Genomic DNA, 144,179 nt, shown 5'->3' with positions numbered 1-144,179 from the left:
AAATGAGGTGGTTCTTTTTAGCACAGCTTTTGTTTTAGCTTTCTTTGGGGCTTTTCGTGTGGGGGAGTTGGTGAGCAGGTCAAAATCTACAGTGGGAGGCATCCTCGCCGGAGACGTGATGGTACAAGATGGAGTAGTGGCTATTACTCTACGTAGATCTAAGACGGACCGGGTGGGAAAAGGAAGGATCATCACCCTTTTCCCGATAGGGGGTTTGTTGTGCCCCAGGGAAAATGTTTTGCGTCTTCTGCAGACTAGGCCGCAGTCGGCTCAGGTCTTTTTGGCTCATGGGGACGGGTCGCCATTGACACGTTTTCAGTTTTCAGCTATATTTCGCAAGTGCCTGGCGAAATTGGGCTACCTTCCCGGCGAATTTGCCTCCCACTCGTTCAGAATAGGGGCGGCGACTGAGGCATCGCGTTGGGGCCTCGGTGAGGAAGTAGTGAAGAGGATAGGCAGATGGGATTCAGTTAGATACAGGTCTTATGTTAGGTTGCATTTGATTTAAGACGGTAGTAGTTTTAGGAGATGAGCGTTAGTGGTTCTTTGTTTATTATTTGTTTTTCAGGTGAACCAGCCCTGGTATGGATCTTCGGGCACTCCTACGTCGCTAGGGGTGCGAGAAGAGCTGCGGTTCGCCCTGAGGGGCGACAACTTGGATTCCCGAGGCAGGAGGTCCTCATTCGTTGGCTGGGTTTCCCGGGCATGGTGTGGGCACGAGTATGGCCAGAAATTAGTAGACACGTTGGGTGGGACAGGGCCCCGGATGTGCTGGTGCTGCACGTCGGGGGCAACGACTTGGCTTCCAAATCTACAAGGGCCATCATTAGGGAGATTAAGTTTGATGTGCTTAGGTTAAAACGGGAGTTTCCGGCCACAGTATTAGTCTGGTCAGATGTTGTGGCCAGGTCAGCATGGAGGTTTGCGAGGTCAGTTGATAAAATTAACAAGGCCAGGGTAAAATTAAATAAAGAAGTATCAAAATTTGTTACTCTTAATGGGGGCATAGCAGTTAGGCATGTGGAGCTAGAGAGTGACCTTCATTTGCTCCTCAGCAGGGATGGGGTTCATTTAAACGATATAGGGACGGATTTATGGGCGTTGGCAATAGAGGAAGGGATCCAGAAAGCGTTGAGGGTGTGGGCCTCTCTGCCGTGAGGGGTCACGTCGGTTCGTTGTGGAGGGGTAAGGGCTCCGAAGGTTGGTTTGTTTCTGGGGGGATTCGCCTTAGGTGCGAATCAACCGTTTAGGATCTCTACAAGTGAGAGTAAGTCGGTGGTGCAAGCAGCTGTCCCTGAGCCGGTGACCGCGGCGGGGGCCGGTTCCAGGCTGCTCGCCATTTTTAACGTTACATGCTAAATGCTTGGTAACCTCGGACCCCCTTACCTCAGCTCTCTGGAAGTTATATGTTAATTTTTGTATTTGGTAAATAAACGGGCTGCTTTGGCCTATTAAATCCATACTGGTGGTCGTTTGCCTTATTTGGGAGGGGTATTGGGGTAGTGTTGCCGGAATGGCTAGGCTATACTACTATCAAGATATGTACCAAAGAAGGATTACATATACAGCTTTCTGACGCACAGGCTGGCTTTGGGTTGATGTAAAGGTTCAGGATACACAGATACAGGTTAGAAGGGATTATGGAGGAATTAACACTTCTCCTGCAGACATGATGAGACAGGCCCTCTTCATAACACCGAGATATCCGAGCCGGTCTCCACAGCCTGTCTCTCTAATGAAAGAAGCAGAGGGTGATCCCTGTACAGACAGACCCTCTTCACAGCTCAGAGATATATGGGGCCGGTCTCTACAGCCTATCTCTCTAATGAAGGAATCCGAGGGTGATCCCTGTACAGAAAGACCCTCTTCACAGCTCAGAGATATCCGGGGCCGGACTCCACAGCCTGTCTCTCTAATGAAGGAATCAGAGGGTGATCCCTGTACAGAAAGACCCTCTTCACAGCTCAGAGATATCGGGGCCGGCCTCCACAGCCTGTCTCTCTAATGAAGGAATCAGAGAGTGATCCCTGTACAGACAGACCTTCTCCACAGCTCAGAGATATCGGGGCCGGTCTCCACAGCCTGTCTCTCTAATGAAGGAATCAGAGGGTGATCCCTGTACAGACAGACCCTCTCCACAGCTCAGAGATATCCGGGGCCGGTCTCTACAGCCTGTCTCTCTAATGAAAGAATCAGAGGGTGATCCCTGTACAGACAGACCCTCTTCACAGCTCAGAGATATATGGGGCCGGTCTCTACAGCCTATCTCTCTAATGAAGGAATCCGAGGGTGATCCCTGTACAGAAAGACCCTCTTCACAGCTCAGAGATATCGGGGCCGGCCTCCACAGCCTGTCTCTCTAATGAAGGAATCAGAGGGTGATCCCTGTACAGACAGACCCTCTTCACAGCTCAGAGATATCGGGGCCGGTCTCCACAGCCTGTCTCTCTAATGAAGGAATCAGAGGGTGATCCCTGTACAGAAAGACCCTCTTCACAGCTCAGAGATATCGGGGCCGGCCTCCACAGCCTGTCTCTCTAATGAAGGAATCAGAGGGTGATCCCTGTACAGACAGACCCTCTTCACAGCTCAGAGATATCGGGGCCGGTCTCCACAGCCTGTCTATCTAATGAAGGAATCAGAGGGTGATCCCTGTACAGACAGACCCTCTCCACAGCTCAGAGATTTCGGGGCTGGTCTCTACAGCCTGTCTCTCTAATGAAGGAATCAGAGGGTGATCCCTGTACAGACAGACCCTCTCCACAGCTCAGAGATATCGGGGCCGGTCTCTACAGCCTGTCTCTAGTGAAGGAATCAGAGAGTGATCCCTGTACAGACAGACCTTCTCCACAGCTCAGAGATATCGGGGCCGGTCTCCACAGCCTGTCTCTCTAATGAAGGAATCAGAGGGTGATCCCTGTACAGACAGACCCTCTCCACAGCTCAGAGATATCCGGGGCCGGTCTCTACAGCCTGTCTCTCTAATGAAGGAATCAGAGGGTGATCCCTGTACAGACAGACCCTCTCCACAGCTCAGAGATATCGGGGCTGGTCTCCACAGCCTGTCTCACTAATGAAGGAATCAGAGGGTGATCCCTGTACAGACAGACCCTCTCCACAGCTCAGAGATATCGGGGCTGGTCTCCACAGCCTGTCTCTCTAATGAAGGAATCAGAGGGTGATCCCTGTACAGACAGACCCTCTCCACAGCTCAGAGATTTCGGGGCTGGTCTCTACAGCCTGTCTCTCTAATGAAGGAATCAGAGGGTGATCCCTGTACAGACAGACCCTCTCCACAGCTCAGAGATATCGGGGCCGGTCTCTACAGCCTGTCTCTCTAGTGAAGGAATCAGAGAGTGATCCCTGTACAGACAGACCTTCTCCACAGCTCAGAGATATCGGAGCCGGTCTCCACAGCCTGTCTCTCTAATGAAAGAATCAGAGGGTGATCCCTGTACAGACAGACCCTCTCCACAGCTCAGAGATATCGGGGCTGGTCTCCACAGCCTGTCTCACTAATGAAGGAATCAGAGGGTGATCCCTGTACAGACAGGCCCTCTTCACAGCTCAGAGATATCGGGGCCGGTCTCCACAGCCCCGATATCTGGCGCTATCTGTGCAATCACATGAAAATGTGCACGAAAATGGAACTCACAAAGCATAATTTGGAATGCCCCTTTAAGTCTTTGCCTGTTTTAAGAAAACAGTGTTTCTCTTTCAGCCCAAAGCCTCTGCTCTGAGGGAGTTGGTTGTTTATTGTACCCCAGAGTGTGGCCAATAAAACCTAAACCAGAGCCAACTTACATCCTTCAACAGCCATTTCAAGGGATTGATCAGGAAAATGCACAAGCTAGAAATCCAGATCCTTGTCATAAATCTCTGGCTGTTCAAAAAGCTACATTCCGTTTCCCATATCCTTTCAGGCAGAGAGGATCCAATGCCCTTTAAAGAGAACCTGAACTGAAAAGAAAAAGTAAAAATAACCATACACAGGTCCTACTTACCTCCTGGGTAGTCTACTCCTCAATCTCTTTCTCCTCTCCCATTTGTCCACTGTGATCAATGGAATTCTCTATCCTCCTTTTTAAAAATGGCCATTACACCATAACTGCTTCCTGGTCAGCACACTGTTACACTGTAATATCTCCCACTTGTGCCATAGGGAAACATGAACATTACCTTGCACATTCTGTTGTAACTGGCAGCGGCTGATATATAACTGACAGCAAGTGGTATATTTCAGTTCTGACAAAATATTGTCAGAACTGGAAGAGATCACTGTAAGAAGAAAATGGGGAGCTTCTGAGAGGAACTGACGGTGAGGTTAGTATGTAATATTCATCTGCAGCTACATCATGTGTTTATTTTAAATCATTTTCCTCAGTTCAGGTTCCCTTTAAATCACCTTGAATAAAAGAATAGCCATTTTACTCAAATAATCAGTTTTCCCTAGATGCCAGGCATGTCAGAATGATCAGAGATGCCTTAGATCTGATTTGAGTGTGGCTGAACCACAAAGCGTCTGTCTACCACATTCTGTGACAGAAAGATGGTTATATCTGAAATGAAAAATCCTAATATGTCAGTGTTTAGACTGAATAAAGAAGATATGCCAGTAATATGCCTGCATCATACTCTGTGGGATCTGGTCAACTGACACTTAAGCTACGTACACACATACGACAACGATCGTTCGTTGTGAACAACGAACGATCTTTTAATTGACAAAAGAACGACCTAGCTTTTAAAGGGGTGTAACGATCTGATCGTTTGTTAACGAACGATCTGGAACAACATCACATACTGTTCCAGGAAGTGACATCATAGGAAGTTCCGCCCGCACATAACGAACGGTTCAAAGCGTACGTTACACTGTAAAACTGACGTTATGCATATGACATAACTAAATTTCTATGTCTTACTGTCAAAGTGTAGTAGAGCATCTAGATAATATAGTGTTGACAAAACATACAAAAATACACGTTGTCCTCTTAAAATAAAAATGATGCTATAATCATGTAGTATACAACGCGTCACTGGGCACAATCATAGAACGAACGTTACATCGCAAGGGGAAAATTGAATGTGATGTGACTATAAAACGTAGTGCGCATGTCTTGCCTACTACGAACGACCGTTTCTTAACGATGCACTACTTTTGCTAACGATCGTTTAAAAAAATCCGCCAGGACAGATCTTTCGTTTTTAACGATCTAGCTCGTCCATTGTTTGACTTAACCTCCTTGCCGGTTATCCCGAGCTCAGCTCGGGGTAACCTGCGCAGGAGGATATCTCAGGCCCCGCTGGGCCGATTTGCATAATTTTTTTTTTGTTACAAGCAGCTAGCACTTTGCTAGCTGCTTGTAACTTCCGATCGCCGCCGCTCACCGCCGATCTGCCGCAATCCGCCGCGCCGAGTCGCTCCCCCCCGCCCCAGAGCCCTGCGCTGCCTGGCCAATCAGTGCCAGGCAGCGTTGAGGGGCGGATCGGGATTCCCTATGACGTCCCGACGTCCATGACGTCGGTGACATCATCCCGCCCCGTCGCCATGACGACCGGGGAAGCCCTGCAGGAAATCCCGTTCTCAACGGGATTCCCTGCATACTCTGATCGCCGAAGGCGATCGGAGTGGGTGGGGGGATGCTGCCGCTTAGCGGCTATCATGTAGCGAGCCCTTGGCTCGCTACATGATTTAAAAAAAAAAAAAAATGTGCGGCGCTGCCTCCTTGCCGGATTTTTTAGACCGGCAAGGAGGTTAATGATCGTTGGCTGTTTTTTTTTAAACGATCGTCGTTTGAAATGATCGGGGTACGTGCATGTGTGTACGCACCTTTAGATATGACTGTTTCAGGTATATATTTCTTCATATTTCTTTCTGCCTGTCATGACAAAGGGGCGGAGCTGGATCATGGGTTAGACACTGCCCATCTCCCATTACCATCTCATATTACCATCTCCACCCTCCAGCGGAGAAAGGATTACATGTCTGGACACACAGGCTGTCAGGGAGAGAGTCCACATCCAGCCTATATACCATCAAGGACTTGGCTGTTTATTCATCTTGGACTAATTACACCCAGAACTTCATATCTTCTGCTTGGACTTACAATTCCAAAGGACATACGGTAACCCGACAGACTGCTCAAGACATTATACCCAGTTATTTCACTGCTATTCCCTTTATTTATTTACTGTATCGATTTCTTTCAATTGTATTTCAACTGTATTTTAGTTTATGTATTATTTTATTATAAAATAAACAATTAAAAATAGTTTGTCTAAGTGCTTGTTCTGAAATCTCTGCAAAGAATTCACATCTTCTAAGGGAAACGTTAACATAACCGCTTTGTTATGAATATTGCTATGCTTTGCTATCTCTAGATACAGGATTTATCAAGAGTTAAGTTTGTGTATTTGCACACGTATTGCGGATTGATGGCAGAGAACTGGTCTCTATATGAAATCACTGATTGTATCGATTGTACATACAATCAAAATTGGACTGTGTGCAGACTCACCATCCAATCCAAAAGGTTACATTGCCTCCAATGCTGAATGCCTTCAGGATTCCCTCAGAGTTTGAGGCTGACTGGTAAACTGCAGCAAAGGGAACAGGAATTGGAGGATGACTTTGTATTCCATTACATAGGTGCCCCCAGTATAGGTAGCTTGGTATAGGTAGCCCGGGATAGGTGCCACCAGTATAGGTAGCTTGGTAAAGGTTTCCCCAGTACAGGTTACAAGTATAGATGCCCCTAGAATAGCTAGCTAGGTATAGGTGCCCCCAATATAAGTAGCCAGGTATAGCTGCCCCTAGAATAGGTAGCCAGGTATAGGTGCCCCCCAATATAAGTAGCCAGGTATAGGTGCCCCCAGTTAAAGTAGCAGGTATAGGTGCCCTCAGCATAGGTAGCCAGGTATAGTTGCCCCCAGCCAGGTATAGGTGCCCTCAATATAGGTAGCCTGGAGGGGGGGGGGGAGCAGCGAGTACACAAAGCCATGGGGAGGAGGACCCGACTTCCCCCTCCCTCACTTTGTGCGGGGAGCACAGACACAAATTTCAAGGTGCTCTGGAGGAGAACATGAGAAGCTCCTCCCTCTTCCTAGGTCTTTTAGGTCCCAATCCACCTCCGGGTTTTCTTTAAAAATGAGAAGATGCAGTAAAAGCAATAAACAACATTTGTGTTTACAGAATTCAATAACTTCAGCTTTGGCTTCGTTGAGTTTGAGTCACGATTTGAAAAATATGCATTGAAATGTTCTACTTTTTTTTAAAGTGTACATGCGATGAAAGCATTCTCAGGTTCTATACTTACCTGGGACTTCCTTAAGCCTCCTTGAGGCCTCTCAGTCCCTCGCCGTCTCCCTGGGGAGCTCCTGTCCCCTGCAATGCGTCTCCCCGAGTAGCGTTTTGTCACGCATGTGTGGCCTGACCAGACTCCCTCCCCCATCACACTCCCACAGCTGGGAGTGTTCTGCGCTTGCACAGTACTACTGCAGAGGTGCAGAACGCTCTCAGGGGCAGGAGCTTAAGGAAGCCCCGGGTAAGTATAGAACCTGAGCGATGGCTTTCATCTCAGGTACACTTTAAGTAAAAATGAAAGTTCAGATGAAATATTCAGTTAGATGCCTATAGAATTGTTTTTTTGTAAGAAAGTGAAGCTTCTCCTTCTCATCCAGGTGAAATGCAGTCTGAAGTCATTTGCTGGCCCTTCATTGTCGAACGTGTGTTTTGATGAGATGATAGATATCGGGGCCTGACGGTACACGTTCCTGAGCTGAGTGCTCCGCCTGTCATCATTGGTCAGTGTGTGGTGATGAGATGATAGATATCGGGGGCCTGACGATACACATTCCTGAGCTGAGTGCTATCATCCCGGCCTCTCATTGGTCGGAGCTCGGAGGAAGATCTCAGCCTTATTGCCACTTCTCAGAGGAAACGCTTCTCCGTGGACACAATTATCAGCGGGATCAGCATAAAATGAGACCTTTCACACATTGCTGGACTCAATAACAGAGAATCCATCTATGCAGGAGATAAGTCTGCCCAGCTATCATCTCAGGCATATGCTGTGTTTATGAGATGACCGCTCTCATCACATCGGGGGCTGCCCTGTATTTGTGTCTGATCTGTGAGGCCAGCCAGCATATGTCCTCCAACACAACCAGGCTGCTTAAAGGGAACGCATAGTGTTTTTAAAGCAAACTTGCAATTTAAAACCAATATATATTTCACTTAGGGGTCATAAGTAGGGATAAAGTTATTGCTGATTAAATAGGGTGAAGCGCCCACTCATTTAGGTCAGCTGCCCACTCTGGGCGGGGGGGGGGGGGGGGGGAAGGAGGAGTTGCAATGCTTGCCATCATTTGCCATGGCCCTTGGAGCAGGTCAGGCCCAGGGCCACTACAGCAGCTTCTGCACTTTTTTTTTGATTGCCAAAAAAATCACAGAGAATTGTACCAAAATCTACCTATTAGATTATATTACACACCCAAAAAATTTACATCACTGTCAGATTCCTGATGTTGGAGAAACTGTTCAGACACTGACTCAATCCTACATATTTGGTGGTCATGTCCCTATTATATGAAAATATGGCAAAGATGCTTTCATTTTATCTAGAGTGACCAGAGGGGTGGGGGATTGAGGGGGGATGTTCTCGAAAAATGGGAATGGGGGGGCGTATGCGGCGTGGCCATGACATTGTATGGGCAGAGTGTAACCGTAACCCGAAAGCAGAAATGACCATTAAATAATAAATGCAGCAACAGTTACCCCAGACACCAGAAAATAAACGTAATGTGGACAACATTTCACCGAAAAAAAACCGCAATGTGGGCAACATTTCAGCAGAAAACAAACGCAATGTGGGCAACATTTCAGCAGAAAACAAACGCAATTTGGGCAACATTTCAGCAGAAAACAAACGCAATGTGGGCAACATTTCAGCAGAAAACAAACGCAATGTGGGCAACATTTCAGCAGAAAATAAATGCAATTTGGGCAACATTTCAGCAGAAAATAAACGCAATTTGGGCAACATTTCAGCAGAAGATAATCACAATTTGGGCAACATTTTAGCAGAAAATAACGCAATGTGGGCAGCTTTTTAGAAAATAACAGTACAGTAGTGGGCACTGGCCTGGGCAGCATTTCACCTGCAAAAAAAAAGAATTTACTCACCTGACAGAAGTCTCCTCTCCCGGCCTCTAGTGTGCAGCTCCCCGGACAATCTTCCTCCTGCATATCTCCCGCGCTGAATTGAATAGCAGGGCTACGGGAAGATGGCGCCCGAAGCCCTGTACTGGAGACACAAATAGTCTCCAGCACAGGGCATCAGACGCAATCTTCCCATAACCCTGCTCTGCCTGCTGATACCCGGAAGACTATGGAGGCTGGAGCGGGGCTGCGTGCTGCCTATGAACTAGCGCGGCGTCTATTAGACGCCGCAGCCAGTTCATGCAGTAGTACGGTGGCCAGAGTCCCGAGGCCTGGACATCCCACGGCTAAAAGCGGGACGTTTCCAGGGACCTCATGCAGCCTGGGACAGCGGACCCCGAAGGCGGGACGCCTCCCGGGTAAAGCGTGACGTATGGTCACCGTATTTTATCTTGCACTTGGTTGGTTACAGAATTCAGCCTTCAGTCAGTTCAGCTTTGTGTAATCTTGACATGACCTCTATTAACCCTTTTCACAGACACATGATAGCCAATATGTTGTTGGCAACTAAAATAGCAACAGCAATAGGCATTGGAGAGATTTCAACTGTCCTCCACTCACTGAGATCACTCAGATAGAAAATACTAACTTTCTATATGAATGTATGTATGCTTCACTAATGGGTTCAATATCTGAATTTAAGTTAAAATGGGAATTATGGGATAAAACACTCTCTATTTAGAACAAAACAGGGATTCTTTAAGAATAGAAGTCACACACTAACTATAAGATGACTGCAGTATAAAGAGGTATCTACAGTTTAAAGAAGAACTGTAGTGAGAGGTATATGGAGGCTGCATATTGATTTCCTTTTAAGCTATACCAGTTGCCTGGCAGCCCTGCTGATCTATTTGGCTGCAGTAGTGTGAATCACACCAGAAACAAGCATGCAGCTAATCTTGTCAGATCTTACAAAAATGTCAAACACCAGATCTGCTGCATGCTTGTTCAGGGTCTAGGGCTAAAAGTATTGGAGGCAGAGGATCTGCAGGATAGCCAGGTAACTGGTATTGCTTAAAAGGAAATCAATATGGTAGCCTCCATATACCTTTCACTACAGTTCTCCTTTAAAATTTGAGGTTTGTAAAATAAAATACTTCTGGTAGATTTAGAAATCACATCCATGGCATTTGCTCTATAGTCTTACGTTTTACATTGATATTCTTGTTAAATGCTGTGGCACTTTTGTAATTGAATATATTGGTTACAGCCAACCCTCTATTCAGGGAACACAAAATAGAAAAACAGAAAACAGGGTTTTACAGCTCAATAATATCAATTCAAGCATAAAAAATAACTTTTTATTACTTTTAATAACAATATTAATTAATGGTCACACATGACATAACGTAGCATAAAAAGTCCTTGTTGTACGTTTGTTAAATATAGATCACCTAACATGCGTTGTACCGGATCAGTGAATAATGGCGCACAGCGCCTATGCATAAAAATGGCGCCGCATTAAAAAGATACGCTTATCGCTATTTATCGTTAGTACTGCATAATAATGGCGCACAGGGAAAAAAAGAAGAAAAACGGCACACACTAACGTTATTTATCAATAGTGGCACACACTAACGTTATTTATCAATAGTGGCACACACTAACGTTATTTATCAATAGTGGCACACACTAACGTTATTTATCAATAGTGGCACACACTAACGTTATTTATCAATAGCGCCCTACATAAGCCAAACTGCAGACAGTATTTAACTGCAAAACAGTGAATGGATTTAATGTAACACTGTCAAGGTTAGGGTTAGGCACCACTGGGGGGGTCTTAGGGTTAGGCACCATCAGGGGGGTCTTAGGGTTAGGCACCACCAGGGGTTGGTTAGGATTAGGCACCCCCAGGGGGTTCTTAGGGTTAGGCACCACCAGGGGGGTGGTTAGGGTTAGGCACCACCAGGGGGGTCTTAGGGTTAGGCACCAACCGGGGGGGTCTTAGGGTTAGGCACCACCAGGGGGGTCTTAGGATTAGGCACCACCAGGGGGGTCTTAGGGTTAGGCACCACCAGGGGGGTCTTAGGGTTAGGCACCACCAGGGGGGTCTTAGGGTTAGGCACCAACCGGGGGGGCTTAGGGTTAGGCACCACCAGGGGGGTCTTAGGGTTAGGCACCACCAGGGGGTGGTTAGGGTTAGGCACCACCAGGGGGGTTTAGGGGTTAGGGATAGGTACAGAGAGGGTTCTGTGTGTTAACGCTAAATAACGATAAGGCTTTAACGCTAAATGACAATAAGGCTTTAACGTTAAATAACAATAAGGCTTTAACGTTAAATAGCGATAAGCGGCAAACGGATTAGCGGCAACACCATGCGCCATTATTCTCAGGCGCCATTTTCAGATGGATCCGCGTTTCGCAGCCCGTAACCTGGCCGCTTCCTCAGAGGCATAACTTTGTAGGTTCACAGTTCGTTAAAAAAAAGATGGTTAAAAACATCTGCTGCATCGAAAATAGAGACATATGATCAGTCTAGTGAATGCTCTTTAGCAATGATATCATCTTTTTTATGCTATGCCACGTGCTTTTTATGTTTTTTTTTGTTTTGTTTTTGATTTTGAGAAAATATTTGCAAAAATACATTTGGCTTGATTTACAAAAGCGTGATAACTTAGTTATCACGCCTAAAAGCTTTGCACGTGCAAACTAGGGTGCTAAGTAGTGCTAAGTAGTTTGCACGTGCTAAGTACTTAGCATCCTAGTTAGCACTTGAAAAGCATGTTAGCACATGCAAAGTGGCTTTTCACTGTGGTGCTAACACTTTGCACGCTTTAGTAAATCAAGCCCATTGTATTTTTGCAATATGGTCAAAGAAAACAAATTGTTCTTCCCCAGGGAAAAATTCAAAAAAACGCTGTTTATTTTAGTACGAGAATTCACCAAAACACCCAAAAAATCGCAACCTTATTACAAAATGATTTAAAATCAAATTTTACATTATTTTTTTGAAAATTAATGCAAAAAGAATACCGACATATTTGCTCATCACTATTGAGTACTGCATAAAAGAGTTGTATCATTGTACTTGACTAAAAAAACACAATAAAAATGTTTTGAAAAGAAAAAATGATTGTGGAGAGTGGATTCCAGGTAAGTAAAAAAAATATTTGTCTTTAATTAACACCACTTAAGGACCAGGGGATTTGGCGCAGATCTGTGCTGCGTGGGCTCTCCAGCCCACAGCACAGATCAGGAATCAGCCAGGGCGATCAGATTTCCCCCCTTTTTCCTAGGGGGCTGTCCTGCAGGGGGGGGGGTGATCACCGCCGGCTATTTGTGCCTTGCGGAGGGGCTCTTCAAAGCCCTCCTCCGTAGCGATTCCCAGCCTCCCCGTCCTTCCCTCCCTCTCCCGCAGGCTATGGGCGGCACAGGACGGAGACCCGCCCTGCGCCGCCTCTGCCAGGCTTCAGCCTATCAGACTGTGGCAATCCCCGGCCAATCAGAGGCCGGGGATCGCCGATCTCCTTTACGGCGCTGCTGCGCAGCAGCACCGTATGATGTAAACAGCGGGGATTTCTTCCCCGCGTGTTTACGTTTAGCCTGCGAGCCGCGATTGGAGGCTCGCAGGCGGTTCACGGAGACACCCTCCGTGAACTGACATGTAAAGGCCACTCGTACGAGTGACCGTTTCCATGTAATTCCACTTACGACCAGCCGGCGCCTATCGGCGTTAGGCGGTCGTTAAGTGGTTAATTCTGTTGGCTGCTCCTGATGAGGGGACTAATCACCAATAAGGAGAGTGCGTGGAGGACATTAATCAGCAGCCTCCATGTTTTTCTTCTTGCCCCGGGCTCTGTGTAAATATTTCCCGCCATAAGCATAGACTCACCTGGTGACTACATCTCCTCCATCCTTCCAGGAAATTACTATATTTATGTGAAATGAGGTTCCCTGTGGAATTGCAGCCAACCTGTTCCGTTATTTCCATAGCAGAGCAATTTTTATGAGAGTCTTTTCTCCACCTACACGCCATTATTTTCTATAATGTGCGGTCAGAAACGCCGCACTGCTTTCCTAAGTGTGGTTTCTGGAGGAAAGTGGGTCATGCTAAGAGAGTTTTTATATTTCACTGTTCAGGTTTGGAAAATATCGTTGAAAAGTATCTATTTAGAGTTACAGGAGAGTTTACCATCTTTCCCATCATCTCCCAGGACTCTTCTCTTGGGAATATGCAGGCCACAGACTCCTCCCACAGGGATCTGTCTAGGGGAGGGGCAGTGGCAGTCATAGGTGCCACGCCCCATCCATTCGTTTCAAAGTGGTGTTGGGTCATCCTCCCTAGTTTCTGCACACTTCACAATGAGTAATTGTTTTCATATGCTGTGTTTTCTGATGTGAACCATGTTTGTTCGATACAACTGTAATTTTTGTTTGGCCCTTCTTGTAAATACTGTTCAGAAGTTCACACAGCTTTCAGCAGATCTATATAGACCATAGGGTGCTCGAAGCAGTTAAGGAATTCTCTTCATATCCTAACTGCTGTTCCTGGGGCAGAGGGACAACGACCATAGCATGTCGCTCTTGGATGATTGGCTGCTGCTTAATACTCTTCTGTTAAGGAATTTATTGGCATCAATCAGCAATACAAGGTGTTCATTCAGCAGTCATCTTGGTTACAGAAAAATAGGATTATGCTCGAATATCTTGAAGAAGCGGCAAAGTAATGAAACCTAACATTGCAATCATACTTAAAGAGAACCGAGATGAAGCACCCTCTTGTATTTTACCTTATAAATCAGTGGGAACATGACAGTAAACACCTAATCTGCTCTTTGTTTCATTGTTCTCTGTTTAATCTGACTGTTATCACCTCTGATAAGAATCCCTGACTGAGCACTCAGTCTAGCTTTGCTATGGAAAGATTATAGCTGAGTCTGTCTTCTCTGGTGTCTTTCCAAGCCCAAGCCTGCCCCCTTGTGGCTCTGCTATAATGACTCAGCTATAATTATTCCCTGCAAAGCCAGACTGAATGCTCAGTCCAGGATTCTTATCACAGCTGATAACAGACACTTTTAGCAGTGAGGATGAAACAGAGAGCAGGGTAGGTGTTTTCTCTAATGTTCTTACTGATATATATGGTAAAATACACAAGGGTGCTTCGTCTCTGGTTCCCTTTAAGCACAAATAAGCTAAGCTAAACTGCACAAGCATCAATAAACATAAGCAAGTTAAACTAGGCATCAGGAAGCTACCAACAGAAGTGAGCCCTCAACAGAAGGAAGGTACCTTATAAAACAATAGATACATCTTATCTACACAATTAACAAGTGTTAATTAGTCACATCCCACAGTAGGTGGGCTGTGGGTGGATGATTGGTGTCAATCAAATTATGAGCTTCCTGTTGGCTTCTATGATTGAAATACCATCCACTGCGCATGTCCGGAACTCAAGACTATACTTGGACTTCTGGCGATCCGTTAATGGTCAGTTATAGCCACATGCGGCCAGTAAATATAAAAAGCCAAGTCTGTAACAAAAGCTTGTACATATTTGGTATCCAACACACAAATGGTATAAATTGCATGGAATAGAACAATCAAAAAGAAGTCCACAATCCTATTTGGTCTGTACATACACTAACCTGCATTAAACCAAAAATTTTCAGTCTATACTCCAGACTCCAGTGGCGTACTAACGGGGGTGCAGCCGGTATATGGAGAACCAGTCCAACAGACATCATGTGATTACCAGGTCAGGGCAGCTATTTATTTATTTATACATATTTTTGTAAAGTATATCATACATAATGTTGTGGGACTAATGAACTTTTTAGAATCCCAGAGATGCATGTTGATGGCTTACACCTGTCAAACTTGAAATCTGAACTGGCTTCAGGGATGCAGCTAAACAAAAACATCAGGATTGGTTTACAACCGTATTTCAAAAACAAAAATGGTATTCTGTGTAAAATGTGTGCCTATACCCTATGAGTTTACCTAAGTAAAAAAAAAAACAGTTTAACTGGGTACAAGAGGATTCACCTCTGGGAGACTTGGGTACAGGATATAGCCGGTATATGGCTGATCCTGCTTCTGCACAAGTCCCGGCGGCGGTAATTACTATTCCCCCTCCAGGCCGCCATGGATGGTGGGGAATTATATAATTCAGCTTCCAGCTATTGTTGGAGGCCAAATTATTGTGTTTTATAAGTAACTTCAGCTCCATCTTCTGACTGCACAGAAGTTACTCACTGAGCACTGCTATAGCCCTAATCTTTATTACGGTCTATGGTGGCGCCAGCTGCGCCCAAGTCTCCTGCGCTGGATTGCGAGTGTTCTGTTTAACATACCTGGGGCTTCTTACAGCCCCCTGCAGTCATCCTGTGCCCGCGCTGTACTTCCACCAATCTCCAGCCAGCAGCAGCCACCCCCTCAAAGTTGGTGGGTCTTGGCCAATCGGAAGCTACTTCACATGCGTGGCCCCAAGTCGTGCACACCCAGCATGCACAGTTGTGATTTTCCCGTACTGTGCATGTGCAGAATGCTGCCGTGCATGGGGACGCGATTAGGAGGTACGGGGCCGGCCAGCTCTGAGTGGTCACTGCTGTTGGCTGGAGGATTGTGGAAGGACGGCGTGGGCACAGGATGACTGCAGGGGGCTGCAAGAAGCCCCCTGTAAGTTAAAGAGTAACTGTTAGGCATTATATGTGAAATACATTTTCTATATTAGTCTATTACATAGACAAAAAGGATGCTAAAAAGGCAATGCAACTAGTTCAAATCATTCTTACTTTTTTTCCTAGGAGGTTTTTCTCTCCCCATGCCTGCAGGACGCAAGGCCGCAGAACAGAAATGACAGGCAGGCTGATTGGCTAAAGCCTCTGTCATTCACCTCTCTGCTGTGCGATTGGCCGCCTGCTCTCCCCTTGTCTGCAGTGGTTGTAGCCGCTGTAAGAGCGCACGGAGGGGGGCCAGAGGCTATCTCCTGTCACTGTCCTCTGCCCCCCTCCTCCAGTGTGATGTCCGCGCCCCCCTCCTGCCCTTCTGCCGCCCCCTGCCGCATTCTCCTTCTTCCCTGCACAGATATTTGGGGAAGGATAAAGGCAGCGCACAGACTCCAGGAATAATGTTCCCAGGCGCTGCAGTTCCCCCCCATACTCTCTGCACTGCCGCCGGTGGTAGTGCAGAGAGTATGGGGGGAACTGCAGCGCTTGGATCTATTATTAGGTGAGTCTTTGCCAGCTGCATTTTTCCTCCCCGCTGTGCTGAGAATAAGTGCGGGGAGGAGGGGAGTGCGGGGGGGGGGGGGGGGGGGGGGGGAAGAATATACCCAGAGGAAGCAAGATGGCCCCTGCCATGAAGAGAATGACCCCATATTTCTAATATAAAATGATATGGAAGGAAACCGAGGAGAGTGCAATACATCTGTTATGTAAGTAGAGGAAGTATTTATCTACTTACATATGTGTTTTCTTTGGGGGGCATGTTATTGCTAATAGTTCCTCTTTAACCACTTTACCCCCGCGCGTACGTATTTCTCCGCCCCTTTTTCCATCCTTTAAAAACCAGGGACGGAGAAACACGTACTTTCCGCGTTCCCGACGCTGTCCGCGCTCCCGCTCGTAAACACGCCGCCCGCCGCTAGTAAAACCGCCGCCGCCCGCTCGCCCGGAGATCAATGAACGGGAAAATCCATTCCCGTTCATTGATCTAAGCCCCACAATGACCCGCTGCTCTCCTATGGGCAGCGCGATCATTGTGAGAAGAAACTCACGTGTCCAGCCTCCTTATTCTTCCTCCAAGCTTCCGGAAGGAGGCTTGGAGGTCGCAATAAAGCAAAAAGTTACTGTGGCCATCTTGTGGCCAAATAGTAAACTACACCCTACACATTTTTCACATACAAATAAATGACTTTTACACACAAAATTAACTCATTACCTCCCACACTCCCCATTTTTTTTTTTTTTGTAATTAAAAAAAAATTCAAAAATTTACAATTAAAAAAAATACATAATTAGTTACCTTAGGGACTGAACTTTTTAAATATTTAAGTCAAGAGGGTATAACACTGTTACTTTATAAACTATGGGCTTGTAATTAGGGATGGACGCAAAACTGAAAAAAATGCACCTTTATTTCCAAATGAAATATTGGCGCCAAACATTGTGATAGGGACATAATTTAAACGGTTTTATAACCGGGACAAAAGGGCACATAAATTTCATGGGTTTTAATTACAGTAGCATGCATTATTTAAAAACTATAATGGCCGAAAACTGAAAAATAATTTTTTTTTCCCCACATTTTTCCTATTTTCCCATTAAAACACATTTAGAAAAAAATAATTCTTGGCATAATGTCCCACCTAAAGAAAGCCTAATTGGTGGCGGAAAAAACAAGATATAGTTCATTTCATTGCGATAAGTAATGATAAAGTTATAGACGAATGAATGGAAGGAGCGCTGAAAGGTGAAAATTGCTCTGGTGGTCAGGGGGTAAAACCCCTCAGTGGTGAAGTGGTTAAAGTGCTTTTTTAACTTAAGACTTCCTTGAATGCTGGCAATTTCTATTATCACATGGGGCTCCTTATCAATAACATACCCCAGCAAGCAAGGAATTTATCTGAATTCATTTAGCTTTGCCTTTTCATGTACATTTTTTTATTTTTTTTTTATTTCTGAGAAGGGATGGATAATGGGCTGGCGCTCTGGCACGCTGCTTCCTGTGGCTGATCTATTGTGAGCATTTTGCCCTAATCCATCTCTGCCGCCAACATTACTAAGGGTGACACTCCGGAGCATTCAAATTTGATCAGAACCTACCCATGTGGACCGTGACGGGTGGGGTTACCTCACTCTTGTTTATGCTTCCAGTGACTGCTCTCCACGTCACGTTCCATCCCTCCGATACTTCCTCCATCACAGCTGTTTCAAATTTAACCACCTTGCCGGTTATCCCGAGCTGAGCTCGGGGTAACCTGCGCAGGAGGATTGCTCAGGCCCCGCTGGGCCGATTTTCACAATTTTTTTTATTGCATGCAGCTAGCACTTTGCTAGCTGCGTGCATAACTTGATCGTTGCCGCTGATTCGCCGCTACCCGTCGCGCCGCACTGACCCCCCACCAGCCCCTTGCGCAGCCTGGCCAATCAGTGCCAGGCAGCGCTGAGGGGTGGATCAGGACTCCCTCTGTCGTTCCGACTTCCATGACGTCGGTGACGTCATCGCGATCGTCGCCATGGCGATGGGGGAAGCCATGCAGGAAATCCCGTTATGACCAGGATTGCCTGCTTGCGTTTGCGCGCGAAACCGTTATCGTTTCGCGTGAAAATTCGTGATCGCGCGCAATGCGAAAATTCGCGCGAAAACGGCCGTGCTAACAGTTAGCACTCTTTTGTGAATCAAGCCCTAGATCTTCTTGCCTGACTATTGGCCCATGAAAATCCAGCCTATCTACTTAGCTTAACTCATTTTGAGTGCAGTTGTTTTTCTTCCTGGGGGCCAAAAATGTGTTTTATTTACTGGGAGAGAAAACATCTCCTGTCAGTTAAATACGCCCAACTCGCTAACAGTGGTGCTCAAATACCCCTTTTTAAAATTCGAGTTTGGTCGAATTCGAATAGTAAATTATTCGAGGTCAGTCGAATATTCGAGTCGAATAATTTTTACTATTCGATTCGACCTCGGACTTCGAGCTCACTATTCGAGTCGGTATTCGAGCTCATTATTCGAGCTGACTATTCGAATTGGCCTTAAATAGCTTCCAACACTTGTTTTGAGGGTGAATGATGCAAGAAACATCTTTTTTTCCAAGTAACAACAGCAAGTGATTATGTGGGGATGTTCCTTTAAAAAAAAAAGGTGAAAAGAGAAGTTGTGTCCAGAATTTTGTTCAGTACTGTATATACTTCTTCTTCTTCTTCTTTATCTTCTATCTTCTTCTTCTTCTATATCTTCTTCTTCTATATCTTCTTCTATATCTTCTTCTTCTTCTATATTGTCTTCTTCTTCTTCTTCTTCATCTTCTTCTTCATCTTCTTCTTCTTCATCTTCTTCATCTTCTTCATCATCATCTTCTTCTTCTTCTTCTTCTTCTTCTTCTTCTTCATCTTCTTCATCTTCTTCTTCTTCATCTTCTTCTGCATCTTCTTCATCTTCTTCTTCTTCTTCTTCTTCTTCTTCTTCTTCTTCATCTTCTTCTCCTTCTTCATCTTCTTCTCCTTCTTCTTCTTCTCCTTCTTCTTCTTCATCTTCTTCTTCATCTTCTTCTTCTTCATCTTCTTCATCTTCTTCTTCATTTTCTTCTTCTTCATCTTCTTCTTCTTCTCCTTCTTCTTCTTCTTCTTCATCTTCTTCTTCTTCATCTTCTTCTATATCGTCACCGTGTCATCATCATCCTCCCCCTCCTGAAACATGTCCTGCTGGGATGATGACCCCCCAAACTCCTCTCCTGATGCATGGATGGGCTGCTTGACTGTCGCCACAGTCTTGCTGTCCAATCCCTCATCCCCCAAAGTGCCCATCAGCATCTCCTCCTCAAGATCGCCAACAACAGCAGACAATTTACTCATGATGCCTGGGGTCAAAAGACTGCTGAATGACAGGTCGGCGAACTGGCCTCCTCCCCAGGCCCTGCTGGGCGGCTGCTGCGAACAGGGGTGGTGGTGGTGGTGAGGGTGGAGGCCTCGGATGCAGAGCTGATGGCGGGCTGCTCATCCTCCGTCATCAGTTGCACCACAGTGTCTGCATCCTTTTCCTCAATGGGATGTTTCCGACCTGGCTGGAGGAAAATCGGAGCAGGTGCTACACGCTGCTGCTGCTGCTGTGTCTCTGCAGCGTGAGTTGCAGATGCTCCTGCTGGGCGGCGCCCAAGGCGTCCACGGCCAGTGGCTATGGGAGGAATGTTAGCCACTGACGCTGCTGCTGCTGCTGCGGAACTGTGCATGGTGGCGCGGCCGCGGCTTGCCACAATGCTGCTCCCTCTCCTCCTGATTCCCTTGCTGCCCTTCCCCTTGCCCAAACCGCGCTGGCTGCCACTTCCAGACATCTTAGATGTTTTGGGCGTAAACACAAAAGTTTTTGAAAAGGGCGGGTGAAAAGTGGGGTACTTTAATGGAGTGGGTTGGTGGGTGAGGTGACTGAGTGAGTGTCCCGACTCCCTAGTACAGTAAGTAAGTAGTAACAGTCAGGAAGTACAACTAGCAGTTACAATAATCAGTAGTAATCACAAGGAAATAGAGTGTGTGTACACTACAGACAGTGAGTGCACGCACGCGCAAACACGCGCAGGAGCTGGCCTATGAACAGAGAGTGAGTGAGTGTCCCTAGTACAGTAAGTAAGTAGTAACAGTCAGGAAGTACAACTAGAAGTTACAATAATCAGTAGTAATCACAAGGAAATAGAGTGTGTGTACACTACAGACAGTGAGTGCACGCACGCGCACACACGTGCAGGAGCTAGCCTATGAACAGTGACTGAGTGAGTGTCCCTACTACAGTAAGTAAGTAGTAACGGTCAGGAAGTAGAATTTACAATAATCAATCAGTAATCAGAAGGAAATAGAGTGTGTGTACAGTACACAGACAGTGAGTGCACACACACACACACGCAGGAGCTAGTAGCCTATGAACAGTGACAGTGAGTGTCCTAGTACAGTTACAGTATATAACTATTCAGAAGGAAATAGAGTGTGTGCACACAGACAGTGAGTGCAAGCACACGCAGGAGCTAGCCTATGAACAGTGACAGTCAGTGAGTGTCCTAGTACAGTTACAGTATATAACTATTCAGAAGGAAATAGAGTGTGTGTACAGTACACAGACAGTGAGTGCACGCACACGCAGGAGCTAGTAGCCTATGAACAGTGACAGTGAGTGTCCTAGTACAGTTACAGTATATAACTATTCAGAAGGAAATAGAGTGTGTGTACACAGACAGTGAGTGCAAGCACACGCAGGAGCTAGCCTATGAACAGTGACAGTCAGTGAGTGTCCTAGTACAGTTACAGTATATAACTACAATACAAAATACAATCACTAAGTAGTAGAGGACAGCAGAAATACTGTCTAATACTATCTAATACTGTCTAAATACTAATGAGAAATAAACTAACAGAGGACAGGAGGACAGCTGCCCACACAGGCAGGCCCTGAGGCCTAAAGCTGTAAGCCTGCAGCAGCTGTCTGAGTCTCTATGTAACACAAAAGCTACTAACTAAAATACAATGTCTATCTAACTAACAACAATATAGGTGTATATAGAGGTGTATGTGAGCAAAAACGCTAGGTAAATGACCACAATAGAGCTCTTGCTAAGCCAAAGCACAAAGGAGCAACTCTCTCTCTATGCAAGTCTCAGGCAAGGACGGAGAAACGGAACATGGCGGCCGCTATTTATAGGGTAGGGGCTGGCCAGGGTCCCCCTCTGTGATTGGCTGCCGTCAGAGGGCCTGGGAGCCCTCTGATTGGCTCTAAAGACATCAATCTGGGCTATGACGCTATTCGAGCTCGGTATTCGAGCTCGAATAGCGCCGTTTGCTCGAATAGCTCGAATAGTGAATGGGCTATTCGCGTTTACTCGAATAGCCCATTCGAATAGCTGCAGCTATTCGGAGCTCGAATACCGAGCTCGAAAAGCTGGAAAAGAGCTCGAATATTCTAGCTCTGCTGAGCACCACTGCTCGCTAATCTGTCCCTCACCTTATTTACCAGCAGAAATAGCCCACGAGAAGTAAAAACAGGACAATAGATTGCAACAGAAAATAATGCTGCTATTTTTCCTACAGAATAATGTAAAAGTACAAAAGCTCAGCAGAGCAGTGACCTGTTATGGGGGGAGGGGGGGGAGGGAGCACACTGGCAGGGAAGACTAGACTGCGCTCACCAGCCAGCATACACAGGTTATCTCTGAATGTAATGCACTGACAGTCACCCAGCACCATCCGTAAAAAAGCCATTATTATAGCCCTTTGTTACAATTGCTCCGCTGTTAATCAGCTATGTAAGAGCTGATTCTGACAATGGAGCATGTTTAACAAAGAGCTATAATAAAGAATCTCTAATGGATGGTACAGGCTTTATTTCACTACAGAAAGATCACTTTAAAAAAACCAACGTTGTATAAAAATGGTGAAGAATTGGATTTCCCGATAGCATCCTTAACACAGCCTGCCCTCTGCTTGCCATCTGCTCCTCCCCCAGACTCACCACTCCCCATTCCTGTACACAGCCTGCACTGTGCTCACCATCTGCTCCTCTCCCATACACACCTCTCCCCATTCCTGCACACAGCCTGCACTCTGCTCACCATCTGCTCCTCCCCCAGACTCACCACTCCCCATTCCTGAACACAGCCTGCACTCTGCTCACCATCTGCTCCTCCCCCATACTCACCTCTACCCATTCCTGCACACAGCCTGTACTCTGCTCATTATCTGCTCCTCCCCCAGACTCACCTCTACCCATTCCTGCACACAGCCTGCACTCTGCTCACCATCTGCTCCCCCCCCCCCCATACTCACCTCTCCCCATTCCTGCACACAGCCTGCACTGTGCTCACCATCTGCTCCTCTCCCATACACACCTCTCCCCATTCCTGCACACAGCCTGCACTCTGCTCACCATCTGCTTCTCCCCCATACTCACCTCTCCCCATTCCTGCACACAGCCTGTACTCTGCTCATCATCTGCTCCCCATACTCACCTCTCCCCATTCCTGCACACAGCCTGCACTCTGCTCACCATCTGCTTCCCCCCATACTCACCTCTCCCCATTCCTGCACACTGCCTGCACTCTGCTCATCATCTGCTCCCCCCCCCCATACTCACCTCTCCCCATTCCTGCTGTGTGTGCTGTGAGGCTGTGTGCCTGCACTCTGCTCACCATCTGCTCCTCCCCCATACTCACCTCTCCCCATTCCTGCACACAGCCTGCACTCTGCTCATCATCTGCTCCTCCCCCATACACACCTCTCCCCATTCCTGCACACAGCCTGCACTCTGCTCATCATCTCCTCCCCCATACTCACCTCTCCCCTTTCCTGCACGCAGCCTGCACTCTGCTCATCATCTCCTCCCCCATATTCACCTCTCCCCATTCCTGCACACAGCCTGCACTCTGCTCACCATCTGCTTCTCCCCCATACTCACCTCTCCCCATTCCTGCACACAGCCTGTACTCTGCTCATCATCTGCTCCCCATACTCACCTCTCCCCATTCCTGCACACAGCCTGCACTCTGCTCACCATCTGCTTCCCCCCATACTCACCTCTCCCCATTCCTGCACACTGCCTGCACTCTGCTCATCATCTGCTCCCCCCCCCCATACTCACCCCTCCCCATTCCTGCTGTGTGTGCTGTGAGGCTGTGTGCCTGCACTCTGCTCACCATCTGCTCCTCCCCCATACTCACCTCTCCCCATTCCTGCACACAGCCTGCACTCTGCTCATCATCTGCTCCTCCCCCATACACACCTCTCCCCATTCCTGCACACAGCCTGCACTCTGCTCATCATCTGCTCCTCCCCCAGACTCACCTCTACCCATTCCTGCACACAGCCTGCACTCTGCTCATCATCTCCTCCCCCATACACACCTCTCCCCATTCCTGCACACAGCCTGCACTCTGCTCACCATCTGCTCCCCCCCCCCATACTCACCTCTCCCCATTCCTGCACACAGCCTGCACTCTGCTCATCATCTCCTCCCCTATACTCACCTCTCCCCATTCCTGCACACAGCCTGCACTCTTCTCATCATCTCCTCCCCCATATTCACCTCTCCCCATTCCTGCACACAGCCTGCACTCTGCTCATCACCTCCTATACTGGGGGAAATGCTACTCCTGATTACCTGTACTGGTGGGGGAGCCTTTGACTACCTATACTGGGGACTAGCTAGGGCAATCTAATAGTGGAGCTACCTATGGCTACTATTACTGGAGGGATAATACTAGGGGACGGTTCTGGCTATTTAAAATTGGTATGTGTATGGAGGTGCCTTGTAATTTGTGGGTGACCCAATGATTTCTTACTATGCCTTTTCATTCAGGCATTTTCTTTGTACTGCTATTTGTAGACGACAGGTCCACTTTAACTGTTGACAATGATGGCCTCTGGCATAGTCAGTGGTTTGGGAAAGAGAACAGTCATTATAAAGTCTATCAGAAGCTTAGCAGGCTTCATTGAGCAGTGATTGGAACAAGCGTCTGAGACGGACCTTCCACCCCAGCGATTTCACTATCTGAGATTCTGCCTGAGGAACATGAAGTTACCATAATGTTTACTGCATGGAGACGTGAGATCTCCGGTGCCTCCAGGTGTCATAGCTGTCACCCTGCATCACCGCCATGACGGTATCATTCATAGACTCCGGCTGCTAAGCTGTCAGATCTTCAAGGCACTAATATGTCTGGCCTGCGATCTTCTGTATTAGATAATAACGTAGGTTGGATATGATATTCTCAGCTGTATTTCATCCTCTTCCCATTGTGATCGGCACTGCAGAACTGCACTATGGGAAAATGCTTTTTTGAAGGATGAGGCAGGGAACACACTTGACTGTTTTCGTGCGTGTTTTATGCACTGAAAAACTGAAAACTCCTGTCAAGCAATGGGCTTGTTCACACTTAATGCGTTCTTCGTGCGCAGAAAAAAAACTAACATTCTGCATCATGATTCTGCACATTTTGTCAGTTTTCTGTATCAATCACATCAGCTGCTGTGAACAAAACATGCGCGTTTTCCTGCATAGAAACACACTTGGTGTGCGGAAAACGTACGCAGAAAAATGCGCGCAGGAAACTGAAAGAAAAGTGTGATCCCTGCCTTAATGTTTTTCTTGCTGAAGTATGTGGCGCTGGCATTTGTAGCAAAGTACGTCTTGTTATTGTGCAACCCAATTTACAAACAAAACTTGAGGCACTGAGTGACATAAACCTAAAAAGCAGACTGGGCATTGAATACAGAGATCCTGATGCCTTCTAAATATTGTTATAGAGGGAATATGCTAATAGTATAGCTGGATGCATGGACCCCCCACTCAAAAACCTTGTGGAGCCTGATGCTAAAAATAAATAAATAAATAAATAAATAAATAACCTGTCCGAACAATCACCACACAAAGTCAATATAAAACTCTACCATAAAAAACTTCTGCTGTTTTAAGAAGGCAAAACAACCTACCATTAAAAAAAAGTAACATAAACTCAATCCAAGTATAGACAGCCATACTCCGAAGGGCTTTCCAGGGAGTGCGTACGGACTGCGTATGGACCCCCTGGATACCCCATCAGGAAGTTAATTGTTCTTGATATATGTAAATTTACACTACTGTTAGGTTTGCTACATTATCTGTCATTTACCGAATTTAAACGTATACTTTTTTTCCTCGGAAACTTTAAAATCGATTTTCTCAAAAACTATAAGGGTTTTTTTAAATGTCCTTTTTCCTTTTCCTCTTGTACCCGCTGTCCCTATTCACATACCCTGCAAATTTGGTGTTTCCAGCATATAAGGGGGCTTTGCTATTAACCGTTGAAGTCGGCGGCCGTTCGCCTTCCATTAAAGTCTATGGAGCCCGCTGTGAAGTTGGTTTGCGAAGTTTTAAGGAAATTCGTGTTTGCGAATGGAAAATTCAATGTTCGCTACATCTCTATTGGCAAGGTGTGAATAAATAACCTAGGAGAAAACTTTGGAGAAAAAAATTAATTGATTATGGGCCAAATGCCTTTTAAACCACCAGAAAGCAAGAAAATAATTAGAATAATTTTGATGGTACTTTTTTCACCAATTTTTTGAACTTCCCCCCGAGGCAGTATATCTACATCTTGCAGGACTTCATCTATAGTCCTAGGGGCGTAGATATACGTACCTCGCTGTGATCTCCGCCACGCACGCTGGTGCGCGCTCCCGCATGCTCTCTTATCGCCGCCTGTTAGTACATTGATCAAAGTGCCTGTGATCCATAATCACCGGCATCAGTGAGATCCCGGTGGTCATTGAGAAAATTAAAGAGAAAACACACACGCTACACTTTCTGTGTACATATACAAAATTAAATACAGATATTAAATAAAAAAAAAAAAACATAAAATCCCCATTGATCAACCTCTTACCTCCTCTTCCATACTTACCAAAATAAAATATTTGTATTAAAAAAATGACATTAAAAAAAAATAGTTACCTTAGGGACTCAACTTTTTTTAAATATGTATGTTATGAGGGTATATTACTGTTATTTTTGTAAATAAGGGCTTGTAATTAGTGACGCATGTAAATACACCTTTATTTCCAAATAAAATATTGTCGCCATACATTGTACTACTAGAGACATATTTTAAACTGGATCAATAACCGAGACAAATGGGCAAATCAAATGTGTGGGTTTTATTCCCCGTAGCATGTTTTATTTTAAAACTATAATGGATTTCAACTGAGAAATAATAATTGTGCTCAATTTTTTCTTATTATACTCCTTTAAATGCTTTTAAAATAAAATCACTCTTAGCAAAATGTTCCACCTAAAGAAAGCCTAATTGGTGTAGAAAAAAACAAGATATAGGTCATTTTGTTGTTATAAGTAGTGATAAAGTTATTGGCAAATGAATTTGAGGAGTGCTGAAAGGTTAAAATTGCTCTGGTCCATAAGGGGGGAAACCCCTCAGTGGTGAACAGGTTAAAGAGGAAAAGATCTCCAAGGAGGAAGAAGTGAATAGAATGAGGGCCACTTCACACAATTAAAAAATTCACAAAAAAGTTTATTAAATGAGGTCATGAGGTGGTGTCTGATGAAAATTGCAGGGTTCCATACAAGTATATGTCACTTGTTCAGCTTCGTCAAATTAGGAAGCTTGATTCTGAACTCTTGTGATCAGTACCTGCATGCGGTGGACAACGGCAGGAGGTGGAAACTCACCCTTGTTGCCGTCTCTGCCTGCTGCGCTCCACATCCTGTTCCAGCTCTCTGATACTTTCCCCCTCAAAGGCAGTAGGAGGAAGTATCGGCAATGCGGAGTGCAGTAGCCAGAGAGGCGGTGACAAGGGTGAGTTCCCACCTCCTGCCGCTGTCCACATGCATGTTCCGATTGGAAGAGTTCAGAACGAGGGTCCGAATTCGAAGCCAAACACGGCAACTCTACATACCGGGAAGTCATATTTTGGATATATGTTTTATTTACTGCGAAGCATGCCTGTGCTTTATGCGCTATTGTTCTCTATTTATGGATAATCAGTTTTATGCGGGAAAAATAGTAACTGACAATCTGTGAATGTGAAGGAAGAGGAACGCTCGCTATTTCCTAGAAAACAATGGGACACTATCACATCTGTGATTTTAATCTAAATGCTTGTTGTGTTTCGGTGGCAGCCACGCTGCACGCAGCCATATACGGCGTGCACTGATTTTATTCTGTTCTCGCTCAATTTCTCGCCATCGTAATTGCACAACATTCTAGCTATACTTTTCTTTAATTGCAGTCTTGGGTTTTTCTGTCCTTACCATTGCTCAGATTTCTGAATCTGAACAATGAACATCAAAATGAGCCTGTAGCATAAAACTAATGCCACAGATGGGAGACGGGTAGTAGGTAGAGGGAAGCTTCACCCTCCTTCTCACCGTTCCAGCACTGGGACTCCCCTAAGCTGGTTGACAAGGGCTTGTCAGCAGAGCTTCGCTGCACTGCACAAGATCGCTCCGCAGTGTGCCACAGGCTGGGAAAGCACCTGCGGTGATGGCCGTTGAGTTGCCATCGGTTTTGTTGTTGTCTTTGGTTAACGATTCGCTGGTTGGTATTAGGGACGTGTTGCAAAGGGCTGGCACTCAGGTGCCAAGCCCTTCTCCAGTCTCGGTATGGTCAGATAAATCAAGGACTACTGCTGTTTCCCCTGTGGGATCATCTAAGGCAGAAGCTGCAGTAGTACTCTTTCATAGCCATTGGCGGAACAGGCTAGCTTTTCAAACAAATGGAGGACATCCGGTTGGCAGATGTCGCTTGTGGTGAAGTGTATGTTTGTTAATAGGGCCCATTGGTTGCCCATCTCAAGAGAGAGTTCAAGGAAAAAACCTGCAACAATGACATTTTCTCGCTATTACTGCTGGAGAAGTTTAACTTCGATAGGGTGAGATCGGACGAAGGTAAGAAGGACGAGGATCAGAGACACTACTGACTTAATTCACAGAGTTTTCAGAATTGGCTTCAGATGTTTGCCATCTTGGTGAGTGTTGTAGGTGAGAAGCATCCGGAGTGCTGCTCTGTGTTATTCTGTTACTTGGACTGTATTGGCGAAGCTTACTGGGTTAATGGCGGAGCGTCTTGGTTGAGATACAATAGCAGTTCTGGCAGAGTAAGGCCATCCTTCCAGAAGTAAGATGGGACTATTCGTGTAGATTCAAGCATGAATGCTTTTCCAGTGGAAGTACCCATCCAGCATGTAGGTGCTTTAGGCAACGAAAAGCCTGTCCCACTTAGTCCTTAAAGAGAATCTGTATTGTTAAAATCGCACAAAAGTAAACATACCAGTGCATTAGGGGACATCTCCTATTACCCTCTGACACAATTTCGCCGCTCCTCGCATCATTAAAAGTGGTTAAAAACAGTTTTAAAAAGTTTGTTTATAAACAAACAAAATGGCCACCAAAACAGGAAGTAGGTTGATGTACAGTATGTCCACACATAGAAAATACATCCATACACAAGCAGGCTGTACACACCCTTCCTTTTGAATCTCAAGAGATCATGTGTGTGTTTCTTTCCCCCTGCATCTCTCATGCACTGAAGTTTCAGGCTGCTTGTTTCTTCCTGCAAACAGCTTTGCCTTTGTCTGTAATTCTTCAGTATGTGAAAGCCCAGCAAGCTCAGAGGACGATTTATCCAGCTTGTAAAAGATAAGAGAGAAGAGAGAAGCTGCTCTAATCCTAAATAACACACAGGCAGTGTGCCTAGAGGGGGCTGGAAGGTAGTGTTGTCCGGATCATGAACGATTCGGATCTTTGATCCGAATCTATTTAATGAGTCGATCATCCGAATCATCAAAATGAACGATTCGGATCGCAAAAGGGGCGGGGCCAGGAGCGACACGCCCCCTCTCAGCGGGCAGCGGGGTCCTGGAAGCAGAGCTAAGATGGATCGCTCTGTTGGATGGGAGGCAGCCTTGCAGGGACAGCAGGTAGATAAGAGAGAGGGGACATGGGTGCCACTGCCAGATATGTGTAGAGCACACATACTGGCTGAAACGTGCTTCTCATTATAGGCTGGCTGTTCCGTAGTTGTGCACAGTGAACACATTTGAAGCTTTTGGCTCAGCACAGCTCAGTAACTTTGCAGGCACTGTGATTGCAGGGCAAAATGATCCTCCTCCACTCGGCACTAAACAGCTGCACTTATCTTCTGGGAATGCTTTCCTTCACTGTGTGACGTTTGCATGAAAGTACACAGATGGGCATATAGGTGAAATAAATACATGTAAAGCATATGATTGCAGCATGTGGGTATTGTGTGCACAAACATTTCTGCTCTCTGCTCGTCCCTCCTCCCTTCTCTGTCCACTCCCTGCCCTCTGTCCATCTTCTCCCCTTCTCTCTGTGTGTCCACCCCCCTCCCCTTCTCCTGTCCACAGCAGGGAAAGACCTGTCCTGCTAGTCATCTCACCCCGAATGCTTCGGTAGTAAAATGATCCGAGATTCGGATCAAAGATCCGGATCTTTTCAATGATCCGATTCGAATCATCCGGATCATTGAAAAGATCCGAACTTCCCATCTCTACTGGAAGGGGGAGTTCATAGCAGAACCACAACACTGAAGAACTTGGCAGCCTTCCAGACACAGGCCGACAAGTCTGACAGGGGAAAGATACATTGATTTATTACAGAGACAGTGATAGTATAAAGTGCTGCAGTAAGCCAAAACACATTAGAATAGCTTTTTGAACTTGTAGGATGATAAAAAACAGGATGCAATTTTTGTTACAGAGTCTCTTTAAGAAAGATAGAGGACTCCAGTCCAAAAAGATTGTACCATTTCTTAAAAAAAGCACCCTGATTTTGCGGCAGTGAATCTTTTGCAGGATTTACATAGTTGTTTCCTAATTCCAAGTCTGTGTGCTGTGCTTTTGTCTGTTCCGCAGAAGAACTTGCTATCAGTTTTAGAGAATCTAGAATTTCTTACGCAGAAGTTACAAAGGCGTTGGCATTGGGGCTTATGGCAGGTCGGTTTTCTAGTTGTCTGTTGTTTGACTTGGTGGTTTCACCTTTGGGGTCTGTTCCTGAAGCAGGAACCCAATTCCTTTCACATGATTCACCATCTGTCTTATCCTAAAGGTTCATCAGTGAACGATGGTATTGACAGTGCTGACGCATCGGCTATGTATATGTCATTTAATGTGGCTAAGATGGATCAAGTGTTTGGGAAAAAGCGCGTTGTTTGCCAAGATGGACGTTGAGTCTGCAGTCCAGTTGTTGCCCGCTCATCTACAAAGTTTTAGTTAATTTAGTTAATTGGGATGTTTTTGGGAGGGAGCTTATTATATGGACTTATGCCTGCCAATGGGTTGCTCAAATTCATGTTCCTACTTCAAGAAATTCAGTTGCTTCATCAAGTGGGTGGTTAAGGAGGTTTCAGGTTTGCAATCAGCCATCCATTAATTGGATGATTTTTGTTTATGGGTCCTCCGGGCCCGGGTCGCCGGCATGCACTTATTTGCTCTTAACCATGTGTTCGATATGCTGTTTTTAGAGATTTTGTTGGCAGAGGAGAAGATAGAAGGGCCGACTTCGTAACTGAAGATCTTGGGTACTGTCATTGATTCGGAAGCAACAGAGTAATGGTTGCTGGAGGATAAGGTTGTTAATTTGATGGAGGCCATCTCTTTAACACTCAGAGAGAAGAAGATTGCATTGCGATCTCTTCAATCGCTACTGGGAAAACTCAGCCTCGTGTGTCGGATTATGCCGATGGGCCACATATTCTGCAGGCATTTGGCAAGTGCCACGGTGGGAGTAAACTCGCCTCATCATCGGATTATGTTATGGTTGGACCAGAAGATTTGGTTGTTTTTTTCTTCAAGAGTTCATTGGTAAGTCTTTGGATGGAGGAGAGCATTGATATAACTTTGACCTGGATCTGTTCACTGATGCGTGTGGCTATCATGGTTTTAGGGCCTATTTCGCAGGTAGGTGGTGTACTAGGCAAGGACTGGACTCGTGGATTCAGGTGGGGTTTTGCAAGAAATTGATGTTGCTTGAATTACTGCCAATTGTTGTGCTTGAGTTTTGGGGCCCCCTTTTGCGCAACAAGAGCATCAGGTTCAGTTGTGATAATTTGGGATTGGTGACTGCCATTGGTTTCAGCATCGTAGCCCCCAATGATTCGGGATCAGTGAATAATGGCGCACAGTGCCTATGCATAAAAATGGCGCCGCATTAAAAAGATACGCTTATCGCTATTTATCGTTAGTACTGCATAATAATGGCGCACAGGGAAAAAAGAAGAAAAACGGCACACACTAACGTTATTTATCAATAGTGGCACACACTAACGTTATTTATCAATAGCGCCCTACATAAGCCAAACTGCAGACGTTATTTAACTGCAAAACGGTGAATGGATTTAATGTAACACTGTCAAGGTTAGGGTTAGGCACTGGGGGGGGGGGGGGGGGGTGTCTTAGGGTTAGGCACCACCAGGGGGGTGGTTAGGGTTAGGCACCACCAGGGGGGTGGTTAGGGTTAGGCACCACCAGGGGGGGGGGTTATGGGTTAGGGATAGGTACAGAGAGGGTTCTGTGTGTTAACGCTAAATAACGATAAGGCTTTAACGCTAAATAACAATAAGGCTTTAACGTTAAATAGCGGCAAACGGATTAGCGGCAACACTGTGCGCCATTATTCACAGGTGCCATTTTCAGATGTAAGCCAATGATTCGGCTGCTCCGTCATTTAGTTTTCTCCTGTCTTCATTTTAAAATGTTTGTGTTTGTAGTGCATTTACCTGGTTCCGTTAATGAGATTGCTGACGCTCTCTCCTGATTCAAGTGAGAAGATTCTGGAGTTTGGCCCCAGGGGTGGATCAACATTGGGCTTCTTGTCCACAAGACATGTGTAAACTTCCTTTGTATGTGTAGCTGAATTGATTGGGAAATCGTTCGCAAAATCGACATGGTCAGCGTAACCAGCTGTATGGACTCAGTGGGATGACTGCTCATGTAAGAGTTTGCCATTCCGTGGCCACAATGGCTAGAAAGCTCACAGGCATGGCCTTCCTGTTCAGGTTGCTAGGCTTTGTGGATGTGACAAAAACATTTCAGTGTGCTTCAGGCAATGAAAGGTTTTCGGGTACAGAAAAGTGTTGCAGATGCTCGCCGTCAAGTCACGTCCCCATTTTAATGCCACGGATTAATTTTTGGCTGATGATTTGCTCATCTTGGCATGAGGTTCAGTTACTTGGAGCTGCATTTGCACTAGCGTTACTAGCGGTAACAGGGGGATTATTAGCTCCGGATGTTCAGACACTGGAGGGATCAGTCTTCATTTCTCTGCATAGATCAAAGACGGTTCAGACAGGAAAGGGGAGGGTCATCACTTTAACAATTGCCGGGTAGCCTGTGTGTCCAGTCTGATTGGTTGGTCATTTTGTTGGGGTCAGGTGGGCGAGCAGTGTGTCATTCCTCTGTCATGCAAATGGTTCCCCACTTTCAAAGTACCAATTTGTGGCTGTTTTGCATAAGGCTCTGTCACGGTTGGGTTTCCCCCCAGCCAAGTATGCCTCACATTCGTTATGAATCGGGGCTGCTACGGACGGGGTGAGGTGGGGCCTTAAAACAATTCCGTCCAGATGATTCTCCAAATTTCTATTGTATGTTAAGCCTTGTTTAATTTAGTTTATCATCTATTCTAATTGATGTCATATTGGGGCTGTTAGTTGATTGGCAGTTGTGTACCCCTCCCTTCCCTCCTTCCTTCCCTCCCCCATCTCCACTTCTGCTTTGGTGGGGACTGTGTGGTTGGGTCTGTCTGGTGCTGTGGCTATGTGTGTTTCATCTGATTGTGTTGCAGACAACCCTTCACACCTGACCTGGATTACGGGTGACTCCTATGTTGTATGGGGGGGCCAGATGAGTGGATGTCCGGCCTGAGGGTTGTCAGCTGGGCTTTCCAAGAAGCGAGGTGTGTGTCTATTGGTTGGATATACCTGATATGCTATGTGCAAGAGTATTGCCCGTACTTCATAATTTTTCCTGCTTGGACAGGTCACTGGGCGTGTTACTGCTTCATCTGGGTGGCAATGATGTGGCCTTTAGGTCCACCAGGCAGATTATCTGTAGCTTTAAGATTGATTTTCTATGCAGAAGATCTGACTTTCCTCGGTGGTGGTATCATGGTCGGATATAGTAGCAAGAAAGTATTGGAGGTTGGCAGGATAGGTTGACAAGATTAACAAAGTCAGGGTAATCTCAGCAAGGCAGTCTCTTGCTTTGTAGTAAGGAATGGGGACGTTGCTATTCGCCATGTTGAATTACAGGAAGATATAGCCCTATTTTTGAGGGTGGGAGGAGGTCCACCTCAACATGGTAGGCATTGACCTATTGGCCCTGGGTTTGGAAGAGGGTATCAGTAGAGCCTTGCATCTGTGGGATGTCTCCACATAGAAGGTGTCATGTGCAGTCACATGGAGGGGTAAAGTCTCCAGAGGCGGATGTTATTATTGTCATCTCCTGAGAACTAGTTCAGCTACACTGTGGTATGGTTTATATGGTGGAGTAAGCAGCTGTCCCCAAGACAGTGCTGGCATCTTGGGGCTGGTTTTAGGTTGCTAGCCCAAAAATAGATAATTCAATGTTATACAGTGGTTTGGAAGAGTATTCGGCCCCCTTGAAGTTTTCCACATTTTGTCATATTATTGCCACAAATATGAATCAATTGTATCGGAATTCCATGTGAAAAATGAATATAAAGTGGTGTACACGTGAGAAGTGGAACGAAAATCATACATGATTCCAAGAGGTTTTCTTCCAAGATTGCCCTGTATTTGGCTCCACCCATCTTCCCATCAACCCTGACCAGCTTCCCTGTCCCTGCTGAAGAGAAGCACCCCCAGAGCATGATGCTGCCACCACCATATTTGACAGTGGGGATGGTGTGTTCAGAGTGATGTGCAGTGTTAGTTTTCCGCCACACATAGCGTTTTGCATTTTGGCCAAAAAGTTCCATTTTGGTCTCATCTGACAAATATGACAAAATGTGGAAAACTTCAAGGGGGCCGAATTGTTTTGCAAACCACTGTAGGCCTCGGGATCTCTTTCCTCTGTGTGTTTTTTTGGTTAAGTTATTAATAAGTTATTATTTATGAAATTTAATGTTGATAATTGTAAAGTCATGCACCTTGGATGTACCAATCACCATATAAAATAAATGGAATAGAGCTGGGAGTATCAGACTTGGAGAAGAACTTAGGAATACAGTGGTTGTTAACAAATAAGGTAAGTGTACACAATGCCAGGCAGCAGTAGCTAAAGCAAAAAAAATTCTGGGATGCATACAATGTGAAAAGATATCTCAAGATGCTAGTATACAACTTCCTCTGTATAAAGCACTGGTGAAGCCACATCTGGAGTATGGAATACAGTTTTGGGCACCACACCATAGAAAGAACATTGACCAACTGGAACGGGTACAAAGATGGGCAACTAAATTAATCAGAGGGATGGAAGATCTCACTTACCAAGAAAGGTTAGGTAAGCTGAGCTTATTTAGCTGAAAAAAAAAAAAAAAAAGGCGACTGAGAGGTGATCTGATTAAAGGTGGCAACACACCATACAATTTTTTAAATATCTGTTCAATTTACGAATTGCAATACATTTTTCTGACTGATTGTAATATTTCAAAAATATGACCAATATACCACACAACTATGTTACATTTTTCCCCAATTATGATAAAATTGATTGGAAACTCTGAGAAAATTGCTTGGGTGTGTATATTAATAAATTGACAATCTAACACACACCACGCAATCTTTAGAGAAATTGAAGAAAGATATCTGGCATTAGATAGATAAAAATAGAAAAAAAGGGAAATCCGATCTGATTTTTCAGTCAAATGAAAAAAAAGCTTTCGATTTTTTTCGGGACATCCGATCGTTTTTATCGAATTGCCGTAAAATCTGATCATTTTATTGTATCGTGTGTGGCCACCTTAACATGTAAAAATACATCAGTGGGCAATAAAAAAGATTGGCAGATGAGCTTTTTGTCCCTAGGGTTGTACTACGAACAAGGGGACACGATCTGCGTATGGAGGGAAAAAGTTTTTGTCATCTATTTAGAAAGGGGTCCTTCACATTGAGAGTGGTTAAAATCTGGACTATCTTTCCTCAGGAAGTAGTTATGGCAAACTCTATATCTGCATTTAAAGAGGTCTTGGAGGCTTTCCTTACATTGAAGGACATCCATGACTATAATTAATAGGTAATTCCTGAGAGAGTTGATCCAGGGATTTTGAGTTGGGAAGACATTTTTCAGGCCTTGTAAGATTTTATTCACCTTCCCCTGGATCAACTGGGATTTGTGCAGGTTCAGGATGGTGTTTTTTTTCCTAGTTGAACTTGACGTCTTTTTTCAACCAAACTAACTGTAAGTACGAAAGTGCGTAACTGTAACATTGTAAATGATGTAAATGAAAGGGATTGCTTTGGTCTACATTTTCCGATGAAGAAGCAGTATTATTTGGTAATGTTCTGTGTTGGGTCAGTTGCGATGGACCTTGTTCAGCTCAGGCAATGCACTAGTCACGATCGGGCTAGATTTTTGATAAATGAATGTAAGAAGAAACCTGCTGAGAGCTGTCTGAAGTCATTGGAACGTAGGTGAGAAAGATTAATTCATTTAGGATAAGAGCACAGCTGTACCTGCCACGGCCAGTGAACAAACAATTGAAACATTGAGCGTTTAATTATTTTATTAGAAAACTAACAATTGCTCGTCAGTGATTTGGACTTACGGAACAGCGGAGAGTAATTACCGCCTTTGAAATATGTATATAATTTCTCTTTATCGTGAACGTTCGTCAGTAATTCACAGTGGCGGCGAGATAAAGCTGGTCTTCCAGGGTATTAGAGCGCTGAGCCAATCCTCCGGTCTCGTTCCCCAGCATGCAGCAGCTCTGCGGATAATTAAGCTCAGCGCGTCCAGGAAAGGTGCTGACTGCAGATAGCGCAGTTCCGCCTCTTATCTGTCCGGGGCGTAGCCGTAGTGCAGCTCGCCATGTGGGATTCGGTCCTTTCACGGCGTATAAACTCGTGTATAGACGAGCCAAGGCTTACTGTGCCACACAAAGCTATTCAAGAGGACCTGTCAGGGGGAAAAGAACACAACACTGACATGAATGCCAACATCAGATTCAGGTCTAAAGCTGCGTACACACGTTAAAAAAATCTTCAAAAACAAAACCAAAGACCGATCTGCCGATAATTGCTGGTACACACATTCAATTTTGATTGGTAAATGAATGGCCAGTTTTACCATCTCCATGTAGCATGAACGCTTTCCTGAACCATCTGTTTACAGTATTCAAAATCTGTTGACCCTCACAATACATGGAAGGGGGAAAATTTGCCAGGCAATGGTCAATAAAAATTGGATGTGTGACCAGGCTTAATAACATAGTTTGCAAAAGATAGCGACCAAAGATATTTGTGTCTCAATTTTTCAATTCCATAACAGGAGATCTGGTCTGCCGACAATCGTTTGTTAAACAAGCCGTGTATGAGATTGTCTTACAGGGAATCTGAAGTGAAAATAAACGTATGAGATAATCATTTGTATGCGTAGTACAGGTAAGAAATAAAACATTAGTAGTACAGAGAGGAGTCTCCTATTGTTTCCAGTACAGGAAGAGTTAAGAAACTTCACTTGTTATCTATGCAAAAGAGCTACTCTGAGCAATGTTATTTTCTGATGCACTTGTACATCATAGAAACAGTGAAAGATGACTTCAGATAAGGTTTTACTGCAGGAAAGTTCAAAGGGTCATTCGCTCTGCTCTGTTTTATAGTTTAAAATGCAGAGTGTAGTTTGCAAACTGAAAATATGACAGAATGATGCAATGTTATTAAAAAAAAGCTATATAGTAAAAAATTTAAATATGAGACTCTTCTTCGCTACTAATGTTCTATATTCCATACTGAACAAACAATTAATTATATCATAACTTTTTTAACCCCCTTGCCGTTATGATTCTTTCCAGATTTTAGGGTTAAAAAGAGGTGCAATTTTTTCCCACTCTTTCAGACCCTAAAACCTGAAAAAAATCATTCTGAGATGTGCAACAGAATAAAAAATGTACCTTCCTGGGCTCCAGCGCTGCAGTTATCATTTTGACCACAAGATGGCGCTAATATACATATAAACGAACTTCTCTATATTTCTCTAATATAGAGAAGTTCGTTTTAAATATTTGCCCCGCCCCCGATGACGTCACGCTGCCACCGCCGTTCCGATTGGCCGCCGGGTCCCCGGAAGAATAGCGGGGACATGGGGATCCCGGCGGCCAGGAAAAGACCCCACACTGCCGGGGAGAGAGGCTGGAGTCCCGCTGCACAGCGCGATTGCGCGCGGGACTCCAAAACTAAAGGTAAAGCGCTGCACTGCCTACCCCGACCTGAGCTCGGGATTACCGCTAGCAGCTTATTTTTCTACCCCGAGTTCAGGTTGGGAAAACCGGCAGGGAGGTTAAAGTGACAGTGTCACTTTAATTTTTGTATGCACAGTGAGAATACACTACAAAAGCTACATTATTACACACTACTTCTACTACTATACACTACTCTTCTTTTTTTTATTTCACTTGGGGGAACGAGGACACTTTTTTCTTTTACACTTCACTTCAGAGTGATTTGAAGTAGACTGTGTGAATACTGATGACATTTTACTGCTGTTTAGTGAATCTCCCCCTAATTGCTCCCGGCTGCAATCTGTTATCACATTCTAGTAGCCATTGTTTAATCTCTCCAGTCTACAGTATATTCCCTGGATGGCTTGCGGGACTCTTAAGGTAGCCATACACTGGTCGATTTGCCATCAGATTCGATCAACAGATAGATCCCTTTCTGATCGAAACTGACCAGAGAGGGATCGTATGGCTGCCTTTACTGCAAACAGATTGTGAACCGATTTCAGCCTGAAACCGTTCACAATCTGTGGTGGTGGTAGTGGTGCCGCTGCTCCCCCCCTGCATACATTACCTGCTCCGGTCGGCGCGTATCCCCCCGGTCTCTGCTGTCTTCTTCTCCGCGCTGGTCTCCGGGTCCGGCAGGCTTCACTTCTTTCAGTCTGGGGGAAGTTTAAACAGTAGAGCGCCCTTCGTGCCGGGACAGGAAGAAGTGAAGCCTGCTGGATCCGGAGCCCAGCGCGGAGAAGAAGACAGCAGAGACCGGGGGGATACGCGCCGGTCGGATCAGGTAATGTATTGCAGCTGTATTGCGTCAGTCGTCGGGCACTCGAACGCCGCTAGCGACATGCTCCCAACCCGCGGGCGATCGACGGTAATTTCCTGTACGGAGCGATCGACGGGATGGATCTATTTTGGGATGAAATAGATCGAAATTTAGCGTTAACGTTAACGATTTGACAGCAGATTCGATCCCAGTGATCGAATCTGCTGTCGATCAGCGGGGAATCGGCCTAGTGTATGGCCAGCTTTATGCTGGGAATACACGGCTCAATTTTGAGCCATTAAGATGGTTAGATAGATGATTTCCAACATGTCCGATCACCGTTCAATCGTTTTACCAATCGATTCACCATTGAAGTGATTTTAAAAAAGATAAGAAAAACTAGCGGTAGATAAGAGGATCGAGCGGAGAAAACGATCGGACGCAGAATCGAGCGCCAGAATCGACCCGTGATACGTTTTTCCTGTTTGATTCTCCGTTGGATTCTCTTCTCTTCCGCTCGTTTTTCTTATCTTTTTCCATTCACTTCTATGAGGAATGGAGCGGTAAAACGAACGACATGATGGAATTTATCAATCGAACGCATCTATCTAATGAAAAAACGTAACTGTTAGAATTTAAGTATTATATGAGTGAATGCGTAGGCCTCAGTGACTTTAACTGAGGTTAGTTAAAAGACTTGATTTGCAGAGTATGCCTTTAAATATGATTTCTAGAAGCACTGACGAACAGTGTGGCTCGGAATGTACAAGGCTACGCAGTGTACGTTCAGAGAGGCGGTTTTGTTCTGTACATATGAGCCATTGTTATCAAAACATTCTCACTAGAATATTAAACAAAATGGCCTCTTACAATTCTTAGAACTTTAGATAACTAGGTGATAGGTCGGGCATGCGCAGTAAAGACTGTGCCTGTCAGTAGATCATAAGGTTTTATCAGCCAGTAGCAGGCGATGTGTGACGTCACATTTAACTCTTTAGTGATCGGTACTAAAGCAGGTGACGGGCTCCGGAGAGGGACTTCTCCTTCTTCTTCTGATTACTGCTTCTGATGGCTGGCTGAGGACTTCACACCCTTTAATCTTTTTGTAATGTATTGCCATCTTATCTAACTGTATGCTGTATATAGGCCTATGGGCCACGTAGATGTAACGTAGGATAGATGGAACATGAGATAAACCCTGGTTGCCATTCGCCAGAAATGGAACCAAGAGCTGTACGCAAAGGACTTACTACAGAACAAACTGTTTCGCTAAGATGTAACCACATGTACTGTATATCTGTTTACTGAATAAACTCCTAACCTTTCAGAACGCCTAAGAAGTTCTATCTCCTATGCTGTTGCTGTGATGAGGGTCGAGTGAGTTGCAGTTGTAAGGAGTTGCTGGTGCCGGAGCAAAAGGTGTAGTGTTGTTGCCAAAAGCAACCAATGTATTGTTTCTTACAGTAACGTGTGTTCCCAGCATTACTGAGGGTTCCCTGGGGGTCACTGGAGATGTTTGGCAAACAGACCCAAAGATGGCGTTCCTGAGCTACGAATCCTCGAAGAAAGAATTCACAATCTCCCACATTTTGTCACTTGTGCGTCACAAGCCTTGCAGGGTCCTATTAGTATAAACGCTGGAAATATCGGACAGAGGTGGCGAATTTCTCTGCTCATGTTCCCCTTTTACCACCGCAGCAGAATCAGCCACAATCAGAAGAGCTTAAATAGAATATTTATGATTCTGTTTATTTGCTTGATTTATTGTATATTGCACAAAAATATTAAACTTTGTCATTAGAAATGTATGAAATATTACACATACATGTTGCATTTCTTTATTTTCCACTTTCATCTCTGCCTGGGAATGTTTGGTAAACTGCTTTGCAGTTTGTACACAATTTAGGTTTTGTCATTTGTGACAATGTTTGGCAGTAGTGTGAGTGTGGGAGGGGGTCCCCAACATTACTGGGCTCCCCTGCCTGAACCTTCGCTCAGCTGCTGTAGCTTTGGGATGGCAATGATCAGCAGAAGTCATGGAGAAGCATGTGATCAGTTGTGATGACTTCCTGGTTTAACACATGATCAGGACCAGCAAATCAGAGCCTTACAAATCTATCAGCTGATCAAACTGATCACATGCTTCTCCGTGAGTTCTCCTAAACATTGCCATCAATGGTAACATTCATGTACAGCACCCCCTCCCATTTCATGTGCAGCCCCTTCTTCCATGTGTAAGATCCATGTACAGCAGCCCCCTCTTCCATGTGTAACATCCATGTACAGCAGCCCCTCCCATTCCATGTTTAGCCCCTCCTCCATGTGTAACATCCATGTACAGCAGCCCCTCCCATTCCACGTGTAGCCCTCTCTTCCATGTGTAACATCCAGGTACAGCAGCCCCTCCCATTCCATGTGCAGCCCCTTCTTCCATGTGTAACATCCAGGTACAGAATCCCCTCCCATTCAATGTGCAGCCTCCTCTTACATGTGTAACATCCATGTACAGCAGCCCCCTCCCATTCCATGTGCAGCCCCCTCTTCCATGTGTAACATCCATGTATAGCAGCCCCTCCCATTCCATGTGCAGCCCCCTCTTCCATGTGTACCATCCATGTATAGCAGCCCCTCCCATTCCATGTGCTGCCCCCTCTTCCATGTGTAACATTCATATACGGCAGCCCCTCCCATTCCATGTGCAGCCCCCTCTTCCATGTGTAACATCCATGTATAGCAGCCCCTCCCATTCCATGTGCAGCCCCCTCTTCCATGTGTACCATCCATGTATAGCAGCCCCTCCCATTCCATGTGCAGCCCCCTCTTCCATGTGAAACATCCATGTACAGCAGCCCCCCTCCCATTCCATGTGCAGCCTCCTCTTCCATGTGTAACATCCATGTACAGCAGCCCCCTCCCATTCCATGTGCAGCCTCCTCTTCCATGTGTAACATCCATGTACAGCAGCCCCTCCCATTCCATGTGCAGCCTCCTCTTCCATGTGTAACATCCATGTACAGCAGCCCCACCCATTCCATGTGCAGCCTCCTCTTACATGTGTATCATCCATGTACAGCAGCCCCTCCCATTCCATGTGCAGCTCCCTCTTCCATGTGTAACATCCATGTACAGCAGCCCCTCCCATTCAATGTGCAGCCTCCACTTCAATGTGTAACATCCAGGTACAGCAGCCCCTCCCATTCCATGTGCAGCCCCCTCTTCCATGTGTAACATCCATGTACAGCAGCCACTCCCAAGTGTATGTCGGTACTATTTGGCCACAAGACGTCCTCACACATTTTCTTCCTGCCACGTACTAATAGTACGCGAACAGTAAATAATGTAAGTGTAACTCCATTTGTTACATCTCATTGATGACAACGGTCATTGACACACGGGCTTAGATCAATGAATGACAAGTGTGCCATCTAACGATCGGCGGCGTGAACGAGCGCGGGAGCAAGCGCCAAGTGAGTGAGCGGCAGCAAATGACGAGTATCTACGTCCCAGCGAGGTGTAGTGCCATTTTGCAGGGACTTAGATACTCGTCCCGGGGGGAGGGGAAGTGGTTAAAGTGAACATGAGCTCAGAGGGATATGGAGGCTGATATTTATTTCCTTTTAAACAATACCAGTTACCTGGCTGTGCTGCTGATCAATCAGGCATCAGTTGTTTCTGAATCACACGCATCGAAACAAGCATGCAGCTAATCTTGTCACTTGTCAGATCTGACAATAATGTCAGAAGCACCTGATCTGCTGCATGCTTGTTCAGGGGCTATGGCTGGGAGTATTAGAGGCAGAGGATCAGCAGGACTGCCAGGTAACTGGTATTGCTTAGAAGGAAATAAATATGTCAGCCTCCATATAACTCTCACCTTGGGTTCACTTTAAACTAGTTTACCAACAGTCTAGAAATAAGACAGGGCTAGACTCCACTGTCAAATTCAGAACATGCACCAAATAAATACTGAAAAACAAAACCGAGAGCCCCCAATAGTGTATTATTGATGATGGTGGATAAATTGTAGCAGCAAATTGAAATATACTCACAAGTGTTGCCAAAGTTCAGGCAACCACTATATGCACATGAGGGGATATTAGACCTGTCCCCACTCAGGTTAAGAAGTCGCTCTCCGTAGAAGGATACATGGGGGTGCACTCACATCCACCAGGTGGATCACAATAGCGTACAGAAGTAACAGAGGCGCCAACAGGATAAAATATCATAAATGTAAAACAAAACAAGATGGGGGTAAGTGTGGACTTACCTCCCCAGGACAAACACAAGGATTCTATATGATCAAACATTTTAATTCTTACTTCAATAATATGCGTGTATGTGTGAGTATAAAGCAGAGGCGCTGTGCTTTATACACACACTTCTAAGTGACTCCTGTTGTATGCTTGCCTGAGGAAGCGGGCTTGAGACCCGCGAAACGCATTGCATATTTTTGGCGTAAGAATTAAAACTTGGGATCCTAAAGAATCGTGTTTGTCCTGGGGAGGTAAGTCCACCCTTACCCCCCATCTTATTTTGTTATAAATGTATGATATTTTATCCTGTTGGCGCCTCTGTTACTTCTGTACGCTAAACAAATAAATAATAGAGACAGCAGCAGGAAACTGTAACAATTAGTGAAGTATATAATTTCTATACAGATATATTTGCAAATAATTGAAGTACAGAGATAAGCAATGATGACATTTTGTTCAACTTGCCTAAAAAATAATGCACTTTTTTACAGTTACAGTATGAAAATAATTCTGAAGCAGTGGATATCTACACAGGACTCCTTTAGAGCCTTACAAGCAGACTGTCTTCCCTTCCCTTTCTGGGACAGTAACTCTCTGTTGTTTAAAGTAGAACAAAATAACCCCCTTGTTCCCACAGATTAGCCATAGCATAAGAACGTCAAGGGATAATGAACAACTATTTGCTATAAAGTTACTGCAAATCTTAAAAGACTGTGCTTAGCTGGACAGGGATGCTTATAGTTAAGATGGACATACATCAGGTGATCTTGCGGGCAGATCGACATTCCAGTTTAATAATCTTATTGACTTAGAAAAAATCGGTGTCGCAACATGTCTACGCGATTGATGTTGCAATCGATTTCAGGATGAAATCGGTCGAAAGGATCAATCAAGAATACTGAAAAATCTGGGCTGCAAGTGCCCGATCGGGTGTATGCCGGTAACGGCGTTCGATAGCGTGGTAACCGATGTTCCCAATAGCCCCTGTAAAATGTCCCTCCATACCCATGTGCATAAAATCTCTCCTGTCTGCCGGGGCAATTCCTGCCCTCCTCTGCCATCACCACTGTGTCCGCCGTTACCGCATGCGATGAACCACATCGAACCAGGCATCTAATTGACAACACACACGCCTGATGCCACGTGGCACATGCACTTGCGGTAAAGGCGGACCTGGAGGTGACGGTGGAGAAGGTTAGGAATCCCGCCAGGGGACAGATGAGATTTTAGAGACCACTGGAACCAGGGGACATTTTCATACTTGGTGGGGCGGCCAGGCAGGCGGTGGAGGTGGAGGCGCTAGACCAATTTCTGATAGATTTTATGCTGATAACTCGCTGCTTACTGACTGAGCAATGTGCAGTGATTGGCCCAACAGCAGGCAGTGGTGATTGGATGGTTTTGTTGCAGCGCCCCCGTCTGATTGGCCATACGGTGTCTGAAGGCAGATGAAAATCCTGTTAAGCTGGAGCCGCAGCGTGCACATGGAAAGAATCCGCTCAGCTCTACAGCTCGTCGTGGGACTCCTCTCCTGCCGCATCGTTCATGCCGATTGGTAACTATGTCACCTACTGGGAGGACAAGGGCACAGAGGCGGCAAAGGAGGACACAGGCGGAGAGAGGAGACATAGAGGGACAGAGGAGACATAGAGAGGAGACACAAGAAGACAGAGAAGGAGAAAGAAGGACACAAGGGAACAGGGGAGGACATGGGGCAAAGGAAGATAGAAGGGGAACAGAGGCGACATAGGGACAGAGAAGGGACAGAGAAGGGACAAAGAAGCACACAAGAGGTACAAGGGGGAGATAATTTGGGGGGATTGAGGGGAGAAAATGCACAAGACGCTTGCACCATGGACGCACCAGTTTTAGTATATTTTCCCCCGTTTTTGTCCTCTAAACCTAGGTGCGTCTTATGGTCAGGAGCGTCTTGTCATCTGAAAAATACGGTTATTAGAAGCCCACAGCCAATGCCAGGAGGTTTTACTACTCATTCTAACATAGGTTTGCATTGCCCTAACAGAGTGTCCAACTGATCTGGCGATTGCAAAGCACTCTTTCAAGACCATCATTGGTGACTCTACATCTCATCATTTTGTTACCAGTATTTACCAGTAATTTATTGGCTATTTATGGCTACTAAAGATAACTTGTTTGTATAAATAGTTCTGATTGGCCTAACTACTAAGTCTACCAAGACTGGGAGCTGAAGCCACTGATTTATAAAGTCATGGTAACACTTATTACCGGAACAAATAACATAGAGCTATAAAATGATAGACATTTCAAAAATATATTCTTCAAACACTTTAGTATTCAGTATACAAGTTATATGGAGAACATATCTCATTCATAGTTCAAATAATACTGTATACTTATATTTTTAAATACTGTATATAATTAAGCAGTAACCAATGTATTGTCTCTTTACGTGACCAGTTCTTTTTTTCTATACAAGTTGTTATGTACAAATACTGTACAGTGTCTAAAAGTCTACTGTTGGCCTGTTAACCACCAGGTGACATCTCAAATGTTTGTATAACCATGAACTATTCGACAGGAAACTGTTTCTGAACACATCACGGTATGGTTAGACATGAGTTGGTGTCTGTCCGTTTTCTCCACCGTGCCGTAGACTTCCGAGGTGTGTGGTGACTCGGAACGTATAGGAATGACCGCGAAGCGACCCATCAGGCTGACTAGTTTGGATTTTATCCTTGCAGCCAAAAAAATTGAGAAAACCATTTCTGTAGTTCTTATTCATCCAGCCGTAAAGGAGCGGGTTGACAAATGTAGAACACATGGCAACGACGTGAAAGATAGAGTACAGAAGCTTATATTCTTGAATGACGAGACCCCAATCCAGGTCTATAACCAGTTGGAAAACGTGGAAAGGCAGCCAGCAGACTGCAAACACAACAACCATCATCACCAACATCTTGGTGGTGTTCTTTCTTCTCTGTTGAGTGTCACTTCTGGGTGTTGGGCTTATGTGGTTCTTCAGCTTCAACCAGATCCTGATGTAACAATAACAGATCACCACCAGAGGGAGGACATACTGCAAAAGAAGCATTGACAAGCTGTAGATGGCCGCATCTCTACTGTTGTTTGAAGGCCACTTTTCGGTGCACACAGCAATCTTGAGTTTGAAGGTGGGCAAGTCCTCATGTCTATACTCTCGGAAAATGGCTAGGGGAATAGCAAAGATGGAAGCTGCCACCCAAGTGACCGTGATAATCGAGAAACTAAACTTCTTGGAAATCCTGCTACTGAGGTGGAAAACAATACACCAATATCTATCCAAGGCAATGACGATCAAGGTGAGGGTGGAGACGTTAACGCTCATAGCCTGAGCATAGGGAAATAAATGGCACAGTACTAAACCAAATTTCCATTCATCCATCAGTGTGTAGACCAAAGTAAATGGCAGGCACAGGCTGTCCACCATGAGGTCAGCTACCGCTAAATTGGCTATGAAATAGTTGGTGACGGTCCTCATATTTTTATATTTCATGATCATGTATATGACTAAAGAGTTACCAATGAGTCCCAAGATGATGATGATGGAGTAGGCCGCAATGAGGACTATCTGAACCCCAAGGGTGTTGGTGCTGTCCATCATGATGTTGACCCCATGAGAGAAATGTATGGGGCTGACTGTGCTCCTGGAGTACCATCCTCTCAAGCTGAGATCTTCTGTCATGTTGTTTTGCTTTAGTGTCCCCATTTTTACCCAAAACATGTCTTGTTTTCACCTGTAAGAAAAACAAAAGAGAAGAATATGTCAATTATCCATATCTCACCATCGTACAAGGCAGCAGCTTTACGCTCAATTCACACTATAGCGCAAAATGGAATGTTTTTGTCTGCTTTGCCCCAATGGAAAACCGACAGATTGAACGAAGATTCTGGTGGAAGCTAGTAATGAGCGCAAATTTCACATAATTGTAATGTCGCCTCATAATTCGCAATTACAATGCTAAATCGTAATGCAAAATTTCAGGAAAAATCGTAAATAATTCCCTATGTAAACTCTGTCAGGAATCATAAATTCGCAATTTCACGTAATTTTCATGTAATTTTGTGCCAATTTTAGCGGTTAATAGCACAGCCCCCACAAATGCTGTCTAGAGATGGCCCGAACCGAATCTCTTGGCCCTGTACTACTTCCGGGTCGCTATGACCCGGAGTAGTACACCTGTGCTGGCCCGGTGGTGCACGTCCTAGATCGCGCTCCTGTTGCTGGGCACTCTCTGCGCATGAGCGTGACGTCACTCATGACGTCACGCACATGCACAGAAAGTGCCCGGCATACACCTCTCTGACACTGTGGCTGTCCCCTCCCCTGCTTATACCTCTCTGACACTGCGGCTGTCTCCTCCCCTGCTTACATCTCTCTGACACTGCAGCTGTCCCCTCCTTTGCTTACACCTCTCTGACACTGCAGCTGTCCCCTCCCCTGCATACACCTCTCTGACACTGGAGCTGTCCCCTCCCCTGCTTACACCTCTCTGACACTGCAGCTGTACCCTCCCCTGCTTACACCTCTCTGACAATGCAGCTGTCCCCTCCCCTGCTTACACCTCTCTGACACTGTAGCTGTCCTCTTCCCTGCTTACCCCTCTCTGGCACTGCATCTGTCCCCTCCCCTGCATACACCTCTCTGGCACTGGAGCTGTCCCCTCCCCTGTTTACACCTCTCTGATACTGCAGCTGTCCCCTCCCCTGCTTACACCTCTCTGACACTGCAGCTGTCCCCTCCCCTGCTTACCCCTCTTTGACACTGGAGCTGTCCCCTCCCCTGCATACAGCTCTCTGACACTGCAGCTGTCCCCTCCCCTGCTTACACCTCTCTGACACTGCAGCTGTCCTTGGTGGGGTTTGCAGCTCTCAATGGAGTGCTTTGGGCTCCATGTAAAACTTGCACTGGGGCCCCAAGCTCCTTAGTTACACCACTTTGTTCCCCCATGATAGTCTTTCTGGAAAACTGGGATGGGAGTGGGGTCGAAGAAGGTAACAGCTAGGTCCCTTGACACCCAGTACACCCCAGGTAGCTGCCTAGATTGCCTTGTGGATGACACCACCCATCCACATGGAAGCCAGAAAGCAGTAATTTTGCTGGTTTACAATCTAATTCCACATCAGGTGACACTGCTGTCCAATGCAGGTTGTCACCTGGGTATGCTTCACTGTCTGGCCTGCAAAGACTTCTACATCATCTCATGTATACTCCGGCCCCCCAGCAGTCTGAAGTATGTTGACCCGATCCTCGACCCAAAACGTTTGGGGACCCCTGGTTTAGACTGTGTAATTCCCCCTCATCTGTGTCTAATCACAAGTTGTAATTTGATCTACCCCCTGTGTCACATGACTGCCATGGCAGAGATGGCAAATAAGCTCATTTGAGAGCACATGATGTTAAAAATATGTCTGCTTCCATGAAAGGAGGAAGAAGACACACTGCAGATTTATTTTAGGATTTGTATCAACCGTAAACAAAGAAATGTTTTTCTTTAAAGGCTATTATGCTGTTGTGTATTTTTTAGAGCAGAGAGGATATCCTGAGTTCAGGTCTGCTTTGAGTCCCTAGTAGGCATTACCTCGAATTTTCACCAAAGTAATTTATGCATCAGAATTTCCATGTCCTCTAGACTCTGATATGACTTTATTTCCTCCAGATACACGTTTTATTCGTGAACCTGGGAACTTCCCTGATGGGTTCTCTCATGTGTATAGGCCAATGCATTTGGTGTAAATGTGTTTTCGCATGCTTATTAACTGCAATGCATTTGGTGTAAATGTGCAGCCTGCGCTCAGAGATGTCAGCAGAGATGGGCGAGAGTTTTAGACAAGGTCATTTTCGCCAGATGATTGACTGCACAGTGCCTACACTAAAGAGGAAGTGAAGAGGACTTGCGGTACAGTATGAAGCTATTCTGCACCCCAGGACTGGGCCCCCTCAGCCTCTGGGCCACCCCGCTACTCCCCCTTCCCCCCTGGGGGTAATGGGGGCAATAGATACACCTCTGAATAAAACCTTGTGCTTAAAGAGACTCTGTAACAAAATTTTCAGCCTTATTTCTTCTATCCTATAAGTTCCTATACCTGTTCTAATAGGGTCTGGATTACTGCAGCCTTTTCTAGTTGCACTGTCTCTGTAATATATCTAAACTTCTTTTCTTTCTCAAGCTTTGTCGACCCAGAGAGGAATGTGCTGCCTCTGCTGTGATAGGGAGAAGTTATGCATGCCCCCTCTAGGCTCTGTTTCAGCTTGTCTGTGATGCAGTTTGTGAGGCTGAGGGGGGAGGGAGCTGCCTGTCACATGCTGAGAAACTGTGACTAATCCCAGACTGGAGTGCAGAAACTTCTAGTATACCGTAACATGATATATAAATATGTATATATATACTGCATATATATCTATATATATATATATATATATATATATATATATATATAGATATATATATAGATATATATAGATACAGTATGTATATATATATATATATATAGATAGATAGATAGATAGATAGATAGATAGATAGATAGATAGATAGATAGATACAGTATGTATATATGTATATACAGAAATACAGACAGGCTGCAGCACACAACAGGAAAATAGTGACAGGGGCTCTTGGTTACGCTTTAACGCATCTAAGCTCACCAGCTGCGCCAAGGCATCCCCGATCTGGTGAGTCCCACTCCAACCAGGCAAAAATGCTAGTTTTTATCAGCGTTCTATTGGGAACCATGCCAAAAGCCTAAGGGTATGCCCGTTTCTTGGGCCGTGCGGGGCGTGTCGCCACCCGGGGCGCTGTTGGGAGGGGGGCGCTGTAATGGAGGGGGGAGCCGGAGCCGCGAGGAGGGCAGCCCGACCTCTCCCTCCCGCTCCTGGGCCGCCCTCCGTGCTCCCCCCTCAGACGCATACTCAGGCAGGAAGCGCCGCTGTTTACAACTCACCTCCCTGGCTCCAAGCGCTGCTCTCTCGCCGCAGGTCTCCTCCCTGCCTACACGCTGATACACACGCTGTCGGAAGCAGCGTGTGTATCAGCGTGTAGGCAGAGAGGAAAAGACCGGCGGTATTAAATCGGTATTAAATACAGATGTTTTACTATGGCTAAACCTAACTCTACCTAACCCTACTTCTACACAGAACCCTCCCCCCCAACCCCTAACCCCCTCTCCCTCCCCCTCCTGCACAAACTTCATGCCTAACGACTAAACCCCACACCCCCCCCCCCCCCAAAAAAAAATATGTAACTTGATGCCTAACCCTAAACCCCCACAAAAACTTTCTACCTGGTGGGTGCCTGAACCTAACCCCCCACACCACACAAATGTTCTATCTGACGCCTAACCCTAACCCCACCTCAAGCTTCCTACCTGACTCTTAACCGCCATTCCCAGACCTAACCCTACTTCCACACAGAAACCTCCTACCTGACGCCTAACCCCCCCCCCCCGCACAAACATCCTACCTAACGACTAACCTCCTCCCCACAAACTTCGTACCTGATGCCTAACCCTAAACCCCTTCCCCCACACAAACTTTCTACCTGGTGCCTAAACCTAACCCCCCCCCACACCACACAAATGTTCTACCTGACACATAAGACATAACTCCTCCCCTACGCCTAACCTTAAACCCGCCAATCTTTGCCCCCCCCCCCCCCGCCTATTGAAACATTGGCATTGAGGGGTACAGCACCTGCTATTTATCTGGTGCTCAAAATACCCCTCAATCAGGGGCGTATTAATAGCCATAGCAGCCGTAACAACAGCTATGGGGCCCTGGAGAAGAGGGGGCCCAGGTTATACTTTCACTATTCGTTTTTCTTTGTTTCTCCTCCCTCTGTGTCTCTCGGACCAAGGACTATACACATTGGACATTGCACGAGAATGAAGATGACCCAGGGGGGTCTTAGGGTTAGGCACCACCAGGGGGGGGGGTCTTAGGGTTAGGCACGATAATGAATATGGCCCAATCAATTCATATCCATAGGTAGGGCAGGTGGCATTGCTCCAGAGTACCTAGTTCTGAGGGACCCATGAACATTTTTCTATAGGGCCCCATAATTTCTCGCTATGCCACTGCCCTCAATGCCGATATTTCAACAGGCGCCTACATCTGCACCAAATTGCCTGCTTCGTCAAAGCGCACTACATGCAGTGCATACCGCAAAACATTAACAGTAGAAGTGAAGCATACTTTGCATTGACTGTATGCTTCACTGTATGTGACGTAACATGCGGATAACATGCTGTGCTGACTTCCCGACCACTGTGAACCTAGTCCTAATAAAAATCTCCCAGGCCAGTCTGCCAGTGTGTGGTTGTTCTGAAATCCCATCTGTACAATGTAGTTCAGTACATAAGATGAAATCTCACACTAATACAAACATGTAGACAGACAATGCAGCAGCATCAGACGCCTTCTCTCTTCCACGCTACAAGCAGTTCTCCCGTGTCACCCGGGGGGAGGGGCTATACACTCCGCTATCAGCTGTATCCGTACAGCGACGGGCTGAGCTGCAGGAATAACCAGGCCATTATCTGCCACCAATCGGTTATTGCTTAACTAGCGCAATATCACAGAGATCTTTAATTACTGACGGGAAATGGGAAAAAAGGTATTTGTGCCACTGATGCTTATAGCAAAACTGAAGTGAAAATAAAGTCATGAGATAAATAAATGTGTCTGCAGAGCTAATCCCAAATAGACATTTCCCAGAGCTTCTGGATTCTTATTTTAGTCTTATAGGTTGGAAATAGAGGTTTGAGCGTTGAGCCATATTTAGGCCTTTTTCACGAATGAGAAGGGGGAGGAGTTAAGAGTGCATCTGTCAGACGGTACAGCTTCCTCTCTGCTGGCTACTGAGCACCTTCCCGATGCAGCGTAATGCAGTAGAATGGCAGCGCATGTAACCCAACAGGGGTCAGAGTTTGACTTGTGCTCCGGTTACCTAGCAGAAAAAAAGCTCCCACACAGAGAAATGATGACCTATTGCACTATTGATCATTATCCTGCTATCAGCAGTGTTTGCACAGTTACACAGAAGAACTGCTACTGACATCTGACTTCCCACTGAAGAGATAAAGCTCTGATTTATCAATCTTTACAATAAAAAAAAACGTAATAATGCAATTAGTGTAATATGTGGAGTGCTAGCAATGTTATTTTAGGTGCCTTTTAACACCAATGATACTTTGACCACTACAAAATGCATTAACATATATGTAGGTCCTTGATTTGGCTTACTTCTCACAGCTCGGCTGGTATGTAGCAGTTTATGTTGATTTTATCATGCGCTGAGGAGGACCAAAAGTCTGAAACAGGCTGTCTGCATATGGGGTTTGATGTGGCTCTGTAACATGTATAAGCTATATGCTTGCTATACACCAGCGGTTCTGTAACATGTATAAGCTATAGGATCACTATACACCAGCGGCTCTGTAACATGTATAAGCTATATGCTTGCTATACACCAGCGGTTCTGTAACATGTATAAGCTATAGGCTCGCTATACACCAGCAGTTCTGTAACATGTATAAGCTATAGGCTCACTATACACCAGTCGCTCTGTAACATGTATAAGCTATAGGCTTGCTATACACCAGCGGCTCTGTAACATGTATAAGCTATAGGCTTGCTATACACCAGCGGCTCTGTAACATGTATAAGCTATAGGCTTGCTATACACCAGCGGCTCTGTAACATGTATAAGCTATAGGCTTGCTATACACCAGCAGCTCTGTAACATGTATAAGCTATAGGCTCGCTATACACCAGCGGTTCTGGATACAAGCTTGGCTTCAGGGGCAAAAAGAGATAATTTGTATATTCAGTAGCAGTGCATTGTGGGTAATGACACGGCCCTAGAGGTGGTGAGCCTTTTAAGGATTTAAAGGCATATCTCTCACAATCCTATTACTAGTGGCAAATTGTTCATTGGATCCCTTAGGGCCTGTTTCCACTTGTGCGGTGCAAATTCGTTGCGGCAAACACATTTTTTTTGTAAGTATGCGAATTTAACCATGTCAATGTCTGTGTGCTTTCACATAGATTTTTAGGCGAAAACGTACGCGACTTCGCATGGAAAATTCGCATAGCGAAAACGCATGCGAATTTCCTATTAATTACATTGTATGCGAATCGCACACCGCCTTGCAGTGTACGAATTCTGATGGCTCTGCTGTGCAGATTTTTCCTGCTCAGATAAACGCTCTGTTTTCCTGACAAGTAAAAACAGGCTAATTAAGGTGCATTGGTTGTGCGAATCTGTGTGCAGAAAACGCATGCAGATTCGCGATAGTGGAAGCGGGCCCTTAACATTATCATAATTGTAGTGGATTGGCTGGCGGGAATTAGTTAAGGTTAGGTGGAGGGGCAGTTATGTGGGGGGATGATTTCAAGTATTAGGTGTGGGGGGAGGCAGTGAAGGTTAGGCTTGGTGGTGGTGGTGGTGGTGGTGGTGGTGGGGGGGGGGGTTTAAGGACAACTGAAGTGAGATGGATATGGAGCCCGCCATATGTATATCCTCTTAGTCATTACTAGTTGCCTGTCTATCTTGCTGAGCCTCTGCCTCTATTACTGATAGCCATAGCTAATTGTCACATTGTTGTCAGATCTGACAGGATTACCTGCATGTTTGTTTCTGGTGTGTTTCAGACACTACTGCAGCCAGTTAGACCTGCAGGGCTGCCGGGCAACTGGGATTGCTTAACAGGAAATAAATATGGCAGCCTCCATATTCCTCTAACGTCAAATGCCCTTCAAGGGGGGAGGGGAGTAGTAAGGGAGGGGGGAGGGGAGTAGTAAGGGAGGGGGGAGGGGAGTAGTAAGGGAGGGGGGGGGGGAGTAGTAAGGGGGTGGGGTAGTTAAGGTTAGGCATCAGTAAGGGAAGGTTCTGTGTGAGAATAGTGTTAGGTTAAGTTGTAGTAAAATATTGGCATTATTTGCTGATATTTAACTACAGTAATTTAAACTTTTTAAAGGTAGAACATCTGTAAATTTCACCGACATCCTACTAGCCAAAATTTCCTTTGCAGCACTTTTTTAATGCACCGCACAGCGATCCCCAGCAATCAACCAATCCCATCAGAATTTCTGATCACTCTATTTTTTGCTAAAAATTGGACAGTTAGTGGCCACGATCCAATTTCTAGTGAAAAATTGTTCGAGCGATCAAATAATTCTGATTGGAAGAAAAATCGTTCACTACACCATCAATTAACCAATCTTTGCTTCCTTATCTATCACAACCAAAAAGAAAGTCCAAATTTTGGTTTGACCAAAATCCAATCGGCCGATTATTTTTAAATCGTTTTTAATCAATTGTGCCCATCAATGGAGATGATTTATAACCAACCCGATCAGAATTTCCGATTGCTCGAATGATTTTTCGCTAGAAATGTGACCGTTAGTGGCCACCTTAAGTGAGATTATTATAATTCTGTGTGAGAATGTGAGATCCTCTCCCGGCCATCTCTGCTACTAACGTGCTCTGAGTCATACGAAAGAATAAAAACTCTTCCACTTGTTATCCTTTATATATTTACACAGAGGGTCGAGAAGCCAGCACCGTTAAATTGCTGCAGTGGGTCTATATTCTCGCCCGGGCTATGCCCACACACAGCTTCACTAATGTCTGAATAAACACTTGTATGGATTGTAAGCAGGACGGGGATATATGTGTTGGGTTAATTGGAATTTACAGTTGTTGGCAGCAGAAGTGGCTCTGGGGAATGCAGCAAACGTGAGTCAACTTCGCTGAAGGATGAACGATAAATTGATCCCGACACAAAGAGACTGATTTATGAAAGATCTCTCAGGCTGGAGACCATAACTGATCCTACAAACCTGTTATTATTAATGTATTATTATTTATAGCATACAGACATATTACACAGCACTGTACAATAGACAGGGGATAAGTGATCCAGCACACAGTACAAACTATGACTCTGGAGAGGGGGGGGGGGGGGGGGAGATGCCGTGCTGAGCGTAGAATCCAAGGGCTGCTACACACAACCTTCTGGGGTTCAGTCAACCCAATCCATTTCCCAAAAGATAAACAATCGGATGGAAATGGCAATCCAATGTACACAGATGTATGATGGCTGACCCATCTGAGCTCGTGTCCCTATCAGCCTGGATCGTGTTTGTCCAGCTTGCTGAGCTGAAGTGGGGAGAGCACAATCTGCCAGCATGTCCCTTGCCACAACTGCCAGCAAATCTGCCCCCCACCCTGAGATACAAAAGTGACATGAATGTTTGATTGATTGATTGATTGATTGATTGATTGATTGATAAGAGATTACTGTTCACGGTATATATGTTAGCTTTTTTTTGGATGTTCTATGCAACACTGGGAGTTATAATTCAAAATAACACATTTGTTCATTCTCATCAAAAGCTGGCTATGAGATATTTCTAACCGTAACACTCTCATGGAGGATTTACCATGAGAGTGGTGCTATCTACAATGAGACCATAATATTTTTATGGAAGACTGACCATAAGAATTTTTGCTATCTACAAGACTAGTCAAAATATGAGATGCTGTGCAGAGTTCTCACATAAGCAAAAATAGTCAGACGTGTTCTATGACGCCTCTAAAGCACGTTGTGATCACGCAGTCATCTTCGTTGTCTGCACAGGCGCACTAATAAAAGCACATGGTGATCACTCACCCTTATCTGCACAGGTGCATGGAAGAAACATGTTCTGCACCTGCGCAGACATTGAATTCTGTCTATATAAAGGAGGGAAAATGCTTTCGAGTTGGGGGCTTTCGAAGGACAAGCAGACATGCCGTCTGTTGGTGTAGCCAAGTATTTCCCCTCCGAGGTCGCTGAGGTCCCCCGATCTTCTCTGGGTGATGCTGCAATACTTCGTAAGAAATAATATTGATGTTCATTAATTACTCAAATACAATGTAACTATGATTCTGCAAGCCTAGATAATTATTATAACAGGATTGTAGCTCAATAAATATTACTATAGAACCTTTCCTTATGTTTTGCTGCAATTCATTTTACCCACTACGGTGGTGAGCGAAGTTAGAGGGTTTAAAAACCCTTCCCGTGAGGCAAAATACACCCCCCGCCAGCAAAACTACATCACCTGCTAGCATGTCCCTTGCCAGTGCCACTTCCCCTGCCAGCAAAACTGCCCCCCCACCCCCTGTCAGCATGTCCCTTGCCACTTCCCCTGCCAGCAAAACTGCCCCCCCCCCCCCGCCAGCAAAACTGCTTACCAGCCCCCCCCCACCCCGCCAGCAAAACTACATCACCTGCCAGCATGTCCCTTGCCAGTGCCACATCTCCTGCCAGCAAAACTGCCCCCCCTGCCAGCAAAACTGACCCCCCCCTTTCAGCAAAACTGCCTCCCAGCCCCCCCACCATACCAGCAAAACGACATCACCTGCCAGCATGTCCCTTGCCAAATCCCCCGCCAGCAAAACTGACCCCCCCCCCCTGCAATACTACATCCCCTGTCAGCACACTACCCTGGGCTCCAGCTCCCCGTTGGTGAAAGGTTCTTTCCACTCATGCAGGGGCATGGCCGCCAGTGTGCAGTATGATTACAAGGCCTCCAGGGTGCAGTACTGGGGCACGGCTGTGACTTGTTTTTCTAAATGCCACGACAATGTACCTAATAAAGTGACCAGCGAATTATATCTATTTTCCTGTCATTCTTGTTTTGCTTTGGTTGATTGATTAGCATACCATTTAGTGTACTCCCAAAATGCCAAATGCTGCAACAATAACCGTAAAGTAACAAATGCAGGCACAATGTCCATCAAATAATAAACATGGCAAACGTTACCTCCAACACATGAAATGCAGCAAATGTGAAATGTGGCAAACATTACCACCACCATGTGAAATGTGGCAAACATCTCCCACACATGAAATGCAGCAAATATGAAATGCAGCAAATGTTTCCTCCCACACATGAAATGCAGCAAACATAAAATGCAGCAAATGTTAACTCCCACACAGGAAATGCAGAAAACGTTACCTATGACACATGTGAAATGCACATACATTACCCCACATATATGAAATGCAGCAAATGTTACCTCAGACATAAATGCATTAAATATTCACCCCACTGGGTGCTGCTAGGTGGGATGGTGACATTGGGTGCTGCTGGGTGGGAGGGTAAGGAGGTAATTAGATAGTATGTGGAATACATGGTACACATGACAGACTGGTATAGATATGTAAAGAATATAAGGATGGTAGGTATGATATGCATGTCATATCCACAGGCATATATATATATATATATATATATATATATATATATATATATATATATATATATATATATATATATATATACTAGCTGATGGCCTGGCATTGCCTGGGTATGTATCTGGCTGGTGTTGGCTCCACCCACTTTTTCTAACCCTAACACACAATTACTCATTGACCAAGTTTGTGAGCTTTGCGGTCTTTAGCATCAATAATTTGCATTGAAATAAAACAAATCTGATTGGCTGTGGCTCCACCCCCTTTTCTGAATTTGAACCCCAGTCACCCAATGGGCAACTGTACCAGCTTTGAGGCTTGTGCCATTAACAGTGCAAGAATGGCAGCAATGACATATTCCCCTTGAAAATCAATAGGTGAATTTTGATTGGCTGTTGTAGGCTCCACCCACTTTTCTGAATATTAATCCCAGTCACCCAGTGACCAACTGTTTTTGAGAACCCTGCCAATAACAGTGTAAGAATGGCTGCTGTTTACATTTTCCAGTGACATTTGTATTTGTCTCCGCCCACTTTTTGGTTATGGGAATAAAAAGTATCCTATACTTTATTCCAGGTAATGTACTATGTGTGTGCCAAATGTCATTCACATCCGATCAGCCATTGTTGCGTGATCGAGTAACAAACTCCTTATCCTACTAATATTATAAATGGGAAAGTTCGGATGTTTGGATGTTTGTTACTCGATCACGCAAAAACGGCTGAACGGATGTGAATGAAATTTGGCACACACATAGTACATTACCTGGAATAAAGTATAGGATACAGGATACTTTTATTTTTATTCCCATAACCAGAAAGTGGGTGGAGACAAGACAAATACAAATTTTACTGGGAAGATATAAACTGCAGCCATTCTTACACTGTTAATGGCAGGGTTCTCACAAATTCACCTGTTGATTTTCAAGGGGAATATGTAATTGCTGCCATTCTTACACTGGTAATAGCACAAGCCTCAAACCTGGTACAGTTGGTCATTGGGTGACTGGGGTTCACATTCAGAAAAGGGGGTGGAGCCACAAGCAGCCAATCAGATTTGTTTCCTTTTAATGCAAATTAGTCATGCCAAAGACCACAAATCTCACAGACTAGGTCATTGAGCAATTGGCAAACAGGTTCCCTCTGCTGCTCAAATGTTACTTTTATTGCAACAAGTAAGACCACAGCAATCAGTCTATGGTGCAAGGCATCCAGTGTTGGGTTCCCCATCCCAGACAAGATGTAACAGAGGAACTTGAGCAAAAAGGGGAAAAGATAAATCAATTGTAAAGTGAGGAGTTAAAAAGTAAAAGAGAGATCAACAAATGATTGATATTCGCCATGTAATTTGTTCATGTTGTTTGTTCCACAACCAGCCTGCAGGACATCATCTTCACTACTGGCAGACGAGAAAAAAGAACTAGACACCACCAACTGCCATTATTTATAACCACACTCCCTAGCAATGCGATAGGCTAAAATGTTGTTTTTTTCATAGATATAAATATGCACAGAGGGAGATATTGGTTGCTTGGCAGTTGGAAACAGCCATTATTTCCCACAATGCAACAAGGTTCACAGACAGGAAACTGCCAGGGCCATGGACATGACATCACACTGTGGGAGGGGTTTCACCACAATATCAGCCATACAGCGCCCCCTGATGATCTATTAGAGAAAAGGAATAGATTTCTCATAGGAAAGAGGTTATCAGCTACTGATTGGGATGACGTTCAATCCTTGGTTACAGTTCCACTTTAAGAAAGAACCTAAAATTAAATCTTGCCATTATTTCTGAATCAATGGACAAGACCACCAAACTTGCAAAAACAAACAATCTAATGTTTAGCAAAGCACATTAAAATGTTGTAAACACATCTATCAATAAAGAAATACAACACAAGCTAAATATGTTCCCTGCTAGGGATTAGCATACAAAAGAGACATCGGTAAACGTTTTAGCCGTCTTAGTGTGCGCAAAATATTATCAGACCAATCAAACAGCTCATCACAAATGAGCCATACAAAATCCAACCACGGTAAACAACCACGAGAAGAGCTGCGGTCGGTAATACAATGCGCTATAATTATATATTCACAAAACACAATGAGCGGTTAGTGATTAAATCCGAGATAGCGCATATCTATTCCCGAAAGCGATCGTATACCAACCTGACACTTTGCGAGCGCACTGCCGCATTCTCGGGACGAGCGAAGGGCAAGACAAGAAATCTGGGATATTCCTAAATAACCATCCTGTATAGAGACCCCAGGTGTAAGAGTATACCATGACACATATCCCACCACTGCCAAAGAGACTGGAAGACCTCCGGACCAAAAGATCTGTCAGGCTCTCACTTAAAGCATAACTGAAGTGATGATTGATGTGATGAGATAAACATGGGTATTTATACTACTTAGGACTTGCATGTGGCTGAATGTAGTCTTATTGTCCCCTTACTGAAGATCGGTGATTGAACGGGTGAACAACTCACCTGCTTGCCCTGATAAAGTCATTAATCTTTAAGTGGTCTGAAATGCAACATTTCTTCCTTGTTTTAAAAAAATTATTTACAGCATAAAACCTACTACCACTAAGCAAATTGTAACAGAACAGCATTCAAACAGTTAAACACAGCAATTTGTTCTTTAGTGCACAGCTCCTTGCTTCAGTGGAAAGCTTCTGGCCACGTCCGAAGAGGTTATAACATTATCTTTTGTTTACATTCCTTTGTCTGCTACATTCCTAGCTGTGCTGAAAATGAGCTTTCTCTGCTGTAGAAGCAAAGAGAGCAGAGAACTGATCACTAGATAGATTTTAAAATATATAAATACAGCAGCTATGCAATAGAAATGCAATGGCAGCTTTCGGAGCAGATAAACTGTACTTTGGGAATTTGTAATTTGTAAACAGACAATATTACTTGTGCACAAAAGCAAATATGTTAACTGTATGGGTAATAAGTAGGAAACACATTTTTATTGAATGTTATGTCAGAGTTTTATCCTACTTTAAACTAAGATCTAAGGCCACCCCCACGTGTGTTGCCGTGGCCTGCCCCTAGCTCAGCCTATTGGCCACAGCTGCTGAGCTGGGGGCGGACCTAAGCAACGCAGGTGGGAGGTGGCCTTAGAGCACCAGACTTCTCGGCAGGCTTCAGACAAAAAATGCTGTGGCGGTTTCTTCAATGGGGGTGGGGTTGAATGACCATTTCAGGGTGAACAAGTGAGTTATTCAACCGACTGATCGCCAATCCTTGTTAGGGGACAATACAGACTACACTATCAAGTGCCTAAATTACACTGGAGGTAATGTTTTAAGCAGTTACAATTGGCCATTCCTTTGTCCACATTGCTTAGACCCATATTGTGGAGTTCATACATCTGGCCTGTAGATGGCACTGTTATACTTGTTTAATGGATTATATTATCTAGACTGTTGTGGATTGTTGGGTTCTGTTCTGCCTGGCTGGAGAGACAGAGAAAAGCCAGTGTTTATGTAGAGAGTTAGTGAATCCCGTAAATAAATCTAGTAATTGCAGTAAAGTGTTGTACCGTGTCAGCCATCTGTAAAAGCAAGATGCTTTGAATCAGGATGATACCATTTATTGGCTAACTTGAAAGGAATCTAAAGTGAAAATGAGATAATGTGTATGTGTAGTACAGCTAAGCAACAGAACATTAGCAGCACTGATATGAGTCTCATATTCTTTCCAGTACAGGAAGAGTTAAGGAACTTTGCTTGTTATGTATGCAAAAATGTCTCTGAGCTCTCCGACTAATAGTCAAAGAGCAATGCTATTTTCTGATGCCCTTATCTCAACCTGTCTATCACTGTGTCTTATTTGTTCTGATTTTACTACCAGGAAGTTCAAGGGGTCATTAGCTCTGCTCTGTTTTATAGTTTAGAATACAGAGTGTGATTTGTAAACTGCAAATATTAGAGAGCGCTGCGATGTTGTAAAAAGAAGCTCTATAACTGAAAATAAAAACATGAGACTTTTTTCTTCGCTACTAATGTCCTATTAATTATCCATATCATGTTGGTTTTTTTTTAATCTTTTTTTTTTTTGCTTCAATGTCACTTTAAAAGAGTTAGCCAATAAATGGTATCATCCTGATTCTAAACCTCTTGCTTGTAAATAAATCTAGTTGCAGTTATTCTGCATCCGTGACGACTGAACAGAACACGTTTCCCCATTGTTTTTTCTGTTTCTAATACAGTATATAAAATGCTTGGTGGGATTTGCCTTCTTAAAGCAGAAGGAAATTTGCAATAATTCAGCTATAAGTGAACATTTGTGGTTACCTACAATACACCACTACTGAATATGCAAATGTTCTCTTTTCGCCCCTGTAAGCCAGGCTAGCATCCAGAACCGCTGGTATATAGCAAGCCTATAGCTTATACATGTTACAGGTCCGCTGGTGTATAGCGAGCCTATTGCTTATACATGTTACAGAACCGCTGGTGTATAGAGAGCCTATAGCTTATACATGTTACAGGTCCGCTGGTATATAGCAAGCCTATAGCTTATACATGTTACAGAACCGCTGGTATATAGCAAGCCTATAGCTTATACATGTTACAGAACCGCTGGTATATAGCAAGCCTATAGCTTATACATGTTACAGGTCCGCTGGTGTATAGCAAGCCTATAGCTTATACATGTTACAGAACCGCTGGTGTATAGTGAGCCTATAGCTTATACATGTTACAGAACCGCTGGTGTATAGCAAGCCTATAGCTTATACATGTTACAGAGCCGCTGGTATATAGCAAGCCTATAGCTTATACATGTTACAGAACCGCTGGTATATAGCGAGCCTATTGCTTATACATGTTACAGAACCGCTGGTGTATAGAGAGCCTATAGCTTATACATGTTACAGGTCCGCTGGTATATAGCAAGCCTATAGCTTATACATGTTACAGAACCGCTGGTGTATAGTGAGCCTATAGCTTATACATGTTACAGAACCGCTGGTGTATAGCAAGCCTATAGCTTATACATGTTACAGAGCCGCTGGTATATAGCAAGCCTATAGCTTATACATGTTACAGAACCGCTGGTGTATAGCAAGCCTATAGCTTATACATGTTACAGAACCGCTGGTGTATAGCAAGCCTATAGCTTATACATGTTACAGAACCGCTGGTGTATAGCGAGCCTATTGCTTATACATGTTACAGAACCGCTGGTGTATAGCAAGCCTATAGCTTTAAATATTACACAGCCACACCAACCAGGCATGTAATCCACCTGTTTCGGGCTTTTGGCTGTTGGATTGATGGCTTATCAGTCTTATCAGTTCTTTGAACAATAAGCAAGGAACTTTTTTGTTCAACTTGTTTCACAACAAAAGTTGTTCAATAATTGTGCTGCATAATAGACCGCTGTTGAGTGTATGTATGGGTTTTTATCCTGTCATGTCTGTCACAATATCTTGTGCTCAATAAAGCTTTGAATGTGAAAATAAAAATGCAAATAAATATTATTCTTGTTACCAATCAATGGTTTTAATGTGATATAGTTGCATGGCTGTTACCAAGCTGATAGTCACTATAATGCAGAGGCGGGACAAGGTCCTCCAGCACCCGAGGCTGAGACACCAAAGTGCGCCCCTCCATCCCTGCCACCCCAGCTGTCACACACTGATTGCTATTAGACTAAGAGGGCCACAGGGCCCACAACCTGCCCAACACCTTAATATCTAGTTATCTGGTTTGCAGTCACTGCTATGTATCCCCTTTTCTTCTTTCTTTCTGCTTCAAACACAATTAGGAATGACAGCTGAATGAATTGTGCGCCCCCTCCTACACTGCGCCCTGAGGCTGGAGCCTCTCCAGCCTATGCCTCGGCCCGGCCCTGCTATAATGTCTTCTTTATTACCCAAGGATCGGAGATCTCCTCCCAGCCCAGATGTGCCCTCTGTGAGGTCAGCAGTAGGTGACATTGTTGACCCATCTATCTTTCATTCTGACATTTCTTAATGGGGAATATCTGCACCATCTGCCTCAGAGCACCTTCCCCGTCACATGACAAGATATCTCTATTTACTGGAGATAAGACGGATAAGGCACCATCCGGCATTAAGCCCACCAGAAACCATGGTCCATCAATCCAGGTACTGCTGCAGAAAGCCTGAGGATGGACAAACACATCGGCCTGATTTACTAAGGGCCCGTTCAGATCAGAAATGCGGATGGCCATGCGTGCGGAACGCGTGCGGACCGCAACGCGTACGAACGCATGGCCATCCGCGTTTGTGTGCGTTGCGTGGCTGATCCCATCACTGAAAAGTGAATGGGACAGCCACGCGTTTTTGCAAAATCTGCGTGCAGCATGCGTTCCCGGACCGCACAGGTCCGGAACACATGCAGTGTGAACATCAGACATTGCACTCTATGCAATGTCTGATGTCGTGCGTTTTGGCCACCTGCACGCGTTTCCAAAACGCGGCTGGAAACGCGTGCAGTGTGAACGGGCCCTTAACCTCTCCACTGCTGGAGGACAGGCAACAATATACAGTCCAGGAAACCTAGGCGGCACGGATTAAACATCACTGACGAAAAGTTTACAACGTATCCTGGATCAGAACACACGATATACAAAAGCAGAATGTGGGCACCATCCAATGTAAAACCTTTATTTATTGTGGAGTCAGTCCAGAAAAATCCAGCTTAACCAGTAATACAGTAAGGCCCGGTTCACATTAGCGTTTTTTTGCAGAGCGTAACCGGAACATATACTGTACGGATGTTAACCTATTTGACCGTTCACATGCGTCCATTGGTACAGATACGTTCTGTATGTTCTGGTCCCTGGATCGAAAAAATGCTGCAGGCCCTAATTTTCCAGACCGTTCTGCCCAGCGGAACGGATCCGGTCAAAAATTGCTGCAGCATTGGGGCAATGGAAAACTGAACGTTTCTGCACACTAGTAAAGAAACGGACCGTTTCACAGGGGATGTGGGGGCGCAAACCTGAGCGATGGTAGGGTGAGGGAGGGTGCAGCAGCCGGGCGAGTGGGTGAGGGAGGGTAAAATACATACCTAATGTTCTGTTGCTTCCGTCTTCTTCCGCGTCATGTAGTCTTGTGAAGTCACAAAATGTAATAATAAAAAAAAGATCTCGCACTTCCTGGTATCTTCCAGGAGATTGCTTAGCGCCACCTTATGGCCAAAAAGTAAAATTAAAGTAGAAATAATGAAAAAAAAAAAAAAACAGTACACACTGATTAAAAACTGATTGACCCCCACATTCCCCAGGAACTAAAAAAAAGTTTTAAAAAATACATAAATAGTTACCTTAGGGACTAAACTTTTTTTAATATGTACGTTGTGAAGGTATGTTACTATTATCTTTTCCCTATATGGGCTTGCGATTAGTAATGGGCGCAAAACTGAAATAATGCCCTTTTATTTACAAATAAAATATTGGTGCCATACATTATACTAAGGAAATATTTTAAATGTTGCAATAACTGGGACAAATGGGCAAATAAAATGTGTGAGTTTTATGCACAGTACAACGTTTTATTTTAACATTATAATGGCCAAAAACTGAGAAATAATGCATGTTTTCCATTTCTTTCTTAATATTTCCATTAAAATGCAGTTAGAATAAAATAATTCTTAGCAAAATGTACCACCTAAAGAAAGCCTAATTGGTAGCGAAAAAACAAACTATAGATTATTTACGTGTGATGAGTAGTGATAAAGTTATTGGCTAATGAATGGGTGTGATGAGTAGTGATAAAGTTATTGGCTAATGAATGGAAGGAACGCTGACAGGGGAAAATTGCTTTTGTCCTGGAAGTGAAAACAACTGCGGGCTGAAGTGGTTAAACCCTTTGTGGAAATGGGTAAGGGGTACTATGTACCCCTATACTCATTTCACCAGGGGTGGTGGCGGGCATCTGGGTTCCCCTTCTTTAAGGGGGCTCCCAGATGTCAACATGAAACCCCCCACCTCCTCCTGGGCCTCAGATTGGATCAGAGAGAGATCGGTCTCATGGTTGACCTGCCCATTATCGCTAGATGTATCGGCACCTCACTGTAATGGAGGTGGAAGTCTGTGGCGCAGGAAGGTGACAGTGATTTTTGTAATAGTGGTCCTTTAATGGAACTAGCAGCTGTGTATAAGAATTCCGTAGAGCACAGTGTGCTAAGATGAGCTCTGTGTTGCCCCTTCCTGCAGATATCCAGCTAGCCACCTGTCTGGCTTGCCTATTCATAAAAATGGCTCTGGAGGAAAGATATGGGCTTAACAAATATCTTACTGGACAGGTACTTTAAAGTGGGTCTCTGGAAAATCAGAATGATCAACCTGTACGCCTCTCCTCCTCAGCTCCACTGATCACAGCTCCCCTGATGTCTTGCAGGGTGGTTTTTGGAAAACTGGGGCCCTGAGCAAGAATGCATGTAAGGCCCGCTTCATGTTCATACTGTATTGACAGTAAACTTGTGACCTCTACGAGCTCTGACTTGTGGGGCCCCCGAAGGAGCCTGCAGCCCTGGGAAACTGCCCAGCTGACCCTATGGAAGCACCGGGACTGATGTCTTGATCTGGTGGTATTCGTCCCTCAGGGACCATCATACGGTTTAGAACTTCCAGCTCCCGGCCCTTCACCCTGATCCATCTGCCGTAACCAGAGCTAATGACCTGAGTGTTTTTACACAAGAACAAAACGAGCAAGCATTATTAAGTAACTAATGTTACAGTTTCCACAATGGGCTGGGGGAAAAAAGGGTCACCGACCCAAACCAATAGACACAAAACAAAGAAGAACTAGAAATCCCCCTTATTACAATAATGATTATTATGCAAGAATGAGCAACCAAATACAGGATGTATATAAAGTACAAAAAAATCTTTATTTATAAGCCAACCATGATAAAAACAATTAAGAACAAGGCAGCCAGACCTGAGCCTTGAACCCCTAATATATCAGTATAAAAACGCAAGCACTGCGTATTAATGAGAGGTAATAAGCCTGTGTGCGCCTACCTAGGGACCTCTGCAGAGAAAATATGTATAAGTATGTAGCAGTGTCCAAAACGGATATCTATCCAAAAATACGAAAAAATAATAATAAAACAATAATTAGGGCACTATACTGCAGAGAGAAAAAGATCCCCCCAAGGGAGGCACACACATCAGTACATATGTAAATCTCAGTTTGTCGCTGTCATCAATACAGAAATAAAGTGCATGTGCAGTGAAATACATAAAATTCAATTATTGTTAAACAAATACATATGCATGTATACATATAAATATAGTGTACAAAAACATATAGGGAAAAGGTAATGAGAGGATGAGGTAGGCAAGGAGAAAAACAATCAAGTTCAAATAGGTAGGAGGGAATATTCCCAAAAAAGGTGCAAATGGTGAAAACAAAGTAGGATTAAGTAACAGCAAGAAAAGAGAGATTGGCTGCGCAAAGCTCACCTAATGGAGTGGATGTACGGGTCTCAGGACCAGCTGCAAGGGCGCTACCAACGCCGTCCGACTAGTTCCGCCTAAGCTGCAAGGGGACATGTGTGTGGTATGTTGGCGCAGTTTAAATAGATCCACAGGACGCGGCCGCGTCACTGGCTTGACCCTACGTGCCGTCAAACGTCAGCACGCGGGGTCAGCCATGCGTATAGTGGGACGCATACGTTGGTGTGGTACGCATGACAAATACAGAAGTCCGCCATCTAGTGGGCAGAAAGAAAAAGGCATATAAAAAGACATTGAGAATAATTGTAGACTGAACAATAAGAATCTGGCCGCCATCTAGTGGACAAAGATGAGCAATACAAGTACAAAAAACAAACAAAGAGATTAAGTACAATACATAACATCCCATAATTAGTGGATAAAACAAATCCAACAATGTAGTTAAAAATTCTGAATGTCCTCATAGGACCAGACCAAATGAGGCATCCACATTGGAAAGTCTATATCCGATGAGCAGGGAATAACTTAGTGGATACACGAGACTTGGTCCTAGGTAACAGAACTCGATCCGAGGCGATAGAATATCATAATCAGGGCATCCTAAGTCAAAGCTAGAGAGAATATAATAAACACCAATTAATGATCTGATAGTCAACAAAAGGCACATATATAGGTATAAGCACATAATCTCTAGCATAAAGACGCCACGTAGTGCCTAGGTCGAACCCCATGGTGTGTGAACCAAGTCAACAAGATCCAAACCTCTCACCAGAACCATAAGAAGGAAGAAAGAGCCCACATCTGCCCACTGTCAGTGGGCAAAGTGTAAAAGAGGCCCCCTTGGATGTGGGAAATATATTAAGATAGAAAAAACCACCAATAAGTAAAATTCAAACAGTCCAGCTTCCTTACCTTGAAGCTGTAGAACAGATTAGAGGAATCAAGAGATCTTTCAATCTTTCTTCCTTCTCCCCCCCAAAAAGATCATACACAAGTAAAGGGATAGTCCAGCTTCCTTACCAAAAGCTGTAGAATGTCAGAAAATCAGACAGAATATTGCAACCATGATGAGGAAATCACAACCAAGTGCACCACTAAAAGGAACTATTGTGGCAAATAGCAACCCAAACTAAAATCCTCATTGAGTCCCTGAGGGATCCTCGTACCTAGTTTATAGATCCAGCGTAATTCCAGTTGTAATAATTTAGTAATATGATTTCCACCTCTGTTGTTAAGTTGCAGCTTCTGAAGTCCAATCACCTTCCAATTTTCTATTTTACTGAATGGACATATCAAGGAATGTGATGCGACAGTAGTAAGTATTTTATTGTCCACATGGTCTCTAAACGCTAGTTTTATATTAGAACGATGCTTTTGTATCCTAAATTTAAGGGGTTTTTTTGTTTGTCCCACATATCTCTTGTTACAACCACATTCAAGTAAGTACACCACCCATGGGGTTTGACAGTTAATGAAGTCGTGCAATACTATCTGCGAACTATCTGAATGGTTGCGTATGCTCTTAGTCGGTTGCATCAGTGAACAGATAGAACAGTTACCGCAAGAATAGCTGCCTCTTGTACTCAAAGGTCTTTGTGGATGTGTATAATGACTGTGACACAGTTTGTCCTTTAGACTAGGTGCCCTCTTAGCTGTTATCGAAGGTCTTGGAGTAATAAATTGTTTAATCGTGGGGTCACTTAGTAGAATCTTCCAGTGGTTATTCAAAATGCCATAGATCTCATTCCAATTTTCATTATATGGTGTAGTCAGTCTGACCAAACTCTCACGTTTGGTATCATGTTTCTTGGTTTGTAATAGGCTTTCTCTTGGTGTGAATCTAGCTCGTCTCCAAGCTTGTCTGATATATTTATTAGGATAGCCTCTGTCCCTGAACCTATCTGCCAGTCTACCAGCTTCTCTTTCAAATTCCTCATCATTGGTGCAATTGTGTCTAACCCTCAAAAATTGTCCAATTGGTATACCCCGCTTAGTAGCTGAGGTGTGGAAGGAAGAGTAATGTAAAAGGCTATTGACAGCCGTGGCCTTTCGGTATAATGTTGTATTGAGTTGTCCCTCTGGTCCTTTCATGATCTTGATATCCAAAAAGCATACTTCTTTCTGAGAAATATCAAAAGTGAGGAATATATTAAGATCATTATCATTAATGACTGTCATAAACTCCTGTAATAGATCTATATTTTCTTGCCATAAAATGAAGACGTCGTCTATGAAACGATGCCACCCCGCAATGGCGGGGTGGAATCGTTCCAGAGACGACGTCCACACACACTCTCTCTCCCACCACCCAAGAAAGAGGTTGGCCACTGAGGGCGCGCACTTCGCCCCCATGGCCACACCCCTCACCTGTAGGTAGTAAGTGTTGTCAAATAAAAAATAATTGTGCGTTAGCACAAATTCCAGTAATTCTAACAGCCATGAATTTCTAGACCGATGCTCTGTGGATTCCATATCCAAAAAGTATTTCACAGCTCTGAGTCCATGTTGGTGTGAGATGTTGGAGTACAGGCTCTCTACGTCACAGGTTACCAAAAGATCTTTATCATCCATTTGAATATCAGCTATTCTAGTAATAATATCAGCAGAGTCACGAATATAAGATTCAAGGGACAAAACATGGGGTTGTAAGAAGAAATCAATAAACGCACAGCATTTTTCGTTAAGACTTCCTATGCCAGCTATTATGGGCCTTCCTGGTGGATTCTGTTTATTTTTGTGAATCTTGGGTAAAATGTAGAAGGTTGGTGTAACCGGCTGGACAACCCATAAACGTGAGAGTTTGGTCAGACTGACTACACCATATAATGAAAATTGGAATGAGATCTATGGCATTTTGAATAACCACTGGAAGATTCTACTAAGTGACCCCACGATTAAACAATTTATTACTCCAAGACCTTCGATAACAGCTAAGAGGGCACCTAGTCTAAAGGACAAACTGTGTCACAGTCATTATACACATCCACAAAGACCTTTGAGTACAAGAGGCAGCTATTCTTGCGGTAACTGTTCTATCTGTTCACTGATGCAACCGACTAAGAGCATACGCAACCATTCAGATAGTTCGCAGATAGTATTGCACGACTTCATTAACTGTCAAACCCCATGGGTGGTGTACTTACTTGAATGTGGTTGTAACAAGAGATATGTGGGACAAACAAAAAACCCCCTTAAATTTAGGATACAAAAGCATCGTTCTAATATAAAACTAGCGTTTAGAGACCATGTGGACAATAAAATACTTACTACTGTCGCATCACATTCCTTGATATGTCCATTCAGTAAAATAGAAAATTGGAAGGTGATTGGACTTCAGAAGCTGCAACTTAACAACAGAGGTGGAAATCATATTACTAAATTATTACAACTGGAATTACGCTGGATCTATAAACTAGGTACGAGGATCCCTCAGGGACTCAATGAGGATTTTAGTTTGGGTTGCTATTTGCCACAATAGTTCCTTTTAGTGGTGCACTTGGTTGTGATTTCCTCATCATGGTTGCAATATTCTGTCTGATTTTCTGACATTCTACAGCTTTTGGTAAGGAAGCTGGACTATCCCTTTACTTGTGTATGATCTTTTTGGGGGGGAGAAGGAAGAAAGATTGAAAGATCTCTTGATTCCTCTAATCTGTTCTACAGCTTCAAGGTAAGGAAGCTGGACTGTTTGAATTTTACTTATTGGTGGTTTTTTCTATCTTAATATATTTCCCACATCCAAGGGGGCCTCTTTTACACTTTGCCCACTGACAGTGGGCAGATGTGGGCTCTTTCTTCCTTCTTATGGTTCTGGTGAGAGGTTTGGATCTTGTTGACTTGGTTCACACACCATGGGGTTCGACCTAGGCACTACGTGGCGTCTTTATGCTAGAGATTATGTGCTTATACCTATATATGTGCCTTTTGTTGACTATCAGATCATTAATTGGTGTTTATTATATTCTCTCTAGCTTTGACTTAGGATGCCCTGATTATGATATTCTATCGCCTCGGATCGAGTTCTGTTACCTAGGACCAAGTCTCGTGTATCCACTAAGTTATTCCCTGCTCATCGGATATAGACTTTCCAATGTGGATGCCTCATTTGGTCTGGTCCTATGAGGACATTCAGAATTTTTAACTACATTGTTGGATTTGTTTTATCCACTAATTATGGGATGTTATGTATTGTACTTAATCTCTTTGTTTGTTTTTTGTACTTGTATTGCTCATCTTTGTCCACTAGATGGCGGCCAGATTCTTATTGTTCAGTCTACAATTATTCTCAATGTCTTTTTATATGCCTTTTTCTTTCTGCCCACTAGATGGCGGACTTCTGTATTTGTCATGCGTACCACACCAACGTATGCGTCCCACTATACGCATGGCTGACCCCGCGTGCTGACGTTTGACGGCACGTAGGGTCAAGCCAGTGACGCGGCCGCGTCCTGTGGATCTATTTAAACTGCGCCAACATACCACACACATGTCCCCTTGCAGCTTAGGCGGAACTAGTCGGACGGCGTTGGTAGCGCCCTTGCAGCTGGTCCTGAGACCCGTACATCCACTCCATTAGGTGAGCTTTGCGCAGCCAATCTCTCTTTTCTTGCTGTTACTTAATCCTACTTTGTTTTCACCATTTGCACCTTTTTTGGGAATATTCCCTCCTACCTATTTGAACTTGATTGTTTTTCTCCTTGCCTACCTCATCCTCTCATTACCTTTTCCCTATATGTTTTTGTACACTATATTTATATGTATACATGCATATGTATTTGTTTAACAATAATTGAATTTTATGTATTTCACTGCACATGCACTTTATTTCTGTATTGATGACAGCGACAAACTGAGATTTACATATGTACTGATGTGTGTGCCTCCCTTGGGGGGATCTTTTTCTCTCTGCAGTATAGTGCCCTAATTATTGTTTTATTATTATTTTTTCGTATTTTTGGATAGATATCCGTTTTGGACACTGCTACATACTTATACATATTTTCTCTGCAGAGGTCCCTAGGTAGGCGCACACAGGCTTATTACCTCTCATTAATACGCAGTGCTTGCGTTTTTATACTGATATATTAGGGGTTCAAGGCTCAGGTCTGGCTGCCTTGTTCTTAATTGTTTTTATCATGGTTGGCTTATAAATAAAGATTTTTTTGTACTTTATATACATCCTGTATTTGGTTGCTCATTCTTGCATAATAATCATTATTGTAATAAGGGGGATTTCTAGTTCTTCTTTGTTTTGTGTCTAATGACCTGAGTGATCTGCAGGAGGATTTGGAAGGACATGTGACTCCGGCGTCTGCACCGGGCAGAGGAGGAAGTCTAGCTCCCTGAAATTGTATTATGCATCTGATAATTGTCACCAGTAAATATTGATTTGAGGGATTACAGGGCTGTGCCGCCTGCTCCGGCCGCTTCAATCGTCTAAACACATTTTTCAGTCTTTCCCATGACAGCGTCTCTTTCCACTCACTGATGAGAGCCGGCCGCAGGAAACAATCTCCAGTGAAATCACTAAAACACGCAGCAAACACATGAGTATAAAACTACAAAATGCCCCCCTGGTATTACAGGACATGGACATGTAACACAAGAGGAACAGAAAACGTAATGATGCTATTAATGCAGATGTTACACATGGAAGAGGGGGCTGCACATGGAATAGGACAGCGCTGCTGTACATGGATGTTACACATGGAAGAGGGGGCTGCACATGGAATAGGACAGCGCTGCTGTACATGGACGTTACACATGGAAGAGGGGGCTGCACATGGAATAGGACAGCGCTGCTGTACACGGATGTTACACATGGAAGAGGGGGCTGCACATGGAATGGGAGGGGCTGCTGTACACGGATGTTACACATGGAAGAGGGGGCTGCACATGGAATGGGAGGGGCTGCTGTACACGGATGTTACACATGGAAGAGGGGGCTGCACATGGAATGGGAGGGGGTTGCTGTACATGGATGTTACACATGGAAGAGGGGGCTGCACATGGAATGGGAGGGGCTGCTGTACATGGATGTTACACATGGGAGAGGGGGCTGCACATGGAATGGGAGGGACTGCTGTACATGGATGATACACATGGAAGAGGGAGCTGCACATGGAATGGGAGGGGGGCTGCTGTACATGGATGTTACACATGGAAGAGGGGGCTGCACATCATATGGGAGGGGCTGCTGTACATGGATGTTACACATGGAAGAGAGGGCTGCACATGGAATGGGAGGTGTTGCTGTACATGAATGTTACACATGGAAGAGGGGGCTGCACATGGAATGGGAGGAGTGCTGCTGTACATGAATGTTACACATGGAAGAGGGGGCTGCACATGGAATGGGAGGGGCTTCTGTACATGGATGATACACATGGAAGAGGGGGCTGCACATGGAGTGGGAGGGGCTGCTGTACATGGACGTTACACATGGAAGAGGGGGCTGCACCTGGAATGGGAGGGGCTGCTGTACACGGATGTTACACATGGAAGAGGGGGCTGCACATGGAATGGGAGGGGCTGCTGTACATGGATGTTACACATGGAAGAGGGGGCTGCACATGGAATGGGAGGGGCTGCTGTACATGGATGATACACATGTAAGAGGGGGCTGCACATGGAATGGGAGGGGCTGCTGTACATGGACGTTACACATGGAATGGGAGGGGCTGCTGTACATGGAAATGGAGCCACAAGAGGGTAGGCCTAGTGGGGGAAAGAGTGTAAGTCCTGCCTTGAATTACTGATCAGCTGTTGCATTTGATTGGTCGGTTTCCAAGTCACATCAATTTTCATAAAATTGGCAGAAAACTCTCCATAATTCAGAATGATTAGTCTCTCACTGACCATCATCACCACTTATAAAGCTCCAATGTCTTCTCTTTCTGTCCCTTTATATCACACAATGTATTTTCACAATCTAATTAAAAATGAGAGACCTACCGTGAAGATTAGCGGCGGGGTGCCAATAAAATTTGTCATGCGAATCATCTTGTGCTAACTCTGCGCAGCAATCCATAGATTCTATATACTCTTTCCTGGTGTGAAAGGCAGTGATGAAATGTCACAGTGGCGATATTTATGGGCAGAGTTATTGCTGCGCTGAGAGATGATGTCACGCCGTGTGATTTACTGAGTCAATGGAATCAATTGTGTGAAGTCCAGCATTGTTAATTGAGTCCTCCACTTGTTTTTAGCACTGTAATATCTTTATGGGCTTCTGCCAGTAATGGAGATCTGCACATCTCTAGGATAATCTTATAACCCGAGATGCAGCCATTTCATTGCAGGACTCTCAAAGAGGACATGTCATTACAATTTACATTTCATGTCCATACCTAAGTGACAGGTGAGTGCCATGAAGTCTTACAGCATCTACCCGGTATGTTTGGGTTTTATAGTTGTTTTTTTTAGCTCTGAATCATTTCTCTACTGCATAGGGCAAACAGAGAATATCTAACCACTTGAGGTTCCTGGACTTGAGTCTCATGATCAGGGCCGGTTCTAGACCTTTTGTTGCCTGAGGCAAACTTGTAAGGGATGTCCCCTCCCCTAAATTGTAATGATTGCTCAGTACCCGACAACTTGCACCGCACGTTACAGCTGTGGTGAGCCCCCAAAAACACCCTCAGTATAGATTGGTAGCCAGGTATAGGTGGCCCTAATATTGGTAGCCAGGTACAGTTGCCCCCAGTATAGGTAGCCAGGTACAGTTGTCCCCAGTATAGGTTAGCCAGGTACAGTTGCCCCCAGTATAGGTTGGCCAGGTACAGTTGCCCCCAGTATAGGTTAGCCAGGTACAGTTGCCCCCAGTATAGGTTAGCCAGGTACAGTTGCCCTAGTATAGGTTAGCCAGGTAAAGTTGCCCCTAGTACAGGTTAGCCAGGTACAGTTGCCCCCAGTATAGGTTAGCCAGGTACAGTTGCCTCCAGTATAGGTTGGCCAGGTACAGTTGCCCCAGTATAGGTTAGCCAGGTACAGTTGCCCCAGTATAGGTTAGCCATGTACAGTTGCCCCCAGTATAGGTTAGCCAGGTACGGTTGCCCCAGTATAGGTTAGCCAGGTACAGGTGCCCTCAGTATAGGTTAGCCAGGTACAGTTGCCCCCAGTATAGGTTAGCCAGGTAGTTGCCCCCAGTATAGGTTAGCCAGGTACAGTTGCCTCCAGTATAGGTTGGCCAGGTACAGTTGCCCCAGTATAGGTTAGCCAGGTACAGTTGCCCTAGTATAGGCTAGCCATGTACAGTTTCCCCCAGTATAGGTTAGCCATGTACAGTTGCCCCCAGTATAGGTTAGCCAGGTACGGTTGCCCCAGTATAGGTTAGCCAGGTACAGGTGCCCCCAGTATAGGTTAGCCAGGTACAGTTTCCCCCAGTATAGGTTAGCCAGGTATGGTTGCCCCAGTATAGGTTAGCCAGGTACAGGTGCCCCCAGTATAGGTTAGCCAGGTACAGTTTCCCCCAGTATAGGTTAGCCAGGTACGGTTGCCCCCAGTATAGGTTAGCCAGGTACAGTTGCCCCAGTATAGGTTAGCCATGTACGGTTGCCCCCAGTATAGGTTAGCCAGGTACAGTTGCCCCCAGTATAGGTTAGCCAGGTACAGTTGCCCCCAGTATAGGTTAGTCAGGTACAGTTGCCCCCAGTATAGGTTAGCCAGGTACAGTTGCCCCAGTATAGGTTGGCCAGGTGCAGTTGCCCCCAGTATAGGTTAGTCAGGTACAGTTGCCCCCAGTATAGGTTAGCCAGGTACAGTTGCCCCAGTATAGGTTGGCCAGGTACAGTTGCCCCCAGTATAGGTTAGCCAGGTACAATTGCCTACAGTATAGGTTAGCCAGGTACAGTTGCCCCCAGTATAGTTTAGCCAGGTACAGTTGCCTACAGTATAGGTTAGCCAGGTACAGTTGCCCCAGTATAGGTTGGCCAGGTACAGTTGCCCCCAGTATAGGTTAGCCAGGTACAATTGCCTACAGTATAGGTTAGCCAGGTACAGTTGCCCCCAGTATAGTTTAGCCAGGTACAGTTGCCTACAGTATAGGTTGGCCAGGTACGGTTGCCCCAGTATAGATTAGCCAGGTACAGTTGCCCCCAGTATAGGTTGGCCAGGTACGGTTGCCCCAGTATAGGTTGGCCAGGTACAGGTGCCCCCAGTATAGGTTAGCCAGGTAAAGTTGCCCCCAGTATAGGTTAGCCAGGTACAGTTGCCCCAGTATAGGTTAGCCAGGTACAGTTGCCCCCAGTATAGGTTGGCCAGGTACGGTGCCCCAGTATAGGTTAGCCAGGTACGGTTGCCCCAGTATAGGTTAGCCAGGTACAGTTGCCCCCAGTATAGGTTGGCCAGGTACAGTTGCCCCGGTATAGATTAGCCAGGTACAGTTGCCCCCAGTATAGGTTGGCCAGGTACGGTTGCCCCAGTATAGATTAGCCAGGTACAGTTGCCCCCAGTATAGGTTGGCCAGGTACGGTTGCCCCAGTATAGGTTGGCCAGGTGCAGTTGCCTCAGTATAGGATAGCCAGGTACGGTTGCCCCAGTATAGGTTGCCCCAGTATAGGTTAGCCAGGTACAGTTGTCCCCAGTATAGGTTAGCCAGGTATGGCTGCCCCAGTATAGGTTGGCCAGGTACAGTTGCCCCCAGTATAGGTTGGCCAGGTACAGTTGCCTCAGTATAGGATAGCCGGGTACGGTTGCCCCAGTATAGGTTAGCCAGGTACAGTTGTCCCCAGTATAGGTTAGCCAGGTATAGCTGCCCCAGTATAGGTTGGCCAGGTACAGTTGCCCCCAGTATAGGTTGGCCAGGTATAGTTGCCCCCAGTATAAGTTGGTCAGGTGCAGTTGCCCCAGTATAGGTTAGCCAGGTATGGTTGCCCCAGTATAGGTTAGCCAGGTACAGTTGCCCCCAGTATAGGTTGGCCAGGTGCAGTTGCCTCAGTATAGGTTAGCCAGGTACAGTTGCTGCCCCAGTATAGGTTAGCAAGGTACAGTTGCCCCCAGTATAGGTTGGCCAGGTACAGTTGCCCCCAGTATAGGTTAGCCAGGTGCAGTTGCCCCAGTATAGGTTAGCCAGGTACAGTTGCCCCCCAGTATAGGTTAGCCAGGTACAGCTGCACCCAGTATAGGTTAGCCAAGTATAGTTGCCCCCAGTATAGGTTGGCCATGTGCAGTTGCTCCAGTATAGGTTGGCCAGATGCAGTTGCCCCAGTATAGGTTGGTAGCCAGGTACAGTTGTCCCCAGGATAGGTTAGCCAGGTACAGTTGCCCCCAGTATAGGTTGGCCAGGTGCAGTTGCCCCAGTATAGGTTAGCCAGGTACAGTTGCACCCAGTATAGGTTAGCCAAGTACAGTTGCCCCCAGTATAGGTTAGCCAGATGCAGTTGCTCAAGTATAGGTTGGTAGCCAAGTACAGTTGCCCCCAGTATAGGTTAGCCAGGTACAGCTGCCCCCAGTATTGGTAGCCAAGTACAGTTGTCCCCAGTATAGATTAGCAAGGTGCAGTTGCTCCAGTATAGGTTGGCCAGATGCAGTTGCCCCAGTATAGTTTGGTAGACAGGGCCCAGGTACAGGTGCCCCCAGTATAGGTTAGCCAGGTACAGTTGTCCCCAGTATAGGTTAGCCAGGTACAGTTCCCCCAGTATAGGTTAGCTAGGTACAGGTGCCCCCAGTAAAGGTTAGTAGCCAGGTGCAGTTGCCCCCAGTATAGGTTGGCGAGGTACAGTTGCCTCCAGTATAAGGTTAGCCAGGTACAGTTGCACCCAGTGTAGGTAGCCAGGTACAGTTCCCCCAGTATAGGTTAGCCAGGTGCAGTTGCCTCCAGTATAGGTTAGCCAGGTACAGTTGCCCCCAGTATAGGTTGGCGAGGTACAGTTGCCTCCAGTATAAGGTTAGCCAGGTACAGTTGCACCCAGTATAGGTTAGCCAGGTACAGTTCCCCCAGTATAGGTTAGCCAGGTACAGGTGCCCCCAGTAAAGGTTGGTAGCCAGGTACAGTTGCCCCCAGTATAGGTAGCCATGTACAGTTGTCCCCAGTATAGGTTAGCCAGGTACAGTTGCCCCCAGTATAGGTTAGCCATGTACAGTTGCCCCCAGTATAGGTTGGCGAGGTACAGTTGCCTCCAGTATAAGGTTAGCCAGGTACAGTTGCACCCAGTGTAGGTTGGCCAGGTACAGTTTCACCCAGTGTAGGTTGGCCAGGCACTCTCTTCACTTCCTGTTTCTGCCTGGTGCTGCCCCAGACTTCTGCCGCCTGAGAAAGTCGCCTGACTTGGCATCATGGACGGATCGGGCCTGTTCACGTCCAGCACTTCAGCACTGTCGCCACGATCCTGCACGCACTCATACGCTCCTGCAACTAGTGTACTCATCCAATAGTAAATGTAAACATAAACATACAAAAAAAATTGTACAAAATTTTCAAAAAAATGAAATGCCCCATTCAAAAATAAATTTGTTTTGATTTTTGTTTTTCTGGCTAAGTGTTAAGTGATTAAAGGAGAACTGTAGTGAGAGGTATACAGAGGCTACCATATTTATTTCCTTTTAAAGAGAACCAGAGATGAAGCACCCTCTTGTATTTTACCTTATAAATCAGTGGGAACATGACAGTAAACACCTAATCTGCCCTTTGTTTCATTGTTCTCTGTGTAATCTGACTGTTATCACGTCTGATAAGAATCCCCGACTGAGAAGTCAGGCTGCTCCGTCTAGCTTTGCTACAGAAAGATTATAGCTAAGTCTGTCTCCTGTGGTGTTATTTCAAGCCCAAGCCTGCCCCCTTGTGGCTTTGCTATAATGACTCAGCAATAATCATTCCCAGCAAAGCCAGATTTAATTGCTCAGTCTGGGATTCTTGTGACTGCTGATAACAGACACTTTTAGCAGTGAGGACGAAACAGACAGCATGGTAAGTGTTTTCTCTAATGTTCTTACTGATATATATGGTAAAATACATGAGGGGGCTTCGTCTCTGGTTCCCTTTAAGCAATACCAGTTGCCTGGCAGTCCTGCTGATCCTCTGCCTCTAATACTATTAGCCATAGCCCCTGAACAAGCATGCAGCAGATCAGGTGTTTCTGACATTTTTGATAGATCTGACAAGGTTAGCTGCAGGCTTATTTCTGGTGTGATTCACACAACAGCAGGCAGATAGCTCAGTAGGGCTGCCAGGAAACTGGTATTGCTTAAAGAGTAACTGTTAGCCCCCAAAATGAAATTTAAATCTCTATTGCAATGTTTTATTAACTTTTTAAGTGAGCCAAAAAGGCAATGCAGAAGTTAAAAATCAATCTAATTTTTTAACTATGTAGCCTTTTCCCCCAGCTCCGGACGCAAAGCCGCATAACAGATACTGCTGAGCATGCAGAGCATGCCTATGTCTGGCCGACCCCCCTCTCCCCCCCAGGACCAGGGGCCAATATATTCTCACCCCAAACAGCTGACCGCTCTGACACGGAGAGAGAGCGGGAGCACTTCCAGCACCGCCACCGCAGAGCAGCCGCCGCTGAGTCACATGTGAGAGAGATGCACGGCGGCGGCTGCTCTGCGGTGGCGGCGCTGGAAGTGCTCCCGCTCTCTCTCCGTGTCAGAGCGGTCAGCTGTTTGGGGTGAGAATATATCGGCACCTGGTCCTGGGGGGAGAGGGGGGTCGGGCAGACATAGGCATGCTCTGCATGCTGAAGCAGTATCTGATATGCTGCTTTGCGTCTGGAGCTGGGGGAAAAGGCTACATAGTTAAAAAATTAGATTGATTTTTAACTTCTGCATTGCCTTTTTGGCTCACTTAAAAAGTTAATAAAACATTGCAATAGAGATTTAAATTTCATTTTGGGGGCTAACAGTTACTCTTTAAAAGGAAATCAATATGGCAGCCTCCATATTCTTCTCACTACAGTTCTCCTTTAACCCCTACCAGCAGGGGCGTAACTAGACATTACTGGGTCCCCTGCAAAACTTTGGATGGCCCCAACGAAACTTTGGATGGGGCCCCCTCCCCTCGCTTTCTGCACAGGAAAACTGAGGACCAAGGTGTTTTCCCCATGCAGATAAAAATACTTAGACTTAAAGGGAAGGTTCAAGCAAAAAAAAAAAATGAGATTCACTTACCTGGGGCTTCTACCAGCCCCATGCAGCCATCCTGTGCCCTCGTAGTCACTCACTGCTGCTCCGGTCCCCCGCCACCAGCTAGTTCTGCTTCTACCAGCCTCATGCAGCCATCCTGTGCCCTCATAGTCACTCACTGCTGCTCCAGTCCCCAGCCACCAGCTAGTTCTGCTTCTACCAGCCCCATGCAGCCATCCTGTGCCCTCGTAGTCACTCACTGCTGCTCCGGTCCCCCGCCACCAGCTAGTTCTGCTTCTACCAGCCCCATGCAGCCATCCTGTGCCCTCGTAGTCACTCACTGCTGCTCCAGTCCCCCGCCCCCAGCTAGTTCTGCTTCTACCAGCCTAATGCAGCCATCCTGTGCCCTCGTAGTCACTCACTGCTGCTCCAGTCCCCTGCCGCCAGCTAGTTCTGCTTCTACCAGCCCCCTGCAGCCACCCTGTGCCCTCGTAGTCACTCACTGCTGCTCCATTCCCCCGCCACCAGCTAGTTCTGCTTCTACCAGCCCCCTGCAGCCATCCTGTGCCCTCGTAGTCACTCACTGCTGCTCCAGTCCCCCGCCGCCAGCTAGTTCTGCTTCTACCAGCCCCATGCAGCCATCCTGTGCCCTCGTAGTCACTCACTGCTGCTCCAGTCCCCCGCTGCCAGCTAGTTCTGCTTCTACCAGCCCCCTGCAGCCATCCTGTGCCCTCGTAGTCACTCACTGCTGCTCCAGTCCCCCGCTGCCAGCTAGTTCTGCTTCTACCAGCCCCATGCAGCCATCCTGTGCCCTCGTAGTCACTCACTGCTGCTCCAGTCCCCCGCTGCCAGCTAGTTCTGCTTCTACCAGCCCCCTGCAGCCATCCTGTGCCCTCGTAGTCACTCACTGCTGCTCCAGTCCCCCACCACCAGCTAGTTCTGCTTCTACCAGCCCCATGCAGCCATCCTGTGCCCTCGTAGTCACTCACTGCTGCTCCAGTCCCCCACCGCCAGCTAGTTCTGCTTCTACCAGCCCCATGCAGCCATCCTGTGCCCTCGTAGTCACTCACTGCTGCTCCAGTCCCCCACCACCAGCTAGTTCCGCTTCTACCAGCCCCTGCAGCCATCCTGTGCCCTCGTAGTCACTCACTGCTGCTCCAGTCCCCCGCCGCCAGCTAGTTCTGCTTCTACCAGCCCCATGCAGCCATCCTGTGCCCTCGTAGTCACTCACTGCTGCTCCAGTCCCCCACCGCCAGCTAGTTCTGCTTCTACCAGCCCCCTGCAGCCATCCTGTGCCCTCGTAGTCACTTACTGATGCTCCAGTCCCCCGCCACCAGCTAGTTCTGCTTCTACCAGTCCCATGCAGCCATCCTGTGCCCTCGTAGTCACTCACTGCTGCTCCAGTCCCCCGCCACCAGCTAGTTCTGCTTCTACCAGCCCCATGCAGCCATCCTGTGCCCTCGTAGTCACTCACTGCTGCTCCAGTCCCCCACCACCAGCTAGTTCTGCTTCTACCAGTCCCATGCAGCCATCCTGTGCCCTCGTAGTCACTCACTGCTGCTCCAGTCCCCCACCACCAGCTAGTTCTGCTTCTACCAGCCCCTGCAGCCATCCTGTGCCCTCGTAGTCACTCACTGCTGCTCCAGTCCCCCGCCGCCAGCTAGTTCTGCTTCTACCAGCCCCATGCAGCCATCCTGTGCCCTCGTAGTCACTCACTGCTGCTCCAGTCCCCCACCACCAGCTAGTTCTGCTTCTACCAGTCCCATGCAGCCATCCTGTGCCCTCGTAGTCACTCACTGCTGCTCCAGTCCCCCATCACCAGCTAGTTCTGCTTCTACCAGCCCCATGCAGCCATCCTGTGCCCTCGCAGTCACTCACTGCTGCTCCAGTGCCCTGCCACCAGCTAGTTCTGCTTCTACCAGCCCCATGCAGCCAACCTGTGCCCTCGCAGTCACTCACTGCTGCTCCAGTCCCCCGCCACCAGCTAGTTCTGCTTCTACCAGCCCCATGCAGCCATCCTGTGCCCTCGTAGTCACTCACTGCTGCTCCAGTGCCCTGCCACCAGCTAGTTCTGCTTCTACCAGCCCCATGCAGCCATCCTGTGCCCTCGTAGTCACTCACTGCTGCTCCAGTCCCCCGCCACCAGCTAGTTCTGCTTCTACCAGCCCCATGCAGCCATCCTGTGCCCTCGTAGTCACTCACTGCTGCTCCAGTCCCCCGCCGCCAGCTAGTTCTGCTTCTACCAGCCCCCTGCAGCCATCCTGTGCCATCCTAGTCACTCACTGCTGCTCCAGTCCCCCGCCACCAGCTAGTTCTGCTTCTACCAGCCCCATGTAGCCATCCTGTGCCCTCGTAGTCACTCACTGCTGCTCCAGTCCCCCGCTGGCAGCTTTCTGACCTCGGAGGTCAGGGCCACATTTCATACATTTTTACGCATTCCAGCTAGTGCAGGAACAAAAATGTACGCGTTTCACCACTAACGCGTAAAAATGTATGTGTTGATGTTCCTGCACTAGCGGGAATGTGTAAAAATGTACGCAATTTGGCCCTGACCTCCGAGGTCAGAAAGCTGCCAGCGGGGGACTGGAGCAGCAGTGAGTGACTACGAGGGCACAGGATGGCTGCATGGGGCTGGTAGAAGCCCCAGGTAAGTGAATCTCATTTTTTTTTTTTGCTTGGACCTTCCCTTTAAAGGAAATGTCAGGCAATCTATGCTACCCCCAGATCTACTTACCCGGGGCTTCCTCCAGCCCCTTGCAGCTGACAAGTCCCTTGTTACAGCTCTGCTCCCAGTACATACACACACAGCCGTATTATTTTACTACATGAGAGCACATGCTATATGGAGGAACAACAATGACATGCTGAACAGAAGATATAGTGTCAATGTAACTTTGGCAAAACATTCAGAATGTCTCGGATTGATACTCTTATTACAGGAACTTGGACTCAGTATGAGACAACAAGCTCTCAATGAAGCAGCAACAGTAAGACATCAATCTCCACTCCACTGTGTTGTAAAAGTATTCAGAGGCCATAAGGTCATTAGCCCGTGTGTGATAAGAATCTAGGAATCCTTTTGCTGAAAAGGGAAAGTCTACAACTTTTTTTCAAAATGTGACGCCTTTGTTTTTAAGGTTGTACATCAAGTCTTTAGAACTTTGCAGCAGTGAGAGACAGATGTTTTTTATGAACCCTAGGGAGCAGGGACAGTGTACAAATTCCAACAATGCTGTGAGAGCAGAATACGTTTTTTTTCTCCATACCCTTAGCTGTCAGTTTCTCAAACTTTTCCCCCCACGGACCCCTGTGGCGTCTGGGCCCCCCTGTGGAGGCATCCCTTGCAGGGTCTATTGTTACGCCCCTGCCCTTAACCATTACACCATCCAGCCACTACCATCCAGAATCATCAGGGAAAAAAACAAAAATCAGCTTTACTCACCTGGGGTTTTCTGCAGAACTGCTGCGCCTGTGCAGTAAGCCGCGGACAACAGGGCCATGATTGACAGCAGCGCTTGACGCAGGCGCAGTAAGGACGACCTTGAGGTCGGCCTGAACAGCGTGTGGGGAGTCCGGGACGGCGGCGGCGAGCGGAGCGGTCAGCGTGGGACAGTTGGCTGCAAGGGGCTAGAGAAACCCTCAGGTGAGTAAAGCTGATTTTTGTTTTTTCCCTGATGGTTCCTTTAAAGGAAATCAGAGCTGAGTAATAATAAAAGATGTTATACATACCTGGGGGTTCCTCCAGCCCCATGTGCTCAGATCGCTCCCATGCCACCGTCCTCAGTCTTCTGCTCCGGTATCGGGTCCTGTAACTTCCTCCAGCCCCATGTGCTCAGATCGCTCCCACTCCACCGTCCTCAATCTTCTCCTGCTCCGGTACCGGGTCCTGTAACTTCCTCCAGCCCCATGTGCTCAGATCGCTCCCATGCCACCGTCCTCAGTCTTCTGCTCCGGTACCGGGTCCTGTAACTTCCTCCAGCCCCATGTGCTCAGATCGCTCCCACTCCACCGTCCTCAGTCTTCTGCTCCGGTATCGGGTCCTGTAACTTCCTCCAGCCCCATGTGCTCAGATCGCTCCCACGTCGCCATCCTCAGTCTTCTGCTCCGGTACCGGGTCCTGTAACTTCCTCCAGCCCCATGTGCTCAGATCGCTCCCACGTCGCCATCCTCAGTCTTCTGCTCCGGTATCGGGTCCTGTAACTTCCTCCAGCCCCATGTGCTCAGATCGCTCCCACTCCACCGTCCTCAGTCTTCTGCTCCGGTATCGGGTCCTGTAACTTCCTCCAGCCCCATGTGCTCAGATCGCTCCCACTCCACCGTCCTCAGTCTTCTGCTCCGGTATCGGGTCCTGTAACTTCCTCCAGCCCCATGTGCTCAGATCGCTCCCACTCCACCGTCCTCAGTCTTCTGCTCCGGTACCGGGTCCTGTAACTTCCTCCAGCCCCATGTGCTCAGATCGCTCCCACTCCACCGTCCTCAGTCTTCTCCTGCTCCGGTACCGGGTCCTCCAGTCTGCGCAAGAGATTGGCCCCACCTACTATCCTTCCCTTCCCCCGATACAGGGGACTATACTGTACATCAAATCAGGTGTGTTTGGTGGCTACACTTGTTATGGGTGTGACAATCCTGATGGCCACACTTGTTTTATGGCCCTTGTGAGATGGCTCCGCCCCCAGGCTGTGAGGGGCACCAGGTGGAGACAAGGGAAGGGGTGTGGATATTGGGGGGGGGGGGGGGCGCCATTATTTTGTTGGGGTGCACCAAGAATTGTAGGCACAGCTCTGATTCCTCCGTACAAGTTTAAAGAGAAAAACTCTTAAACAAAAGTTCCAGTTCTCAGTTGGAATGCGAGCTGACTAAAAATACATGACAGTTGTGAGATGTGTGCAGGGAGGGGGCTGTGCAAATACAAGAATTGTGAGGAGGTGAAAGGAAATCAGCCCCCCTCCCTGATACGCAGTGCGCTCCCCTCCTTCCAGAAATCCGCTCCCTCTGAGCCACAGAACGCTCCCCTCCTTCCAGAAATCAGCCCCCCCTCCCCGATACGCAGAACGCTCCCCTCCTCCCAGAAATCCGCTCCCTCTGAGCCACAGAACGCTCCCCTCCTTACAGACGGGGGAATTATCTCCTGCTGTTGTGTCGCTTTCACAGCTTTCTCCGCCATCTCTTCACCTGCACATGCTGACAACAGCGCTAATTTCTCCTCATCAGTCCCATTGTCCTCTGGCTCGATAAGCCGTTACCGCCGGTGCGGCTACACAATGTGTTGAGTGAGCTGCTTGCGGGATCTCTCACCCTTTGTCAGTTATCACTTGTCCATCATCATTTGCGCTCTTGGCAGAACAGTCAACAACGCTCGAGCAGGAACGGATTGTGAGAATTATTTTTACCTTCTTTGCAGTTTCTGAAGAAGCCAGATTTCAGACGATATCTGAGGAGCAGTTCCTCTTATTGAATGCCCATGTGGGGGGGGGGGGGGAGTACCTACTTAAGATAGCTGCTCTAAACATCAGTCTTTGAACCCCCACATGAAAGGAAAGTGCCAGTGGTTATGCTGAGTCCATGATAACAATGGCCCCAGTGCCCCAAATGCCTTTCCAACAGTATTTTTCTCCTGTGAATCTAAATTGTAATTAAAAAAACAAACCACCAAAAATTTGGTCTTGATCCACATGACTGGCTACTTGCTGAATTCCTCACCTTCGTATCAGTCTTTATGCCCCAATCTAACACCAGTCTTCACCCTGTGTGGCGCAACCCCACTTGAACAGGAGACAGAGTAATGTCTACTTGACTTCGGTTACACCCGGCCCTTAATGCGCAAGTTATAGAGAATGATGAGGGGAAGGCAAAGAAAACAACAGAACCTAAAAAATACTTTAGAGAGTCAAAACTAGCCAGGGGTCATACACATAAGATAAGAACATTAAAGGGGCATAACCAGAAATAGAGTTGTCTCGAATCTCTGATTTTAGGTTCGCGAACCTCAAACCCGACCACACGCGGAAAAAGTTTGCCAACATGCAAACTTTCGAACCGCCATAGACTTCAATGGGCAGGCGAACCTTCAAAATTGCAAACATTAATTGTGGCCAGTAAAGTGATGGAAAAGATGTTTCAAGGGGTCTAACACCTGGAGGGGGGCATGGAGGAGTGGGATACATGCCAAAAGTCCCGGGGAAAAATCTGGATTTGACGCAAAGCAGCGTTTTAAGGGCAGAAATCACATTGAATGCTAAATTGGAGGTCTAAAGTGCTTTAAAACATCTTGCATGTGTATACATCAATCAGGTAGTGTAATTAAGGTACTGCTTCACACTGACACACCAAACTCACCGTGTAACGCAGCGCAAACAGCTGTTTGTGTAGTGACGGCCGTGCTGGACTGGTGTGCACCGTGGCCAGAGTGTAGGCCGTGGCGGTTTTCCAGCCCATATGGTCGCCGGGCTGAGGTAGCTCAATGACAGAACAACAGTGACTGAGTGGCCAGCTGATCGAATTTGGTCTGTCCACAATGAAGCAATGACCTTATTATCTTCTTGGGTCAGGCGTGCCCCCCAACCCCAAAACACTTATTTAGCTGGTCATTGCTTCATTGTGATACGCAAGCACCTTCACCGGCGCGCGGCAAGGTAACGATCACGAAGGGGAATGGGTGCATGTACATGCCTTTTGTTTTGTTGTTGCAGCCGCAGTGCAGCCAGAAAAATTAGGCAGGCATGTACACGCACCAGAAAAATTAGTGTAGCGGCCGCTGCTAGCAGCGTCCTTAAAAAAAATCAGGAATGCACCTGGACCCTGTTGGTGGTGGCGGAGAAGGCAGTCACATGGCCTGCAGGCAGAGATGCTGTGTGGGGAGCAACTTTGTCCTCTTGAGGCAGGCAGGCAGTCACACGGCCTGCAGGCAGAGATGCTGTGTGTGGGGACTGACTTAGTCTTCGGGTGGGCAGTAGCCCTCCGGGATCCATGCCTCATTCATTTTGATAAAGGTGAGGTACTGAACACTTTTGTGACTTAGGCGACTTCTCTTCTCAGTAACAATGCCTCCAGCTGCGCTGAAGGTCCTTTCTGACAGGACACTTGAGGCAGGGCAAGACAGAAGTTGGATGGCAAATTGGGAGAGCTCTGGCCACAGGTCAAGCCTGCGCACCCAGTAGTCCAAGGGTTCATCGCTGCTCAGAGTGTCTACATCCACACTTAAGGCCAAGTAGTCGGCTACCTGCCGGTCGAGGCATTGGTGGACGGTGGACCGGGAATGGTTAAGGTGAGGCGTTGGACTAAAGAATGTCCGCATGTCCGACATCACCATGAGATCGCTGGAGCGTCCTGTCCTTGCCTGCATGGACATGGGAGGAGGAGGAAGATTACTGGCAGTGGCACCTTTATTGCGTTGTGCTGTGACATCACCCTTGAACGCATTGTAAAGCATAGTTGCCAGCTTGTTCTGCAAATGCTGCATCCTTTCTGCCTTCTGGTGATTTGGAAACATCTCTGCCACTTTGTGCCTATACTGAGGGTCGTCACCCAGTAATGGTCATTCCCCATAAGTTTTTTTATATGGGGGTCCCTCAACAGGCTGAACAGCATGAAAGACGCCATCTGCACAAAGTCGGATGCCGCCGTACAGTGATGTCAGGTAAGTTCTCCTCCTCCCCCCAGCCACGAACAATACCACGGGAAAGGTGAGCAGCACAAGCCCCCTGCGACGCCTGCTGCGGTTGTTCTTCTGCTTCCTCCTCAAAAAAAACAACCTTCCTCATCTGACTCCTCTTCCCCAGACGACTCCTCCTCCTCCTCCCCCCTCCTCTGCGATGCCGCAAGTGTTGATGATGCATGTCCTTTCACTGTAGTTGTAGAGATACTGTTTGACGGCTTTCTCCTGTTGTAGCAGGCAGTTAAACATCAGGAGCGTTAAATTCCAGCAAGTCGGGCTATCGCAAATCAAGTGCCTCACCGGCAATTTGTTTCTCCGCTGAATATCGGCAAAGCGTGCCATGGCCGTGTAAGACCTCCTGAAATGCCCACACACCTTCCTGGCCTGCTTCAGGGCATCCTGTAAGCCTGGATACTTAGACACAAATCTCTGAATTATTAGATTCAGCACATGTGCCATGCAGGGTACATGTGTCAACTTTCCCAAACTCAAAGCCGAAATGAGATTGCTGCCGTTGTCACACACCACGTTGCCGATCTCCAGTTGGTGCGGGGTCAGCCACTGATCCACCTGTTTGTTCATAGCAGCCAGGAGAGCTGCTCCAGTGTGACTCTCCGCTTTCAGGCAAGACATGTCTAAGATGGCGTGACACCGTCGTACCTGGCATGCAGCATAGGCCCTGGGGAGCTGGGGCTGTGTAGCTGGAGAGGATGTAGCAGGAGGAGTAGGAGGAGAAGGAGAGGAGGTGGCAGGAGGCCTGCCTGCAAGCCGCGGAGGTGTCACAACTAGGTCCGCTGCACAGCCACGTACTCCCTGCTTGCCAGCGGTTACCAGGTTGACACAATGTGCCGTATAAGTAATGTACCTGCCCTGACCGTGCTTGGCAGACCAGGCATCCGTGATCAGATGGACCCTTGACCCAACGCTGTGTGCCAGAGGTGACACCACTTGCCTTTCTACATCACGGTACAGTTTGGGTATCGCCTATTGAGAAAAGTAATTGCGGCCTGGTATCTTCCACTGTGGTGTCCCGATCGCTTGAGCCGGCGTTAAATAGCACAAGCCTCCCTTCCCCCCTCCCCATATCCTCCAGGAAGATCTTGCTGTACTTAAGGGGAATCCCACCCATCGCCTGTGGATCATGGACTTTCACCAATCACCAACAGGTCCCAAATCATCAAATGAAATGGTCACCAACACAGGTGCACCCCAGGGCTGTGTCCTGCTGCAGACCCATGGAATACTCAGTCAAGGACATTGTTTACCGAGGACACCACCATTGTCGGTCGTGTCACTAAGGATAATGTCCAGAAGTACTGTTAGCAGGTGGAGAGAATTTGCCACTGGTGCATAGAGAACAGGCTGGTGCTCAACACTGCCAAAACTGGCGAGCTGATCATTGCCTTTAGGAAGTCTGATACCACCCCACTATCAATCTACATTCATGGCACTGAGGTGCAGACGCGTATCTAAAGGGGTGCAGGCATGGCTAGTGCCATGGGCGACAGTGCACCATGGGCGCCATGCCTGCCCCCATGCCACCGCTGTATTCTCCCTCCCTCCCCTCCGGTGTAGCCCTCGCTGGTGCTGCCACTTCTCAGATCAGTGTGCCGCCGGCCCGCCGCTACTTAGGAATCCAGACCCATGTGATGCCTCCCCCGCCGCTGCCTGGGCCTCCTCCTTTTGGTACCACATCGGAGGGATCAGCGTGACACCAGAGACAGAGAAATGGCGCACATGTTGCTTGCGCCCAGTATACTACGAATGCGGAAGTGACATCATCGGTAACTTCCGCATTCATAGTACACCGGGTGCGAGCAACATGTGCGCCCTTCTCTGTCTCTGGTGTCGCGCTGATCCCTCCGATGTGGTACTAAAAGGAGGAGGATGCCCAGGCAGCGGCGGGGGAGGCATCACATGGGTCTGGATTCCTAAGTAGCGGCGGGCCGGCGGCACACTGATCTGAGCACTGGTATGGCACCCAGCGAGCACGCAAGCCATCACCCTGCCCCAGCCAGCACCCTGCCCCCTGCAAGCCAGCACCCTGGTCCCTGCCCCAGCCATCACCCTGCCCCCTGCAAGCCATCACCCTGCCCCCTGCAAGCCAGCACCCTGCAAGCCAGCACCCTGCCCCCTGCAAGCCAGCACTCTGCCCCAGCCAGCACCCTGCAAGCCAGCACCTTGGTCCCTGCAAGCCAGCACCCTGCCCCCTGCAAGCCAGCACCCTGCCCCCTGCAAGCGAGCACCCTGCCCCCTGCAAGCCAGCACCCTGCCCCCTGCAAGCCAGCACTCTGGTCCCTGCCCCAGCCAGCACCCTTGTCCCTGCAAGCCAGCACCCTACCCCAGCCATCACCCTGCCCCCTGCAAGCCAGCACCCTGCACCAGCCAGCACCCTGCCCCAGCCATCACCCTGCCCCCTGCAAGCCAGCCCCCTGCCCCCTGCAAGCCAGCACCCTGCAAGCCAGCACCCTGGTCCCTGCCCCAGCCAGCACCCTGGTCCCTGCAAGCCAGCACCCATCACCCTGCCCCAGCCATCACCCTGCCCCCTGCAAGCCAGCACCCTCGTCCCTGCCCCAGCCAGCACCCTGCCCCCTGCAAGCCAGCACCCTTCCCCAGCCAGCACTCTGCCCCAGCCAGCAGCCTGCAAGCCAGCACCCTGGTCCCTGCCCCAGCCAGCACCCTGCCCCCTGCAAGCCAGCACCCTGCCCCCTGCAAGCCAGCACCCTGCCCCCTGCAAGCCAGCACCTTGCCCCCTGCAAGCCAGCACCCTGCAAGCCAGCACCCTGGTACCTGCCCCAGCCAGCACCCTGGTCCCTGCAAGCCAGCGCCCTGCCCCAGCCATCACCCTGCCCCCTGCAAGCCATCACCCTGCCCCCTGCAAGCCAGCACCCTGCCCCCTGCAAGCCAGCACCCTGCAAGCCAGCACCCTGGTCCCTGCCCCAGCCAGCACCCTGGTCCCTGCAAGCCAGTGCCCTGCCCCAGCCATCACCCTGCCCCCTGCAAGCCAGCACCCTGCCCCCTGCAAGCCAGCACCCTGCCCAAGCCATCACCCTGCCCCCTGCAAGCCAGCACCCTGCCCCCTGCAAGCCAGCACCCTGGTCCCTGCCCCAGCCAGCACCCTGCCCCCTGCAAGCCAGCACCCTGGTCCCTGCCCCAGCCAGCACCCTGGTCCCTGCAAGCCAGCACCCTGCCCCCTGCAAGCCAGCACCCTGCCACAGCCAGCACCCTGCCCCCTGCAAGCCAGCACCCATCCCAAGCCATCACCCTGCCCCCTGCAAGCCAGCATCCTGCCCCAGCCATCACCCTGCCCCCTGCAAGCCAGCACCCTGCCCCAGCTTGCATCGTGCACCAGCCAGCTTCCTGCACACAGCCCCCAGCAAGCACCCCGCACCCAGCCAGCAATTGGATGACAGCTATGGCTACCTAATATCTAGGGACACATCATGCTACCTAATACTGATATACAGTATATATGTGTACATGGCTACTTGATTCTTTTATCTGAGGAACATGGCTACTTGATTTATGTATGCAGGATGGATTTGGCTTGATGCACCTGCCTGTTTAATGTGAGGCACCTGGCTACTTAATTTTATATGGAGATGTGTGACTATTTTATCTGGATTATTGTGACAACTTTGTTTTTATTGGGCGGGACATAACTACGGTACTTCATGATAGTTTAATCTGGAGGCATGTGAGGTGACTACTTTATTTTATCTGGAGGCATGTGACTACTTTATTTTATCTGGAGGCATGTGACTACTTTATTTTATCTGGAGGCATGTGACTACTTTATTTTATCTGGAGGCATGTGACTACTTGATTCTTTTATCTGGAGGCATGTGACTACTTTAATATTTTATCTGGAAGCTATTTAATTTTGAGGCACATGACTAGTTAATTCTAATATCTAGGGGACCATGGCTGCTGAATGTATGTATCTGGGGGCATTTTAAACTGGTATTTGGGTAACCCAGTAACTTAATTCTAGTATCTAGGGACACATCTGTCTTATGACAGTAGTGCAGGTTGCAGATAAAAGCTACACTGCCTCTCTGGCAGTTTTCAATTGTAATCTCCCACTTCTTGTTGGACTGAACCCTCCAAACTTGAACAGGGGGGGGGGGGCGCAATTTCATTCTTTGCCATAGGCGCCGTATTACTCAGATACGCCTCTGCTGAGGTGGCTAAAGTACCGTGGGCCTGCCTCCTGGGTACTACCATCTCCAGTGACCTCATCTGGAAGCCAAACATCACTGCCACCCAGAGGAAAGTTTAGAAGACTTTTCTTCCTCCGCCAACTTCGGCATGGCCCAAGAGATTCTGACAAGTTTCTGAGCGTAACTCGCGGTAACCTGCTGCCATTAGTAACGGTAATATTGCTGTGCGCTGTCTGCACACAGCAATATTACCGCAGTTACTGCATCAACACCCCAACGTGCCGTATCTTTCAGTGTTGTCCCATAAATAAAATAAGTCCAAAAAATGTACTGACTTGTGTGAGATTCTATACATCCGAAATGTACTTTTTTGAAGTTATATAACAGTAATTGTTTAACCAGAAGCTAGGATGCTGTACAGGTGCTCTCACACTTCCTGCGTATAAGCCTAGTAAGGTTTCTCTCCCATTTATTTACAATCCCGCAATATGGAAATAGCTATAATGAAAGGAAAGCATATTGAGTAGCGAGGGTAGTGGCTGTGTAAGCGGCAGCGATTTTCCCTCATAAGTCATGAGAAATGGTCGGTATATCTCGCGAGCTCCCTGATTGGTGTGTAAAGCGCGCAGATGAGACCCTTCTGACAACCAGGCCCGTCTCGTCTCGGCTCCTTGTAATTAGTTTTGTGCCGGTGCAAGCGAGTTATCAATCCCGTCTGGTGATTATTCTTTCCCTGTGTTATCACTTAAACTGTTCAAACAATCCCATTTACTGGCTCATTGTTCTAACATCCCCTCATACATTATTATATGTGTCTGTGGTACAGTCTGTTTCTATGGCAACGTGACTGTCCATTTGCTTGAAGTAGAGGGTGGAAATGCAATATTTCTGAGTGGCCACACTGGAAGACCCCATGACAACACTTGTGTGCAAAAGTTGCTTGTTATGAAGGCCAAACGGCAGTACTCAAGAGTTTTATTATCAATGCATATTTGTATAGCACTGACAGCACTTTTCGCAGTCCAAACACACGCAAATGCACACACGCAAACATATACATACAAATGCACAAGCATGTACGCACGCACGCACGCACGCACGCACGCACGCACGCACGCACGCACGCACGCACGCACGCACGCACGCACGCACGCACGCACGCACACACACACACACACACACACACACACACACACACACACACACACACAGGTATCAGTGAGCTCCGGGCACTGTCCTTGGTAACTGTCACAATAGAGATGTTAACAATTGATATTGATTAGATTCCCATCAGGTTATTGGAATATATAAGTACAACAGCTCTCATGCTTAGACTGTGTTTATGCTAAGTGGTCACAAGATGGCACTGTGCTATGTTGATGAGCATGTGTTCTTGTGCCTTTCCACTCCATTGTAGTTTTCTAGTTGCTTTTTCCACTGTGTGAGATCTGTATTGCTGTTATTCCAAGTTGATGCACAAGTAAAGACTAGTTGCCACTGAGCTCACCATTCCTGTGTGAACTTCAGAAAGACCACAACTTCCTACACATGTCAAAAATGTACATAATTGTTGTCCCTGTTTGTCACCTCAAAGGAGGTCCAGCCCTGTCTGCAGTGGAACTTTTAACAACGTCCATACTGGTAGCTTGGACACTGTTTAGCACAAAATAATTCTTAGCAAGACATACCACCCAAAGAAAGCCTAATTGGAGGCAGAAAAAACAAGATAGAGATCATTTTGTTGTGGTAAGTGGTAATACAGTTATTGGTGAAGAATGGAAGGAGCACTGACAGGTGTAAATTGCTCTGGTCCAGAAGGGGAAAACCCCTCAGTAGCGAAGTGGTTTAAGGTGAACCTGCGAGAAAAAGAGAGGTACGTAGCTCAGTAGAGAGGAATCCTTTGGACAGTCTAGAGCAGTGATGGCTAACCTTGGCACTCCAGCTGTGGTGGAACTACAAGTCCCATGAGGCATTGCAATACTCTGACAGCTCTAAGCATAACTCGGTGAGGCAGAGGCATGATGAGATTTGTAGTTTTGTCACAGCTGGAGTGCCAAGGTTAGCCATCACTGGTCTAGAGGCTCCCCTCATCCTTCGGAGCAGGAAATTTGGGCGCTCTTGGCTAATGGACGATTTGGACGCCCCACAGATGCTAATGCAAATATTGGCTATAAGGCGCCTAAAGCAGAAAAATGGGTACGTAATAATTATAATTTTGAAAATTACAATGTTATAGTTTTTGAAAATTTTTTTATCGTTTTAAAAACTAGAACTTTATAGTTTGACATTTTTAAGTTTTACTTTTTAGAAATTGCTTTTGGAAACATGACGTTTTTCTGCAACCGTACAACTCTCTAGCTGCTGGCAGTTTATTGTTTGCTTAGCGAATCTCTGGGTGCTTCGGGGCGCTATTGCAAAACGTCGCAGCGTATGGCGATTCCATCTTTGCGGCAGTCCCGTGCAGCACATCACCCGCCACAGTCAAGCACGTCTCATCCTGCAGTTCATTTACCCTCCAGCAGGCAGCGCTTATCCTGCCCCCAGGTCCCGGTGCTGTCTTCTGGCCCATCGCGATTCAATGACTGGATTATGCAGGAGGAAGAAAAAAAATCACCTTCCTCATGCAAAACGACGTCTCCTAAATGAGCAAATTGAATTTACCTGTCCCTTGTATAACAATTGCATTAGAGCCGGTCACTGAATCATTCTGAGCTCAGCACACAGAGCTTCGGATGTGAGCGCTATCCCATTATCCGGCCTGGAAGCCCAGCTATGACCCGACGCCACACAAATCAATAACACAAGAACGCCACATGCTGGCAGACCACTTATGTCATTAAATATCTGGAATGTACAGTATGGATTCTGCGTCTCGTTTTACAAATGTCACTCACAGTGTTTTGCAGGAGAACGCACAAATACGTACGCAGCTAACTTCACTATGGAGACGGGAATAAATCAGTTTATTTTCACAGCTGTCAAGTAATGTCATCACTTCATCTGGATGGTGTTGTTTTTAGTAGTATAATTTATTATTACATATTATTATCAGGAGTAGTATGATTTATATATTACTTGTTGACATACTAAAAGCAAAATAGTCCGATTTTATCTCCTTATATTTTGACTATATGTTAATGGTCAGAAGTGGCCTCTACACAGCAGGCAGTTAACCACTTTATCCACCACTACAGTATATCTATGTCCTCTGTGACTTCATCTAAGCCACGAGGACATAGATATAGATAGTCTTGTAGCTGAAGCACAGCTGTGCAGGGTTGCGCATTGCTCCTGTGCAAAACCTCTGGCACTATCTGCTGTAGCACTAATTGGTGAAAGGGAATATATGTTCCTTAAGCCAATAAGATTGATTTATACTATTAAAAATCCTTTTATTTTCTCAGTTCATAAGGAAAAATGCATACTGTAGCCAGGGGCTTAACTAGAAGTCCCCAGGCCCCCCTGCAAGATTTTGGATGGGCCCCCCATTCCCGGTACCTGCTCGGGGCCGTTTGGGGGGGAAGGAAGGGGTCGCAGCATGAGGGGAGAGCACTGCACATCAGCAGGGAGGAGGGACAGTCTCCCACCCCTCACCTCGGGCTCCCCCCTCAGCACGCTACCTTCCTGCATAAATCATCAGTGGCAGCAGCGGCAGCAGACACATACCTCCATCCACCGCCAGAGGTCTCCCATCTCTAAGTGTCTCACATTACTTCCTGTTTAAACAGGAAGTAATGTGAAGCACGTATACAGCGGAACCTGTGGTTCCTGGGAAATTAACTATTTATAGCAAAGGGAGTGATAAGAACCGTGACCTGAGAAGTAAATACATTAGACTAAATTGAGAGCTATTGGATATATCACCGCCCAATCAGTAATCCGATGAAATGGTCATTCATGTTGTCATGGAAACAGAGTGCGCTATGGACACATTTAAAAAGTATATGAAGAAGTGTCAGAAGAATCGGCCAGTGATGGGTCTGTAAGAACAATTTTAAGAGACAAGGCAAAGAAACAATAATTGCTAGTCTGGGCCAATCGCTTATCTACAGCAGAGGAAGCCCAATTGTATGTTGGAAAATCTGTCAGATCAATAAAGGCTGGAGATTTATCCCACACAAAGGATTCGCTCGGCAACCTTCTGACTGTGAGTGCACTAAAAATACAGCTAGGACAGCCACGCGCCTGATATTAAAGCAGATCTAACTTTAAAGTGGACCTGAAATGAATTGGGCCTCTAATACGTTTAGCCTCAGCCCCTGAACAAGCATGCAGCAGATCAGGTGCTCTGGCTGAAGTCAGACTGGATTAGCTGCATGCTTGTTTCAGGTGTGTGATTGAGACACTACTGCAGCCAAAGAGACCAGCAGGGCTGCCAGGCAACTGGTAGTATTTAAAAGGAAACAAATACGGCAACTTCCATATCCCCAGTTTTAGATGTCTTTTAAAGCAAACGTGCTGTAAATAGAGATGGCCCAAATGGTTTGCCGGCAAACGGTTCCCGGCGAAGTTCCATGGTTCGCGATTGCGGCAAACCGGGAACTTTTCCAGAAGTTCGGTTCGCCCCCATAGTGCATCATGCGGGTCAACTTTGACCCTACATCACAGTCAGCAGGCACATTGTAGCCAATTAGGCTACACTCCCTCCTGGAGCCACTCCCCCCCCTTATAAATGGCAGGCAGCGTCAGGCATTGGACTCACTCGTGTGCCTGCAGTAATTAGTGAAGGGAGAGCTGCTGCAGACTCTCATAGGGAAAGCTTAGTTAGGCTGTTGTAGGCTTCTTAGCTTGCTCCTGGCTGATTGTTCTTGCTAAAAAGCACCCCTCAACAGCTCTTTTGAGAGCCAATCTTGTTCTTGTGATCTATTTTTTTTTTGTGTGTGGCCGTCTTGCATTATATACAGCCCTGTCAGTCAGTGTCACTGTGCCTGTCTGTGTGACAGGTGCACATGTAATCCCTATCACTGCACATATCTACTATCTGTTGTTCACTTCAGTGCACCCACCTACCTACGTGAGCACACGCAGTGTGATATACCACTCTGTGCATACCTGTTAACTGCACCTGTGTGACTGCACATTGTATTAGTCAAGTCACTACCTTTCACTTTATCCCCCCCAATATGGACAAAACAAAAGGCAGAGGCAGGCCACCTGGCCGGTCTGTTTGAAGTTGCGCTGTCGTGATTTTGTGCGGCCCGCGACCAAAGTACAGTGTTCAGAAGAAGGCACGTGCCATCAACCCCCAATATTGTCAGGACATAGTTGACTATTTAACACAGAACACCTCATCTTTCTCAGCTTCCGCTGACATACCTTCTGAAGCGTGACATATCTTCCTCCTCCTGCTCTGATTCTGGCACCCCACTTAACACTTAGTCGGCCACCACCACCAAAGTGCCAATACCCCAGGGCTCAGTGGTGTGGAAACTTTTGTGTGTGTCTGCCTCAGATAAGAGCAATACCATCTGTACTCTCTGCCACCGAAAATTGAGCCGTGGAAAGACCAAGACCCGCGTAGGGACAACTACCTGACGTAGGCACATGATTACAAAGCACAAACAGCAATGGGATGACCACCTGAGGAAAAGCAGCGCACAAAAGCAAAGCCCCACACCGCAGTGGAAGATACCAGGCCGCAATTATTTCTCAAGAAAGGCGATACCCAAACTGTACCGTGATGTTGAAAGGCAAGTGATGTCATCTCTGGCACACAGCGTTGGGTCAAGGGTCCATCTGACCACGTGGTCTGCAAAGCACGGTTCGGCCTGCCCGAAGACTAAGTCAGTCCCCACACACAGCATCTCTTAAGGCCGCTATAATAATTTTTCTGGTGTGTGTACATGCCTCCCTAATTTTTCTGGCTGCACTGCAGCTGCAACAACAAAACAAAGGCATGTACATGTGCCCATCCCCCTTCAAGATCATTACCTTGCCGCGGTGAAGGGGCTTGCGTATCACAATGAAGCAATGACCGCCAGTTATATGAGTGTCTCGGGGGGGGGGGGGGGGGGGGTGTCTCTTGCGGTTCGCGATAGTTCGCGTGAACCGAACTTTTGCAGGAGGTTCCCGAACCGTAAATCGGAGGTTCGGGCCATCTCTAGCTGTAAATGTACAGAATTATTAAAACAAACCTGTGAGGAAAACTGTAACATGTTTAGTGTCCCTTGTGCAAATACAGGGGCGTAACAATAGACACTGCAAGGGATGCAGCCGCAGGGGGGCCTATAAGCCGCAGGGGGCCCCATGAGTTTCTTTTTCCTGTCTTGAGAGACTGACAACTAAGGGAACAGAGAGAAAAAGCTTTCTCCTCTCTGCACAGTTGTTCTAATGACTGCATCTGCTCAGCCACTGATAAGGAATCATACAAAGTTTTGCAGACAAAGATTTGTAGACAGTCCCTATTCAGTATTCAGCAGGGTCTTGTGTACAGTGCTGCTCTGACGCCAGCCTCTCCACCCTCCCACCAAGCGCTGTGTACTGTGTAGTAATGCTTGAAGAGTCTGGGCATGGAGAGAAAAAGCTTTCTGCTCTCTTTTCAGTTGTTCTAATGACTGCGTCCGCTCAGCCACTGATAAGGAATCATACAGTTTCTGTAGACAAAGATTTGTAGACAGTCTCTATTCAGTGTGAAGCAGGCTCTTGCGTACAGCGCTCAGCCCCCAGCATCAAAAGCGCAGGCAAAAGCGCATGCATTTTTAAAAACGCATACGATGCGTTTTTAAAACTACATGCGCTTGCGATTTTAAAAATGCATTTGCTTGCTTTTTTCAGTGTGCACAGGCCCTTACAGCCATTGGCAGATTTTCACAGATCTTAAAGAGAAACTCCGACCAAAAATTGAACTTTATCCCAATCAGTAGCTGATACCCCCTTTTACATGAGAAATCTATTCCTTTTCACAAACAGACCATCAGGGGGCGCTGTATGGCTGATATTGTGGTGAAACCCCTCCCACAAAGAAACTCTGAGGACCGTGGTACTCCTGGCAGTTTCCTGTCTTGGGAACCTTGTTGCATTGTGGGAAATAGCTGTTTACAGCTGTTTCCAACTGCCAAAAACCATGCAGCAGCTACATCACCTGCCAGCAGTAAAATGTTCACTGGAGTTCCTCTTTAAAATGTAAGAGCAGTTAAGACTTTTATTGTATCAAACAGTGATAACCGGTGCAAACTTTGTTACAGAAACTTATCTTGAAAGTAGCATCAATAGTAGCGAGAACACACGAAGCAAAATGGACATCAGCTTATAACAAGACAGATACGGAGCAAAGCTGAGATTAATATGAGTGCTAGCCATTACTTTTTTTCTCTGTTTTCCTAGTGTCTGTGCAAGAGTTCAGGTCCACTTTCATGAACTACTTACTGAACCAGGTGCAGTATAATCACGACTCGGGAAACTTCACCTGAAGTGCCGCGAAGGTCCGCGAAAGTTAGTCAATGGGCTACCGTTAGCGCCAGTTAGCGGGGACATGAATGAATCAATAAACGTTGGCATCTATTAGATGCCTGCGTCATTCTATCTTCCGGCTGTTACACTGCCACGGATTATTTCCGATTCATGTCCTTACGTACACGAATGGGAATTAATGACTGAGGACATCTTGTGGCCAAACAGTAAAACTACATCACACCACATTTTATTTAATAAAAATACCTACACTTACATCTAAAATTAACTATTTCCCTCTCACACTCCCCATAGTACCACAACAGTATATATATATATATATATATATATATATATATATATATATATATATATATATATATATATATATATATATATATATATATATATATATATATATATATATATATATATATATATATAGTGTACATAAAGAATATATATACATAAATAGTTGGCTTATAAATAGTGATGAATGCAAAACTGAAAAAATGCACCTTTATTTCCAAATAAAATATAGGTGCCATACGTTGTACTAGTGAAAAATTTAAACATCGTAATAACCGGGACAAATGGGCAAATAAAATGTGTGGGTTTTATAAACAGTAGAACGTTTATTTTAACACTAAAATAGCCGAAATCTGAGAAATAATTTATTTTTTCCATTTTTTTCTTATTATTCCATTTAAAACGTGTTTAGAATACAATAATTCTTACCATAATGTACCTCCCAAAGAAAGCCTAATTGGTGGCAAAAAAGCAAGATATAGATCATGTCGTTGTGATTAGTTGAGATTAAAGAGAGCCTGAAGCGAAAAAAAAATTGTTATATTTACCTTTCAATTCGCTTCAGAAGTCTCATCAGCGGTAAACCGCCGCACCCCGCCGAAAAATGGGGGCTGCAGACCCCACAAATCCCCGGGGGGGGAATCTGGCCGGCGCTTCCTGAAAGAGGCAGAGCTGTCTGCTGTAGCTCTGCCTCTACTGATGTCAATTGTGGCGGATCGCCGCCTTTCCCCACCCCTCTCACTCTTCCTTCACAGAGAGGGGCGGGGAGAGGCGGACATCCACGCGGCGATTGACGGCAGGAGAGGCGGAGCTACAGCTGAAAGCTCTGCCTCTCAGGGCAGCAGAATCCAAGTTGGTCATGGGTGTTTACCCGGGGATTTGGGGGGTCTGCAGCACTCGGCTTTTGGCAGGGATGCGGCAGTTTACCGCTGATGAGACTTCTGAAGCGAATTAAAAGGTAAATATAAGACATTTTTTTTCGCTTCAGAGTCTCTTTAAGTTATAGGCGAAAGAATGGGAGGAGCGCCCACAGGTGAAAATCACTCTGGCCCTAAAGGGGTAAAACCCCTCTGTGGTCAAATGGTTAAAGAGACACTCGAGTGAAAAAAAAACGTATGATGTAATGATTTGTATATGTAGCACTGATAATGAATAGACCATTAGTAGCAAAGAAAATAGTCTCACATTTACATCTAACTCTGTCTCTGACTGTTTCTTTGATGTATACGTGCTCCAGAAAACAGGGACCCAAGTTGGGTAAGAGAGCTCAGAGAGGGTCTTTTTGCATAGATAACAACTGACGTTTCTTAACTCTTCCTGTACTGGAAACAATACGAGACACTTTTCTTTGCTACTAATGTTCTATTTCTTTGCTGTACTACATATACAGTGCTGCCCATAATTATTCATACCCTGGGCAAATTTTGAGTTAAAGTTACTTTTATTCGACCAGCAAGTAATTTTGGATGGGAAATGACATAGGTGTCTCCCAAAAGATAATAAGACGATGTAAAATAGGCATTACTGTGGGAAAAAAACATTTGTCAGCTTTTATTTGCATTGGAGAAAAAAGTGTCCAGTCAAAAATTATTCGTACCCTTCTCAATAATCAATAAAAAAAGCCTTCATTGGCTATTACAGCAGTCAGACGCTTCCTATATCTGCAGACCAGCCTTTTGCATGTGTCCACAGGTATTTTTGCCCATTCAGCTTTAGCAATGAGTTCCAAATCTTTCCGATTGGAGGGTCTTCTTGCCATCACCCTGATCTTTAGCTCCCTCCACAGAGTCTCAATTGGATTCAAGTCAGGACTCTGGCTGGGCCACTCCAAAACATTCACGTTGTTGTCTGCTAACCACTTCTTCACCACATTTGCTGTGTATTTTGGGTCATTGTCATACTGAAATGTCCACTGGTGCCCAAGGCCAAGTTTCTCTGCAGACTGACTGATGTTGTCGTTAAGAATCCTCATGTATTGCTCTTTTTTCATGGTGCTATTGTCGAATTTGCATTGGATTACATTAAGTAAATGTACACGAGTGCTAGAGGTAAGTCTATGCTTATCGCCATCACTTGTGTGTCTATCTCCAGAGTCGCTTGGTACAAACAATCCTTGCAATCAGCCAGCCGTTATCTGCCTCCTGTGTATGCCTAGTTACAGAGTCCTGCTGCTCTCCCCTGAGGCTGCGGTGTATTCTGACTATCAGTGCGAGGCCCGACCTGCTCACGCACAGTGTGACGCTAACAACACAACCTGCTAATGCTGCCAACCAAATATCAGCGATCGCTGGAGCGTCCGCGGAGCGGCTGGAGGAAAAATGTTCTGTTTATACCAAGACAAGTGCAGAACGCAGATCAGCATATAGCAGCAGCGATACATAATAAATCATACTATCGTGTATATATTATTTACAGAATTATGGAAAATATACAACAGGCAAACATAGAGCAAAAGGATGGCGAAGGAAACACCTGATTTAAAGCGGAATATAACCCTGCATTTCAACTTTGCTCTAAAACATTATTTACAGCATATTATATGCAACCAGCATTTTTTTTCTACTAGACCAGCATTGGAAGGGTTACACACAGAGCTTTAAAGTTCCTGGACAGAACTGCAGACACATCCGAAGTTTAGATAGATACATTTAAGTAAACACAATGTAACAAGTGGTGAATGTGACTCACTCTCTCTCTCTGTGTCCGGGAGCTCCTGCACAGTCAGAGTGTGAGTCACATTCCACATTCCACATACATTGTGTTTACTTAAATGTATCTATGTAAGCTTCGGATGTGTCTGCAGTTCTCTCCATGGAACTTTAAAGCTCTGTGTGTAACCCTTCCAATGCTGGTCTAGTAAAAAAAAGAAATGCTGGTTGCATATAATATGCTGTAAATAATGTTTTAGAGCAAAGTTGAAATGCAGGGTTATATTCCGCTTTAAAAGACGAGATGCAAATAATTATGAGATGCTAAACCTAAGCTTGATGCTAAATTAAAACAGCTTGAAAATAGACCAATTACATTCCGCAAGATGCATAAATTTGCATAACATTAACAAAAAGAAAAAGTGGTTCTGAAGGTTGTCCAGGGAGGGCGGGAGAGGTATTTGACCAAGCTGTTGGAAGAGCCGGCGGTGAAATGAGCGGACGCACAGATGACCGGGAAGGTTCTCTGAGATCCAGAGCCTTCCCTCTCCATAGGTGAGCATCAGACTCATTTTTTGAAGCTGACTTCAGTATTGCTTTAAAGGCTACCCGAGGTGAACTCCTTTGTACTAACATAAGAAGTGAACAGGCGCCAACAAATAGCTGAGGAGGCAGTGGTGGACTTACCTCCTTGAAAGCAGACATGAAACTGTCAGTTTTCAAAAAGTATAGATTTATTAACATACTCCAAAAACAATGTTGCAACGCGTTTCACGGGTATAGTCCCACTTCATCAGGCAATAAACAAAGGAGTATTTTACAGTCATATGTTTTAATAATGCCAAGTGCCTCTCAGGCTCCAGGTATGTATGGGTCCTTCTGTCCACCACTACCTCTGTTCACCTCCGCCCCCTCTTCCCTTGTAAAAGCCCATGTAAGTCTGCCAAGTTGTTACAAGGAGTGGGTGTGGTCAGAGCATGCGCTGCTTCTTTGTCCTCTGTGTGCGACTGGCTGCAGTCGGAGCCACAAACAGGTGACAGGGCAGCACAATGGAGAGAAGCCCATCCAAACCACAGAACAGGTAAGAAGAAGGATCCCAAACTACACACGCTGGCATAGATGTAGTGTCAGCTCAGGTGTGCTGTACACAGTGACAATTTAGCACTTAGGGCAATTCAGATCTTAAAATGAGCAGGAAGTTTTGAAACAGAATGAGAATAATTTATTGACTAACTTCAAAGAAAAACAGAGAGCCTTTGGCTAATGAGCAGACTTTGTTCCTGCATGCTGACAAGATATTACAGCACTTAGCTATAAATACATTCGGCATCAGAAGGAGATACACAGCTTGTTTTGCAAATAGAAATAAATGTAATACAGTTTTCATCCCGTTTCAAAACTTCCTCCTGCTTTCACTGAGGCTCTACTGCTACTAAAATGAGCCAGGAAAGAGTTAAACTGTAGTACAGAGAACGTTGTTGTTGTCATTCCCTAGCGACAAACAAACAAACCATAAATTTAACAGGTCTCAGTTCTTTACCAGCTGACCAGTAATAAACAATTTGACAGCAGTATACTTTTTGGGGATATGTATAGGCTGACCTATTGTGATACTCTTACAGGCCATGCTCCATTTCAACTTGGACAAAACTAATTCAACTGAGACTACATGTTAAAATGTTTGGAGCTTCCCCCCCCCCCCTCCCCCCGGGTGAATTTCAATGTTTGACATAGGCGCTCTTTTCTTTAGATATGCCTCTGCTGATAATTCCTGCTGGTGAATGTGTGCATGAAGAAACTCACCAAACTCAAAGATTTCTGCTACTGTAAATCCATGGAATTTCTCACAGCAGCTTGTATGTCCTCACTCATCATACAGAGGACAGGATCATCAGGTGACAGCAGATGCTGACTGTCATCACACACACCAGGAAGTGAGAGAGATTCAGGGATCTCTGGAATTCAGGCAGTACAAAGCAAAGAAGAAGAGACGATTAACTTTGACATGTGATCTCTAATCTCTGTAAGTTCTTGCGCCTTTCTGCTCTTTATCACCCAAGGCCATTGCTTTTGTGGTCTTTACAACAATCTGGCCCTATTGAGAGCCAAAGACAATTTTATAGCAAACTGGGTGTGGAGTATTTATTTTTGTTAAGTTAGCCTTATTTACTTTTCAGGTGGGAGTTGTAAGTGTTAAATGTAGGGTTTTTAGGCAAGTGGTGAGTTCAGTCCCATGATTGAAGTCTAGGCACTTAAACAGGAAGAAAACTGAAAACTCTCCAACTTTGACTCCCTGTTTTGCTGTCCTTGGATTGGATGTGCAACCCAAGGATCCTGAAAGGAGGTACAGAATTACAGACATCACTGTTACATCATTGATGAATATTCAGGGGGGGATTGGGTACACGAGTGCTCGAGAGATACAAGAGGTTGCCAGGCTATCTAACACACCAGTAGCTGCCCAGAATGTCAGCTCATGTGTGAATGGCATTTTGGATATCGCATTAGTTAGAAAGGACACCTTTGTAATACTGGAGGGCATTCTAGCAAGCTTCTCAGACTGACATTTTGGTTTTGTAACATACTGTGTGTGATTGGCAGGATACACATTACATACATTGTGACATGCTGTGTGTGATTGGCAGGACACACATTACATACATTGTGACATGCTGTGTGTGATTGGCAGGACACACATTACATACATTGTAACATACTGTGTGTGATTGTTAGGATACACATTACATACATTGTGACATGCTGTGTGTGATTGGCAGGATACACATTACATACATTGTGACATACTGCGTGTGATTGGCAGGATACACATTACATACATTGTGACATGCTGCGTATGATTGGCAGGATACACATTACATACATAGTGACATGCTGCGTGTGATTGGCAGGATACACATTACATACATTGTGACATGCTGTGTGTGATTGGCAGGATACACATAACATACATTGTGACATGCTGTGTGTGATTGGCAGGATACACATTACATACATTGTGACATGCTGTGTGTGATTGGCAGGATACACATTACATACATTGTGACATACTGTGTGTGATTGGCAGGATACACATAACATACATTGTGACTGCTGCGTATGATTGGCAGGATACACATTACATACATTGTGACTGCTGCGTATGATTGGCAGGATACACATTACATACATTGTGACATACTGTGTGTGATTGGCAGGATACACATAACATACATTGTGACTGCTGCGTATGATTGGCAGGATACACATTACATACATTGTGACATGCTGTGTGTGATTGGCAGGATACACATTACATACATTGTGACATACTGTGTGTGATTGGCAGGATACACATAACATACATTGTGACATGCTGTGTGTGATTGGCAGGATACACATAACATACATTGTGACATACTGTGTGTGATTGGCAGGATACACATTACATACATTGTGACATGCTGTGTGTGATTGGCAGGATACACATAACATACATTGTGACATGCTGTGTGTGATTGGCAGGATACACATTACATACATTGTGACTGCTGCGTATGATTGGCAGGATACACATTACATACATTGTGACATACTGTGTGTGATTGGCAGGACACACATTACATACATTGTGACATGCTGCGTGTGATTGGCAGGACACACATTACATACATTGTGACATGCTGTGTGTGATTGGCAGGATACACATTACATACATTGTGACATGCTGTGTGTGATTGGCAGGATACACATTACATACATTGTGACATGCTGTGTGTGATTGGCAGGATACACATTACATACATTGTGACATGCTGTGTGTGATTGGCAGGATACAATTACATACATTGTGACATGCTGTGTGTGATTGGCAGGACACACATTACATACATTGTGACATGCTGTGTGTGATTGGCAGGATACACATTACATACATTGTGACATGCTGTGTGTGATTGGCAGGATACACATTACATACATTGTGACTGCTGCGTGTGATTGGCAGGATACACATTACATACATTGTGACTGCTGCGTGTGATTGGCAGGACACACATTGCATACATTGTGACTGCTGCGTATGATTGGCAGGATACACATTACATACATTGTGACATGCTGTGTGTGATTGGCAGGATACACATTACATACATTGTGACATGCTGTGTGTGATTGGCAGGATACACATTACATACATAGTGACATGCTGCGTGTGATTGGCAGGATACACATTACATACATTGTGACATACTGTGTGTGATTGGCAGGATACACATTACATACATTGTGACTGCTGCGTATGATTGGCAGGATACACATTACATACATAGTGACATGCTGCGTGTGATTGGCAGGATACACATTACATACATTGTGACATACTGTGTGTGATTGGCAGGATACACATTACATACATAGTGACATGCTGCGTGTGATTGGCAGGATACACATTACATACATTGTGACATACTGTATGTGATTTGCAGGACACACATTACATACATAGTGACATGCTGCGTGTGATTGGCAGGACACACATTACATACATTGTGACATGCTGCGTGTGATTGGCAGGATACACATTACATACATTGTGACATACTGTGTGTGATTGGCAGGACACACATTACATACATTGTGACATGCTGCGTGTGATTGGCAGGATACACATTACATACATTGTGACATGCTGTGTGTGATTGGCAGGATACACATTACATACATTGTGACATACTGCGTGTGATTGGCAGGATACACATTACATACATAGTGACATGCTGCGTGTGATTGGCAGGACACACATTACATACATTGTGACATGCTGCGTATGATTGGCAGGATACACATTACATACATTGTGACTGCTGCGTGTGATTGGCAGGATACACATTACATACATAGTGACATGCTGCGTGTGATTGGCAGGACACACATTACATACATTGTGACATGCTGCGTATGATTGGCAGGACACACATTACATACATAGTGACATGCTGCGTGTGATTGGCAGGATACACATTACATACATTGTGACATACTGTGTGTGATTGGCAGGATACACATTACATACATTGTGACTGCTGCGTATGATTGGCAGGATACACATTACATACATAGTGACATGCTGCGTGTGATTGGCAGGATACACATTACATACATTGTGACATACTGTGTGTGATTGGCAGGATACACATTACATACATAGTGACATGCTGCGTGTGATTGGCAGGATACACATTACATACATTGTGACATACTGTATGTGATTTGCAGGACACACATTACATACATAGTGACATGCTGCGTGTGATTGGCAGGACACACATTACATACATTGTGACATGCTGCGTATGATTGGCAGGATACACATTACATACATAGTGACATGCTGTGTGTGATTGGCAGGATACACATTACATACATTGTAACATACTGTGTGTGATTGTTAGGATACACATTACATACATTGTAACATACTGTGTGTGATTGGCAGGACACACATTACATACATTGTGACTGCTGCGTGTGATTGGCAGGATACACATTACATACATTGTGACATGCTGCGTATGATTGGCAGGATACACATTACATACATAGTGACATGCTGCGTGTGATTGGCAGGACACACATTACATACATTGTGACATGCTGTGTGTGATTGTTAGGATACACATTACATACATTGTGACATGCTGTGTGTGATTGGCAGGACACACATTACATACATTGTGACATACTGTGTGTGATTGTTAGGATACACATTACATACATTGTGACTGCTGCGTATGATTGGCAGGATACACATTATACACATCACAGAACAGACAAATGGGCGGGTTGATGTCTGGAGGAGAAATGAGAAATGATAGTTTGATCAGAAGGAACAGGTCTTCAGACAATCCACCATGTCGCTTGTATTTGGCAAATCTCAGCATGCTGATTAGTTGTGAATCAGGTGAATGGCAATTAAATCGACTTTTTTATACTTGCAATCAGATGTGGCTTTTATGTTATTTTTTTATCAATGTTTATCTACTGTACATGGTTTACCCTAAAGGCTCGCACTCACATCAATGACACAGATTAAAGTGGGATTGTCACCATAAAAATCAAATTTCAACAGCTACTGGTCTGAGTGTATTAAAGATGCTAATCCTGCACTCAAAACTTTCAAAACTTTTTCTGCTGCTATGAGTTGGAGTTATCACATACCTGAGGAGCACTGGCCCCTTAGTAGTCAGTGTCAAACAGTTGCATGCGAGAGAACGATAATCATATTGTGATTGCCTCCAAAATGCTGCATGCAGTGCGCTTGCAATTTATGCAAATCGCAAATGCTGCCGTGAGGGATGCACTTGTCACAGCGCTGTGCTGATCGCGGTGCTGAAATTCTCCCCAAAAGCGCCCTAGGGTGAACCAGGCAACTAGCCCTAAATGAGACAAGAGACAGCTGAATGAGACAAGATATATCATTACAACAGGTTCTGATGCCTGAAGAAGAAACTTAAAGTTTCGAAAGCTTGCAAAGGAATCTTGTACAGTTAGTCATTGAAGGGATCACCTGCACAACTTTTGTTGTTATGTGTTCGGATTCTCTCCATGACTAATACCGGACCACACACAACATCTTGATTATACCCCCTCACCAGATCTGTGTAATATGAGGGGACTACCTTTAGTATTTATTCATAGGCACTTTTTTTATTGAACTTTGTGGGGAAAATGGGAGTTCCACCAGTAGGGGGCATGTGGGGGAGGGAAGAGGGGTCCAGCAGTGCTTTGCTGGGGAGCCTGCCAGACGCTGTTTATGCCCCTAAACCCAAAGCAATCAAAGTGAACACAAAAAAAAACCCAAAATAGAATAGAAATAATTAGAACCAAAAAACAATTCCGTTAATAAAAAAGTAAAACCTCCAGAATATTGCCAGTGGTTCAAAAAGCGAATACAGCCGGTTTGTAACAAATGGGAACATTCTAGACATGGTTTTCTGGAAATCTCGGTCACATGGCTCTGGGCACACAATGCAATCTGCTGCTGCAATGAGGGATGAAATAGCAGTATTTACAGTACAGATTAATTAGTTAGATAACTCAACCATGCTAATGTGCATTACAATTAGCAACAAAAGGCCATAAAAATGTCACAATAATAAAGAATGCGGCATACCCACGCCCAATAAATCCTTCACAGCACCTTCGAGAGGGATTTTGCCCATAGAAAGTTATTTTGGGAAATCCGAGTTTGCTCGGATAGACTATTCGGATTTAAAAAAACAAACAAATTGCTATTCAAAGTTCGGATAATGGAAAAAGTTCGGATTATCTGGGTAACTCGGATATCCGAAATCTTGCTGCGCAGCACTGCCCAAAGTGTACCAAAAGCAAAAGGTGCATCAAAAATGTGCTTAAAGGGAAGGTTCAGGGACAATAAAAAAATAAATCCAAATCCACTTACGTGGTGCTTCCTCCAGCCCCTACTGCTGAGCCTGCGCAGTACAGCCCGGAGGACGTCCGATGACGTCAGCGCGCCGGCGTGGAACGCACAATGGAGCACAGAAGAGGCCCGACCTGGCTGCCGGCCTGGCCAGGTTGGGCGCGTCACCGGAGACCACCGGGAGCCTGCGGAGCCGAGGGCATCTCCTGCCTGCCACAGGCTGGAGGAAGCCCCAGGTAAGTGGATTTGGATTTTTTTTTATTGTCCCTGAACCTTCCCTTTAATAAAATAAATGCATGGAGAGACGTAATGAGTGATAATCAGTGGCTACCCCATCTGGTTTTATTTTACTATACAGCCTCTTCCATCTATAAAAGAATTTGCATGCGTTTTGCGGATTGCAACTTCGCATTCCTCAAACATCTGATGTATTTCAATGGCGCTGCATTGTGCAAATTTTCTTATTCGATTTTTCTACTTTTTTAAAACTGCTGGCAGTGTAGCAATTTTTTTTTGCGTATGATGTGCAAATCGCATGCAATGAAAGTCAATAGAAATGCAAAAAATGTGCATAAAATTTAATGTAAATTAATTTAATTGGTGAGCAAGAAAAAATGTAATGCAAAAAAATTACCATATATTCCGGCGTATAAGACGACCCGCCAACTTTTCCAGTTAAAATATAGAGTTTGGGATATACTCGCCGTATAAGACTACCCCTCTTCCAATGCACACAAAATAAAAAATAAAAAAAAAATCATATACTGGTGCTATGTATGAACAGATACTGGTGCTGTACTGTATGTGGTACTTAGTATATAACAGTATATAGGGGATTGACTGGTTGGATTGGTCAACTCCCCCTATCCATAACGCTGGGAATACGAGGCTCGATTCTGAGCCATTTAAATGGCTCAATAGATAATTTCCGACACGTCCGATCTCCCGCCTAATCGTTTCACTGCTCGATTCTGCATCGAGGACAATGCAAAAAGATAAGAAAAACAAGCGGAAGATAAGATAATCGCCTGCGTAATCGAGTGGGGAATAGATCGAGTGGGAGAATCGAGCTGCAAAATCGAGCCGTGTATGGTCAGCATAAGTGGATTGGTCAGCTCTACCTGTCTCCAAGTGGATTGGTCAGCTCTACCTGTCTACCTGTTTATCAGAGTGGTATGGAAGAATAGATTGCGCTGTGCCCATAAAACACGCCTCTTTCACCCTTCTGGCCCCGCCCTTGTATCCTATTTACCTCCTTCTCTGCCTCTCAGATCGCGCACATGTGCGCCTGCGCCGCTTCACTACAGCCCTCAGCAGGGAGATCTGAGAGGCGGTAACAGGATAGGGCATATCACCCGGCATCAGTGACACCCGGCGTATAAGACGACCCCTGACTGTTCAGAAGATTTTCAAGGGTTAAAAAGTAGTCTTATACACCAGACTATACAGTACATACAAAATCACACACAAAAAAAAATTGACATTAAAAAATTCCAAAATTAAAAGCAAAGAAATGGGGTAATGCGCTGCCTAAAATCGCAGGGATGAGCGGGAAGGCTGTTGAAGTTTTCTAATTCATGTTTTAAATCTCTGACATAAAATCTTTGCCACTCTCTGTCTACTTGCTGGACATCACTGAAGCGAATGCATGTCATCAAGTTCCGGATAGGCTAGCACACCAAAAGTATTTCCAGAATTATTTATTCCTTATGCATGTGTCAACATGAATTTGACAATTGTTTCGGTGCCACGGGGGGTCCCCTTCATCAGAAGGTGCAGACAATAATGTGATGTGGCTTTTGCTCCCTGGCTATGCACCCAACTTTTAACGGCAAGGTGTGCCTCTCCCAAACCCTTCACTGCTTTGAAGCTAAATGCATGGGGAATAAACCATATCATTAAAACACACTGGGCCAGATTTATTAAAGCATTACTGACAGTTTTTTCTTCTAAAACTATTCTCACCAGCAGAGGAACTGTTCTGCATAATAGTAAAAAAACTTCTCAAATCCTACCTAATACCAGCAATTTAGCATGGATTTCTAGAGCTGCACTACAGTTAAGAAAAGTGCAAATCCATCCCTAAAGTGCTGCAGATTAAGAAGTGCTTCATAGCAGTTCTCCAGATTGTGCAGCAGTGCAGGCTAGATATGATTAGTGAAGGGCACCTCGCCCCTCACTCAGAGCCTGCTGACAGCAGATGTGTTGGTTACCTCAGCAACAGTTATTTCCCTCACACACTGCACTGGCTGAGAGACCTTCCTAACTCTGCCTATTCCTAACAGTTTAAGAAGGAATCTGCGCTATATAGTGATTTCTTAGGATGTCTCTGAGACAATTCTGCATGGATTTCTAAAACCTACTAATATTTTAGACACTCTTGATAAATGTCCCTCACTGCCTCTAGGAATGCAAATTGTATAATACCCCACCTCTTGTTTCCTCTCTATTCCTTTAGATTGTAAGCTCACAAGGGCAAGGCTCTCACCTCCTTTTGTGTCTTGGAATTTGTTATACATTTATTCATATATTTTTTTTTCACTCAATACTAATCCTGTATTTTGTTCCAACTCTGTATTTTGTATTTTGGGGTATAGCATTGTTTGTGTTATTATGCACCCCATGTTTGTTTCTTTGTACCCATATAAGTACACGGATATATACTAAAAAAAAAAATATTTTTGAAGAGACAAAAAAGTTTCAAGATAATCTTAAATTTTAATGTATCAAAAAGTTATTTTGTAAAAACAGAGTTCACAAATCTTCAAGCAAATTCATCTTTGCAAACAACATCCCATTATCAAGTACCAAAAACATATGTTGAAATATGCAATTGTTTAAAAAGGCAACATTTTTTGTACAGCACCCCGGAATATGTTGGAGCTTATAAATCAATAATAATGATAATAATAATCTCTTGATTTCAGCTGAGCTGATGCAGGTGGTCACAGAGGGTTACATCTCTGCTGGAATGAGATTACAATTGTCCATGTAGCCCTCTGGGCCTAAACTAAATGGGCGATTTTAATTTCATGCTACTGAGTGATTTATCCACTTGTTGGCGACCCGCGACTTATAAAACAGACGACCGTTCACAAAAGGTTAAAATGCCTTACAGCTTCTCTTAAAGAGGAACTGTACCAAACAAATAAATGCGTGCATGAAAAAAGGGCGCCGTGAAAAAGGGCCCGGCTGGATAGCGAAATGACGCTGGTGGATAATGAAAACTAATAACAATAAACATTGTTGTCAAACTTGGTTAACGATAAATACCATTGTTAAAACAGACGGGAAATAATAACGAAAAGATACGAACATTAAAAATTGTTACATAATTCAACAATACAGCTTAACCCAACCCTACTCTCACACAGAACCCTCCCCTAGTGGCGCCTAACACTAACCACTCCCCTGGTGGCGCCTAACCCTAACTACCCACCCGGTGGTGCCTAACCTTAACCAACCCCTGGTGGTGCCTAACCCTAACTACCCACCCTGTGGTGCCTAACCTTAACCAACCCCTGGTGGTGCCTAACCCTAACTACCCACCTGGTGGTGCGTAACCTTAACCAACCCCTGGTGGTGCCTAACCCTAACCACTCCCCCTGGTGTTGCCTAACCCTAACCACTCCCTCTGCAGAAATACCTTTTTCCACATAGAAACGATAATATCTTTGATAAGTTAACGTAAAATCTGTACATACAAACGAGGAATAATATGATAAAAACTATAATGTTGCAAGCTTCTAAAACAATAACATACTTCAAAAACTTTAATGTTCTAATGTTGTTAACGATATTTATTGCGACGCCCTTTTTCCTGCGTTTTTTGCCGTATTAACGATAATTGCATTTAAGTCTATGGCGGCGCCCTTTTCGTCCACCCTCCGCCGGCGCCCTTTATTCCTGCTACTACCAAGTAAAACCTTCTGGGGGATACTTGCCTCGGGAGAGGGGAAGCCTCTGCATCCTAATCAGGCTCCCTTCCGTACTCCTCTGCTCCTCCGTTCCGCCGCCGCCTCACCAGAAACCAGTCCACAGCTGATGTCTGTAATATTTACATTCCCCGCCTCCAGTTCAGGCGCAGTAGTGGCTTTCCGATCGGGCTCAGGTGGAAATAGTTAAGTCCAATTGTGTCTGCTCTACTGCACAGGTGCGAATCGCCTGCAGAGCAGAGCAGACCGGATCAGGCTCATCGATTTCCTCCTGAGCCCCATCAGAAAGCTGCTACTGCACCTGCACTAGATCACGGTAGGTTAATATTTACCTCTACGATGTTCAGGAGTTGCCAGCGCTGGAACGGAGGGACAGAGGAGGACGGAGGAAGCCCCATTAGGATCCAGAGGCGTCCCCCTCCCGAGGCAAGTACCCCCCAGGGGCATTTTATTATTATTATTTACAGATTCTCTTTAAGCCCTCAACTTCCCTATCCACAAAAAAGCCACACTTTGGACCTTATATTCTATTCAGAACTTTTAATATCCAATGTGGAAATTGATCCAGTAGTTTGGTCAGACCACCACTCCATCCACTTCTCCCTAACAGCAGCAGCTATACAACGCCAAGAGAAATAACTAATAAAATATCGTTCCTTGAAAAGCTTGTCACCCCAACACCCTCAGAACAACCTCAATCTTGATGGAGTGACATATTCTAACATAGGCCTTGATCCCATGGTGCTTAAATATAACACTATGTCTCCGCTGCTTTTGACTCTATAGCTCCCATGAGGATTAAACGTCCGCACCGTTACATCACACTCGTTAGTTTGACAACTCTGTAAAGGAACTGAAGAAACAGGGGTGCAGGCTGGAACGACACTGGCGCAAACATCAGTCCCCTGAAAACTGACAAACATTCCCTAATTGCTCATCTGAAAAAATATCAAACACTGATCAAAATAAGCCATTATTCCTGTCTCTGGAGATTGCAAATGCAGCCAACGGACCTGCCCAACTTTTCCGCACAGCTGACAATCTCTGCAATCCATCATGCTAGAAAGCCAGCATTAGACCTTCACAGGATCTGTGCGAGAAATTTGCCCACTTCTTCTCAGATAAAGTCTCCTCCATATAATCTGCCATTCAATTCACAGCACTGGAAACATATGCAGACACTGCAGAGCCATATAATGGATGCAAAAAAATAGCCCACCACTATGGTCTGATTTCCAGGCAGGGGCGTAGCAATAGGGGTTGCAGAGGTAGCGACCGCATCGGGGCCCTTGGGCCAGAGGGGCCCCGAAGGGCCCTCCATCAACTACAGTATTAGCTCTCTATTGGTCCTGTGCTCATAATAATCACTTCTATAGATACTTTGAATAGTGGTAATTATTAAGAAACTATTCCCCATCCCCTTCTTGCACCTCAGACACTGTAGTTGCCATTGGCAGGTTTTGGTGCGCCGTATCAATTGCTATGTATGGAGTGCCTGGGGGGCCCCATTGTAAAACTTGCATCGGGGCCCACAACTCCTTAGCTACGCCACTGTTTCCAGGTAATTACTGAAGAAGATATCTTCTTAAAGAGACTCTGAAGCAAGAATAAATCTCGCTTCAGACCTCATAGTTAGCAGGGGCATATGTGCCCCTGCTAAACCGCCGCTATCGCGCCGCTAAACGGGGGTCCCTTCACCCCCAAATCCCCTCGGTGCAGCGGGGGAGCGCTTCCTGGTTGGGGCAGGGCTAACTGCCGCAGCCCTGCCCCACGCGCGTCTGTCAGCGCGTATCTTCGCCTCTCCCCCGCCCCTCTCAGTCTTCCTTCACTGAGAGGGGCGGGGGAGAGGCGGCGATGCGCGTCTGATAGACGCGACTGGAGGCAGGGCTGCAGCCGTTAGCCCTGCCTCCATGAGCGACCAAGTCTGCGACCAAGTGTTGCGGGGGGGTGGGGGGGTGGGGGGGTGGGGGGTGAAGGGACCCCCGTTTAGCGTCGCCATAGCGGCGGTTTAGCAGGGGCACACATGCCCCTGCTAACTATGAGCTCTGAAGCGAGATTTATTCTCGCTTCAGAGTCTCTTTAAGCATTTGCCAGACTAGCTGCAACCTGGACCCTGGCCCAACTAAGTTCCTGTTGTAATGCTCTGAACTATTTAGACCAGAATTCCACAAAATAATCAGCTGTTCCTTATAAGAAGGGTGGTTTCCCACCTGTCTGAAAGAAGCAATCGTCAGACCGCTACTACTCAAGAAACCATCCTTAGACCCAGATGCTCTAAACAGCTGCAGATCTGTCTCCAACCTCCCATTTCTAGGGAAAGTTATTGAGAAGGCTCTTTATCTCCAACTTGAAGCTAGGCTCTCAAGAAACAACATATATGACCCTCTTCAATCTGGCTTCTTAAACCACACAGCTGTAAATCTGCCCTCAACCAGATCTGCAACGATCTGCTCATGGCAAGAGATGGAGGCCGATGTTCCATCCTGATTTTGCAGGATGATGGCAAGGCAGCTCCAGTCTCAACCAGCACCACTAAAGATAGGAAGCTCAGACCTGAACAGCTCAGACTGTGTGCAGCACCACTAAGGATAGGAAGCTCAGACCTGAACAGCTCAGACTGTGTGTGCAGCACCACTAAGGATAGGAAGCACAGACCTGAACAGCTCAGACTGTGTGTGCAGCACCACTAAGGATAGGGAGCTCAGACCTGAACAGCTCAGACTTTGTGCACAGCACCACTAAGGATAGGGAGCTCAGACCTGGACAGCTCAGACTGTGTGCAGCACCACTAAGGATAGGAAGCTCAGACCTGAACAGCTCAGACTGTGTGTGCAGCACCACTAAGGATAGGAAGCTCAGACCTGAACAGCTCAGACTGTGTGTGCAGCACCACTAAGGATAGGAAGCACAGACCTGAACAGCTCAGACTGTGTGTGCAGCACCACTAAGGATAGGGAGCTCAGACCTGAACAGCTCAGACTTTGTGCACAGCACCACTAAGGATAGGGAGCTCAGACCTGAACGGCTCAGACTGTGTGCAGCACCACTAAGGATGGGAAGCTCAGACCTGAACAGCTCAGACTGTGTGCAGCACCACTAAGGATAGGAGGCTCAGACCTGAACAGCTCAGACTGTGTGCAGCACCACTAAGGATAGGGAGCTCAGACCTGGACAGCTCAGACTGTGTGCAGCACCACTAAGGATAGGAAGCTCAGACCTGAACAGCTCAGACTGTGTGTGCAGCACCACTAAGGATAGGAAGCTCAGACCTGAACAGCTCAGACTATGTGCAGCACCACTAAGGATAGGAAGATCAGACCTGAACAGCTCAGACTGTGTGCAGCACCACTAAGGATAGGAAGCTCAGACCTGAGCAGCTCAGACTGTGCCCAGCACCACTAAGGATAGGGAGCTCAGACCTCACCAGCTCAGACTGTGTGCAGCACCACTAAGGATAGGGAGCTCAGACCTGAACAGCTCAGACTGTGTGCAGCACCACTAAGGATAGGGAGCTCAGACCTGAACAGGTCAGACTGTGTGCAGCACCACTAAGGATAGGGAGCTCAGACCTGAACAGCTCAGACTGTGTGCAGCACCACTAAGGATAGGGAGCTCAGACCTGAACAGCTCAGACTGTGTGCAGCACCACTAAGGATAGGGAGCTCAGACCTGAACAGCTCAGACTGTGTGCAGCACCACTAAGGATAGGGAGCTCAAACCTGACCAGCTCAGACTGTGTGTGCAGCACCACTAAGGATAGGAAGCTCAGACCTGAACAGCTCAGACTGTGTGCAGCACCACTAAGGATAGGGAGCTCAGACCTGTACAGCTCAGACTGTGTGTGCAGCACCACTAAGGATAGGAAGCTCAGACCTGAACAGCTCAGACTGTGTGCAGCACCACTAAGGATAGGGAGCTCAGACCTGAACAGCTCAGACTGTGTGTGCAGCACCACTAAGGATAGGAAGCTCAGACCTGACCAGCTCAGACTGTGTGCAGCACCACTAAGGATAGGGAGCTCAAACCTGACCAGCTCAGACTGTGTGCAGCACCACTAAGGATAGGGAGCTGAGACCTGAACAGCTCAGACTGTGTGCAGCACCACTAAGGATAGGAAGCTCAGACCTGAACAGCTCAGACTGTGTGCAGCACCACTAAGGATAGGGAGCTCAAACCTGACCAGCTCAGACTGTGTGCAGCACCACTAAGGATAGGGAGCTCAGACCTGACCAGCTCAGACTGTGTGCAGCACCACTAAGGATAGGAAGCTCAGACCTGAACAGCTCAGACTGTGTGCAGCACCACTAAGGATAGGGAGCTCAAACCTGACCAGCTCAGACTGTGTGCAGCACCACTAAGGATAGGGAGCTCAAACCTGACCAGCTCAGACTGTGTGCAGCACCACTAAGGAAAGGAAGCTCAGACCTGACCAGCTCAGACTGTGTGCAGCACCACTAAGGATAGGGAGCTCAGACCTGAACAGCTCAGACTGTGTGCAGCACCACTAAAGATAGGAAGCTCAGACCTGAACAGCTCAGACTGTGTGCAGCACCACTAAGGATAGGGAGCTCAGACCTGAACAGCTCAGACTGTGTGCAGCACCACTAAGGATAGGAAGCTCAGACCTGAACAGCTCAAACTGTGTGCAGCACCACTAAGGATAGGAAGCTCAGACCTGACCAGCTCAGACTGTGTGCAGCACCACTAAGGATAGGAAGCTTAGACCTGACCAGCTCAGACTGTGTGCAGCACCACTAAGGATAGGAAGCTCAGACCTGACCAGCTCAGACTGTGTGCAGCACCACTAAGGATAGGGAGCTCAGACCTGACCAGTTCAGACTGTGTGCAGCGCTTACATCCGAAAATGGCGCAGGGAGAAAAATGGCGCACCGTTCTGCCGATAAATAAAACGCTATTTACCGTTTTGCAGAGCGGTGCGCCATGAAAAACCATGCAGGGGGCTGGGGTCGGTAGTACAGGCAGCGGGGGCTGTTAGTGTAGGCAGCGGGGGGGGGGCTGGAGGAGAGAGGCAGCGGGACACTGGAGGGCATAGGTATCGGATGTATGCAGAGGCATACGTTACCTTGTCCTGGGCCGGCGATCGCTCCTTCCCTCCGCTCCTTCCATTCGTTTGCTGTATTCCTGCAGCCGGCCAATCACCATGCGGAGACTGAAGCCACATGGTGATTGGCCGGCTGCAGGACTACAGTAAACGAATGGAGGAAGTGAAGGAGCGGAGGAAAGGAGCGATCGGCGGCCGGGACAAGGTAACGTATGGCTCTGCACATCCTCCCCCGATGCCTATGCCCTCCAGCGTCCCGCTGCCTCTCTCTCTCTCTCTCCTCCCCCGACCCCCGCTGCATTTTTGACCACTTATAACGCTATTTAGCGTTATAAGTGTAAGGCACACTGCCTGCGCCATTTTTTAACACTTATAACGCTAAATAGCGTTATATAATGTAAGTCTATGGGGCGCCCTTTTTATCCCCCTGGCGCTGTGCGCCATTTTTAACTGACACCGTGTGCAGCACCACTAAGGATAGGAAGCTCAGACCTGAACAGCTCAGACTGTGTGCAGCACCACTAAGGATAGGAAGCTCAGACCTGAACAGCTCAGACTGTGTGCAGCACCACTAAGGATAGGGAGCTCAGACCTGAACAGCTCAGACTGTGTGTGCAGCACCACTAAGGATAGGAAGCTCAGACCCGAACAGCTCAGACTGTGTGCAGCACCACTAAGGATAGGAAGCTCAGACCTGAACAGCTCAGACTGTGTGCAGCACCACTAAGGATAGGAAGCTCAGACCTGAACAGCTCAGACTGTGTGCAGCACCGCTAAGGATATGAAGCTCAGACTGTGTGCAGCACCACTAAGGATAGGAAGCTCAGACCTGAACAGCTCAGACTGTGTGCAGGATTACTAAGGATAGGAAGCTCAGACCTGACCAGCTCAGACTGTGTGCAGCACCACTAAGGATAGGAAGCTCAGACCTGACCAGCTCAGACTGTGTGCAGCACCACTAAGGATAGGAAGCTCAGACCTGAACAGCTCAGACTGTGTGCAGCACCACTAAGGATAGGAAGCTCAGACCTGACCAGGTCAGACTGTGCAGCACCACTAAGGATAGGGAGCTCAGACCTGAACAGCTCAGACTGTGTGCAGCACCACTAAGGATAGGAAGCTCAGACCTGAACAGCTCAGACTGTGTGCAGCACTACTAAGGATAGGAAGCTCAGACCTGACCAGCTCAGACTGTGTGCAGCACCACTAAGGATAGGAAGCTCAGACCTGAGCAGCTCACTGTGTGCAGCACCACTAAGGATAGGAAGCTCAGACCTGAACAGCTCAGACTGTGTGCAGCACCACTAAGGATAGGAAGCTCAGACCTGAACAGCTCAGACTGTGTGTGCAGCACCACTAAGGATAGGAAGCTCAGACCTGACCAGCTCAGACTGTGTGCAGCACCACTAAGGATAGGAAGCTCAGACCTGAGCAGCTCACTGTGTGCAGCACCACTAAGGATAGGAAGCTCAGACCTGAACAGCTCAGACTGTGTGCAGCACCACTAAGGATAGGAAGCTCAGACCTGACCAGCTCAGACTGTGTGTGCAGCACCACTAAGGATAGGAAGCTCAGACCTGACCAGCTCAGACTGTGTGCAGCACCACTAAGGATAGGAAGCTCAGACCTGACCAGCTCAGACTGTGTGTGCAGCACCACTAAGGATAGGAAGCTCAGACCTGAGCAGCTCAGACTGTGTGCAGCACCACTAAGGATAGGAAGCTCAGACCTGACCAGCTCAGACTGTGTGTGCAGCACCACTAAGGATAGGAAGCTCAGACCTGACCAGCTCAGACTGTGTGCAGCACCACTAAGGATAGGAAGCTCAGACCTGACCAGCTCAGACTGTGTGCAGCACCACTAAGGATAGGAAGCTCAGACCTGACCAGCTCAGACTGTGTGTGCAGCACCACTAAGGATAGGGAGCTCAGACCTGAACAGCTCAGACTGTGTGCAGCACCACTAAGGATAGGAAGCTCAGACCTGACCAGCTCACACTGTGTGCAGCACCACTAAGGATAGGAAGCTCAGACCTGACCAGCTCAGACTGTGTGTAGCACCACTAAGGATAGGAAGCTCAGACCTGACCAGCTCAGACTGTGTGCAGCACCACTAAGGATAGGAAGCTCAGACCTGAACAGCTCAGACTGTGCAGCACCACTAAGGATAGGAAGCTCAGACCTGACCAGCTCAGACTGTGTGCAGCACTACTAAGGATAGGAAGCTCAGACCTGACCAGCTCAGACAGTGTGCTGCACCACTAAGGATAGGAAGCTCAGACCTGACCAGCTCAGACTGTGTGTGCAGCACCACTAAGGATAGGAAGCTCAGACCTGACCAGCTCAGACTGTGTGCAGCACCACTAAGGATAGGAAGCTCAGACCTGAACAGCTCAGACTGTGTGCGCAGCCTGGGTGTACTGATTGATGGGAAATTTAGCTTCAGAAATGAAATCTCAGCTGTTGTGAAACATTCATTCTTTCACCTAAGGAACATTGCAAGGATTAAGCACCTCATACCTCCAGCAGACATCACGGCTGGACTACTGCAATGTTCTCTATACAGGCCTTGCACACAAAGATCTGCAACGCCTACAATTAGTACAGAATGCCACTGCAAGGCTGTTACCTAATAATACCACATGCCACATAATACCAAGCAACATAATACCAACCTTTCGCTCACTCCAACTCTTGCTACAATGGAGAATTCTGTTTAAGATTGGCTTATTGACATTTAAATCCCTACACAACCTAGGCCCTGGACACATGAAGGAATTGTTGCAACTGCATCACACCCCCCACAACCTCAGATCAAAAGGACCTAATACCTTCTGTCATGCTGCCCCTACACTTTGGCACTCCCTGCCACACCCAATCAGGACAGCTCCATCCCTGGAAGCATTTAAGCCCAAACTGAAAACCTACCTCTTTAGTCTGGCATGTATGAACACCTGACATCTCCTCTGTAACACAGTCCAGCCTGCAGCCCTGTATTGATCTGAGACATAACTATGCACTTTGAGTCCTATGGGAGAAAAGCGCTTTACAAATGTTATTGTATTGTATAAGGTATACTGTCATTAAATAAATAGATTTGAAAGTCTAACTTTAGACGCAACGTACCTCTAGCCATCAACTAGAAAACAAGTGCATGTTACAGAGAAGCTGTCCAGTCCAGCAAGAGTTAATAAGCACACTGTAAAGCGCATCTTGTGAGCTACAAGTACCATATCTGTAAAGGTTAAATCACAGGAGCCCTCCTGCTGCTCACACAGCGCCCTCTGACCGGCTGGAGCAGAGAAATGAGTTCAAGCAAATGTCACAATCATCCAGCCGCAAACCATGGCTGTCACTGAGACATACATGAAAAAAGGCGTGTGGAAAAAAAGGGCGCCGGGTATGCTGGTAGTAGAATCTCACTAAAATTAGCGATATTTTATTACTTAATATCCATAGAAGAATATTGGTATTAAGTACTGATATTTTATTATTAGTAAACCTAACCCTACTCTCCCAAAGAACCTTTCCCTCTCCCGAACCACCCCCGGTGGTGCCTAACCATAACCATCCTCGTGGTGCCTAACCCTAAATCTCCCCTGGTGGTGCCTAACCCTAATCATCCTGATGGTGCCTAACCCTAACCACCCTCTGGTGGTGCCTAACTCTAACCCCCCCTCGTAGTGCCTAACCCTAACCACCCCCGGTAGTGCCTAGCCCTAACCATCCTCGTGGTGCCTAACCCTAAATCTCCTGGTGGTGCCTAACCTTAACCCCTTCTGCTGGTGGTGCCTAAGCCTAACCCCCCTCGTGGTGCCTAACTCTAACCCCCCCTTGTGGTGCCTAACCCTAACCCCCCCCCCGGTGTTGCCTAACCCTAACCACCCTCATGGTGGTGCCTAACCCTAACCCCTCCTGATGGTGGTGCCTAAGCCTAACCTCCACCCAGACCCCCCCGTCGCAAAGCCATAATATGCGGCCATGAAGGTAAATTTGGGCGTCCGATTACCGGCAAAATGTCTTGCAAATACCTATATTGCAACATTGCATAGCGGGCGCCCTGTTCCTCCACTGCCAGCACCCGCCAGCCTCTTGCAGGAATGCCTCTGCTGCCTCTAATGCTTGTGTGAGTTGGCCATTAGGATATCCTGAGGCCAGAATCGCAGGGGCTGTTGTGTTCCTTGTGGCACCGGAAACGCAACGCAACAGATTGGGACAGCGGCACCGCGCGTTATGCTCGCATTGTGTTGGATACACACACTGTTACCACACGTGTTTAGCCATAACACACTGCATGCAGTACATTACCGTACCGCACCCCGTTATACTGCAACGCACCTGCCACACTGTGAACTCGCATAGGTGGTGTACTGCACAGCAGCCGTTACACCGCCCAGCAGACCGCAATTCACCACTGTGAACGTGACCTGAAGGTAGATGGTCTTCACTGAGATGGTCATTCAGTTCTGTCCCAGCTGCAAATCTAGCCTGTGTACATCTACACCCTAACAGTGATGGATGGCACACAGCCCCGGCCCGCCCATGAGGTGGGGTGAGGCAGGTTCCTCAGGCGGCGGAGAAGGGTGGGAACGGCGCCCGCCTGGCCGTGGGTGGGGAGGCGGCATGAGTTTGGAGGGGTAGCAGCAAGGAAAGGGGAGCAGTGGGCACAGTGGTGGGAAGGGGGGTCAGACCCTCCCTCACCTGGGGCTCCCCCGTCTGTGCTCCCCCTCCAGCTATTTGCACAAAATGTAAATTATTCAGGCAGCGGGGAAAGCAATGACTCACGTAATTCCTCGATCCAGCGCTGCGTTCCACCGCTCACGTCACTCCTGCACTGCCGCCCACTGTACTGAACATGGCAGTGCGGTCTCCCATAGCAAGCAGTGCAGTAACTAGGAGCAAGTAGTGCAGTCTCCCAGTGCAAGCAGTGTGGTAACCTGGAGTAAGCAGTGCAGTCTCCCAGAGCAAGCAGTGCGGTAACCTGGAGCAAGCAGTGCAGTCTCCCAGAGCAAGCAGTGCGGTCTCCCAGAGCAAGCAGTGCGGTCTCCCAGAGCAAGCAGTGCGGTAACCTGGAGCAAGCAGTGCGGTTTCCCATAGCAAGCAGTGCGGTCTCCCATAGCAAGCCCTGGGGTCTCCTATAACAAGCAGTGCGGTCTCCAAGAGCAAGCAGTGTGGTCTCCCATAGCAAGCAGCGCGGTCTCCAAGAGCAAGCAGTGCGGTCTCCCATAGCAAGCAGTGCGGTCTCCAATAGCAAGCAGTGCAGTCTCGCATAGCAAGCAGTGCAGTCTCCCATAGCAAGCAGTGCGGTCTCCAGGAGCAAGCAATGCGGTCTCCTATAGCAAGCAGTGCAGTCTCCCATAGCAAGCAGTGCGGTCTCCAGGAGCTAGCAGTGCGGTCTCCTATAGCAAGCAGTGCAGTCTCCCATAGCAAGCAGTGCGGTAACCTGGAGCAAGCAGTGCGGTCTCCCATAGCAAGCAGTGCGGTCTCCCAAAGCAAGCAGTGCTGTCTCCCAGAGCAAGCAGCGCGGTCTCCCAAAGCAAGCAGCGCGGTCTCCCAAAGCAAGCAGTGCGGTCTCCCATAGCAAGCAGTGCGGTCTCCTATAGCAAGCAGTGCAGTCTCCCATAGCAAGCAGTGCGGTAACCTGGAGCAAGCAGTGCGGTCTCCCATAGCAAGCAGCGTGGTCTCCCATAGCAAGCAGTGCGGTCTCCTATAGCAAGCAGTGCGGTCTCCCATAGCAAGCAGTGCGGTAACCTGGAGCAAGCAGTGCGGTCTCCCATAGCAAGCAGTGCGGTCTCCCAGAGCAAGCAGTGCGGTCTCAGTCTGATGTGATTAGTTCAGAGCTGCAGCTTGTTATTAAATATTAGCATACAGCGCTCTCTGCTTGCGTCTGATGACAGAACAGATCAGCAGCTCTTCCTTATCACAGCGACAATCTCCCCAGCTATTTAATTAGCATCTCCTCTTTGATGTTCGCTGCACTTTCATACGATCGAGTTTGTGATATTTCAGCCATTTGCATATCATGATATAAACCACAATGGGTGATTATATGAATACAGAGCCAACCTCAAACAATCGGGGGAGGGGGGGGGGGTAAAATAGCCAGATCTAACATAGTTAACTGTTTAGTCTGTAGGGTCGAGGAATTGCACATGACTCCATACTTTCTCCTTCTAAAGCCTAAAGGACCGAGTAACAGAGTCAGAGCGAAACGCGTTGTATAAATCCTTCTGAGGTGATGCAAATTTTACGTTACTTTTATGTACATTTATGCAGATTGGATTCGGACCAATTAACTGCAGTGGTGGATGATTAATCACTAATCACCCCTTAATGATGCCTAACCTTTAACACCACCCCTGCACACCTAATCCTAAATGATGCCCCTCCCCCTGCAAGCATGCTGCAAAAAGAGATACTGCACCGCCATAGGGGTCATCCTAATATCATGTATAGAGAGCGCCGAATGAATAGAGCCCAAATGTCATGCTTTGCTTTACACCTCTACTTACCACATTTGAACAACCAGTATATTAACTACTTTAAGGACCATAGGCTTCCCCCCCAGTGACCCCAGTTTTTTGCAATTCAATGCTCTGAAGCTTTAATAGCTCGCTGCAGAGACATACAATGCAGCACACAAATTAATCCTTTTCCACCCTTTTCTGCCCACCAACAGAGCTTTCTGTTGGTGGGCTCTGATCGCTGCTGCAAAGTTGTTGTTTTTTTTAATTAATTTTTATTAATTTGTCATTTAATTTTTAAGGAATTTGCGTATTTTTTTTATTCCCCCCTCCCTCCCCCATCAGCCTATCAGGGTGATCCCCTCTCATAGGCATCAGCCTATGCGTGCGATAGCCTGCAAACAACTTCCCCAGGACTTGACGCCGGTCCGTATTACGCGGTCCTGGGGGAGCCGCCTCTCAGCGTTAGGCGGTCGTAAAGTGGTTAATCTACATGATTTCATGCTGCCTGAAGAAGTGGATGCTGTCCATGAAACACGGATCAGATCTACCACAGACCTTACCCTGTGATTGAATACTCTATGGACACTTAATGTTGTGAATAAGTGTTTATTTATACATAGGACAGAAAGTGAATGTGTTCTTTAACCAGTTCCGGATTTCTGAAAAATATATATACGCCCCTGTGTTTACCACCAGCAGATCAGGGGCGTATATATACAGTATGCACTGTTTACTTACCGCTGCCAATCGCGATCCTGCACCATTTCCGCCGCATGCCTGTTCTTCTGTGATCAGGGCATGCGAATCAATTCATTTTTAGCCCCAATCACTGTGCCGTTATGAATGGGAGAGAGAACATCTCTAATTCATAACCCCAAGGAAACAGTTACAGTTTCATTCCCATTTGCTGTAAACAGGAGACAGTGAATTAAGTGTAGTGCCATCTTGTGGCGAAAAGTAAAATACAACCAAATACACCCAAATACTGTATACCATAAGACACTTTTACATTTAAGCATTTATTAAATACTAGCTGATTGCCCGGCGTTGCCGGGTATGTATTTGGCTGGTGTTGGCTCCGCCTACTTTTTCTAACCCTAACACATAATTACTCACTGACCAAGTTTGTGAGCTTTGCGGTCTTTGGTATCAATGATCTGCTTTGAAATGAAACAAATCTGATTGGCTGTGTGTGGCTCCACCCCTTTTCTGAATTTGAACCCCAGTCACACAATAACCAACTGTACCAGGTTTGAGGCCTGTGCCATTAACAGTTCAAGAATGGTAGCAATTAAATATTCCCCTTGAAAAGCAACAGATGAAGTTTGATTCACTTTTGTAGGCTCCACCCACTTTTCTGAATATTAATCCCAGTAACCAACTGTGCAAAGTTTAAAAACCCTGCCATTAACAGTGTAAGAATGGCTGCAGTTTACATTTTCCCAGTGAAATGTGTATTTGTCTCCACCCACTGATGACCCGGTGTTGCCCGGGAATGTATTTGACTGGTGTTGGCTCCGGCCACTTTCTAACCCTAACGCACAAACACTCAATGACCAAGTTTGTGAGCTTTGGGGTCCTTGTCATCAATAATTTGCATATTCCCATAGAAATGAAACAAATCAGATAGGCTGTTTGTGGCTTCGCCCCTCTCCAGCATTCAAACCCCAGTCACCCAATGACCAACTGTAGCAGGTTTGAGGCATCTGCTATTAACAGTGTAAAAATGGCAGCAATTTAAATATTCCACTTGAAAATCAACAGGTGAATTTTGATTGGCTATTATAGGCTCCACCCACTTCCCTGAATATTAATCTCAGTCACCCAGTGACCATCTGGGCAAAGTTTGAGAACCCTGCCATTAACAGTGTAAGAATGGCTGCAGTTTATATTTTCCCAGTGAAATTTGGTTTTGGTTCCGCCCACTATTTGTAACCTAGACACACAGTCACTCAATGACCAATTTTGTGAGCTTTGGGGTCCTTGGCATCGATAATTTGTACTTTCCCATGAAATAAAACAAATCTGATTCACTGTTTGTGGCTCTGTCCCCTTTTCTGAATTTGAACCTCAGTGACCCAATGACCAACTGTACCAGGTTTGAGGCTTGTGCCATTAACAGTGCAAGAATTGCAGCAATTTTAATATTCTCCTTGAAAAGTGACATGTGATTTTTGATTGGCATTTTTAGGCTCCACCCACTTTTCTGAATATTAATCCCAGTCACCCAGTAACCAGCTATGCTAAGTTTGAGAACCCTGCCATTAACAGTGAAGAAGGACTGCAGTTTACAATTTCCCAGAAAAATCTGTTTTTAACTCCACCCACTTTTTATAACCTTGACACAGTCACTACTCAATGACCAAGTTTGTGAGCTTTTGGGTTCCTGGCATCAAAATTGTGCTAATGGAAGCAGTTTATCCAGCAAAGAAATCTGGTTCTTTTTGGCTCCGCCTCTTTACTGAATTTGAACCCCAAACACTTAACAACCGACTGTAGCAGGTTTGAGGCCTCTGCTATTAACAGTGTGAGAATGGCTGCAGTTTCAATATTCCCCTTGAAAATCAATAGGTGAATTTTGATTGGCTCTTGTAGGCTCCACCTACTTTTCCGAATATTAATCCTAGTCACCCAGTGACCAACTGTGTGAAGTTTGAGGACCCGGGCATTAACAGTGTAAGAAAAGCTGCAGTTTACATTTCCCCATGTAAAAAGTTAGTTGTTTTTGGCTCCGCCCACTATTTCTAATCTTGACATACAGTCACTTAATGACCAAGTTTATGAGCTTTGGGGTCTTTGGCATCAATAAGTTGCATTTTACCTTTGGAATTAAACAAATCTGATTGGCTGTTTTTGGCCCGCTCCCTTCAGAATTTAAATCCTAGTCTCCCAGTGACTGACTGTAGCAAATGTTAGGCCTCTGCTATTAAGAGTGTATGAATGGCAGCAATGTAAATATTCCCCTTGAAAATCAAAAGGTGAATTTTGATTGGCTGCTGTAGGCTCCACCCACTTTTCTGAACATTAGTCCCAGCCACCCAGTGGCCAACTGTGTCACGTTTGAGAACCCTGCCAATAACAGAATGGCTGAAATCAATCTAACAAATCTGATTGGCTGTTTGTGGCTCCATCCCTTTAGTGCATTTGGACCCCAGTCACCCAATGACTGACTGTATCAGGTTTGAGGCCTCTGCCACTAACAGTGTAAGAATGGTAGCAATGTGAATATTCCCCTTGAAAATCAATAGGTACATTTTGATTGGCTGTTGTAGGCTCCACCCACATTTCTGAATGTTCATCCCAGTCACCCAGTGGCCAATTGTGTAAAGTATGAGAACCCTGCAATGTAAAAAATGAAGTTGTTGGCACCGCCCACTTTTTCTAACCTTGACATACAGTCACTCAATTATCAAGTTTATCAGCTTTGGGTTCCTTGGTATCAATACTTTGTATATTCCCATTGAAAAATAAACAAATCTGGCTGTTTGTGGCTCTGCCCCCTTCCTGAATTTGGGCCCCAGTCACCCAGTGACCAACTGTTCCAGGTTTGAGGCATCTGCTTTTACCAGTATAAGAGAATGGTAGCAGATGAAATATTCCCTTTGAAAATCAAATGGGGAATTTTTATTGGCTGTTGTAGGCTCCACCCACCTTCCAAAATCTTAATCTGTCACCCAATGACCAACTGTGCAAAGTTTGAGAACCCTGCCATTAACGGTGTAAGAATGGCTGCAGTTTATATTTTCCCAGTAAAAGTTGTTTTGGCTCCGCCCACTTTTTGTAACCTTGACACACAGTCACTCAATGACCAAGTTTGTGAGCTTTCAGGTTCCTGGAATCAAAAATGTGTGAATGGAAGCAGTTTATCCACCAAGGAAATCTGATTGGCTGTATGTGGCCCCGCCCCTTTAGTGAATTTGGACCCAATGACCGGCTGTAGCAAGTTTGAAGCCTCTGCAATTAAAAGTGTAAGAATAGCAGCAGTTTAAATATTCCCCTTGAAAATCAATAGGTGAATTTTGATTGGCTGTTGTAGGCTCCACCCATTTTCTTGAATCTTAATCGCAATAACCCAGTGACCAAGTGTGGCAAGTTTGAGAACTCTGTGATTAACAGTCTAAGAATGGCTGCAGTTTACATTTTCCCATTTAAAATGAACGGCTGAAATTTGATTGGCTGTTTTATGATCCACCCACTTTTCCTGGATTTGTAACCTCGGTCACCAAGTGACCAACTGTGCCATGTGTGGGGACTCTGGCTTGATTACTGTGAGAATGGCAGCCTTTTACATTTTTTCTATTGACTTGAATGGGTGGAATCTGATTTGCTGTTTGTAGCTCCGCCCAGGTGTGCAGGGGGGCCGCGAGACCCCCAGAACATATCATCCCAGGTAGTAAGGGATCTGTGTACCAAGTTTCGTTCAAATCGGTCAAGCCGTTTTCGCGTGATCGCGGCACATACACACACACATACACACACACATACATACATACATCCGATTTTATATACCGGTATATAGATTTACTATTGTTTAACCCATTCCACCCCTAACCCATAGTTACCAAAATAAAACTTGTAAAAGAGAAAATTAAAAATTACAACACTATAAAAAAAAATCATAAATAGTTACCTTAGGGACTTTTTAAATAAGTATGTTATGAAGGTATATTAATGTTGCTTTTGTAAATAAAAGCTTACAATTATTTTTATAGTATAAAAAAACACTAAACTGAAGACATACAGCTTTCAAAAGAAAATATTATCGCCATACATTGTACTAGGGACTCAATTTAAACATTGTAATAATTGGGACAAATGGGCAAACAAAATGTGTCTGTTTTACCTACAACAGCACATTTTATTTTTAAACTACAATGACTAAAAGCTGAGAAATGATGCATTTTTGCAATTTTTTTCTTCTTCTTCTTCTTCCCTGTAAAATGCATATATATTAAAATAATTCTTAGCAAATAGTACTGCCCTAAGAAAGCCTAGTCTGTCCCGCAAAAAATAGTATATAGATCATTTCAGTATGATAAGTAGTCATAAAGTTATTGGCGAATGAATGGGAAGAGCGTTATGTGAAAATTGCTCTGGTGTTAAAGTGGAAAAAACCTGTGGTCCTGAAGTGGTTAATATTATATACACATTTTATTATTACATAATAAAGAAAGGGTTTGTTTTAGCACTTGTATTAGTCGGAGTTGATCAAACATCCCTTTTTTCCCTATATCCATTCTGGATACACATCATTTAGTTTATATCTGTATTTATATATTTATACTGTATATCATGAAGGTAACAGAGATCTCAGAAAAGCGCCTTAAATACATTAAGCTGGCTGATAAAAGGTATTGTCTACATTGGTGTTTCCCAGCATGCAATTTTTACTTTAGATTCTAAAAAATTGTACAGACTACTGATTGCCAGAGATCGATTTAAGCTTGAAATCGATCTCTTTCTCAATCGGGGGCAGATCGGCTGGAAAATATCACTCAAAATACTGGTTATCGTTACACGTGTATTTCCTTTCGATCCATCCATTGATATTCAATCAGAAAAATGATCAGAAATCTGAGGGAATTTGGAAAAAATCACATCCGTGTGTATGCTAGCGTTCTTCTATAACCGATCTATGTCAGATCCAAATGTCGATCTGATCACTCGCTCAAATAGAATCTGAAGTATTAATTGCATGGTGTTTGCCCAGCTTAATCACTGTGCCTAACAAGTACTCCCCAGTGCACAATAAATTACCTAAAGCACTGCTTGTACCCCTGAACAAGCATGAAAGTATCAGCAGTAAATCCAAAGTATGCATCTGTGATCCTCAAGCCTTACCTTTTGCTTTTAAACAACTAAAAATATCATCTTCATTATTACTTAGTATTTATATAGCACCAACATCTCAGCTCACAATCTAATCCTACCATAGTCATAATATAATATCCTACCATATTGTTATTATGTATTTATATAGCACTGACATCTTCTGCAGCACTGTACAGTGTACATAGTCATGTCACTGACTGTCCTCAGAGGAGCTCACACTCTAATCCTACCATAGTCATAGTGTAATGTCCTACCATATTATTATGTATTTATATAGCACTGACATCTTCTGCAACACTTTACAGAGTACATAGTAATGTCACTGACTGTCCTCAGAGGAGCTCACAATCTAATCCTATCATAGTCATAATCTAATGTCATACCATATTTTTATTATGTATTTATATAGCATTGACATCTTCTGCAGCACTTTACAGAGTACATAGTCATGTCACTGACTGTCCTCAGAGGAGCTCACAGTCTAATCCTACCATAGTCATAGTCTAATGTCCTATCATATTATTATTATGTATTTATATAGCATTGACATCTTCTGCAGCACTTTACAGAGTACATAGTCATGTCACTGACTGTCCTCAGAGGAGCTCACACTCTAATCCCACCATTGTGATATGTCCTATCATATTATTATTATGTATTTATATAGTACTGATATCATCTGCAGCACTTTACAGAGTACATAGTCATGTCACTGACTGTCCTCAGAAGAGCTCACAATCTAATCTTACCATAGTCATAGTGTAATGTCCTGCCATATTATTATTATGTATTTATATAGCACTGACATATTCTGCAGCACTTTACAGAGTACATAGTCATGTCACTGACTGTCCTCAGAGGAGCTCACACTGTAATCCTACCATAGTCACAGTCTAATGTCCTACCATATTATTATGATGTATTTATATAGCACTGACATATTCTGCAGCACTTTACAGAGTACATAGTCATGTCACTGACTGTCCTCAGAGGAGCTCACACTGTAATCCTACCATAGTCACAGTCTAATGTCCTAGCATATTATTATTATGTATTTATATAGCATTGACATCTTCTGCAGCACTTTACAGAGTACATAGTCATGTCACTGACTGTCCTCAGAGGAGCTCACACTCTAATCCCACCATTGTGATATGTCCTATCATATTATTATTATGTATTTATATAGTACTGATATCATCTGCAGCACTTTACAGAGTACATAGTCATGTCACTGACTGTCCTCAGAAGAGCTCACAATCTAATCTTACCATAGTCATAGTGTAATGTCCTGCCATATTATTATTATGTATTTATATAGCACTGACATCTCCTGCAGCACTTTACAGAGTACATAGTCATGTCACTGACTGTCCTCGGAGGAGCTCACAATCTAATCCTACCATAGTCATAGTCTAATGTCCTACTACCATATTATTATTATGTATTTATACAGCACTGTCATCTTCTGCAGTACATTAAAGAGTACATAGTCATGTCACTGACTGTCCTCAGAGGAGCACACACTCTAATCCTACCATAGTCATAGTGTAATGTCCTACCGTATTATTATTATGTATTTATATAGCACTGACAACTTCTGCACCACTTTACAGAGTACATAGTAATGTCACTGACTGTCCTCAGAGGAGCTCACAATCTTATCCTACCATAGCCATAGTCTAATGTCCTACCATATTATTATTTTGTATTTATATAACACTGACATATTCTGCAGCACTTTACAGAGTACATAGTCATGTCACTGACTGTCCTCAGAGGAGCTCACACTGTAATCCTACCATAGTCATAGTCTAATGTCCTACCATATTATTATTATGTATTTATATAGCACTGACATCTCCTGCAGCACTTTACAGAGTACATAGTCATGTCACTGACTGTCCTCAGAGGAGCTCACACTCGAATCCTACAATAGTCATAGTCTAATGTCCTACCATATTATTATTATGTATTTATATAGCACTGACATCTCCTGCAGCACTTTACAGGGTACATAGTCACGTCACTGACTGTCCTCAGAGGAGCTCACACTCTAATCCTCCCATAGTCACAGTCTAATGTCCTACCATATTATTATTATGTATTTATATAGCACTGACATCTTCTGCAGCACATTACAGAGTACATAGTCATGTCACTGACTGTCCTCAGAGGAGCTCACAATCTAATCCTACCATAGTCATAGTCTAATGTCCTACCATATTATTATGATGTATTTATATAGCACTGACATCTCCTGCAGCACATTACTGAGTACATAGTCATGTCACTGACTGTCCTCAGAGGAGCTCACAATCTAATCCTACCATAGTCATAGTCTAATGTCCTACCATATTATTATTATGTATTTATACAGCACTGACATCTTCTGCAGTACATTGAAGAGTACATAGTCATGTCACTGACTGTCCTCAGAGGAGCTCACAATCTAATCCTACCATAGTCATAGCCTAATGTCCTACCGTATTATTATTATGTATTTATATAGCACTGACATCTTCTGCAGCACTTTACAGAGTACATAGTCATGTCCAGAGCTGGGACAAGGTCCTCCAGCACCCAAGGCTGAGACACCAAAGTGCGCCCCTCCATCCCTCCCACCCCAGCCGTCACACACTGATTGCTATTAGACTAAGAGGCTCCCCAGGGCCCACAACCTCCCCAACACCTTAATATCTAGTTATCTGGCTTGCAGTCACTGCTATGTTTCCCGTTTTCTTATTTCTTTCTGCTTCATACACAATTAGGAATGACAGCTGAATGAATTGTGCGCCCCTCCTACACTGCGCCCTGAGGCTGGAGCCTCTCCAGCCTATGCCTCAGCCCGGCCCTGGTCATGTCACTGACTGCCCTCAGAGGAGCTCACACTCTAATCCTACCATAGTCATAGTCTAATGTCCTACCATATTATTATTATGTATTTATATAGCACTGACATCTCCTGCAGCACATTACAGAGTACATAGTCATGTCACTGACTGTCCTCAGAGGAGCTCACACTCTAATCCTACCATAGTCATTGTCTAATGTCCTACCATATTATTATTATGTATTTATACAGCACTGACATCTCCTGCAGCACATTACAGAGTACATAGTCATGTCACTAACTGTCCTCAGAGGAGCTCACACTGTAATCCTACCATAGTCACAGTCTAATGTCCTATCATATTATTATTATGTATTTATATAGCATTGACATCTTCTGCAGCACTTTACAGAGTACATAGTCATGCCACTGACTGTCCTCAGAGGAGCTCACACTCTAATCCCACCATTGTGATATGTCCTATCATATTATTATTATGTATTTATATAGTACTGATATCATCTGCAGCACTTTACAGAGTACATAGTCATGTCACTGAATGTCCTCAGAAGAGCTCACAATCTAATCTTACCATAGTCATAGTGTAATGTCCTGCCATATTATTATTATGTATTTATATAGCACTGACATCTCCTGCAGCACTTTACAGAGTACATAGTCATGTCACTGACTGTCCTCGGAGGAGCTCACAATCTAATCCTACCATAGTCATAGTCTAATGTCCTACTACCATATTATTATTATGTATTTATACAGCACTGTCATCTTCTGCAGTACATTAAAGAGTACATAGTCATGTCACTGACTGTCCTCAGAGGAGCACACACTCTAATCCTACCATAGTCATAGTGTAATGTCCTACCATATTATTATTATGTATTTATATAGCACTGACAACTTCTGCACCACTTTACAGAGTACATAGTAATGTCACTGACTGTCCTCAGAGGAGCTCACAATCTTATCCTACCATAGTCATAGTCTAATGTCCTACCATATTATTATTTTGTATTTATATAACACTGACATATTCTGCAGCACTTTACAGAGTACATAGTCATGTCACTGACTGTCCTCAGAGGAGCTCACACTGTAATCCTACCATAGTCATAGTCTAATGTCCTACCATATTATTATTATGTATTTATATAGCACTGACATCTCCTGCAGCACTTTACAGAGTACATAGTCATGTCACTGACTGTCCTCAGAGGAGCTCACACTCGAATCCTACAATAGTCATAGTCTAATGTCCTACCATATTATTATTATGTATTTATATAGCACTGACATCTCCTGCAGCACTTTACAGGGTACATAGTCACGTCACTGACTGTCCTCAGAGGAGCTCACACTCTAATCCTCCCATAGTCACAGTCTAATGTCCTACCATATTATTATTATGTATTTATATAGCACTGACATCTTCTGCAGCACATTACAGAGTACATAGTCATGTCACTGACTGTCCTCAGAGGAGCTCACAATCTAATCCTACCATAGTCATAGTCTAATGTCCTACCATATTATTATGATGTATTTATATAGCACTGACATCTCCTGCAGCACATTACTGAGTACATAGTCATGTCACTGACTGTCCTCAGAGGAGCTCACAATCTAATCCTACCATAGTCATAGTCTAATGTCCTACCATATTATTATTATGTATTTATACAGCACTGACATCTTCTGCAGTACATTAAAGAGTACATAGTCATGTCACTGACTGTCCTCAGAGGAGCTCACAATCTAATCCTACCATAGTCATAGCCTAATGTCCTACCGTATTATTATTATGTATTTATATAGCACTGACATCTTCTGCAGCACTTTACAGAGTACATAGTCATGTCCAGAGCTGGGACAAGGTCCTCCAGCACCCAAGGCTGAGACACCAAAGTGCGCCCCTCCATCCCTCCCACCCCAGCCGTCACACACTGATTGCTATTAGACTAAGAGGCTCCCCAGGGCCCACAACCTCCCCAACACCTTAATATCTAGTTATCTGGCTTGCAGTCACTGCTATGTTTCCCGTTTTCTTATTTCTTTCTGCTTCATACACAATTAGGAATGACAGCTGAATGAATTGTGCGCCCCTCCTACACTGCGCCCTGAGGCTGGAGCCTCTCCAGCCTATGCCTCAGCCCGGCCCTGGTCATGTCACTGACTGCCCTCAGAGGAGCTCACACTCTAATCCTACCATAGTCATAGTCTAATGTCCTACCATATTATTATTATGTATTTATATAGCACTGAGTGACATCTCCTGCAGCACATTACAGAGTACTTAGTCATGTTACTGACTGTCCTCAGAGGAGCTCACAATCTAATCCTACCATAGTCCTATGACTATTGTAGTCTAAAGTATTATATTTAAGTCTAAAACTTAAAATTTACTATATTTACAGTAAATATATTAACCATTTCAGCCGCCCGGACGTGATCCTCACGTCCAGGTGGCTGCTCTGCTGCGGTACCGCGCTTCGGCGTGCTCCCGCGCGCGATCGCAGGCGCGCCCCTGTGCTGTCTGCTGGTAGCCCTGGGATCAGTGATGGGAACATGGTTCCCGATCACCGATCCGTGTCCCCAGCAGAAAAACCGAAGCGCTCTTACTAGAGAATAGTAAAACTACATCGACATCTTACATTAAAATGTATACATATAATAACATTAAAAATTAACTGTTTATTTCCCACACCAAAATATTACCCAAATAAAATATTTAATGGAAAAAAAAAATTACAATTAAAAAAAAAACATAAATAGTTACCTAAGGGTCTGAACTTTTTAAATATGCATTTGAAGGGGGTATACTACGAACATTTTTTAAATTATAAGCTTGTAAATAGTGATGGACGCAAAACAGAAAAATGCACCTTTATTTCCAAATAAAATATTGGCGCCATACATTGTGATAGGGACAAAATTTAAATGGTGTCAAAACCGAGACAAACGGGCAAATAAAATACGTAGGTTTTAATTATGGTAGCATGTATTATTTTAAAGCTATAATGGACGAAAACTGAGAAATAATGAATTTTTTCCATTTTTTTCTTATTAATCCTGTTAAAATGCATTTATAAAAAAATAATTCTTAGCAAAATGTACCACCCAAAGAAAACCTAATTAGTGGCGGAAAAAACAAGATATAGATCAATAAATTGTGTTAAGTAGTGATAAAGTTATTAGCGAATGAATGGGAGGTGAAAATTGATCTGATGCATAAAGTGAAAAATCCCCGCGGGCTGAAATGGTTAAGCTCCCCCCCCCCCCCTCCTTACCAGCAGGTTCCCTGGGGCAGCAGGTGAGCCACATGTTGAGAACCTAGGACCTGAATATCCGCATTCTTCTGCCTTGTACGACATACCGCAGCTAGCATACCCATCATTGTGCTCTGACCTGTGAGCTCCTCCAGCCACTGGCATCAGCTGTGGGCATTCTGTACCGTGTGTGGGTAACAATATCATTTCATCTGGGCACTTTCTCTAGAGATGCAGACTACCCAGCGAGCTCATGGTGAACCAGAACTCCCAGGAGTGTGTAAGGGACAACCATGGACCAAAAGCCCTCCTTACTAAGATGCTATGGAAAACAAAAGTTTGCCTTCTTAAAACAGAAGGTATTTATGATTATTCAGGTTGGAGATGATGAGAAAGCGATCTCTGGCTGCTATAGAGTTAACTACGATCTCTCAGCCCCAGAAGTATGTCTCAGTCCCGCTGGGAATGTGTCAAGGAGGCATCAGCTAGATGTAGAGAGAGAGACCTCACATGAAAGAGGATAAGAGAGGATAGAGATGCCAGATCTTACCTGTAAAGATAGAGTCACATTCTGCACTCCAGGCTCCTCACTGGAGAAGACTTTGGAAGCTGCTGTCCAGCAGGCATAGAATCCAGCAGATGCTTTGAGAGGGAGAGAGAGGCTATAGTCACATTCTTCACTCCAGGCTCCTCACTGGAGAAGACTTTGTAGGCTGCTGTCCAGCAGGTGTAGAATCCAGCAGATGCTTGGAGAGGGAGAGAGAGGCTATAGTCACATTCTTCACTCCAGGCTCCTCAGTGTGGAAGTCTTTGGAAGTTGCTGTCCAGCAGGTGTAGAATCCAGAGATGCTTGGAGAAAGAGAGGGGGGGGGGGGGGGGGGAGAGGCTATAGTCACATTCTGCACTCCAGGCTCCTCACTGGAGAAGACTTTGGAAGCTGCTGAGTGTCCAGCAGGCGTAGAATCCAGCAGATGCTTGGAGAGAGGGAGAGACAGAGAGGCTATAGTCACATTCTTCACTCCAGGCTCCTCAGTAAGGAAGTCTTTGGAAGCTGCTGTCCAGCAGGTGTAGAATCCAGCAGATGCTTGGAGAGAGGGAGAGAGGCTATAGAGAGTCACATTCTGCACTCCAGGCTCCTCACTGGAGAAGACTTTGGAAGCTGCTGTCCAGCAGGTGTAGAATCCAGAAGATGCTTGGAGAGAGAGAGAGGGAGAGAGAGGCTATAGTCACATTCTTCACTCCAGGCTCCTCAGTGAGGAAGTCTTTGGAAGCTGCTGTCCAGCAGGCGTAGAATCCAGCAGATGCTTGTAGAGAGAGAGAGGCTATAGTCACAGTCTTCACTCCAGGCTCCTCACTGGAGAAGATGTTGGAAGCTGCTGTCCAGCAGGCGTAGAATGCAGAAGATGCTTGGAAAGAGAGAGGGGGAGAGACAGAGAGTCTATAGAGAGTTAGATTCTTCACTCTATGCTCTTCAGTGAGGAAGACTTTGGAAGCTGCTGTCCAGCAGGCGTAGAATCCAGCAGATGCTTGGAGAGAGAGAGAGGGAGAGAGAGGCTATAGTCACATTCTGCACTCCAGGCTCCTCAATGAGGAAGACTTTAGAAGCTGCTGTCCAGCAGGTGTAGAATCCAGCAGATGCTTGGAGAGGGAGAGAGGGAGAGAGAGGCTATGGAGAGTCACATTCTTCACTCCAGGTTCCTCACTGGAGAAGATGTTGGAAGCTGCTGTCCAGCAGGCGTAGAATGCAGAAGATGCTTGGAAAGAGAGAGAGGGAGAGACAGAGAGTCTATAGAGAGTCAGATTCTTCACTCTATGCTCTTCAGTGAGGAAGACTTTGGAAGCTGCTGTCCAGCAGGTGTAGAATCCAGCAGATGCTTGGAGAGAGGGAGAGACAGAGCATAATTGGAGAGGGAGGTGGACTTTCTCCTGATGCTGCCAGCAGTCTGTGCTTCCAGCCAGGGGCTCTCTCCTCCGGGGAACGCATTAAATACTTATCTCCATTGTTACCCTCTGGAATCGCAGCGGCTGGCAGGTGTGCGGAGGGATAGAATAAGCAATGAAGCCCCCGGAGGAGAGTCAGCGGGTTTAGCAGAGCGAAAGGGATTGCGAAAGGCTTCCCAATCAGCACAGCGCACTTCACACAACTCAAACTCTGGCTAAGAATTCATCCCCCTTCCATCCTGCTGTCACATTACTATGAGGAGCCCTTCAGCAGCGGTGACTGATGGGGGGGAGAGACAAGGGGATTATCTCATTCCGTTGGTTATAAGGAGGATGGCTGGAGGGAAACTTACTGAGAAACCAACAAAGTCATCATTATTACTGATTTATAAAGTGCCAACATATTCACAGTTCCGTTTCTATGGACGGGCCAGACGGGTGACCGCCCTGAGCGCTGTGAGGGAGGGGGGCGCAGTGATGGGGGGGCGCAGTGATGGAGGGGGGAGACACGGCCACACCGAGACTCAGCTGCATGGAGGGGAGCCCAACTTCTCCCTCCCTCTCCCGGGGGCTCCCCTCCATTCTCCCCCCTCTTTGCAGAGCAAGCACAGCGGGAAGCCTCGTATGCGCAACTTACCTTCCTTTCCGTTCCATTCGCCACTCACTTGCCGCTGATCTCCGTCTGCATAACCGCTTATACACACTCTATTTCCTGCTTAACAGGAAGTAGAGTGCGTATAAGCGGCTATGTAGATGGAGGATATCAGCGGCAAGTGAGTGGCGAATGGAACGGAAAGGAAGGTAAGTTGCGCATACGAGGCTTCCCACTGCGCTTGCTGAGGGGGGGGGGGGGGGGGGGGGAGAGGAGGGGAGCCCCGGGGAGAGGGAGGGAGGAAGAACGCCCCTCCATGTGGCTGAGTCTCAGTGTGGCCGTGGCTCCCACCTCTATCACTTATGGGGGGACACCTATACCTAGCTAACCTATACTGGATGCACCTATACCTAGCTATCTATACCGAAGGCACATATACCTAACTACCTATACTGAAGCCACCTATATATAGCTACCTATACTGAAGGCACCTATACCTAGCTATCCTATACTGAAGGCACCTATACCTAGGTAACCTATACTGGTGGCTCCTATACCTAACCTATACTGGTGGCACCTATACCTAACTACCTATACTGGCTGCACCTATACCCAGCTACCTATACCGAATGCACCTATACGTAACCTAACTAACCTATACTGAAGGCACCTATACCTAGCTAACCTATACTGGTGGCACCTATACCTAACTCCCTATACTGGCTGCACCTATACCCAGCTACCTATACCGAATGCACCTATACCTAACTAACCTATACTGAAGGCACTTATAGCTAGCTAACCTATACTGGCTACACCTATACCCAGCTACCTATACCGAATGCACCTATACCTAGCTTTCCTATACTGAAGGCACCTATACCTAGCTATCCTATACTGAAGGCACCTATACCTAGCTATCCTATACTGAAGTCACCTATACCTAGGTAACCTATACTGGCAGCACCTATACTTAGCTAACCTATACTGGCTGCACCTATACCTAGCTAACCTATACTGGCCGCACCTATACCTAGCTAACCTATACTGGCTGCACCTATGCCTAGCTAACCTATACTGGTGGCACCTATACCTAGCTAACCTATACTAGGAGCACCTATAGCTATTTATACTGGGGCACCCACAGCTGGCTACCTATACTGGGGGGCATAGTATGGGTTTGTGAGTCCACAGGACACAGGACGGGACACACACACACACACAATTTTTACAGCCTCGCCCTGGGTGCAATATAGCCTAAAACTGCCCTGCATATCCTGCAGTGCTGTACAAAGTAAAAAACAAACATGGCCCAGGGGGACGTAAAAATGCAGACGATGATATTGTACACCAATATGCAAAATACAGAATTGGCAATTACAGGGACAAGAAATATGAATAAAATATATAACAAATTCCAAGACACAAAAGAGTGAGAGAGCCTTAAAATATTGGTAATATTTACCAATATTTTAATATGACAAAACCTAACCCTACTCTCACACAGAATTGTTTCCTGGTGGTGCCTAACCCTAAGACCCCCCTGGTGGTGCCTAACCCTAAGACCTCCCTGGTGGTGCCTAACCCTAAGTCCTCCCTGGTGGTGCCTAACCCTAAGACCCCCCTGGTGGTGCCTAACCCTAAGACCTCCCTGGTGGTGCCTAACCCTAAGATCCCCCTGGTGGTGCCTAACCCTAAGACCCCCCTGGTGGTGCCTAAACCTAAGACCCCCCTGGTGGTGCCTAACCCTAAGACCTCCCTGGTGGTGCCTAACCCTAAGTCCTCCCTGGTGGTGCCTAACCCTAAGACCTCCCTGGTGGTGCCTAACCCTAAGATCCCCCTGGTGGTGCCTAACCCTAAGACCCCCCTGGTGGTGCCTAAACCTAAGACCCCCCTGGTGGTGCCTAACCCTAAGATCCTCCCCTGGTGGTGCCTAACCCTAAGACCCCCCTGGTGGTGCCTAACCCTAAGATCCTCCCCTGGTGGTGCCTAACCCTAAGACCCCCCTGGTGGTGCCTAACCCTAAGATCCTCCCCTGGTGGTGCCTAACCCTATGACCCCTCCTGGTGGTGCCTAACCCTAAGACTCCCCTGGTGGTGCCTAACCCTAAGATCCTCCCCTGGTGGTGCCTAACCCTAAGACCCCCCTGGTGGTGCCTAGCCCTAAGACTCCCCTGGTGGTGCCTAACCCTAAGATCCTCCCCTGGTGGTGCCTAACCCTAACCACCCCCCTGGTGGTGCCTAACCCTAACCACCCCCCAGTGGTGTATATTGTACTGTAACTATACCTAACCCTACTCTCACACAGAACCCTCCCTGTACCTATCCCTAACCCCTAGACCCCCCTGGTGGTGTCTAAACCTAAGACCCCCCTGGTGGTGCCTAACCCTAACCACCCCTGGTGGTGCCTAACCCTAAGACCCCCTTGGTGGTGCCTAACCCTAAGACCCCCCCTGGTGGTGCCTAACCCTAAGACCCCCCTGGTGGTGCCTAACCCTAAGACCCCCCTGGTGGTGCCTAACCCTAAGATCCTCCGGTGGTGCCTAACCCTAAGACCCCTCTGTTGGTGCCTAACCCTAAGACCCCACTGGTGGTGCCTAAACCTAAGAACCCCCCTGGTGGTGCCTAACCCTAACCACCTCCCTGGTGGCGCCTAACCCTAAAACCCCCCTGGTGGTACCTAACCCTAAGATCCTCCTGGTGGTGCCTAACCCTAAGACCCCCCTGGTGGTGCCTAACCCTAAGACCCCCCTGGTGGTGCCTAACCCTAAGACCCCCGTGGTGGTGCCTAACCCTAAGACCCCCCTGGTGGTGGCTAACCCTAACCACCCCCTGGTGGTGCCTAACCCTAAGACTAGTGTTGGGCGAACAGTGTTCGCCACTGTTCGGGTTCTGCAGAACATCACCCTGTTCGGGTGATGTTCGAGTTTGGCCGAACACCTGATGGTGTTCGGCCAAACCGTTCGGCCACATGGCCGAACTAAGAGCCGAACGTTCCCCGATAGTTCGGCTAGCGCTGTGATTGGCCGAACGGGTCACGTGGTTCGGACCCGAACGCGCTCTGATTGGCCGAACTGTCACGTGGTTCGGGTAAATAAATACCCGAAGCACGTCATATCTCCGCCATTTGTCTGTGGGTTTAGCTTTGGGTAGGCAGGCAGGGTAGTTCGCGCTCCAGCCACGCTAGCCAGGGTCCCCCCAGTCATTGTGTGTCGCTGCTGGGAACAGTAGTACACCGCTCGCTCAGCCACACTATATAGCATTGTGTTTACTGCCACTCTGTGTACCTTGCTCAGCCACACTATATAGCATTGTGTTTACTGCCACTCTGTGTCTGCTGGGAACAGTAGTACACTGCTCGCTCAGCCACACTATATAGCATTGTGTTTACTGCCACTCTGAGTACCTCGCTCAGCCACACTATATAGCATTGTGTTTACTGCCACTCTGTGTCTGCTGGGAACAGTAGTACACTGCTCGCTCAGCCACACTATATAGCATTGTGTTTACTGCCACTCTGTGTACCTCGCTCAGCCACACTATATAGCATTGTGTTTACTGCCACTCTGTGTCTGCTGGGAACAGTAGTACACCGCTCGCTCAGCCACACTATATAGCATTGTGTTTACTGCCACTCTGTGTCTGCTGGGAACAGTAGTACACTGCTCGCTCAGCCACACTATATAGCATTGTGTTTACTGCCACTCTGTGTACCTCGCTCAGCCACACTATATAGCATTGTGTTTACTGTTACTCTGTGTCTGCTGGGAACAGTAGTACACCGCTCGCTCAGCCACACTATATAGCATTGTGTTTACTGCCACTCTGTGTACCTCGCTCAGCCACACTATATAGCATAGCACTATATAGCAAGGCCTGGGATGTTGTGTCTCAAAAAGCGTGGCCTTCTCCTCCTGCGCCTCCTCCTGTTCCATCACGTGTGCTGCTGCTGCTGGCCTGGGTTAGCGTTTCCGGTCCCTGTTTATTGAACCTCTCATCTGTATTACATTTATGACTGCATGGCGGCAAAAAGCATTGCTATATCTGCACGCTATTTGTCCGTATGCAAGGCCTGGGATGTTGTGTCTCAAAAAGCGTGGCCTTCTCCTCCTGCGCCTCCTCCTGTTCCATCACGTGTGCTGCTGCTGCTGCTGGCCTGGGTTAGCGTTTCCGGTCCCTGTTTATTGAACCTCTCATCTGTATTACATTTATGACTGCATGGCGGCAAAAAGCATTGCTATATCCGCACGCTATTTGTCCTCATGCAAGGCCTGGGATGTTGTGTCTCAAAAAGCGTGGCCTTCTCCTCCTGCGCCTCCTCCTGTTCCATCACGTGTGCTGCTGCTGCTGGGTTAGCGTTGCCGGTCCCTGTTTATTGAACCTCTCATCTTTATTACATTTATGACTGCATGGCGGCAAAAAGCATTGCTATATCCGCACGCTATTTGTCCTCATGCAAGGCCTGGGATGTTGTATCTCAAAAAGCGTGGCCTTCTCCTCCTGCGCCTCCTCCTGTTCCATCACATGTTCTGCTGCTTGTGCTGGGTTAGCGTTACCGGTCCCTTTTCCTGGAACCTCTTCTCTGTATTACATTTATGACTGCATGGCGACAAAAAGCATGTTACCTGTGCAAAGAAACATGACATTTTCCACATTTAAAAGACAGTTTTTCCTTTGAAACTTTACAATCAATTTTCTCAAAAACTATAAACTCTTTATCAAATATTTTTTTACTCTTGTACCCACTCCCAAGGTGCACATACCCTGCAAATTTGGGGTATGTAGCATGTAAGGAAGCTTTACAAAGCACGAAAGTTCGGGTCCCCATTGACTTCCATTATGTTCGGCGAACGTTCGCGAACCCGAACATCTAGGTGTTCGCCCAACACTACCTAAGACCCCCTGGTGGTGCCTAACCCTAAGACCCCCCCTGGTGGTGCCTAACACTAAGACCCACCTGGTGGTGCCTAACCCTAAGACCCCCCCTGGTGGTGCCCAACCCTAAGACCCTCTGGTGGTGC

At 46.0% G+C, this 144,179-nt stretch overlaps 1 protein-coding gene across 1 annotated transcript; it reads right to left on the bottom strand.

The window, feature by feature from the left end:
- Window positions 1-44,897: 44,897 nt before the first annotated feature.
- Window positions 44,898-137,272, bottom strand: LOC137561791 (neuropeptide Y receptor type 2-like). Its single transcript, XM_068273149.1, has 2 exons — window positions 137,177-137,272; window positions 44,898-46,593 (listed from the first exon to the last, which is right to left on the bottom strand). The coding sequence occupies exon 2, from the start codon at window positions 46,578-46,580 to the stop codon at window positions 45,429-45,431; it is 1,152 nt and encodes a 383-aa protein (XP_068129250.1). The 5' UTR covers window positions 46,581-46,593; window positions 137,177-137,272; the 3' UTR covers window positions 44,898-45,428.
- Between the last annotated feature and the right edge of the window lie 6,907 nt (window positions 137,273-144,179).

Source organism: Hyperolius riggenbachi, chromosome 3 (assembly GCF_040937935.1).
Source record: "Hyperolius riggenbachi isolate aHypRig1 chromosome 3, aHypRig1.pri, whole genome shotgun sequence".
NCBI classification, from domain to species: Eukaryota; Metazoa; Chordata; class Amphibia; order Anura; family Hyperoliidae; genus Hyperolius; species Hyperolius riggenbachi.
This window is presented reverse-complemented; position numbering and strand designations above follow the sequence as displayed.

Excerpts from the sequence above, each read along its gene's own strand:
- LOC137561791 (XM_068273149.1), bottom strand. The coding sequence starts at position 46,580 with ATGTTTTGGGTAAAAATGGGGACACTAAAGCAAAACAACATGACAGAA.